The sequence below is a fragment of the Sturnira hondurensis genome, unplaced genomic scaffold (assembly GCF_014824575.4).
Source record: "Sturnira hondurensis isolate 20B ecotype Veracruz unplaced genomic scaffold, ASM1482457v3 Scaffold0015056, whole genome shotgun sequence".
Classification (NCBI taxonomy): domain Eukaryota; kingdom Metazoa; phylum Chordata; class Mammalia; order Chiroptera; family Phyllostomidae; genus Sturnira; species Sturnira hondurensis.
The window spans coordinates 2,060,359-2,204,537 of NW_028087687.1; the positions used below are offsets into that span (position 1 = coordinate 2,060,359).

General features: G+C 37.8%; 1 protein-coding gene across 4 annotated transcripts; it reads right to left on the reverse strand.

The window, feature by feature from the left end:
- Window positions 1–2,795: 2,795 nt before the first annotated feature.
- On the reverse strand, window positions 2,796–101,772 carry N4BP2 (NEDD4 binding protein 2). Of its 4 annotated transcripts, none has more exons than XM_037064298.1 (19): window positions 101,700–101,772; window positions 95,217–95,276; window positions 67,720–68,053; window positions 62,637–63,717; window positions 58,770–58,894; window positions 51,957–52,045; window positions 47,265–47,341; window positions 40,071–40,226; window positions 35,956–38,336; window positions 35,262–35,347; window positions 34,658–34,703; window positions 33,181–33,377; window positions 30,312–30,430; window positions 23,045–23,183; window positions 16,515–16,703; window positions 15,218–15,386; window positions 6,839–6,962; window positions 5,509–5,584; window positions 2,796–4,913 (listed from the first exon to the last, which is right to left on the reverse strand). In XM_037064298.1, the coding sequence occupies exons 3-18, from the start codon at window positions 67,937–67,939 to the stop codon at window positions 5,539–5,541; spliced, it is 5,244 nt and encodes a 1,747-aa protein (XP_036920193.1). In that variant the 5' UTR covers window positions 67,940–68,053; window positions 95,217–95,276; window positions 101,700–101,772; the 3' UTR covers window positions 2,796–4,913; window positions 5,509–5,538. The 4 variants fall into 4 exon arrangements, with proteins under 4 accessions (XP_036920193.1, XP_036920192.1, XP_036920191.1 ...); XM_037064297.1 differs by lacking the exons at window positions 2,796–4,913; window positions 5,509–5,584 and adding exons at window positions 5,646–6,726; window positions 69,645–69,727; XM_037064296.1 differs by lacking the exons at window positions 2,796–4,913; window positions 5,509–5,584 and adding an exon at window positions 5,646–6,726.
- Between the last annotated feature and the right edge of the window lie 42,407 nt (window positions 101,773–144,179).

The window sequence follows — 144,179 nt, forward strand, 5'->3', positions numbered from 1 at the left end:
ATATATTCAAAAGTAGAAATTATAGAATAATGAACCCCAGCTCCAACACTTACCAACTTAGGCCAATCTTCTTTAGTAAGGGCCCCCATCCACCTCAACTTATTTTCAGGTAAATCCCAGAGAGCGTACCATTTTTATGTAAATATTTCTGGATGCATCTTTTTCAAAAAGTAAATACTTTTAAAAAAATATAACCACTGTGAGATAATAGAAAATATACAGGGTTAGGCAAAAGTGGGTTTACAGTTGTGAGTACACAACACATAAGTTTATTCTTGTATAATTATTATTGCATTACTTTCCATACAAACAACTGTAAACCTACTTTTAACCCACCCTGCACATTGGTCTCTGCCTCCCGTTTCTAGCCCAGGGGTCCTTGTAATTTTTAAAGATATTTTATTTATTTATTTTTAGAGAGAGAGGGAGGAGAGAGGGAGGGAAACATTGACTGGCTGCCTCTCACATGCCCACAACCAAGGACCTGGCCTGCAACCCAGGCATGTGCCCTGACCAGGAATCAAACCAGAGACCTTTCAGTTTACAGGTCGGAGGTCAATCCACTGAACCACACCAGCCAGGGCTCTTGTAATTTTTTAAGTGAAAAGAACACTAAAAGTATCTCTTGTTCTAATATTTGCCTTTGACCCTACCCCTGACACAAGGCTCCCCAAGCCCCTGTAAATACCAGGAGCACTAGGAGAATCTTCTGTTCTGCGGAGGTGACTCTGGGTGGGCTCCTGGATGGGGCTTGGGCACCAGGGAGATAGAACCACGATCAGAAACTTGGGACTTTTCACCTCCCCCCCCATCCTCCAGGGAAGGGAGAAGGGATGGAAACGTTAACAACTGATCAAACCTACATGAGGAAGACTTCATTCAATCCTAGTAGCACGGGGTTTTAATATGCCACACAACACCTAGAAGAACACATACCTAGGAGGTATGCTCCTTGACATTAGTCTTGGTGGCAGTTTTTTGGATAGCACACCAAAAGCACAAGCAACAAAAGCGAAAATCGACAACTGGAACTACATCGTATATTTGTAAACCATGTATCTGATAAGGGATTAATATCCAAAACACACAAGGAACTCATACAACTCAAAAGCAAAAAAGAAAAAAAACTAACTTAAAAATGAGCAAAAGACTTGAATAGACATTTCTCCAAAGAAGACCTAAGCCATGGCCAACAACTGCATAAAAAGTGTTCAACGTCTCCAATAATCAGGAAATGTGATCGAAGCCACAATGAGATGTCACCTCACACCTGTTATAATGGCTACTATAAAAAAAAAAGAGGTCACTAGTGCTGGTGGGTATGCAGAGAAAACGGAACCCTGCCACACTGTTGGTGGGAATGTAAACTTGGTACAACCACTACAGAAAACAGCATAGACATTTCTCAAAATCCTAAAAAGAGAGACATTCCCTGTGGAGCCATACCTCTCTCGGTTGGTAACAGAATGTCATCTCTCCCAGCTCTTACCCTTATGATCAGATGCAACTGCTCTACACTAGGAGTCCGAGAGCCCAGGTTCGAGCCGTGCCCCTGCCACTGACTAGCAAATCCACCAACTGCTCTCAGTTCGTGTCTTTTTAAGACACCTATATAAAAAAATTTTCTTGAGTCTTAAAATACAATGTATATGAAAGTGTTCCATAGTATGTATCACTATACACAAAATAATTGATGACAATATTGAGATACCTGTAGATAGAAGCTCCATCTCACATTATATCCCCAGTAACAAGTACTGATAAACATTCATCAAATAAATATTTTTAAGTTGCTGAATAAGTTATTCTGCTCTGGAGTTAAAGTTCAAAAGTCTTTAACATTAATTAAAGTATCATTCAAGTCTCTTTGAGACACAAATCTTAATTTTATACATTTGGCAAAAGATAAAAGGGTATGAAAAGATAAACCTAGCTAATCCATTTATCTAGTTCAAAAGTGGACCTATATTTGTTATAACAAAATAATTTAAACTAGAATAAAGCTGTGGTACAGAAGTAAAACTTTTAAATACTTTTCCCTTGAGATTACAAAGATACACATAAAAGTATTTTTTAATATTTAAAACCACTTACCCTACCACATCAAAGAAAAGATTTTCTCACACTGGACTGTGGCTAAAGTATTTTATTAAATTAAGTATGTAATCTGCAAATGGTTTCATAAGAAAATTTTTGAAGCAAAGTTATAAAACATTTTCAATAAAAAAGTAGTTAACAGCAAAATTACATTTTCTTTATAGCACAAATAAAAACATTGTTTCTGATACACTGTCTGAAAATTGTATTATATATTCTCCAACTGATAGCTGGCCGCAGTCTTGTAGCTGTAGCTTCTTATTAAGAAGTCTCACGGTTAGTTCAGTCATTTGTTACTATCAGGTTCATCATTTGGACCATTAAAGTCAACTGCTCAACTTCATGGAAAATAATACAATTTCTCATCATACAATGTGAAGTTCCAGAAGGTTCTTTGAGACACAAATATATTCCAGCCTTGTTTCTCTATTCAATTCTCTAAAGAGGCATTAATTAATACTGTAAACTTGAATTACATTTTAAAAATAAGCACCATTAACAAACATTCTACATAAACTTACTTTATAAAATTTGGGCACACAAACATTTTAATTTCTTTAACATGTAAATAAAAATAAACAATATTTAACCACTACACAGGAAAACTACCAAACTTCACCTCATTGCACAATGGGAAAGCACTCAGAAAAAGCACTTAAAAAAAAAACCAGCAAACATTATTTTTGTATTCTTTACACATTTTGTCATTTTCTTAAATTGAGAGCAGTTAAGACATTGTCAGAGCAATTTCCTGAGTTTCAAACTTTCCAATTTCCAGCTCAAAGCCAAGCTTGTTACTGTGTGTGTCCTTTTTCCAAGCATACAAAACACTTGAATTTAAAAAATAATAAGAAGAAATAAAGAATCAGAAACAATGCAACAGAACTGTTCAGATTTTCTTTTTAAAATGTGTTATAATACACATAACACTTTAAAATATGTCAGAATTTCTACCATACAGTATGTCCTACATTTAAAGGCCATAGACTTGTAAGTAATATGGAAACACTAATAAATTGGGAAAAGCCTCAGTTTGAAAATAATATAGGAATACAGGAACAGCTAATAAACAGGAGACAACATGATTCTCTTTCTCAGGTTCAAGTTAGGAAGTAGATGGATTGAAAATACTGTTAAGGGTCCCCTCAGTCCAACTGTCTCCTGTGGTTTCCATATTAGTTCTCTTTTTTCCCCATGGCAGATACTGGTAAAGAATACTGAAAGATAGAACTGTTACTACAGCCTTCCACACTATAGAAGTGTTGCAAGTCTGAACTACTAATACACTGCAGAGAGACTTTCTAATGAATCATGTGCCAACACATATAAACCAATACACAAAAACTTTGCAAATCCCCACACTGTTTTTACTTTTGGCACACAGGATTTAGAAATGTGCAAAAGTGAAAAATTTGATGATCCCCAAACTACGATTCCCTTTGGCATACAGGATTTAGAAATGGGCAAAATAATAAAGGAGCAATTATAAAAATCATTCTCATAATTCTGTGTTGCTTAAACTATGGTAAATAGTGGGGTAGGTGGCAGTTTAGGATTAAACAACTTCATAAAACCACATATGATGTGTAAAATGTGCCTATATATTTTTGAATGAAGATTAAGAGGAAATATCCTAGATTTACCAAAATAAAGCATAAAATTAAAGTTGATACAATATAAACATAGCTTCTTTCATTTGGTTTCTGCCACAAAAACCTCATCTTTTGTTCATTTTGACTGCTCCCACATTAGCTGTAATTATAACATTAAAATAAGTCTAGTTAAATTCCTTGAAAGGAATTTTTCAATGGGATCAGGAAATACAAAAACACTGGAAATGAATATGCAGCTGCACACTCAACTCTAGATTTCAGTATTGCTGGTCACATTTCTTACACGGTATTAATTTATACATTAAAATATTTTATATCATTAACAATCATAGTTTTTAACTCGTTGAGAGGAACTGTTTTATTTGTAATGTATACAACTCTCCTAGACATCATTAAAAAACATATGCGAAATGGTTGGCACCTTTTGAACAAATTATTACAAACATAAAACATGAGTAATACTTCAATACCACATAGTCACTATTTTTAAATAATAAGCATACACTTTTGTTTTTGTGGAAATAAATTTAACAAGACAGCTCTTCTTTTAAAAGCATTTTTTCATAATATATAAAAATGTGTTTTTGAGTTTTATGTTCATGAGAATGTCTGTTATTTTAGGAAACCATTCTGTAATTCAGGACTCTTTCAGCAATGGCTCAATCCTATTAATTCCTGATCCAAATGATTTTTTAAGCAACACAACTGTTTGTTAAAATCATATTATGTTGAAATTATTCTCCATATCCAAAGTCAAATGTATTTAATCACTCTCTCCTACTGGACAATTACACTTTACCCACATTAAATTTGTGTAAAGGAAATTTCAATTGACATATACAGGACTTTCTAGCTGACCAAAAAACAGAAGACAATGAAGGCTTTCTTTCAGAAGTTGGCTCTTTTTAAAAGGTAAAAAACTTTTAAATAGTAAGGATTCTTTTTATAATTATACTAAAAATGTTTTCTACGTTTGTTTTTAAGTGAACAAGATTTTGACCTTACTGCCGTTCAGAAATCACATGCCTCAGTATAAAAGACAGCTCTCCAGTGCTGTTTCAAAAGCACTGACAGACAGTTCTAGAAGCCATTCTTATTAACAGCAGCATCTGGGAGACATCTAACCATTTCTCCTTCTCTGAAAACTTGTCTGCCTCTGGAAGGTATAAAACTGCAATACAACCTCAGACCCCAACCTTTCTCCTAGAAAATGCACACTCGCAGAACAAAAGAAAAGATTAAGAGATTAAGATCACACACAACACAAAGCAGAAGACAGGACAACAGCATGTCTCCCTCCAGTATATGGCAAAATAAAATGATTGTTTTGTATTTAGTTTTGATCAAAAAGCATTCAAGTGTTTTTGTTAGCACCCCCCACCTTCTTCCGTTGCTACCACTACTTCTTTTTCTAGCAGCGGCCTTTGGAAGGCATGAACTGGGTCTCTGAGCGCTTTAAACACCTCTCACAGACACCTTGAGATCGCCACTAAGTGTCGAACAGCACTCAAGAGAAAGTTACCACTTTCTTTCCCAGAAAGAATTAGCACACTTTCAAACTTTAAAATTGGATCTGGTAATTTTCCTAAGACATTTTGTAATCAATAAAAATTATCTTTAATATTTTAAATAGACAACATATTTGGCATTTGATTCAATAAAAATTTTAACTTCTCTTGAATTTTGAAAAACATTGTTAACATTTTTGTTTTATACTGGACATTATTTCTGATAAAATGAATGTTGACAGCAAACTTGACTAAATTACTGCAAATAAAACTAATTTTAACCTACAAACCTTTCCACTTTTAAGTCTTGGACATTTATTTTACTTGAGCATGACTTTCAAGCACCCTGGTTTAATTTCAGAGAACCTGCAGAAATAAGAAAAGAGTCATTTCAAAGATAAAAATTTCAAATTGGTTACAAATGTATTTTATAGTCAATTCCAAATGCCTATGCTAAATATATTTACTATTTAAGTACTCTCCATTATTAAGTCAATATCCAGGACCAATATCTATAGTTATGTTCCTTTTCATCTATTGTCAAAATAGATACATTCCTAAGGCTGGGGCTGATTCCTAACTAAATAGTTATCACAATTCAAGATTTATCAAAACTGTCAAGCCTGAATTTGACCTTCATGAAGAAAAGCATGCTGTATCAAGGATAAGATGATGTCTCAATTACATTATTTCTATGCACTAAGTGAATACCAAGAAGAAATCTCCAGTATAATAGGTAAGTCTAATTTATCAGGTCATGAAATAATTTCAGTACCCTCGGTGTGAATTTTTTTTAAAAAACTAGTCTCTAAAATAGATCATTAATCCCAACATGATAATGTTCCAGTCTAAGTACTCCTTTTGTAAAAGTAACTGAAATCTCTTTTTATGCTCAGAATTAATGGTCCCTTTTCTATAATGTAGCCAAACAACAAGTGATCACATGACATAAACCAAATGTGCTACACTAACGGAACCAAGTAGTGAGGGCACAGGTACTCAAAGATGTCCTCCTCAGGGAATCTATCCAGCAACAAAGTCTTTATTCTTAGACTTTTCTTGCTGTTTCCTATTATGAGAATAATAACTACTTATTTTAAAAAAGGTATTGCATACTTGTCAGCTAAAATCATTAATGACATTTAACTTATGAAAATATAGAAATTTACAGTGGCTACAGTGTTTCTGCTGAAGTTTAAACAACCAAAATCATAACTATATTTCAGCAGAAGCTCCAAAATTCTTCCAAAATTCACAGATATCTATTTCCTTTCAAATGGATAATCGAACAGCAATTTTAAGCTATGATATATATCAATGAATTATCTTGAATACTGTGTTATCAAAGAAATACAAATATACTTGCTTTTAGATTTTAAATGTATGATAGAAATAGTTTTGCCAGATGATTACTTCAACAAACACATTTTTTTTCTTCATTTCTGATTTACTGGACATCATACATCCAGCAGGGAATGTTATACCACAGTTTAAGCATGACTTTGTGGCTAAAATTAGATGGTGAAATTTAGTTAACTACTTTAACAAATAGTTCCGAGCACACTCTTCATGTCTATACATGGGCAACCGCCATTACCAGTCACAGCAATCTGCACTCACCTGAAGCTATGGCTTGTGAGGTATTTCACGACGGCTGGTTTGATGCGGGCCACTCCCCCCTGGCTGTGGTTTCCTCTCCCCGTAATCACGGAGAGGTAGGGCCTGCCACCACTCTGCTTAAATTCTGTCACAACAGGAATTGCAGCAGTTAAAACTCACTTAAATTACATCCTTAATAAAAAAACAAACCTGAACTACTTAAAACACATATAAAGTTATTTTCACAGAAATTCAGAGATTTGTTACTTTAAAAAGCCCCCACACTAATGTTTTTAAATGTTTCATCGGCACTGTTCAAGTATGGAACCCTCGCAGCAATTCATCCGCCTAAAAGTTTAAGTGGAACTTCTTTCCTTGTGGAGAGGGAGATCTTGGCTCTCCGAGTTTCTCTCTGAAGTACTGATAATCACAACACTGATACCTAAAAATTATTACACACATGGAATCAGCCATTGCTTTATGTGACATACTTATTAACTAAGAATCTTCACAACCACCCGATCAATTAAATACTATGGAGCCAGAAAACTTTGGTCTAATTAGCAGCTCTGCCACTAAATGACTATATGTTATACCTGTGGACAAGTTACTTAGCCTATCTGTGCTTGTTTCATAATCAGAAAGATGGGCTATAAAGCAACCACTTTATAGAATCTCTCTCTCAGACCCAGCATGGCTCAGCTGGTTGGGTGTGGTCCTGCAAAGCGAAAGGTCACCAGTTCAATTCCCAGTCAGAGCACATGCCTGGGTTGTGCATTTGGTCCCAGGACAGGGTGCCCATGAGAAGCAACTGATCACGTTTCTCTCTCACATAGATATTTCTCTCCCTCCTTCTCCTTCCCTTCCCTTCTCACTAAAAATAAATAACTAAATAAAAAAATTTAAAAAGAGTATCACCTTTTTCACCAGGAATGGCAATACCAAATCCACTAACTATAGAATTAGATTGCAGTCTTACTGTTAAAGGTAATCAATTATTAACTTAAGAAATTCTTTCAAATAGATGATTTTTTTTAGATTATTTATGTATTTATTTATCTCTAGAGAGGAAGGAGAGAGGGAGAGAAACATCAATGTATGGTTGCCTTTTGTGCGTCCTCTGCTGGGGCTGGCCTGCAGAGAACCGGCCTGCAACCCAGGCATGTGCCCTGACTGGGAATTGAACCACGATCCTTTGGTTCGCAGGCCTGTGCTCAATCCACTGAGCTACACCAGCCAGGGTTTAGATGATTTTTTTTTTATATGAGAAGGGAAGGAAGGGAGAAAGAGAGGGAGAGAAACATCAATGTGAGAGGAAAACATCTATTGGTTGTCTCTAGTACTCGACCCAATCAGGAACAGAACTGGCAACCTTTCACTTTGCAGGACAATGCCCAACCAACTAAGCCACTCGGATCAGGGATGATTTTTAAGTATGGAACGATACGGAGCCTCTTAAAAAAATGCAGCCTACTCTGGTGATGACCTTGAGAAAATCAAATGTATAAATCCTGAAAGCCAGTAATATCTGCAATAAAATTCTAAAATCCTGTTAATAGGAAGAGTTGATTTAATTAACAATTGTTCCTCAGTTACAAATAGCACAAGTTTTAACCTTTAGCATAAAATACACACACACACACACACATATATATATATGTATACATACATATATATATAAAACAAAAACATTCCATATTTCTTTTGCTCGTTAAGTTGTCCTAAGACTACAGCAGATCCACACACAGATGGTTTTTCAAGTCTGATAGCTCCAGGACAACATTTAGCTTGGAATTTTAAGAGGATATATTGCTCTTGAATTTTTAATTCCTTCCTTGCTTAAGATCTCCATTTCTACTCTAATCCATATCCAATATTTCAAGCAATATTTTGTTCAAAATTCAATTGTGCCGGGTGCTAGACACACAAGGGTTTTACTGTGTAAAAAGTTTTTACACTATACAATTATTATTTGTGCATTTTTATTTATGGGCATAGAATTACAAACAAAGGTTTCCTTTAATAAAACTTAAATCTCTTAACTAACTACAATCCCCTCACCACTACTGCTCCCCCATCAGCAAGGCCCGTCACTCATACTTACGGCTCCGAAAACACTCTCTAGTCGAATCACACGCCTCAAAGAAAGCAGGTGTTCAAAGAATGTTTGTTGTATAAATTAATGTACATGTTTAGGTTCATAAATTTTAGGTTATTCCCGCTGTTTACCACCTTTTAAAGGAATTAACTCATTTTAAGTGTATCCTAAGTTTCTTATCATTTCAACTATAAATAATTCAGTGTGTATTTCAAAGAGGATACTTAAAAAAACACAATCTCATATCTTGCAAAATTAAAAATAGCTCCTTAATATGTTTCTAAAAATGACTAAGAAATTCCTCAAATAGTCTCAAAAAATGTTTCACAGTGACTTGTTTCAATCAGAGTTAAAACAAGTCTACACACATTGCATTTGATTGATATACTTAAATAATTTTAATCTAAAAATTCTCCCTGTGTTTTCTTTACAATTTGTTGAAAAAAATCGATCCTTTATCCTAGATTTCCAAAGTCTGGATTGTATTGATTGGTGCCATTTAACATGTTGTTCTGTTCACTGTAAACCCCTAAAACGCAGCCATGAGATCTACAGCTTTATATGTTTCTAGTGCATGTGAAGCAAAAATACTTCGTGGGTGGTCAATCATAAGGCACAGAAGAGTGAGAATTCTTTTTTACACTTCATCCTAAATTTTAACAATCATCTTTTATGACAAAGCAATTTAGGCCCTGGCTGGTATAGCTCAGTGGATTGAGCATGGGCTGCAAACTAAAAGGTCATGGTTTGATTCCCAGTCAGGACACATGCCTGGGTTGCAGCCCAGGTCCCCAGTAGGAAACCTCCCAGAGGCAGACACACATTGATGTTTCTCTCCCTCTCTTTCTCCCTCCCTTCCCCTCTCTCTAAAAATAAGCAAATAAAGTCTTAAAAAAAAAAAAAAAAGCAATTTAGGGCAGAGCCATAGATTTTCCCCTGGACACATTTCTATTCAACAATACTACCACCTGGTGGTGACGGACAGAAACTACAGGCCACCTCAGGTGGCAGGAAATGGCCTTGGCTTCCAGAAGGGATTTCTATCTTGGGTCTGACCAAGCACCTACCTACCACATTACACAAATTATTTAACTTCTTTTTTCTTGTACTTTTTGTATTGCTATAAAATTCACATAACACAAAATTTACATTTTTAAAATGTACAATTCAGTAGTTTTTAGTATATATTGTGGAACCATCAATACAATCTAATTCCAGAACATTCCACCATCTCAAAAATAAATTCCATACATTAGCAGTCACTCTACATCCCCCCTTTCCAACACCTTTCCCCCATTTCTAGCAGTGACTAATGTACTTCCCGATTCTGTGGATTTGCCTATTCTAGACATACAGAATGAAAATCATGTAATATGTGGCCTTTTGTACCTAGCTTCTATCACACAGCATAGTGTTTACAAGGTTTATCCATGTTGTGGCATGTATCAGTACTTCATTCATTTTCATGGCTGAATAATATTCCACTGTGTGGATACACCACACTTGTCCATTCATCAGTTGATGGGCATCTGGGTTGTTTTCACTTTTTTATTATTATAAACACCCAGGTACAAGTTTTTGTGTAAATAGATTTTAATTCTCTAAGAGCAAAACTGCTGTGTCTTATGGTAACTCTATGTTTAACTTTTTGAAGGATGCCAACATTTTCCATAGAAGTTGTACCATTTAACATACCCACTAGCAATATGAGCGTTGCAATTCCCCACATCCCTATCAACACTTATTATTTTCCATTTTCTTAAACTTTAAAAACTAGTTTCTTCACCTACAAAATGAAATACCTACCCTTTATTCAGTCTTTATTCAGAAGTTTTTTTCAATGTTGAAAAGGCTCTCTATATAAATGACTTAATAATCATCACTGACTAGATTCTAGGTCAGAAAGACATTCTTTTTAATCTTCACCCAAGGATATATTTACTGATTTAGAGAGAGAGGAAGGAAGAGAGAGTCTGAAACTACGAAATTAAAGAAACCATATCCCAGACTGGTGGGAGGGGCACAGACACAGAACGGGCTGGTCCCTTGCCCACATGTAGTGGATAAAAATCTGGGGAGGGATATCTCAGGAGCAAGGAGTCCCAGCCCCATACCTGTCCTCCCAGCCCAGGGTTCCAGTGCCATTTAAGGAAGATAAGTACCCACAACTCTGACTGTAAGAAAACCGTCAGGGGATTAAATCCGTGAAAGAAATGGCTGGAGCCCAAAGCACTTCCTACGAAAGAACCCACACATGGATTCACCTACTCAGACTCCCTCCCTCTGAGCTCCAGCAACAGGGTAGCGGCTTGAAAGGCCCCAGTGGTATACAGGGAAGAAATGAATTGTCTGGCATCAAGGCAAGCAGAAGCCACTGTCCCTTTTCTAAACTCTCCCCCGACAAAGCCACACAGACAGCAAGCTGGTGCCATATCCCAGACTCCATCAACCTAACACTGTTTGACCCCACCTTGGGGGCTCCCCAGAGACTCTGCCCTACCCAACTTATAGACCCAACCAATCTTTTTCATATGAATGGCTGGTCTTAGCTCATGCTTCACAACTTCCTAAGCCCTCTTAAACAAGCAAGAGTTAGCCTCTGTGATCCCCAGTCTTGGCAGTAGGAGCAGCCAGCCTAGATTCACAGCTTGGTTTTGCCTGGAAATCTCCATGCCCAGCACAAGTAGCAGCCATCTCAGATTGCTTTCTAGCTCAAGCAGACTCGTCCTGGGCAAAACAAAGGTGAGAAGTGACCTTGGCCTGCACTACCTGGGAAACCTGAGCATCAGCACACCCAGTAGACAGCTGTAGATCACGTCAGAGCACAGCCACCCTGCCCCTGCACAGCTCCCACAGAGGGTAGAAGTTGATGGTAAGGGGTCACAGGCAATCACAGCAGCTGACTGGACTGGGTAAATCCCTCCCGTTGATCTGCCAACAGCAACCAAGCCTCAACTGCAAGAGAAGGGCGTACTGAGCCCACATGGTGGGTGCACCTCAAATACCCAGCTTGGGCGATAGGGGAGGCTGTGCCACTGGACCCTACAGGATACCTACTACATTAGGCCACACTGCCAAGACATGGAGTCAAGCCAACTCTACCTAATACACAGAAACAAACACAGGGAGGCTCCCAAAATGAGGAGACAAAGCAACACAACCCAAATGAAAGAACAGATCAAAACTCCAGAAAAAGAACTAAATGAAGTGGAGATAAGCAATGAATCAGATGCAGAGTTGAAAACACTGTTATAAAGATGCTCAAGGTCAGCAGCATAAAAAAGATCTAGCCAGAAATGAATTATACACTCACTGAAATAAAGAAAAGTTTACAGGAAAACAACAGTAGAGTGGATGAAGCTAAGAATCAAATCAATCATTTGGAACATAAGGAAACAAAAACAACCAATCAGAACAATAAGAAGAAAAAAGAATCCCCCCAAATGAGGATAGCATAAGAAACTTTCAGACAACTTCAAGATGTCCAACATTCTCCTCATAGAGGTGCCAGAAGGAAAAGAAAAAGAGCAAGTAATTGGAAATCTATTTGAAAAAAATAATGAAAGAAAAATTCTCTAATTTGGTAAAGGAAAGGGACACGCAAGTCCAGGAAGCACAGAGTCCCAAACAAGATGGAAGCAAAGAGGCCCACTCCCAAGACACACCATAATTAAAATGCCAAAAGTTAAAGATAAAGAGAGAATCTTAAAAGCAGCAAGAGAAAAGAAGACAGTTACTTACAGGGGAGTCTCTGAAAGACTATCGGCTGATTTCTCAAAAGAAACTGCAGGCTAGAAGGGACTGGCAAGAAATACTCAGAGTCATGAAGAGCAGGGACCTGCAGCCAAGATTGCTCTACCCAGCAAAGCTATCGTTTAGAATGGAAGGACAGATAAGGAGCTTCCCAGACAAGAAAAAACTGAAGGAGTTCATTGTCACCAAACCATTATTATATGAAATGTTAAAGGGACATATTTAAGAAAAAGATCAAAACTATGAATAATAAAATGGCAAAAAATTTATATCTATTAACAATTGAATCTAAAAATCAAACTAAGCAAACAAGAAAAACAGACAGAATCGTGGACGTGGAGAGTGTTTTGATGGTTGCCACATGGGAGGAAGGTATGGGGAAATGGGTGAAGAGGTGAGGGGATTAAGAAATGCACCTAGGTTATTACACAGAATAGCCTTGAAGATGTACAGTATAGGAAATGGAGTGACAAAAGAACTTATCCGCATGACTCACGGACGTGCACAATGGAGGGGGCATTGCCTAAGGGACTGGGGGTGCTGAGTGGGAGAGGGTAAAGGGAGAAAAATCAGGACTATAATAGCATAATCAATAAAATATAATCTAAACACATAAAACAACAACAACAACAAAAACAACTGGAGGAGTGGAATCCTGTCCTTCATCAAAGAATATCTGCTAATAACATGGAATGGACACAAACTATAAAACACCATATGCAATCACCAATAAAATAACTGATTTAGCCAAGGATTATCAATGGATGCTGAATATGGGACGATATTATTATAACCATGTTAAATGTCTTAAAAGTGAGAATGGTATTGTGATTCTGTAGGAGAATGAATTTGTTCTCAAGCGATAAACAAGTGGAGGTATTTAGAAGTAAAGTGCCACAATGCTTAACAACTTTTTTCAAATGATTTGGTATAAAGCAGTTTTAGAGAGATTACGTGAATGTGGCTAAAACTAATCAATTTAGGTAAAGAATATATGGGTGTTTATTGTACAGTTCTTTCAACTTCCCTGCAGGTTTTTCATTTTTCTACATAAAAAACTAGGAAATAGTGACAAGAGTACTCACACATGCTGACGTCCAAAATAAAGTTCACTGTAACTAAACATCCATTACACAGGAACAATACATTATGATGCATTCACAGAATACTACACAGCACTTAAAACCAGGCTGAGCAAGCTAAGCAATCTTGAAAACTAGAGTAGGTGCAAATAAAATAAGCAGCTTGGCTGATGATACAATGTGACACCACATGTGTTCACTATTTAAAACCCACAAAAGGAGCACTACAGACTGGCTGTGTATGAACGCACATATAGTAAGAGCAGGAAGGACGGAGACCAAACAAAAGGATACTGATTTCCACTAGAAAGGGAGAGAAGAAAGAGAAAAGGATTTGGAAGACTGCAAAAAAAAAAAAAAAGGAATAAAAAACATGAAGAATGTAGGGTAAAATGTTATCACTTGTCACTGGGATACACAGATATTAAGGGGTTCATTATATTACTCTGTACCCTTTTTAGTACGTTCTTTATGACAGATGAGTTTTCTACCTTTTATATCAATCATATTTAACCAAGTATTTAATTAATTATAAGTGATATGTGTTGAGCTGACAAATCTATATAAAGTATAGTGTAAGGCTTTCTAAAATATATGTTTATCAATGACCAGAACACTACAGCTGTCACTGACAAGGCAGGGCCAAGGGGCCACAAGGTAAGAACAAAGGCATGGGACTCTATGACTCCATGATAAAAGGAGATAAAGAAAAGTCAAGGTGAGATTCAAAAACACTACCCTGATGGAGAAAGGGCATAACGTCTAGCAGTAGTGTCTGTGTAACTGAAACAGACTGAAGTTTTCTAAGTACTACCTTCTGATCATGACAAGAAAACAAACTGCTAAGCCAACAAGACACTGTATGTATGTGAAGTACATGACACTGAAACATGGAAACATGAAAGAGATCCTCATCCAAAGTCCTGGGAAGAGGAAAAGTTTAGGTAAGAGGTAAGAAGTGGCCTTTCCTATTGAGCTGCAAAGATGAAGTACAAGCAGAGAGGGAAAACGGGGTACCCCCATAATGCAAATACTCAAAGTCTACCTTTTGTGATAATTCTGTAAAAATTCTATCACCTTATTTACTTCTGTATTTTATTAACCATCCATTGAACAACTGACCCCTAATAAATATCTATTAGCTTTAATAAATGTCTAATGAACGAGATATGTAATATTCCTGAAAAGTCCCACTTTTAAGTCTCGGGATTCCTAGATTACACTACGCCCTTCCTCTAACAAACACATCACAGGAACACAAAGAGAACAAAACAGGGAAATAAACTGTTAATGGCCATGTCAATGACAATCTCATATTGTTAAGAAGGTTAAGCCTCATATAAACATCTATAAATGTGGCCCAGATATCCTCAGCCTGCACATTCAGACTCTCCTGAATTTGCAATTGATACTAATGTAGGCGAAGACTTATTTTGTACTGAAAACCTGTCATTTACACAGCCCTACCTTCAGTTTTCTGCTGTAGAACTGCCATCAAATGTTCTATAGCTTCATCCACATGCAGTCCATGAAGGTCTAAAACATTCTGCGGCAGCAGGGAGGCATTGACTTTCTCAAAGATCTCCATGGCAGCAAGGTGATTGGCTTCTTTCATCTTCTGCTCATGGAGACTACCCTTCAATTATAAACACACCAGTAAAAAACACTTGTATATTTGCTATTTGCCAGGCAATGAAAAAACAAACAGTCACCCACATACAAGGTAGCAGGAAAGGGGGAACAACTAATCTAAAATTCTTTTAAATGCAAGGCATTTAAATATGTAAGAATGCACCAAAATTTATTTTGGTGGATGATAAGAAAGTTCCCAAACTCCTAAATCATTTCTAACTTATTTTCTGATCCAAAACTCGCAGAAAAGAGAAACTAAAACAAACACCACCCATCTCAAGAAGGAATCCAGTGGTTTACCCTTTGATAATCCCAAGTTTTACCCCCACTTTTTTTTTCTTTTATTGATCCTAGGGAGAGGCAAAGGGAGAAAGAAAGAGGACAAAAACATCGATGTGAGAGAAAAACACCACTGGGGACTGAACCCACAACCCAGGCATGTGAATCAAATCTCTGACCTTTTGGTTTGTAGAACAACACCCAACCAATGAAGCCACATAGGCCAGGGCTGAAGCCCCATCCCTTTTGCCACCCTCAGAGTTTGCTATTAGGGCCCACAGGGTCATTACCAGCTTGATACCTTCCTCTGATCAATCACAAAAAGTAAGCCATATGGAACCACAAAAATAAAAAGTAAATCAGGCAGGTTTATTGTAATACTATGCCAAATGAACTCAGCAGATATTTCACTCTCCTGAAAAATATTAATGTAACTTTCTTTCTGACTATAAAAGCAATACATTACTAAAAATTCAAATGTGATATAAAGTACCTTATAACCCCACCCTGAGATATTAACATTCTACTAGCTTTCCTCCAGAAGACTTACTGTTTATCTGTTTAAAAGCAGTACTGAGAGACTCTAACCTAAAAGAAAATATAGACTGTCAAAATAAACAGCAATTCATGTAAACTATAAATGCAAAAGCAACCACAGAAATTGAGCATTTAATTTCAAAGGAGATGAAATTCTCAGAATCATACATTTCTTATATATCAAGATACCCTATGTCACTTACATGATCTACACTCCCCAGGATAACTCAATCTAGTCAAAATACAAGTACCTGCCTCAAGATTATTCAGACATCATAGGTGACAAAGAAGAAAAGTGATCAGTTTTCCACCTTACCTGCTGGGCATAAAATGTGGCAACATTTTTCTTCCCCATTCGATAAGCTTCTTTTGCTTTGGTGTAGCATTCCATCCTCTTCTGTTGGTGCAGGAAGGCCTCTGCCCGGTAGTCATCATAGTCTGGGTACTCAAAATCCTGGAAGGATGATTCACTTGGTGTATCTTCGGGCTCTTTTGATTTCTTTGCCTGTAAGACATTACCCAACTGAGTACAATATAGAGAAAGCAGGAAATACAGGCTTTACCTTCAGAAAAATATATACAAAAACTAGGCTCCACTATTTTTCATCTTCCTTCTTAGAAAAGAGACATATCTCCCCAGTATCTATCTAGCTAAGTCATGCACTTAGTGACTAATGCAAAAATTTTCAAAGTTTAGTTTGTAAAACCTTTCAAAGGGTCCAGTCACTGAAGGTAATTATGGCATATTTCTCTTTCCTTACTTTTTTTTGTAGTGATAGCATATTTCTTTTCTTTTTTTTTTTGAAAGACTTTATTTACTTATTTTTAGAGAGGGGGAAAGGAAGGGAGAAGCAGAGAGAGAGAGAAATATCAACAACATTGATCGGTTGTCTCTTGTTCACACCCTGACCAGGGACCAAATCAGCAACCCAGGTACGTGTTCTTAGTGGGAAATGAACCAGTGACCCCTCACTTTGCAGGATGACAACCAACCAGCTGAACCACACTGGTCCAGGCCAGTGACAGCATGTTTCAATTTATAGTTTTTTATACAACTCAACAACAAAATAACCCACTCATAAGTGGGCAGAAGACCTAAAATGACACCTCCCCAAAGAGGACAAATGGCCAACAGACACATGAAGAGATGTTCAACTTCACTAGCTGTTAAAGGTACATAAATTGAAACTACAATGAGACACCATCTGACATCTGTCAAAATAACTATTATCAATCAACAAGACATCTATAATAACAAATGTTGGAAAGATTTTGGAGAAAAAGGAACCTTCATTCACTGCTGGTGGGAATGTAAGCTGGTACAGACACTATGGAACAGTATGCAGGTTCCTCAAAAAATTAAGAACAGTTCCCACATGACCCAGCAACCCCTCATCTAGGTATCTACCCCCAACAATTTGAAAACATTTACTCGTAAAGATATATTTACCCCTATGTACACTTCAGCATTATTCAGAGTGGCCAAGACAAGGAAACAACCGAAGTGTCCTCTGACAGATGACTGGATAGAGATGGACATACATACAATGAATGCCGCTCAGCCATACGCCATTTGCAACAACATAGATGGGTCTCGAACTATCATGCTAAGCGAAATAAGTCAGATAAAGCCAAAAATCTTATGATTTCACTCAGATATGGGATATAAAACTTAAAGCAACAAATGAACAATAAGACCATAAAAAGCTCATACACACAGACAACAGTAACCACTAGGAGGAAAAGGGAGTTAGGGAGGTTAGTAAAGGGTAAAGTGGGTCAAACAGACGGTGACGGATGGAGATCTGACTTGGGTGCTGCACATACAATACAAGTTACAGATGATGCATCACAGAACTGTAATATGAAAGCTATATAATTTTAGTTACCAATGTCACACAATAAATTTTTTAAAACAATCAATAAAATAATTGAATAATATTCTTTTTAAACCAGAAGGGCATGTGTAGTGACCATGCCTGGTAAGTAGTAAAAATCGTAAGTGGATTTATAGGAATTTTCATCAGCTGCCCACCAACTAACTACTATGGTAGTGATGACTTTCTGAACTTTTGGAAAATTATCCAGAATAAACCCTTATATTAAAGAAGAAAAAGCAACTTTAACTTAAAACACAAGGTAATAGAAACAATTATGAAAATTTGCCTCAATGCTCTCCACCAAATAAAAAATTCCATTTTTCTGAAGAAAATTCTTATCTAGTACACATCCAGATGTCTCTAAGCTATCAAAAATCAGTATTTAAAAAAAAGTAAACTATAGTGACCTCTATATCCAACTTGGCTTCCATTTATCCCACTCTCCAAAATGTCATTGGCAAGAGGCAAGCTAATGCTTCTTAGCACGCCATTGGGGGAGGGTGTGGGGTGGAAGTGATCAGTATAATTTGAGTTGATTTTCTTTCTTTTTAAAATATTTTATTTATTTATTTTTAGAGAGACAGGAAATATTGATCGGTCACCTGTTGGCACTCAATCCGCTGAGCCACACCAACCACAGCTTGAGTTGATTTTCTTAAAAGCTTAAAAGAATTCCAAGCATTAGGTACCATACCAAGTAATTTAATGATCGTTTTATGAACACTCAAATCCAAAATCCTCCCAAAAATATAACTTTCAACTTCTTAAACAAAACACGCTTTTCTGACATAATTAACTGAAAGTAAATTAAATAATATAGGTTACTTGTTAAATTTCTAAAAGCTGAAAATTGTCATTAAATTAGAAATATTATCAAGGGTTATAATTATAATGTACTATATAATACAATCTTTAATAAAAGTGACAATTAAAATTGTTTCATAATTTAATGTTAAATATTATGAAACATTACATGTATGTATTACATAATATATATTGTAATTTGATTTTTAAAAATAGCTTTTTATAAACTTCCTGCCTGTGAATGGAGTTTAGAAGCTGAGAAATGTTGGGAAGAACATGGTTAGTATGTAACAGTAGTTGGTTATATAATTTTTCACTCATTACATTTTGCTTACTTGAACCCTCGAATTTTATTTGTTTGTTTATTTTTAGAAAGAGGGGAAGAGAGAGAGAGAAACATCGATCTGCAAGAGATACATTGATCGCTTGCCTCTCACATGCCCCTAATCAGGAACCTGGCTGCAACCCAGGCACATACCCAGACTGGGAATCGAACCAGCACTCAATCCACTGAGCCGCTCCAGCCAGGGCAACCCCTAGGACTCTAAAGGTTTAAAAGAGTGAAAGAAACCTTTTTAAAAAGAGAGAGAATAATAAAATGAAGGCATCACCATACTCCTAACTCATTACCAGAGTGAAAAATCTATAGATACACAATTAACTTTTGTAACAAATATCCAGCTTATTTTATGGAAGAACACAAGGTTCTCTCTGACACACAATATTCATAGAACCTAAGAGCCTTATGTCACTCTCGCCAATACTGATTGTTTAAATACTGTACAAGTATATGGCTTGCGCCCCAGGGAAGGGATCATAAAAACACTTTTTATGACCTTTGAAAAGCCCCTGGTGACTAACACCATGAACATAAATACTTCATAGCAATAAAGTCTCTGCTGGTGTTCATAGTAAAAAATGCAAATTACATTTTGGATTTCTGGGAAGAGACCCTTCGTTTCTTATTTTTAAAAAGAAAAAAACAGTATATAAGGAGAAACACTTTCTCAAATAGCTACTCTCTTTTAAAATAAAACTAAGACTTATTTTTATATCTATTTCATAGTGATGTGGTTTACTATAACTTCATTAACAGGAGCCAAGTGGAATAAATGCTTCCTAAGAATTCACCTAATTAGTATCACTTATTTCTGTTGAAAGCATGATGTACTATAATACTAAAATCATTTCCTATGGTAACAAAATCATAAATTTTATTAAAGACTAAGGGGAAAAGCAGTAGTATTAATAAAACATAGATTTCAATGTTAGTTTCTTTAAAACAGATAAACCAAAATGTTACTGATTCCATGATACTCCCTGAAATCGTTATCTGTGTCCTGCGGCATCAAAGACAGACTTTCCTGCTCACAAATCTAAGAGAATTTTTATCAGTGTTGTAAGATCTGCTACATTTTGTGAGAAAAGCTGAGAATAATCTCCAAAATAACTTAAAGTTTACATTTTAGCCAGCGGTCACATAACTCATAAAACCCCTTTTCTGATTCCAACATTTCCTCTCCCACCACCTCTTCTATCACCATAGTGATGCACAGATCATTGCTCTATTACCAGGAAAGAAAAGAAGTCATCTTCATCCTCAGTTTGGCCGTCCAGGCCTCCTCCTCATCTTCTTCTATGCTCTCTGCATCTTATAATACACTGCACCTCTCCATCCACAATGAACACGGCATCAGTGTTCTGGCTTGGTTCCTGCTCCACGTACAGCACTCACAGATCACACGAATATCAAAACTAACTATGTCCTATTTTTCAACTAAGTGGTGGTGAGATGTTCAAAGAAAAAATGGAACATAGAAACTGTTCCTGAGTACTAATAATATACATTATTAATAAGTAACACTGGCAGAATTAAAAATCAAAAAAATTTTAAGCCCTAAAGCTACTAGAAGATGAATATGCAAGATCAATTATATTTCTATGCATTTATACAATCCAAAAATAAAATTAAAAAACAATTCCATTTATAATAGCATCAGAAATAAAATAATTATTTTTTAGAATATTTAAAAGAGGGAATTTCAGGGGAAATAAGGGAGGGATTTAGAGCAACCTATATAAAGGATACATGGACAACAACTGAGAAGGGTGGAAATGGGAGGGAGGGGGGAGGATGAGGGGTGGGACGGGATGGGAGTAATAGACAGAAAACTGTACTTGAAAAATAATTAAATAAAAAATTGAAAAGAAAATAAATAAATAAATAAAAAATAAATATAAAAAGATGCAAAACTTAATACTCAAAATTATAATATCCTGTTGAATGAAATGCAGACAACCTAAATAAACTGAAAGACTCTCCACGTTCACAAATTGGAAGACAGTATCACTAGGGTGGCAACACAACCCAATCTGATTGATCTACAGACTCAACACAATTCCCATAAAAATTCCATCTGGCTTCTTTGCAGAAATTGACAAGCTGATCCTAAAATTCACATGGAAATGCAAGTGGACCTTAACAGTCAAAACAACCTTAAAAAAAGAACAAAGTTGGAAACTTACACTTCCCAATTTCAAAACTTAGCACAAAGCTACAGTAATCAAAAGACAGTATGGTAATGATATAATGACAGACATACAGACCAATGGAATAGAACTGAGAATCTAGCAATAAACTTACAATCAATGCATTGTCAACAGGGGGATAAGAAAATTCACTGGGAAAAGAAGGAGTCTTTGCAACAAGTGGTGCTATGACAACTGGACATGCACACATAAAAGAATGAACTTGAACCCCTACCTCACACTGTATACAAATTTAACTCACAACAGATCAAACGGCTATTTTGTAAGCACTAAATCTATAAAACTTTTAGGAAAAATTGGTAAAAATCTCATGACCTTGGATTGGGCAATGGCTTCTTAGATATGACAGCACATCATCAAAATTTAAAACTTTGGTGCTTCGAAGGACACAATTTTAAAAAGTGAAGACAACCGAATGAGAGAAAATTTTGTAAGTTGTATATAAATAACTCTTACACCTCCCAAAAAGTTTTTTTAATAGACAAAGGATATAAATAGACATTTCTTCAAAGAAGATAAACAAACGGCCAATAAGCACATGATGTTCAACATTCCCGGTGATCAGGGAAATCAAAATCAAAATGAGGTATCACTTCTATATTAAGCATTTCTTTTATTTCCTGAATTCTGACTCTGACATCTGGGGCTTTGCTAACCCCTGGAGAAACAGCACCCCACCCCCACTCTGGTGTTAACGAATTCCCAGAGATAGCAAACAACCCACCTGTTAGTGCACCTTACACAGGCAAACAAACAAATCTAGAGCCCAGATCCCAGTCACCTCCTTTGGAGGTCCTCACCCTCTGGATCACCATCAACATACCCTAGTCACCTAGGCCGGGCACCAGAACACTGAGGACAAACTGTTCCGGGGCCCCAGAGCCTACTGAAATTATTCAAACTAGCCAATCCTCAGCCTACTCACCCTGCCTCACCCATTTCTTCCCACAGAAACCACAAAAACAGTCTCTTGTCCATATTTCTTCCCTACTTAGTCCTGCTCCTGACCAACCCTGGTGCTTCTCCATGTAACCTGGGTGGCAGCCCAGACCTTTTGTTACTAAGCATCTGTGCACATAATAAGCTTCTTCCTTCGTGGCATCTCCATGCCTTAGTGTTTTACCTGATTAAAACAAATCCCAGGCACCCTTAAGACAACACCACACCTTCTAGGATGGCTATAATCAAGAAAACTGACAATAACAATTGTCAGAGAAGACATGGAGAAATTGCAACCTTCATACACCGCTGATGGGAATACAAGATAGTGCAGGCACTTTGAAAAAAAGTTTGGCAGTTTCTCAAAGAGTTAAATATTTCTACCCATATATTATAGCCTCTGACCCATCATATCACAACCCCACTGCTATTCAATGAAGCCTCATACTCTGCCATGTAGAGTGTACACAATGACAATGACGTTGAAGGGAAAAAACAGTCAGCGATAAATTCATTATTTTGAGTAAACAGACATTCTAAACCAAATATGCAATTAGTAGTTAAATTTCCAATCTAGTCAAAATGGTGAGAAATAATCATCAAATTATCTCAATAAATCTATTATACATTCATAGACAATTATCATTACAGGAAAAAACAAGTAATTCTGTACCTTTTTCTCCTTAGACTTCTGTGTAGTATAAGAAGTGACATTCTCATTTTGGTGAACAAACTCTTGCGCTACAACTGTTTTTACAGGGTCTCCTTCAAAAACACAGTTTAAAAACTGCACTGTGTGTTCTAACGAATAGCTGTAAAGACATTAAGTACAAATATAATGTCAATAAATGAAAATAAAGGTTATGTGGAAACATTTACATAAGCAATCCTTCAAACATTTCAGAAGACAAAACAATGACTCAGTTTTAAGTTTTAAACATTGAAATTAAATTAAAAGCTCATCATGTATCACAAAGACTCAAGAATGACCAGAGAGAAACTGTCAAGGTATAGGCTCTCAAAACTGGTTTTAAAAATGAACACCGCCCTGGCCAGGTGACTGGGTTGGTTGGAACATCCTCCTGTGCACTGAAATGTTGTGGGTTCAATCCCTAGTCAAGGCACATGCCTAGGGTTGTGGGTTTGGTCTCCAGTCAGGGCACATACGAAAGGCAACCGACTGATGTTTCTCTCTCACATCAGTGTCTCTCTCTATCTCTTTCCATGCCCCCTTTCTCTAATATCAATAACAGCATCCTCGGGCAAGGATTTAAAAATATATTATAAAAAATGAATACCAAAAGGTATCATATTGATAATTAATTCATTTTCTGATCTCTTATTCCAGGTAAATTATCCATAACAAATCTATCATCTTATCACCTAATACTTTGTAAATCCCTTATGGGATTCACGCACGGTTTCAGTTTCCTTAAATTATCCAACACAGACAACAGATCTTTAAACTGATATTTTTATTGTGTTCAACATCACTTTTTACTTACTTTATAGGGTTTTAGTCAAAGAAATTAAGCCGGACACAAAAGGAAAAAGTTAAACAGTATCCCACGTCCTCACCCCTACATTACTCGAGTGTGTTTTCATGGTGATACTATATTACCTGTAGTATTAAATTCTAGAAATTGACAAACACCTGAACCACCCATGTTAACATCTGAAAACACTCATTCCGAAGAAAATCATAAATTATTTTATACTGTTCATTTTCCAGAATATTTATGCCCCTGATTTCTTCCAATGGCCAGATAATGAAATGACCATTGAGAAATATTTTTGAGAACTTACACACACAACCCATGAACATGAACTAAGTGGGAAGGGGATTGCTGCAGGGAAGAGGGGTACTGGGCAGAGGTAAGCAAATGGAAAAAATTGGGACAAATGCAACAGCATAATCAATAAAATATACCTTAAAAAACATTTTTGAACTGTGGTAACTCATATCAAAATAATGTGATATTTTCCTAATTTCAACTTATTAAAGACAACCCCTGAGGGAGCACCACTTGGGACTACCAATTTCTTCTTTAAGCCTCTCTCATCTTGCCGTCTCAGACATGTTCAACATAACTCACAACAGAGTTTCTAGGGGCTGGAAGCTGCCAACAATTATCCACATTCTAACTAACTCTTAAAATCATCTGGCTCAAGGGGGCTAGAAGCCATTCTCCGCCACTGGTGGTGTTTGAAGGGCACCGCCCTAAGAGATTACACCTCAGGCATACACGGCAGTAAATAACTGAACCAACCTCCCTTCTTACCAGATGAAGCTGAAGCTGTTGCTAAGAAAACTATCCAGCTGTTGGCAGACTAGTGGAAGCAACCTACCCTGAGAGGCCTGGCTGACCAATCACACTGGGTATTCCCAAGAACTCCCTCAGCCCCCATGCCCTATCTAGGGAACCCTGACTGTGGGTTGTTTCACATCAAGTCATCTTGCCTCCAGGCTCCCACAGGAGAGGGTTGCCACATGCCAGCATCACACCTGTAACTCCCAGCCCCTGGAGAGATTTTAACACATAACTAAGAAAATGGCAAGTTAGCAGCAAAGAACATATAAATAGGGAGTGTTCTTGCTCTTTCTCTCTCTGACTTTCTAAATAAACTTTGACTTGTATTTGGGGAAAAAACAGAGAAATTGTGGATTGGAATAATACCATTAAAAACTTGATTTAAGTGACATATTTAGAACTCTGCATACTCAGCAAAGAATAAGAGATTACTCTTTTTTAAAAGCACGTTCATGTATAATCACTAATAGTATTAAATCACAAAGAAAACCTCAAATTCCAAAAAGTAGAGCTCTCCAGGCCACATTTTCTCACCCCAAAACAACCAACAAAACAGATGAGAACCCTTTCCCTACCCAAACCCATCAAGCCATTTAGAAAACTGAAAACTCTTGGATAAGTGAGAAAATCAAACCGAATGAGAGATTATTGAGAAAATAATGAGAATGACAACAGCATATGCATCGAAATCAAAATATTACACAAAGCTGTACCCTTAAATGTATTTCTTATTTAAGACTAAAAGGAAAGAAACTAACCAAACAGTTCAAAACATCTCAACAAATTTTAAGAGAAAGAAACCATCAAAAATAAAAAGGAACCATCAAAAATAAAATAAAAATGATTAGAGAACATAAAACAAAAGTCTTTGATCAATAAACCAAAAACTTGTTTTTAAAAGGGCCAATCTAATAAACAGCAAAAATAGAGAAAAAGCGAAGAAAAGAATGTTAGGGGGAAAACAGAAATATGATCAATTAACAAAATAATGTTTTTAGTTATAAAAGTATTATATGCCACTTAACAATAATAAACTTGAGAACCAAAGTAAAACTAATTGATTTTTCATAAAACAAATTACCAGAAAAGACGGAACAACAAACATCTGGACAAAGCAACAATCTTCAAAAGACAGTGAAAGGTTCTAACAAACCTTCTCCCCGAAAAGGAACAATCCCAGAACATTCAAGGCATCAATTTATTCACACTTCCCAGGGAACAGAGAAAAACAGCAGTCTTGCCAAATAGTACAGGAAGAATAATCACATTTAATTACTGTTGCAAAAACCCTGAAGTCAATTCCCTTACTGAATTAAATAAAAATCTGAAGGTAAAAAGTACATTTTATTCCAAAAATCTATTATTGTGATTGACATGATATACTACTAAACTAAAGAGAAAATTTATGTTAGAGTCTCAAAAGACTCTTAAGAAGGCAGCTATTTAAAAATCTAGCTAAAGTAAGAACTTTAAAAATTCACAGGAATAAAAATATTATTAAAACCAGAAGCATTCCACCCTGGCTGGTATAGCTCAGTGGATTGAGCGCTGGCCAGCAAACCACACGATCGTGGTTTAATTCCCAGTCAGGCCACATGCCTGGGTTGCAGGCCAGTTCCCAGCAGGGGACTCACGAGAGGCAACCATACATTGATATTTCTCTCCTTCTCTCCTTCCCTTCCCCTCTAAAAGATAAATAAATAAAATCTTTAAAAAAAAAACGCAAAAAACGAAGCATTCCTAACAAACCAAACATCAAAACATACTATAACCCTACAACAATTAAAACAATATGGCGGAAATCCAGGCCCAAACAAATAGTTCAGTGAAATAGAAGTCTTTAAAATAAAATGTACAGCACAGGAAATATAGTCAATAATATTGTAATAACTATGTATGGTGCCAAATGGGTACTAAACTCACTGGAGTAACTTCCTCCTATATTATATAAATATCTAATTACTACATTACATACCTGAAACTAATATATGTCAACTATAATTTAAATTTTTTTTAGTATTTTAAAAAACACAATGGGACACCAGGCCATACCCATTAGAATTAAAATATTTTAAAGTACATTTCCAGCCAAGATGGAGGCATAGGTAAATAAACCTCATCTCCAGGCACAACTACAGCAAAAATTACAACTAGACTACAAAACAAGTATCACCCAGATTCATCAGAAAATCAAGCTTTATGGAAGTCTGACAACCAAGGACTTAAAGAAGCCACATCCATCCAGGTGGGTAGGAGGGGCAGAGATGCAGAGAGGCATGGAGAGTTGTGGAGAGGCTCAGACTCGGAGGGGCACTGAGATGCAGTGGAGCCGGCAGTCTCACATTCACGTGTGGCGGATAAAAATCAGGGGGGATATCTCTGGAGCAAGTGATCCCAGCCTCAGACCAGATCACCCAGCCCAGGGTTCCGGCGCCAGGAAAATAAGTCCCCATAACTTCCACTGTTAACACCAGTGGGGGTTGGGTTGGCAGAAGAAACTGGGATTCTCGAGAGACTCCTCTTAAAGGGCCCATGATGGACTTAGGACTCTCACTCAGACCCACCCACTCTGGGATTCAGCACCAGAGCAACAGCTGGAAGGGCACAAGTAACATACGTGGAGAAGAGAAGAAAGTTAAATGACTAGAAACAGGACAAGTGCCAGCACACAGATTCCTCCCAGGCAATCACCAGAGGCCAGGCAGAGGCACTGTCCCCTCTCTAAGCCCTCCCCACTCACACAGAGCCACAAAGCAGTGAAACTAGTTGTCCCACCTGGACATTACCTAAGGCTCCACCCAACAAAATCCACAGGTGCATTTCTACAACAGACTACACTACTAAGACAGGGAGTCAAAGCAGCTCCACCTAATAATTCACAAATACAGGGAGGCTGCCAAATTGAGGAGAAAGAAATATGGCCCAAATGAAAGAACAGAACAAAACTCTAGGAAAAAAAACTAAATGAAATGCAGATGAGCAATCTACCAGATACAAAATTCACAACACTGGTTACAAGGATGCTCAAGGAACTCAGTGGGTATATGAACAGCAAAGTGATCCAATCAAAAATGAAGAAGACACAAGAGAAATAAAGGACAATTTTATAGGGAAACAACAGTAGAGGGGATGAAGCTGAGAATCAAATCAACAGTTTGGAACATAAGGAAGAAAAAAGCATTCAATCACAAAGGCAAAAAGAAAAAAAAATTTTAAAGATAAAATTAGGAGCCCTGGGACATTCCCAATGTAACAACATCCAAATCATAGGAGTGCCACAAGGAGAAGAGGAAGAGCAAGAAATAGAAAACTTATTTGAACAAATAATGAAAGAGAACTTCCCCAATCTGACAAAGGAAACAGACTTCCAGGAAATCCAGGAAGCTCAGAGTCCCAAAGAAATTGGACCCAAGAAGGAACACACCAAGGCACATCATAATTACATTAGCCAAGATTAAAGATAAAGAGGAATCTTAAAGGCAACAAGAGAAAAGGAGAGAGTTACCTACAAAGGAGTTCCCATAAGACTTTCAGCTGATTTCTCAAAAGAAACCTTTCAGGCAAGAAGAGTCTGGAAAGAAGTATTCCAAGTCATGAAAGGCAAGGATCTACGTCCAAGATTGCTCTATCCAGCAAAGCTTTCATTTGAAATGGAAGGGCAGATAAAGTGCTTCCCAGACAAAGTAAAACTAAAGGAGTTCATCATCAAAAACCCATAATTATATAAAATGTTAAAGGGAACTATATAAGAAAAAGAAAACCAAAACTATTAACATTAAAATGGCAACAAATGCACAACTATCAACAACTCAAACTAAAAACCAAACTAAGCAAACAAGCAGATCAGGAACAGAATTACAGAAATGGAGATCATTCGGAGGGTTGTCAACTAGGAGATCATTCGGAGGGTTGTCAACTAGGAGGGGGAAAGAGGAAAATGGGAGAAAAGGTACAGGGAGTAAGAAGTACAGATTGGTAGGTACAAAACAGACAGGGGGAATGTTAAGAACAGTATAGTAAATGGAGAAGCCAAAGAATTTATATGCGTAATCCATGGACATGAACTAAGGGGAGGGATTGCTGGAGGGAATGGGGGTAAACTGGGCAAAGGTGGACAAAGGAAGGAAAATTGGGACAACTATAATCAATAAAATATATGAATGAATAAATAAATATTTTAAAGTAAAGAGCAAATGTTGGCAAAACTGTGTATTTAGGAATGTGGTAAATATTAGTGATATACCTAATATCACAGTGGGGTAAAGATGATCTGTTTATCCAGTTAATCATTTGGAAGAACAATTAAATCTCTACCTCACACCATACACATTAAAATGCTAAAAAATTAAGAATATTTAACAATTAAAAATTCTGAACAAAATATTTATATAATATTGATGTAGAACTTCCAAAAGACATAAAACTCAAAACAATAAAGAAAAAGACTTTCTGAAAAAAACATTAGAATTAAAACATGTGTATGACCAAAGTGACTGTACTGAGTTAATAGGTAAGTATCACAGCAGGAAAAATAATTATAATCTGCATTAATAGACAGATTAGTATACATAAAGAGTTTTCACAAATCTAGAAATACAAATAACCAAAAGAAAAAGAAAAAAAGAAAGCAATTAATAGAAAAGAAATTAATTATTCAACCTAACTAATAATTAGGAAAACAAAAATGTCAACAATGAAATATTTTTCCCAACAGATTGGCACAATTTTTAAAGATTCTCATTGTCCGGAGAGCAGATTACACAATTAGTACAAATAACTGACACAAGAAACCTTTATCAGGAAACTTGGCATTAACTATAAAAATTTTAAATTGCAAACACACCAAACCAACAATTTCACTTTCAGGAACTAGCCTACAATAGTATTCACCCACGGAAGCTAAAAAAGTATGCTGCTCAAGGACATTCAGTGCACACAGTTTCCAATTTTTCTTACAGTCACAATGTCCATAAACAGGAACCTGTTTAAATAAATTAGAGTGGCCCTGCCTGGTGTGGCTCAGCGGATTATGTGCCAGTTTGCAAACCAAAGGGCACTAGCACATGCCTGGACTGTGAGTTACATCCCCCAGTGGGGGCACACAAGAGGCAACCACACAATTATGTTTCTCTTCCTTCCTCTCTAAAGCTAAATAAATAAAATCTTTATAAATAAATAAATAGAGTCATTTAAGAAATCACTTGAAAAATCCATGGAACACTTGAAGAATACCATAGACTTTAAAGAGAAAAAAGCAGATCATTAAGGATAAACAGAAAAAATAAATACCAGCAAAACTACTACAAAAGAGTACATAAAACATAAGCTATTTTTTGGTGAAATACGTACTTGCATGTATACACAAAAGCAAAGACATGTATATACATGCATGTGTATACATGTATGTATACACATTTGTGTGTACAATTACTATATGAGAAAAAAATTGAGACATATAAACCAATGGCCAGAAACTGCTCATTTTCTACATCATGCATGAGTATGATGCATTAAATGATTTATAATATACTGATATTATTTCTGTCACAAGAAAAACACCAGATTATAATGTATAACACATGCTTTCAATGCCATCACAGTACAAACTACGGACAATCTAGTACTCACTTGTGGTCCTTGAAAATGTCCACTAGAAAATTTTGGTTAATGGCTGGAAATATCTTAAAGAGTTGCTTCTCCTTTAGTTTAGTGGCACAATCTTTTTCAAACATAAAAGATTCCCTCTTCTAAAACAAAACCAAAAAAAGACAAAAGAATCATCCTTAAAATGGGATTTATAATACTAATTATGATGATCCAAAAAGCATGGTTATTTTGTTGCAAAAAGACTAATAATTTCAAAGCAATCACAGATTTTCTTTACTGATTAAAGGCTGAAATTAGTAATATAAGTATTCTTGCACTATTTATTTATATCCTATTTTTACAAAGTATTTGAAGCTGCTCATAAATACATACACATATACAATCACACATACACATGTGAGCTTGTATGTGTGTATACACACATACACATACATATGGTCACATATACACACAACACATTCAATCATATTACATAAAACAGGATATAAATAAATGAAGAAGTTAGAGAGTAGAGAAAATAAAGGTAAGAACACAGAATAGCTAGCAAGTAAAATTAGTATATAAACGCATGCCACTAAGTCCTGTACAACTGCTAAAGGTGGGCCACAAATTCAGTTCTGAGACTCTTAGAGGCCAAAACAAAGGGGGAAACAAAGATTCTCAGTGTCCATAAAATAAAAACAAACCAGTTGCTCAGGAGAAGTACAGCTTTTTCTGCTACTGGGACAGAGAAATTTCTCCCGTGGATCCTCATAAAAGGGACACTGTATGATGCTGTGAACAATGACCTCAAAAATATACTCTCCTCAATGGGCAGAAACTACGGTCTACAAATAAGTTGCAAATTCAGGTTGACAGAAAATCTTCAGTTTCACAAGCACATTTACTTCAAAATAACTGTATGAGAACTATTACTAATTGTTAGTTTTCTCACAAGTCATATTTGGACCTGTTCAAATGCCAAGCCAAAAGAACTTCAATAAAATGTGCTATTTCAATCCTAGCCAGGATTACGATGAACATTCTTAAAGTGATTTCTAAGATAATTTGTTGACACTGTGATGTAACTAAACATTGGTTTGCTACAAAGTTCCTAATATCTGAAAAATTACTTCCTATAAAATTTCAAAGGTGACTCTGAAAATTCCTAAATATAAAAATTACATAAGTATAGGATGATCCTAGACTAACTCCTGGTTTTGAGGCCTAACCATACTTAGGTTGTTTACATAACACCAAGCAACAATGAAAGAGGAACCACGGCGTGTGACCATCCGACCAGTAAGAGGGATGGGTGGGTAAAGCTGATCGCAGCCTATGTCAGCAGTGTTAGAAAAGCTACCTCAAGGATTAAAAACATTCTACACTTACTTAAAATACACATTATATCCGAACTTACTAAAATATTCAGTGATCAGATTATTAGCAATCTACCAGGTCACAGAGTTTCAAAACTTCAAATTCAAAAAACTGAAAATTTATGACATAATTAATTACTCTATTCACACACTATGCCTAAAGTTTATTTTATATTCTTTATTTTTTAAAGAAAATACAAAGTGTATTTCTCCTTTGAGGACAAAAAGCGAGGAGAAGGCACCACACAAAACTCCCTTTCTGGAGTAATACCTCAGGGGGAGCCCTTGGGAGCAAAATAACACCATTTCTATTACCCCTACAAAGGCAAACAAAAATCACGGATAAGGGGGAAAAGTGCATTAAATTGGAAAGTCAAAAATGTTAATTTGTTCACTATTACACTGAGAGGTTAAAAGGCAGGTTAGAACTGTAAACACAAGTTTCAGTAGTGGAAAATGGCATTTCAACAAAAAGTGTCGCACCATTTGGGCAGAGGTTCTAGGCTTTCCTTAGGTTTTTAAGAAAATCCATTTGTCCAATTTATTACATATATAAATTGAAAAGGATATCTGAACAATACTAAATTATAAAATTCTACTGAAAAGACTGTTCCTTGGATCATATAAATGTGCAAAGATGAGAATGCATATTTCCAATGTAATTAATAGGATAACTAGAGAAAGTAAATACAAGGGTAGAGTAACCCCACCATTCTTTTGTATCAATTCTAAGTATTTCAAATATGAAGATGTTCCTTTAAGATGTTAAATGAGTAAGAAAGAAAATAAAAGTGTTTTTAAGACCACCATCTAAGAGTTATTTTTTTCCCTTGAGAATTGGACTAAATAACATTTATGGTCTTTTCTCTTCTGATTTTTAAATCCTCTGATACTAATTTGCAGAATTAAAAAAAAAAGGCGAAGAACAACAAATGCAAAGGAAACCAAATTCACTTATAGCTTTACATAAGTAGATACACTGAGTAAGAAACAAAAATATGTATATAAAGTTCAAAGTGAAATAAAGTTTCTGTTTGAACTTGTTTAACTGAAAAGTCAGATAAGGGTATATATTTTTAATTCATATGGTTAAGTTTCTAAAACTTTCTCTAAAAATTTTGTTTCAAAGATGGACACTTCCTTAATAGTAAGAGAAACATCTCCTATTACTAATTTATGAATGAAAGTATCTTTAAATGAAAGACTTCTTCCATGTTTCCAGAATTCAAAAATTACATGAATGTTTAAATGCTAAGAACTGTGCAGCTCAATCATCTAGAAAATTAAATCTAAAACAACACATTTAACATAGATTGGTCTACTGTTACAGAATATCAACTAATTTCCCAAAGGCAAAAACCTCCAGCTTTAAACTATGTTTAAAACATTTTCTAATTTTAACATTAACTTCGATCAAGTTAAAAACAGATTCCAGACTAGGAAATATAAAATCAAATGAAAATCACAAAGCAAACAAACATAATTGATCTAGAGTTAGAGACAAAGACTTAAATATTTATACTAACTCATACCAAATTGTGTTTTTCCTGTAAGGCAATTTCTTCTGACATTATTTCTCTAAGTGATACTTTTTTAGTTTGAGTATTCCAATGATCCAATAAGGGTAGCATTTGAGATGCTGCTAAAGTCTTCAGGAATTTCTTGCCTGTTCTCTGAGATGATTTTTGTTCAGTATTATCAAGACCAATATGCCCAACCATGGAAGGATCTATAAAAGCAGCATAAATAGTGTCAGGCCCTCAACAATAACAAAAAAACATACAAATTAAGCATTATGCAGTTACATTTACCTCAGAGAGACCAAAAAAACATGGGATTTTACTTTTAGCTTGTAAATATAATGCAACTCTGAAGTTTCAAATTCATCTGCATATAACTACAAGCAAGAAATGACGTGTAAGTGTAGGAGTATTTCAAATGAGTCATGATGTGGGTATCACTAAAGCAACTCAATGCTTCCCACTCTTCTCCATACCACGTCAGCCCACAGAAAATAGTGACACATACAATGCTAAACACAGGAAGTTGCAGCCAGCTCCAAGTTACCACCTGGAGCAGCTCTGGTGAGCTCTGTTCAGCCATTCCAAGGACTGAAAAGATCAGTATTTTGGCAAATCTGTAACCAACCCACTGGTGGCACCCAATGAAAATTGAGCAACTGATAGGCAAGTAAGGAAAGGGCTGAACAAATGTGTAACATGTCATCATTTCTAAGGGATATCAACACATTCTGATACATTCCTTGGCTTTCCTAGAAAGTGAAAACACAGTGGATAGTGTCATTCACACAACTCTTGATACTCTTTGGGCACCTCTAGCTCTCAAACAGCTTCAGCTCTTAAAGCTACAACACAATCACAGGTCTGAACTAAAGCACATACTTTCTTCAACCTGCAGTCCTAGTGTGGAGTGGACAAAAGTATATGGAGGAATTCATACACACAAGGAAGGCCCTTATTAACAGGTCTGCCACCCTGCACTAATCACTGAGGACAATGCTGTAAGAGAAGTCTTCTGGAATCAAGTATTTTCAATTTGGCAGATGTACCAAAAAAAAAAATAAATAAACCAGGCTGACTTTTGAGCTCTAATAATAGTAACATCAAGAAAAACTTTGAATAACCAAGTAATATGTCAATGATGACGTATTACACATGAATACCTCTCAAACACATGAATACTTCTATTGCTCTCAAACCAGAACAGTTTTCTTTCATTCAGAGCAAAATCTTAACAAGAAACACCTTGACTAGATCTACTAGAGCACATATTATGTGTTCCACAACACTCATGAAAGCTGAACAGTATTATAGGGTCTTTTACCTTCATATAAAAATAAAACAATGTTTAAAGAACTTTCATTTGCATATCAAAATTCTTAGATAACATTTTGTGGAAGTATGCTTAAAATGAGTTAAAATTCATACACACACACACCAAGTTACAATGTTAAGACAAGATCATTAGATTAAAAAATAAGTGACTTACCTCGCATAAACTTGCCACAGGATACCTCTTCCTGTCTTTGTCGCTCCTGAATACAAGTACAGAACAGGGGATTGGCAAAGGAGGGTGCATTAGAAAACAAGATTATATTATTTTTCTCGAGAAATCATCTCTCATAAAATTATCAATCATTCTTGCTAAAATATAAGTAAAACAACAAATGAGATAAATAAAATTATAAAGTATGACTACATCTCTATTTTCTTCCACTTAAGGAGTTGTTATGCTGTATTTTTCAGTTTTTGAAATTTAATTAACCATTATAGAGCTGTTACATTGTACTTTTTTGTTTTTGAAATTTAATCAAGCAGTATAGCAAGTCTTTAATTTAGGGAGCAAAAACTATTTATGAGTCCCTTCAAAAAATTCAACATACTGAGCTTCATCATTAATTACATAATTTAACCAGTCTAGAAATAACCTAAAATACTGAAAAGAGGTAAAAATCAATAATCTGTTAAGTCATAAAAGTTCATTCTCTCTCAAAGTCATAATTCAACAGAACTCTTTCATACAACAGATTTTATTGAAGAGCAAAGGTGACAGAATGGATACAAAAGCTCCTTGTAAAGAGGAGCCTACCAACCATTACAGATTCTTTCCACTTCTCATGAATGACTTTAGCCAGATTCAGATCTATATGAACCACACAATCCTCAACTGTTAGAGACCCTTATAAAGGGGGAAAAGAAAATATAATCATTACCCATACATTTGCAGGAAACACACTAAACCACTTTATGCATCATAATACTAGTCTGTATTATCAATTACTAACCTATGATTCTAGTTCTCTTGGAATACTTTTGTATATGTAATATGTCATTGTTTTCACACTTCTTGACTGCTGCAATTATATAATGCTTCATATATTAGGCTATTTGTGTCCATTTTCTAAATAAATTTAATTTATTCACTTCCATTAGTCAAGACTTTTTAATAAATGTGTTCTAAGAAATTAATCTTGACTTAAATGGATCTGGAGTAGCACCAAAGGGGTCAAAAAGGTTCATCTTTGTAAATAAGTATGCAGTAAATACCAGAAAAAACTTTCAATATATGCATAGGATGAACACAAACTCTCTGTATAAATGCTACTTCTTCAAATTACATTTTTAAAAATCCTCTACAAACATACTGTGAAAAAATAAGGTAAACAACACAAATTTACTTTTACATTTCAGTTAACATATGAAATAATTTTCAAAGTGAAATATAACTATCTGTCTACATTCTATTCACATAAAGACACACATATGGGTAATTTACTTCTTCCTTACCTGAATCAACACCAACAGGGCCAAACAATTCACTAAGCTGAAAGGCCAGTTCAGGGGGTAATGCCAATTCCAGACAGTCTATGGTAAGAGATTTGGTCGTCACTGGTGTGGGATTCAACATCTCAGTTTTACCTTCTTCGCTAACTCCAGCTAGCAAAGCACTCCCTGCCGTTAGAAATTTTTCCATTTCCCGTTCATCTTCATTCACAAACTCTTCTGTGTTTGGAAATTCCACATAATCCTTTGGAAGATTTCCATTTTTCTTTATTTCACAAGAGTCAGTAAAATAAATTTCTTCATTTAAATCAAGATTTGAAGTGCCTGATACAGAGTTTAAAATATCAGACAAACTCAAAGAAGAATGCATACTGTCTGCAACTTCTGTGACTTCTAGATTCTTCTCCATTTCACTCACATCTTGAGCAGGGATAGCATTTGTAGTACCTGAAAAAGACTGGTTAATGTTATATAAACCCAAGAGCTCTGCCTGACTATCAGGAAGTACCTCATTAGTACTCTTTAGCTCTGTAGGGGAATTAGAAAATACACTTATGAATCCAGGTTTTTCAGTAGTTACAGCTCTTATTTCTGCCTGTTCTGGGTTCCCCTTTTCCGAATCACAGGGAGACTGTACGTTAGCGTTAGTGATGCCAATTCCATGGCTAAATTCTGGCTCAGAAAGATTAGAACTCTCTACGGTTCCTCTTTGGCTAATCATTTCCTCCAAATTAAATCCTAGCGAAAATGGCCCAACTTGCGCTTCCTCATGTGACTTTTGGTTATTCTCATATTCACTATCCTCACATAATTTAGTTTCAGAGTCCAACAAAAGGCTTGTGGCCCAAACAATATCTTTGTTACACCTCTCATATAAGTCTTTTAGAGCTTCTAATGAAACAGATCCAAATAATTTACAAAGAATATTAAGATTTTCAGATTCATCAGCACTGGTAAGTTCACTTTCTTCAACAAATGTGCTTTTATCATACATTACCCTATATGGGATTGTTTCTTGAATATCTAAGTTCATGTTAATATTGAAAGCTTTTGGTTTAAATCCATCTAGTCTTCCTATTAGTACTCTCACAGAATCTGAAACACTAATTTTATTCTTTTCTATTTTCCATAAGAGAGCAAAATCCTGTGGTTCAGTCTGGGTACACATGCCTACTTCTATTCCAGGGACTTCTGTAGGCTTTCCTTCTGGAAATTCAGCTAAAGTTTGTGGTCCTACTGCTCCAGGAATAGTTGCAGCACTATCGGTAAAAGTAAGAGACACTGTGTGTTGATCATGAATCTTTCTACTATGACAAGTCTCATTCTCACAGGTCATTTCACTGGACAGCATATTAGAATCACCTAGAATAGAGCTACCCAACGCTTTTAGTTCTTCAGGGCTTGTGCCCCAACAGGCCTCATGTGCTGTGCATAAGGGTATTTCACTCACAGTGTCATCTGTTCCAAATTCAAGCTTGTGTTCATTTATACCAGACTTTCGCATTCTTGATTTGTGCTGTCTCTGAGCTAAAGAATCAGGTGAAGGCCAGTCACCCAGAATGTTGAATGAATATTTGTCAGTATTTCTGTAAGCGTCATAATTATAGCTACTGAAAGCTTCTGAAGCATCATCACACTGTGACTTCTTGTCATCCTCTATACTTTCATGTGGAGATCCTAGTTGCTGGATATGATCTATATTCGCAGATAGACTATTATCTGACACATTGCATGATGGAGGGCGATTATACTTTTTGTCACTTTGTACAGATGCTGCTTTTTCAGTTTTTCGGTTCCTTTTTGTCCTCTGACCAATAGTTTTATCAACTGGCCAATCACCAACAAAATTTGATAGTTCATATCTTGATAACTTTTCCAAAGATGTCTTGCTTTTTTGTTTTCCAAAGGCTTTTTTCTTTACCATTGCTCTTCCTTCCAGTATTTCAACAGATGAAGAGTTTTCATTCTGAAGTGATACAGCATTTGAAAGATCACAGTCTTCATTATTACTTTCACCATAGCTAATACTTGGTGACACACTCTCTAAAAAAGTATCTGCATCAGTTTTACTATAGTCTTTTTCAGGAGCCATTTCTACTTGTTCTTTTTCACTTTTGTCTATTACTTGTACTTTGCTTTCAGAATCAGAAAAATACATGTCTGCAACTTCCTGAATGAAAGTACTCTGACTGCTAGGATTCATACCACTTATTTGTTTTCTTCCTTGGTTTAAATCTGTATTAGGGAGACACGTAACATTCTCAGGTAACACAGTTTCTTTGGTCAGGTCAAGTTTCTTCTCTTCAATTAACTCTATGCGCTTCAAAGATGAAGATAATATATTTTCTTCTTTTTCAGAGGTAATGTCTTCATTGTCTCTTGGGCTGTAAGATTTTTTAAGTATTATAAGGCAGTCTCTTAATGTTACCATAATCTTACAATTTAAATTAAAGAAGCATTCAACAGAAAGAACACTTAATATTTATTTACTCTAAAAATTCTAGAAATACACTACATTAAAATGATAAAAGCTAACCTTAGTCTTTGAGTAAAACACTATGAACACATCCCTTTTGTCATCACAACAACTGGCAAAAAGCCTGGCATAGAGAAGGCCCTAAAACTTTCCTGAATTGTACAATAAACATAAAATTTTCGGTTAAGATATTATGCATAAATATTAAAATTAAGCTTCTGAATTTATTCCCAGAAGAGGACACCACCTCCCTGGCTTCTTCAACCTATTTAAGCTTTAACAAAATGTCAAACTAGGACTGCCTCTGTACTCCCTGTCATTCACTACAAAAGAAAATGCGTTAAGCTTCATTTACAAAATCAAAAGAGTTAACCAACATGATCTGCACAGTTAAGAGAAATGAGAGACAAGGAAGAGAGATCGCATTTGAGATGTCGCTTGTTAAATTTTTAAAAACCATCCTTAATATTAACATCAGACTCAGGGCACTTTTGCCTAATGATTACTTTGAACTGTAGTGCTTTTTCCTTTTTCAATTTGTCAGCACATCTTCCTTCTTCTCTTTCTTTATTCTAGGAGCTCTCAAAGTCCCACCTCTTCCATGAAGCCTTCCTACTAAAATCACACCTAACATTGAGTTTTCCATATGCCAGATGCTATTCTAAGTCTTTTATAAGTGTTAATTCACAATCCTTATGAGATCCTAGGGGCAAAATGTTGTTATTGCCATTTTAGAAATAAAGAGCTATCCCTGGCTGGTGTAGCTCAGTGGATTGAGCGCGGGCCTGCGAACCAGAGGATTGCGGTTTGATTCCCAGTCAGGGCACATGCCTGGGTTGCAGGCCAGTTTCCAACAGGGGACACAGCAGAGGCAACCATACATTGATATTTCTCTCCCTCTCTCCTTCCCTTCCCCTTTAAAGATAAATAAATAAAATTTAAAAAAAAATAATAAAGAGCTAAAGTATAGAGAGATTTCATAGTTACATATTATAAAACTTTGGGATTTGAAGCCAGGAAACAAGGCTTAAGAACTATGTTCTTCACCACTTTGCGCCAATGCTCCTCTCTGAAAGGGCATTTATGAATTTTCTCTTCCCAACTCCTACGTCCTTTTTAGTAGAACCTCTCCCCCTTACCACCACAAAACACAGGAAACTCAGACCTCTCTATATAGTTAAGGTTCTTCTTCACTCATTTATGATTATTTTTACCAAAATGATTTATCATGATTATTTTTACCAAAAAATGTAATCATGTAATCATATTACATGATTATTTTTCCCAAAAAAGAGTATTTTACCATTACCTAAGGAAATTAAGTGATGTGATTATATACAAATAATAACAATGAGGACATAAGGTAACGGATAAAGACTAAAATAGCAGGAAGCTACATAATGAAGACAGTATAAACATGAGCCCACAAAACCCTGAGGACAATTAAACAACTCTAATGTCATCACTTAACTAAACAAACTTTTCTTTTCCTGCTCATCACATACTCACATCTTGCTTCAGGTAAGACCATATATAAGTCCTACAAGTTATCTGGCAGTGATTTCACAAGCTTCAAAATTTTATTTTTAAAACACTGTGTTTTAAATTGAAAATCTGTACATTGACAGGGACTTTAACCTACCTAAAACTTCGGTCCTCAAAAGAAAATGCACATAATCCAGTATGTTCAATTTTTTCTGGCACTGAAGAACTCATAATTATTGGCACTGAAACAAAATGTTGATAATGTTCCAACATTCTTATTATTTTTTCTTTGCTTACCCCATGAATATTACGCCTAAAAATTCAAGAGGAGAAAAGGGTAGAAGAGATATTAGTAATTAAGCTTTTAAACATACTGGAGCATATAATGTCATGAAAAACAGTAATATATGTATAATATACAAAAATTAAAAGCTGATTTCTTGGAATAATACATACTATTTTAATCTACCTTTCATTTTACGCAGGATGTCTAAAAATTATCATTTTTAAACCCTTCCATATATTCTTTTCCAAACATTCTTTATCAACTTGAAAAAAAGGAGCAGCTCTTAATAGCTTTAAAAAAAATTATCCCTAAGCTCTGCAAAAAAACAAAGCAAAAGAAAAAAGCTCATAAGAATATAACCACGGACTGATAGACTTCTAGTTTAGATGGTGGCACTGGTAAACACAGCTCACCTCCTTGCACAACCACATCAAAATTACAACTAAATTATAGAACAACCATCACTCAGAACCACCAGAAATCAATTTGAAGTATGACAACTGTGGAATTAAAGAAATCACATCCATCCAAACTGGTAGGAGAGGCAGAGACGCAGAACAGGCTGTTCCCACATCCACATGTGGTGGATAAAGATTCAAGAGGGGTATTTTGGGAGCAAGGAGTCCCAGACCCATACCAGGCCCCCCAGCCCAGGGCTCCAGGGCCGGGAAGATAAGTCCCCATAACTTCTGGCTGCAAAAACCAGCAGGGATTATGTTAGTTGAGGAAACTGCTGGAGTCCCAAGCAGTTCTTCTTAAAGAGGCCACACATGGACTTACTCAGAGTCACTTCCTCTGAGCTCCAGCACCTGGGTAGCAGCCTGAAAGGTACCAGTAGCACACAAGGAGGAAAAGAAGTGTCTGGCATCAAGGTGAAAGCTGGGGGACAGCTCTGTCCCAGAGAGATAAGTAGGCAGAAGCCATTGTCCCTTTTCTGAGCCTTCCCCCTCACAGAGCCACAGACCCAGCTGGGGGGTGCCATATCTGTCAACCTGGCTAACACAGTTTGCCCTGCCCTTGAGATCTCAAGGCTCCATTCCACCCAACTTACAGCTGTTAACAGTCGCTTTTCCATATAAATGGCTGGTCTTGGCTCATGTTTCACAACTTCCTAAAATCCTTTCAAATAAGTAACAGCTGGCCTCAGTGAGCCCACAGCTCCTGTACCTTCTGCTAAGTGGCCCCAGACATGGCACTAGCAAGAGACAGCCTAGATTCACAGCTTTGCTTCACCAGAATCTCCTTGCCCACTACAAGTAGCAGACATCTCAGATTCCTTTACAACTCTGGCAGGGTGGCCCAGGGAAAAACAAAGGTGGAGGCTGCCCTTGGCCTGCACCACCCAGGATACCCCAGGGCCAGTGCACCCAATGGACAGCTACAGACCACAACAGAGGGCCATCACCCAGCCCCTGCACAGCTGATCCTCCATAAAGGGAAGAGATTAGAGGTCAGAGGTCACAGCCAATCCTTGCAGCTGAATGGCCTGGGTAAATCCCACCGACCTTCCAACAGCAACCAAGGCTCAACTACAAGAGGAAGGTGCACTCTGCCCACAAGAAGGATGTACCCTGAGTCTCCAGCTTGAGTGACAGATGTCCTGTAGGGTCCAGCAACGCCACTGGACCCTACAGGACACCTACTACATTAGGCCACACTACCAAGACAGGCAGTCATAGCAGCACTACCTAATACATAAAAACAAATAATGGGAGGCTGCCAAAATGAGGAGACAAAGAAACATGGCCCAAATGAAAGAACAGATCAAAACTCCAGAAAAAGAACTAAACAAAATGCAGATAAGCAATCTATCAGATGCCGAGTTGAAAACACTAGTTATTAGCATGCTCAAGGGACTTAGTCAAGATCTCTCAACATCATAAAAAAGATCCAGTCAGAAATGAAGAATACAACTGAAATAAAGAACAACTTATAGAGAAAACAACAGTAGAGTAGATGAAGCCGAGAATCAAATCAATGATTTGGAACATAAACAACAACTAATCAGAATAACAAGAAGAAAAAAGAACCCAAGACAAAAATGACAGTACAAGCAGCTTTGGGACAACTTCAAGAGCTCCAACACTCACATCACAGGGGTGCCAGATGGAGAATAGAAAGAGCAAGAAATGAGAAGTATATCTGAAAAAATAATGAAAGAAAACTTCCCTAATTTGGTAAAGGAAATAGACATGCAAGTCTAGGAAGCACAGAGTCCCAAACAAGATGGATGCAAAGAGGCCCACTCCAAGACACATCATAATTTAAATGCCAAAGGTATTTGGCATTTAGATAAAAAGAGAATCTTAAAAGCAGCAAGAGAAAGCAGTTAGTTACCTATATACAAGTTCCCATAAAACTATCAGCTGATTTCTCAAAAGAAACTTTGTAGGCTGGAAGAGATTGGCAAGAGATATTCAGAGTCAAGAAAAACAGGGAGCTGCAGCCAAGATTGCTCTACCCAGAAAAAAGAAAAAACTAAAAGAGTTCATACAGCAGGCCTATACTGTAAAGAAAATCCTAAAAGATAGATGTCAGGCAGAAGGAAATTTCCAGATGAAAAATCTATAATGAAAGAAAAATTAAACACAAGCAATACTACATTAGTGAAAACAAACAGTATCTGTCCATTCTGAACAATCATAGCATGTAAGATCGAAGGGAGGTTAAGAATCAGTGTAAAATGTTTAAATCCTTTGTATTGAGGAGTAAGGCTAAGAAAATGGTTTAACTTTAAGATGGCAAGATACATTTTTAATGTAACCATTTGAAAAATAAAAATAGTATACATAACTTCCAAGTTAGGACAGAAAAAAAAACAAATTAAGAAAGTCAGTGTTCAATCAAAAATTCTAAAATAAAACAGTAGTTCTATTAGTATTAGACAAATTGAACTTTGTAACAAAAAAATTAAGAATAAAAGGAAATCTCTAGACAAGTCAATTAATTAGAGTGATATAAAAATCTTAAGCTTCTATGTACTTCAAAATACATCCTTAGAATGTATAAAATGAACACAGGCAGATTTATAAGGGGAAACTGATATCTTCAACATAATAAAGGAAGACTTCAACACGCCTCCCATACAGATTTCCTTACCCCTCTCTCAAACATTAATCCATCACACAAAATTTTTAAGAAAATAAAGCTATAAGAGATGTGATCAACAGAACAAGCATGACTTAATATTATACTAACACACTATAACCAGTATATATTCTTATCAAGCAAACATGAAACATTTATTAAAAAACCAACAATGGACTAGACCATACAGCTTTAAGAAATCAGGTAATTAGTATCACCCAAACTACATAATCTTACCTACTGCAGTTAAGTTGAAAAACCAATTTTTTAAAAGATAAATTTAAAAACCATCTGCTCATGAATCTAAAACCATAGTTCTAAATAACCCAAAGGTTAAAAAAGTTAATCATAAGTTAGAAAATAAATGATAAGAAGAAAGTATTATATATAAAAATTCTGGGAACAGCTAACAAAGTACCCAGGGAAACCTAGAGCATCAAACTATATTAGAAAATGACCTAAACTTTCAGGTAAAGATTTTTTTTAAATGAAATTGTATACAGAGCAAAATAAGACTTTTTGAAAAGCAAAGAAAGTATAATTTAAAAAGCAGAAATGAATTAAATATAAAACAAACTTACAAAAGAAAGACAGTTTATGCAGAATTATTTATTTAAAAAGGCTAATGAAAAAATCTCATCTCTGGTGAAAATAATCAATAAAAAAGAATTAAAATACATATAAACATTAGGATAAAAAGGAAAATTTGAGTATAGATGCATCAGAGATGTAAAAGGTCAGAGAATACTATCATCGTTTTAATAAAGTGTTAATAAATTTGAAAACTTTAGTGTAATGGAAATTTTTCAGGAATCCGATGAAAATAAACTAATGATAAAAACAGAACCAGAGACATGGAAACACGGAACAGACTGACAGCTGTAAGAGGAGAGAAGGGAGGGGCAATGGTGGAAGCAATGGGAAAGGATTCATCGAAGAACATGGAGGAATGGCTCATGGACATAGACAACAAAGAGGGGACTGACTGTGGGCAGGAAGGATGGGCTGGGTAGAGGGGGTACAAAAGGGAGAAAAACTAGAACGTAATAGACTAAACCAAAAAAAAATGCAACTGAACCTTCTCAGAAAGAAAACACCAGATCCAGTCAGTTTTATAGTTAAATTCTATCTAACATTCAAATTTATACAAACTCATATGAGAGAAAAAGAAGAAATACTTCCCATTACTTTTATGGACATAAAATCATAACACCAAAGCCAGGCAAGGCGGTACAAGGAAGAAAAACTGGAGGCCAACATCACCGGTTTATGCAGGTAATATATCAAAAGAAAAAAAGAGGTGCCAGCCAAGATGGAGGCATAGGTAGAAACCCTTTGCTTCCTTGCACAACCAAAAGGAGGATAACAGCAATCTAAAAATAATGAACAACCAGAACTGCCAGAAAATCAAACTGCATGGAACTCTAACACCCAAGGAAATAAAGAAACAGTCAATCAGGCCAACCAGGCCAGCAGGAGTCAGACCCGGCAGAAGGCCGGTCAGAGGGAACCCAGGCAAGGCAGGGGACCAAGGGGGCGGGGCGGGCTAAATTGGAAACAGAGTCTCAGAGCTGACTGTGGACTACAGCAGGGGTTGACACAGTAAGAAGAACTCCCAGTCTCCCACGAGAATTTGTTGGAAAGTGGGGCTAGAGCCCAGCAAAAAAGCTGCATTGTTCCCTCTCGACTACTCCCCCACAGGCAGCACTGCAGCGCAGCAAAGAGGGCTGCCCGGCCCTGGTGAATATCTAAGCCCCCCCCTCCCCCCTTACAACTTAACAGGGACATGGAGACAAATACGGCACAAATGAAAGAACAGAGCAAAACTCCAGAAAGAGAGCTAACAGATAAGGAAACAGCCAGCCTATCTGATGCAGAGTTCAAAACCCTGGTAGTCAAGATGTTCACAGAACTGCTTGAGCTTGGTCACAAAATAAAAGAACAAATGAAGACTACCCCAAGTGAAATAAAGTAACATATTCATGGAATCAACAGTGACAGGAAGGAAAGCAGGACTCAAATCAATGATTTGAAACAAAAGGAAGGAATAAACATTCAACTGGAACAGAAAAAGAAATAAAAATTCAAAAAAATGAAGAGAGGGTGAGGAATCTCTGGGACAACTTTAAACGTTCCAATATCTGAATTATAGGGGTGCCAGAAGGAGAAGAAGATCAAGAAATGGAAAACTTATGTGAACAAATAATGAAGGAAAACTCCCCCAATCTGGTGAAGGAAACAGACTTCCAGGAAGTCCAGAAAGCACACAGAGTCCCAAAGAAGGTGGACCCAAGGAGGAACACACCAATGTTCATCATAATTACATTAGCCAAGATTAAAATGAAAGAGAGAATCCTAGAAGCAGTAAGAGAAAAGGGGACAGTCACCTACAAAGGAGTTCCCATCAGACTGTCAGCGGATTTCTCAAGAGACCTTACAGGCAAGAAGGAGCTGGAAAGAAGTATTCAAAGTCAGGAAAGGCAAGGACCTACACCCAAGATTACTCTATGCAGCAAAGCTAACATTTAGAATGGAAGGGCAGATAAAGTGCTTCCCAGACAAGGTAAAACTAAAGGAGTTCATCATCACAAAGCCCTTATTATATGAAATGTTACAGATTTACCTAAGAAATTGAAGAAGATCAAAAACTATGAACAGTAAAATGACAACAAACTCATAACTATCAACAACTGAACCTAAAAAAAGGAAAAGCAATGAAAACAAATACTAAGCAAACAACTAAAATAGGAACAGAATCAGAGAAATGAACATCACATGGAGCGTTTTCAGTGAAGAAGGAGAGGGGAAGAACAGGTGGGGAAAGGTACAGGGAATAAGAAGCATAATTGGTAGGCATAAAATAGACAAGGAGAGCCCTGGCTGGTGTAGCTCAGTGGATTGAGCACAAGCCTGGGAACCAGAGGATCGCGGTTCGATTCCCAGTCAGGGCACATGCTTGGGTTGCAGGCTGGTTCCCTGCAGCCCAACTCCCAGCAGGGGATACACAGATATAAAGATGTATAAATAAATAAAATCTTTAAAAAAAAATAGACAAGGAGAGGTTAAGAATGGTACAGGAAACAGAGAAGTCCAAGAACTTATATGTACAACCCATGGTGTGTTCATGGGGGGAGAATGCTGGAGGGTTGGGGGGGGTGCAGGGCAGAAGGAGGATAAAGGGAAAAGTTGGGAAAACTGTAATAGCATAATCAATAAAATACACTTAAAAAAGAGAATAAAGTACTGACATCTGCTACATGGAAGAACCCTGAAACATTATGCTAAGTGAAAAATGCCAAATACAAAAAGCCATATACTGTATGATTCTATTTATAAAGTCCAGAACACACAAATCCATAGAGAAAGAAAAGCAGAGTAGGGGAGGGTGGAATAGGGAGACAGATAGCAGGTGGGAAGTTTCTTTTTAAATAATTGTTACACACACTGTGAATACACTAAGATTAGGTTGTCCTTTATTTAGTTCATGTTCTGAGTAAAATTTTTATTCAAGTCAAACAATCAAAGAAGGTGGGAGAGGTGAAATACCTGGACAGCTAAACAGCTAGACATTTGCTACCTTTTCCATCTATGTCTCCTCAATGCCTTCCAGTATTCTAAGTCACTAGGCAGCTATATTAACTTGTTCCTCCCAGGAGCACAAAATTCAGGTATGTCAAACCCCAAAGTGTGGTCTAGCTTCAGATATCGACACCATATTATTAGTAATAATGAAGTGTTGACTATATAAGACAATTCGAATTTTTCTATTAACTCAATTAAAGGAACAAAAAGACACAAACTCTTCATAAACTACAGGAAAAGCCTATATGTAATACAAAATTTGTTATCAATTTTTAAATGACAAAGCTGCAATTTAATCCATCTTGTTTCATTCATTAATCATAAGGGAAAAATCTAGGTAGATTTTCTATCACTGTCACGAACTAAAAAATTTGTCAGATAGTCTGCAAGTTTTACCTTGCAAGTTCCTTTGGTCTGAACTTCCACCATGTGTCCGGTTCCAGGAAAAGGACTTTATATTTATGTTTTTGAGACTAAAAACAAAAAAGATAAAAGCATTTAAAAAATAATCACTTCTATGAAATTGAATTCATCCTATCCAAATTTACAGCATGTTAAAACTGAAATAACCTAAAAGATTATCTAATTTTGGTGAGTGTGTTAAATTGGTAAAATGCACAATCCCTTTGTCCCAGCAATTAACTTCCAGAAATTTATGCTACTGATACTTATATAAGAGTGCAAAGGTATATATACACCAGAATATCCAATTCATCATTATTTGTAATAGCAAAAGAAAAGCAAACAACTCAGTGGCTTATGGAACTAGCTAAATAAATGTATGGACCACCTTACAAGGAAAGTATTATACAGTAATTTTTTTAATTCCATATATGTTAATGAGAAAAGATTCTTAATGTAAATGTTCAGAAAGATACAGAATTTTCAGTTGGGTAAAAGAGGATTATTCACACATTTGTACATGTATAGAAAACTTCTGGAAAGACTTTCAAAAACAATATAGAAAGTATCTGCCTCAAAGGAGTAAGATTTTAAGCATTCTTCTCGACAGTTTGAATATTTATCATATGCATGCATGAGTTTTATAACTTGAAAACTATTTTAGTAATACCTCATTCTATTTTTCAAAACTCTTTATAAAAAACTAAAAAACCAAGCTCTACACCTGTGCACTAACTAGATCCATCTCCTCTCTCCATCTCAAGGATAATTAATTTCAGCAATTGTCCCCTCTTTCTGAGGTATCATTAACTTTCCCCTCCTTCTTGAATCAATCCCATCACATTGTTATTTCTCCCATCTTACTCTTAACCCCACCTCCCCTGCCAGCTATCTTCCAACTGTCCTGCTCCCCTTTGTAGGAAAATGTCTCAAAATACTTACTATACTCCGCCCTGGCTGACATAGCTCAGTAGATTGAGTGCGGGCCTGTGAACCAAAGGGGCCGCCAGTTCGATTCCCAGTCAGGGCACATGCCTGAGTTGGAGGCCAGGTCCCCAGTAGGGGGCACATGAGAGGCAACCACACACTGATGTTTCTCTCCCTCTCTTTCTCTTTCCCTTCTCCTCTCTCTAAAAATAAATAAATAAAATCTTTAAAACAAATTACTATATTCTGTGTCTCCAATTTCTCTCCTAGCCTTATAAACCCACTCCCATTGGCTACTCCACAGAAAGTGGGCACCAAGACAATTAGGTACGTCCATGCTGGCAAGGGCTACGGTTAAGTCTCAGTCCTCTCTTATTTGGCCCTCAGCAGCAACTGTCCCAGTTCTTCACTCTCTTCCCCTTACACTTTTCACTACACATTATGGTTTTTCCTTGCCCCACCGAGTACATTTTCTGTCTTTTTCACTAGTCCCTCCTTTTCACCCAGAATATCTCACAATGGAATGCCCCAGACTCAGTCTTTGGGTCCTCTACTCCAACCTGCACTCACTCATTTGTTGGCTTTAAATACTATAATCCATATGGTAATGACTCACATATATCTTTAGCCTAAAACTTGCTCCTCAAGTCCAGACTTCTAGATCCAACTACCTGTTCAGCAAACTTCACATAGTCAAATCTCAACTTTTTAAAACTCTTACCCTCCACTCACCCCACAAGTACTCTGCCTGAACCCTTCTCCATCTCAGCTGATGACAGGCTCCAGTTACAGAGGCCAAAACCCAACTTTAATGGCTCTATTTTCATACCTGACTCCTCTCCTTCATATCCATATCAATTCAACAAGAAATTCAGGTGGCTCTACTTTCAAAATATATCTGGAATCTACTCACTACTCACTGTCACCTCCACTGCTACCACATTAGTCTAAGCCACATGCTCTCTTTATCGCTACAGCCCTCCAGCCAGTCTCCCTGCTCCATCCTTGCCCCCACCCTACCCGTCTGTTCTCAGCACAGCACCACATTGAGTGATCCTGTTAATAGTCAGACCACGTCACTACTCTGACCAAAACCCTGTTGTGGACTGAATATTTGTATCTCCTCAAGCCCCATATGTGAAAACCCAAATCCTACCATGTGACTGTTTTAGGACACGGAGCCCTTTAAGGAGACAGTTAAGGTTAAATGAACTCACAGCGGTGGGGTCCTGATCCTTAATAAGCAGAGACACCAAAGAACTCACTCTCTCCATTGTGGGAGAACACAGCGAGAAGGTGGCCATCTGGAAGCCAAGAAGAGAGCTCTCACAGGAAACCAATACCCATCTTTGAAATCAATACGCATCCTTCTAAGATGACAGCAGGAAATCAACCCCACCAGAACTTAATCTGGGACTTCCAGCCTCCAGAACTGTGAGAAAATAAATTTCTGTTGTGTAAGCCAGCCAGTCTGTGGTATTTTGTTATGGCAGCTTAAGCAGGCTAATACATCCTCCCTGTCACTCAAAGTCAAGTCCTTACAGTGATCCATGAGCCCTTTCGTAATCTGCCCTACCATCTCCCCAACCACCACTACCTCTCTGACCTCATCTCCCACTAGTGGTCCCTTCAGTTTTGTGACAAGATGCTACTTTCTGTCACTACTGATGCAAAGCCCAAGTCAACCCAGACACTGAGGAAGAAGATGACATAACACCCTGTAATGAGCCTACTCACTTTTCCTCTCTTCGTATCAGTGCCAAATTTCATATAACTCATTCAGGGTCTGGCCTTGGTCTCTAATTACCTAAAAGGACGTCATGTAGCTCCTAAGATCATATCAATTTTAAATGCACACACACAGAAGAAAGGAAAAGACTATAAATTTAAAGACTTTTTCAATTCCCATTATCAATAGAAAAATCTTAATAATATATTACTGGAGGATTCTGACTGACTTGTATCAAGTTATGTAACAGCCCACAAGGGAAGATATACCTATATATTTAAAGCAAAGTAGTAAGTTTTGCCCACTGCCACTAAGCACACTTGACTGCCCTCTATTTATTGCCAACTCACTGCCTAGCTACTCTTGTAAATGACAGTCAAGAGAGTAAGAGGTGGCTATTGTCCATCTATCCTACTCCTCCACAGCTCTCATCATCTTGCTACTAAAAGCAGCAAAAAGTGATTCTCTTTCTCTACGGTAATTCCTATGTCTACTCCTTTATAGAAAAAATGAGTATGGTACTCTACAAAAAGCCGGAGTCCTTTATACTTCTGAGTTGGGAAAAGCCAAGGAATCAATATTGAAAAAATAGCTTTATGTTTTCAATTATTATATAAGGAAGAAGGAAAAAGCAAACATGGGAGGCAGAAGGCTAAATGAAAATCAGAAACACAGTAATCTGAGGCCACCTTTCTCATCCATGTAGGAAAATAAAGTGTTCAAGAACATTCTAAGATGACAGCAGAAAGCCAGAGAAAACCTACAGAGAAGTCAAGTAAAGTTAAGGGCGAAAGCATAATCCTACGGTGAATATATTAGTGTAGAAATTAGGAACTCTTAAGGCCAGAAAGCAAACAGAATTTCAGCTGCCAAAACACTAAAATTGAGTCCTTTTATTTCCATTATTGCGCAGAAGTAAAAGCACATGTGCTTTCAAAGGACACATAATTTTCTTCAGAAAAATCAAGAGTCACACCTTCAAGATAGTACAAGTGCACTAGACACAGCAAAGGAGGTATAGGCTAGATGTGCATAAAATTTACTCACTAAAGAGGCATAATTGGAGCTTCATGCGCCAGGCATGTGCTAACCTTGGGGAATAAACCCAACAATACTCCATACTCACAAACACTTATGCATCAATTTACTCAAGGAATATATATTTACTGTATGCCAACCATAGTGCTATACCTTGTTAATTCAACGATGAATAAAATAGTCCTACCCTCAAGAATATATAGATGGCCTATAGCCAAATATAGCCCACCAGCCAATATTTGTACAGCCTAGGAGTGAAGAATAGTTTTCACATCTTTAAAAGTTTCTTTAAAAATAAAAGAAAAAATAAGCAACAGAGACTGTAAGTGGCCTATAAAACCTAAAATATTTACTATCTGGCATTTTATAGAGCCAACCCCATGCCCTACTGATAAAAACAGTGTGCTTAATGCTATGACCCAGCAAGCCAGGATGCCACAAAAGCAGAAAGATGACCAACTCAGCTTGTTAGTAAGTTAATTAATGCTAACTTCCTAAAAAACATGATATCAAAGCTGGGCAAAAAAGGAATCTGGCAAATTCAGATAAGTAAAAATAGTTGAGTTTACAAAATTCTGCACGTCTCAGAATAGCAACATTTCAAAAGAAATTTAGAAAACAACAAGGACCACCAAATTTTGATTCTGCCAAATAAGGGCAGTAAAACAAACAAACAAACAAACAACAACAAAAAATACACACACACACATATAGATATATCCACACATAAACATAAATTTATAATACCACTGCTATTTCATAAAAGACATCAAAACCCAAAAATAATCTTAGAATTCTAATATTAAATCTCAGAACTTGAAAACTGAAAAAATTTAGCTTTATGGAAAAACTACTCCTGCTTTTCTCATTTTCAAAGAAAGCTCAATTACAGACAGTCCAAGAACTGTTTGCTTGAGATTCACTTATGTCATTAATATACCAAATAATTTCAAACCCACTATGAGAGACTTATAACAATTTATGGTACAAACCAAAGCAACATATGGCTTCATTTCCCATGCCTGTAGGTTTGTATTATCTATTATTATAGGAGATACCTTCTTTTCAAATGCTTCTTTTGCTGAAAAACAGAGAAAATCATTTTTAATAATAATATTAAGTATGACCTTTGTATTTTAAAAATCTGATTTTTTCATAATTTGAAAATTATAGATATGTGCTAATTTTATTCACAACTCTACTTCTAAATATCATTCTGAGTATACAAAAAATTAAAGTACAGGTAAGCACTGAATAATAATTTGAATAATAAATACTAAAGTAATATTCAGAGGAAATTATTAAATAAAAACTATGTGATCTAAGATTTACATGTTACATGGATTAACAGCATAAATTTAAAAAACAGCTATCATTAAAAAGCCCTGGCCAGGTGGCACAGTTGTTGGAGTGTCATACCCCACAGCAAAAGGCTGAAGATTCAAAACCTGGTTGAGGCACATATAGGAGACAATAAATCAGTGTTTCTCTCTCAGATTGATGTTTGTTCCCCTCCCTCTCTTTTTTAAAATAAATGAATATAAATAATAAATAAAAATGAATGAATGAATAAATAAAAATGAAAAACAAGTGGATTAAAATATACATGTTTTACATATATTTATATATTACATATAAATGTATGTGTTTATATTTATAAATTATATAAATTTATAAATATATAATTTATATCTAATGTATCTAATTTATATCTAATGTATCTAATTTATAAATACATAATTTATATATTTATAGATCAGATACTTTAATATCACAGGTACATTATTATCAAATAAATTCCATACTTTATTTGGACTTTAGTTTTCTCAAAAGTCCTTTGCTGTTGAGACTCTTAACAAGGATTATCATATTTATATACACACACGAATATATTTATATGTAAATACTCATATATATATATATTTTGTATATTTATAAATATATATTTATTATATCATGCTGATATATTTAAGTAAATATACATTTACATTATAAATATGTATATTATGTAATATAAATAAGCATATATTTATGTATATAAGTATGTTTGTGATATATATCATATGTACTTATATATTATATGTATTTATATTTTGTTACATATAATATATATTATAAACATGTATTTATATACATAAATATGTTTACATTTTATATGTATTTATCATGCTAATCCTGATTAAGTCTCCACAGAAAAGGATTTTTGTAGAAAAATCAAAACCCAAATAAAGCACGAAATTTATTTAATAGTAATGTACCTGTGATACTAAAATGTCTAATAAAAAACAGATATTTGGTCTTCACCCTGTCTCTGGCACAGAGCTCCTAAAACCCGTGGAATTTCCTAAGTGAGGAGAACTTAAAAGATGTTTCTTATGTTAATAAAATGCCTCTGGAATGCACCTAAGGTGGGGGCTGGTTTCCAGCTGCCTCTAAACTGGCAGCTCGAAGACTGAAACTGCCAGCCTGGCTCAAGACCTAGGGGTTGGAGAGAGGGAGTGAAAATTGAGTTCAACCACCTAAAGCCAATGATTTAATCAGTCACGCCTATGTAATGAAGCCTCCACTAAACCTAAAAGGACTGAGGTCACACAACTTCCAGGCTGGTGCTGGTGAACATATGATGGTGCTGGGAGAGTGGTGGTCTGGAATCAAGGGCACAGATGCTCCGAGCCTTTTCCCCCATACCTTTCCAGTGAATCGCTTCCATCTGGCTGTTCCCGAGTTAATCCTTTTATAATAACTTGGTAATCTTATAAGAACTAAGGTGGGGGAATGATGGTGGGGGTGGTACGGGGCACAGGGGAATAAAGGGGAGAGAAAAATGGGATAACTGTAACAGCATAATCAATAAAATATATTAAAACTAAAAAAAATAATAATAACAACTTGGTAATCTTGTAAGTAAACAGGTTTTCCTGAATTCTGTGAGACACTCTAGCAAATTAACTAAACCCAAGGTGGGGAGTCAATGTAACCTCCAATTGTGGCCCATGGGTGAGCACAGCTAAGAACTTGGGCTTGCCACTGGCACTTAAAGTGAAGGGACAGTCTTGTGGAACTGAGCCCTTTATGTATGGAATCTATTTCCAGATAAAGTGCCAGAATCAAGGTGAATTCTCGGACATCCTGGTGTGTCCAAGAATTACTTACTGGTGTGGGGAAGACTATACATACACACGCAGGCGCATGTGCTGGAATGGGGTCCAGGATCCCTTTCTGGTACCAATGTTAATTTCTTAGTCTTGACAAAGGTATTGTGGTTACGTAAGATGTTGACGTTAGGGGAAAATGGGTGAGCTGTATATACAATAGGAACTCTACACTACCTTTCCATAAACCTTAAATTATTCCAAAACAAAGTTTAAAAACAAACAAAAACTATAAACAAACATCAGAGAAAACTAAGATGTAATGCTTTGAAATAAAAACATTACTATACTGTTGTGTAAGAGATTTTCTTATAAAACTACTTTTTCCCAAGAAATTATGCCATTCAAGAAATTAATAACGAACCATAATGAATAAGCCTTACAACAAAATAACTTGAAAGTTTTACAAGTTCTGTACACCCTCTTAAAACTCAATAATGAAAAGACAACTAATCCAATTTAACAATGGCAAAAGACTCAGACAGCTCTTAGTTGAGGGCAAAGGGGAACTAGCCAGAACATAGCTGTAAGGAAGCAAAAGGTGTTTTTCTAACTAACGCAAAGAGGCTCCACGACACACCCGAAGAGCGGGCTGTGTTCCAAGATGTGATGTAAGAGCAACAAGGTTAGTCAGGCAGATAGCCATCTGGACAGTCACTAGGGAGGAAAATTTTGCCCCTGTGCACGAGCTCAACTGACCAATCAAGTAAAGGAGCACGAGCCAGTGCACGACTTAACTCACCAATAATCAGTAACCCTATTGTGCCCCTGAGCCAACCGCTAAACACCACATCTGCTTCTGTATCCAGCTTGCTTGCGCACCTCCATAAAACCCTAAGCCTGTAAGCGTTGGCGCGACTCTCATTTGCAGCCCTTGTGGGCACCGTGTCTCTGGACACTTTGGAGAGTTCGCCCCCGCGCAGGTTAAACTTGGCCAACAAAGTAACATCTTTGGAACCCTGAAAGTCTCTGACATTTGTTCTCACGGTTGGTGAATGCAACACTCTTCAAAGCAGATAAACAAATGATGAATAAGCACACAAAAAGATTCTCAACATCATTAGCCATCAGGGAAATGCAAATCAAAACCGCAGAGATACCACTTCACCACCACCAGGACGGCTACAATCAAAAAGACAGATAATAGTAAGAGTTGGTGACATGTGGGCAAGCTAAAACCTTTACAGTAAACTACTTATGAGAATGTAAAATTGGGCAGCTGCTTTGGAAAACAGCTTAACAGTTCCTAGATATGTGAGACATACACATGTATGTTTACAGCAACATTATTCATAATAGCCCCAAACTAGAAACAACCCAAATGCTCATCAACCGATGAATGGATAAATCAAACAGCATATCCATACAACGGACTATTATTCAGCCATCAGAAGGAATGAGGAACTGACACCCACTATGACACAGATGAATCCTGGAAACACACTAAGTGAAAGAAACCATTCATAAAGACCAGATATCACACGATCACATTTATATGAAATGTCCAGAATAGGCAAACCTATAGAGATAGACAGTGGATTAGTGGTTGCCTAGGGTGGGGAGAGGTTGGAAAGTAATGAGGAGCGGCTTCTGATGGGTACAGGATCTTTTTGAAGTAATAAATATGTTCTAAAATTGATCATAGTGATGGCTGTACAACTCTGACTACACTAAAAAACCATGTGAACATATCTCAATAAAGTTGGTGAAACAAGAGCTCTGCCTATGGATTTAATATTATTTCTGCTGTGGTTGTTGCTGTAGCAAAGGCATGTTGAACCACTACTAAGCATTCTTCCTTCCCCTTTAACATTTACAATAATCTTAGGAATTTACAGATGAAGACAACAGTGGGACTTGGAGAATATAAACAACTTGCACGATTTGCACAACTAGTAACTAGCAAATCCAAGACTGCTCTTCAACCTATTGTAACAGGGTGCAGCCAAGAGGGGGGCCCTAAATGCACATTTAGAATGGGGTCCAGAACTCAAGGTATCCAGGAAATATTAGAAAGATACATAAGATGTCCTCACCCCTTCCCCCAACAGGTGTGAGTTGGGGGAAGGGACAAATGGAGCAGGGCCATTGAGAGCTGTTTCACACAGCAACAGCTTTGCAGCTAACCTCTGGGGTGGTCATTTAACATATCTATAACCTTTACCTGGTTGCATAGATATGTTAAATAGCTGTGGCTATGCTCTGAGCCAGGGGGATGGAAAGGGACTTCCCCCAAGATGTAACTGGCGCAGTGCCCCCAGGTGACAGAGCCTAGGTGATAGCTTGAAAAAGACTGGCTCCATGACATGGGGCCACACCTGCCCAGACTCACGATGGCAGCCCAGTAAACTTGGAATAATACAGGAATGCTGGCAGATGTAACTGATTGTAGGAGGAGTCAGAATGGGGCACAGAGGAATACTGGCATGGGGATTTAAACCCAGACTCGGTAGCCATTGAAGAAGAGAGTCACATACTTTTGGCCAGAGTGGGGACTCCTACAGCCATGTGAGGGAGAATCACCACTCGGCTTTGGGAGAGTGGTGACCCCCCCACCCCTCCCCGCTCCCTGCAGCTTTGGTGGAGAGAAAAACCATGAGGTTTTGACCAGAGTGGGGACCCCTGCAGCTTTGGTAGAAGAGGACCACATGGCTTTGGGGTGCTCCCTTTGGCCACGTGGCCTGGGAAGCAAGAGAGACTTTGCCTAGAAAATGGCTACAAAGAACTTGTCAGTAGACCACGAGAAGGTGCCACATGGCTTTGGATTAATTAGAGCTCCTGCCTGGAGGGTGACACAGCTAACGGTGCCAGTGGCCTGAAACATGGACGTGTGCTTTTTTTCCAAAGGGAAAAGAAGGTATCCAAAAGGACTTTGATATTTTATTGAAGACATTAGGTCACTACTTTAAGTCTGTATAGCATTAAACAAACATTTCCTCTCCATTTCACCAATCTCTGGCATTGAGAGACATCTTTCCTATGGCGAAGGCCAATTGATCCTACTGGGGGGTCCTTTTGGTCACTGTATATCATACCCCCCCTTGGCCCTGGGTGTGTGTGTGCCTGTTCTGTAACATTATCATACTGGGGTTTTTTTTTTTCAGTTTTGGTTGTATTGGTATTTTCATATTCTGAAGTCCTCACTTTAATATAGGGTGGGGCAAAGTAGGTTTACAGTTGTTTGTATGGTAAACACCATAATTAATAAAGAATAATATAGCCCTGGCTGGCGTAGCTCAGTGGATTGAGCGCGGGCCTGCGAACCACACAATCACGGTTTGATTCCCAGTCAGGGCACATGCCTGGGTTGCAGGTCAGTTCCTGGCAGGGGACATACCAGAGGCAACCATATATTGATATTTCTCTCTCTCTCTCCTTCCTTTCCCCTCTAAAGATAAATAAATAAAATCTAAAAAAAAATTAAAAAAAATAAAGAACAATACAAGAATAAACTGTGTACTCACAACTGTAAGCCTATTATTTGCCCACCCTTGTATTTAGTTCAAAGAAGGAACACAGAAAAAGAACACAGAGATAGCAAACTCAAGTATCTCCTACACAGTGCACTTATCATAAAAGAAAGTCTAAGTAAAATATTGTTTATATGTCTCAATAAGAATTCCCCAGATGGGCCCTGGCTGGTATAGCTCAGTGGACTGAGTGCAGGCCTGTGAACCAGAGGATTGCAGTTCAATTCCCAGTCTCGGCACATGCCTGGGTTGCAGACCAGTTCCCTGCAGGCCAGTTACCAGCAGGGGACACATTAGAGGCAACCATATATTGATGTTTCTCTCCCTCTCTCCTTCCCCTGTAAAGATAAATAAATAAAATCTTAAAAAAAAAAAAAGAAAAAGAATTCCCCATATTGCCCCAGCTAGTGTGGCTCAGTGGATTAAGCACTGGCCTGTGAACTGAAAGGTCACTGGTTCAACTCCCAGTCAGGGCACATACCTGGGTTGTGAGCCAGGTTCCCTGGGTTGTGAGAGGCAACAACAGATGTCTCTCACACATCAATGTTTCTCTTGCCTTCTCTTTCCCTTCCCCCCTCTCTAAAAAGTAAATTCAATAAAAAAAATTCCCCTTATGAAATTCAAACCATTCATATAACTATACATTTCATGACAAAAACCATCTTCAATGAATAGAAACTTATACCAATAAAGAAGTGCAAATTTTACCTATGATCTCCCTGCAGGATCAGTTTGAGGAAAGCCATTTTTACTTTTACTACCCTCCATTAAAATTAAACCAATCTAGGAAAGACTGGTGTCTAACAATGCAAACTCCCATCTTAGAAAACTGCAACCACAGCATACCAGATAACTGTAACCAACTTGAGCTATTCTGAGATGCAAGTAGAAAATCTGTTTTACTTCTGACAAGATCCCCATTGATTACATGAAACTTAAATATTCCATGCATGTTCTATGCATATTACAAAAATTACTGCATTTAATATTCATAAGTTTTGAGATGTCTTTTACTTTATTAAGTAACATAAGAGTAGTTATAATTTTATGTATTAGAAATCTAGTTATAAATTCAAGTTGATTATAACTTTTTAAAAAAGTTATATGTCTCAAAATACAAGTACAAAAAGAATTTTTTCTTCATATTATTCAATATTATCTGAAATCTGATATCTATTCTTACCACGATTCTGGTTCCATTCATGTGCTTCTCCTAAGTACTTTACATCAAACTGGTACTGTCCATTTATATAAAAATAATCATCAGTACTAAGAATGATTCCACTTGGATTATCCTCTTGCAAAGTCCTATAAATGATAAATGGAATTATTTTCATTAATTTTTTTCTTAATTCTCTAATTTTTGTAAGATCATAACCCAAATTAAAAATTCAATTATTATTATTAAAAGTGAGGATATCATAATATTCAAACATATCACATTAGAAATTCTGTAGGGGACCAGTTTGTCTTGGCCTGGCAAACGTGACTCAGCTCTGTATGGAAAACCTACAGAAGCGAAGTGGTGGGCAGGAGCCAGACCTTCAAACCGTGTTTTTCCATGGGAATCAGGCCTAGAAAATGCATAGAGACTGTTATGGCTTGCTCTTGCTGAAATTCCATCACCCTGGTCTAAAGCAACAAATGTGTATTGTCTATCTTCAAGGTAACTTCCAAAGCCTGTGGGAGCTTTCCCAAGGACAGAGCTAATCAGCTCATCCCATTCCCTTCTGCATGTTATTTTCATTTCCTTGATTATACCTAAAATGGAGACAATAATGTTCTATGTAATAGATAATAAATCTTTCTCTGATGTAAGACCCGAGAAAAATAATAAAAGCCTGTCTAGGCAAGGGTCCAGGTGCTCCCCTCTTGAGGAAGTGGCCAAGGCACCCACAGGCGCTCTCCCCTTGAAAGAGTAGTCGTGCCTGTTCGCTTTTTCTCCACAGGATTGTTGTTGACCACAACAGGCAGACTCTGCTGGCCAGAGTCCACCATAAACTCTGTAGAAGTTTGACTCCCAAGGCAACTGACCTAAGGCAAGTCTATTTGCTTTGAATAAATCATTATTTCAGAAATGTTTGAATGTTATAGAGGTATTTACCCTTAACTGTAAAGGCTTAAAGATTAACAAATTTTTAATTATCATGAAAACTTGGTAACTTAAAATGTTTCAGAACCTCATCCGCCTAATCTGGTCACTTGATACAGAATGATCTTCACCTACCCTACGTGCAAGGTCACTTCAAGGTGGGCAGCTCCCTTGGTATGGTATTTTCAAAAGCAGATTGTTCTTTGTATATATATTGCTATAAATTTAGTGAGTATGCCAAAACCATCCCAAAATACAATATTTATGATAGACTATTAATTTAATCTGTTAAATTATACAAAGCTAAAACAGTTTTGTGTAATTTTTTTATCCCTCTCTTTCCCAATTTTGGCATAAATCTTCTACATAACTGAAATACATACAAAAACTAAACAAACAGAATACAACAATGCTACCATTCTTGACCATATGTAAAATATCACTGTTTATTCTCTCCTCTAAAATATGTTTAAGTGTACCTAAAAGCTAAAATGTCTCTGAATTTAACTTTTATTAGCACCTACTAAGTTTATTAGCACCTGCCAAGCACTGCTGCCTTCAAGCACTGAGCATACATCAGCGAAAAAGGTAAAAATTCTTACACTCATGGAACTTACATTCTAGTGAATGCTCACCTGATCGTGCCACCTTCTGAGACTCCTACATTTATCCTCTTTTATCTGTTAGGTTTTCCCTTCTCTGACACTTCTTTTCCTTTTAAACATGTACACATCTCAGCTCTCTTTAAAATTTTTCACCACACTTCTAGAACCCCTTTCCTACTACCCACCTTCTCTCTTTCCCTTAACTGCTTTATTATCAATACTCCCTTTACCCTTCCCTCCCCCCACCTTCACAGGGAAACAAAATTGTTTTTAAGACAGCCATTCATGACCTTCTTTAGAGTAAGTCCAAAAGCCTTTTTCAGCCCTTTTTTCCCTTGGGCTTGCACTAGTCTAACATTGTGCACTATTCTCTCTGAAAAAACTTGGCTTATATGTCTCTGCACTTCCCAGTTACTACTCTCTATTCATTCAAAAAAGTATTAGCACTGGCTGATGTTGCTCGGTGGACTGAGCCCGGGGCCTGCAAACCAAAGGGCCGCTGGTTTGATTCCCAGTCAGGGCACATGCCTGGGTTGCAGGCCAGGTCTCCAGTAGGGGGCACATGAGAGGCAACTACACATTGATGTTTCTGTCCCTCTCTTTCTCCCTCCCTTACCTTCTCTCTAAAAGTAAATAAAATAGTAAAAGTTAAATAAATATATTTATATATAAATTTATATATATATAAATATATATATATGCACATACACACACACACACACACACACGTGTGTGTGTGTGTGTGTGTGTGTAAGTTCCTACTTTGTGAAAAGCGATTCTTTCTTGTCGTTCATTTTAGAGAGAGAGAGGAAGGGAAGAAAGGGGTAAAGAGAGGAGAAACATTGTTTTGTTGTTCCACATATTTATGCATTCATTGGTTGATTCTTGTATGTGTCCTGACCAGAGACTGAACCACAAACTTCATCTATCCAACCAACTGAGCTACCAGACCAAGGTCAAAAACACTTCTTTCTCTTCCCATTTTCTAACTGTAGCTGCCTCTTGCCCTAAGGGCCCTGAAATCTAAACTGTGCCACAGTTCTATTACCTTTCATTCCAATCTTTCACAAAATGTAGTATCATGACTGATTTCAATATCCATTATATTAAGTTTAAATGTTTTATTATTGTTGTCATTAAATCAATGAGAAAAAGCCTATATAATACATCTATAGAAGCATATACTTATAAGTGTATGAGTAGAACATGTGGAAATTTAATGGGAGATAAATCTAAACAAGGAAAGCATATCACAAATCAACTAAAAATGAGTTTATCAAGGACATTTCCAAGCATATATGCATGTTCACTAAGACCAGATACAGCCACGACCAAACAAAAAAAGACCCAGCTAAGAACAGCTGAGAGCAATGAGTTAAAATGTGAAAGAAAACGAAAGAACTGAAAAATAAAATAGACTACATATTAAAATCTTCAGGAAATTAAAAAGGCTAAGGGGGAGACACTTTGAAAGCAATGCTCTTGAACTAGTACCACTGAAAACACAACCAAGCTGCCCGTAATCCCTGACTCCAGTTCTCTCCAACCAAGGCACCCACAACCTACCTTAACTACGAAAGGCACACAGATGGATATAAGACAAAATAATGGAGGGCACTGTATCTTACAAGTTCTCTTGACTACCAGTGACTCATCCTGTGCTCTCCTCCTTCAAATCACACATTTCTAAAAGCATTATTTAACATGCTACAATCTCAAATTCCCAATTACCAGTAAAATTCTTATACTGAAGACTTTCTTGAATTCAAAATCTATTATGGCTATTTAACTCTAATCAAAGAGGAACTCATCTTTCTCCCACTCAAATTAGTTTTCTTTCACATAAAGCTGTTTCTAGTGATTTCACAAACTCACAATCATAGAATCATCTTTAATTTTTTTCTTTTATTCCACCTCTTAAAATGATAATCTAAGATGAAAAAAATCAATAAAAATTTCTGGTGAGCCCTGGCTGGTGTAGCTCAGTGGATTGAGCGTGGGCCTGTGAACCAGAGGATCGCGGTTCGATTCCCAGTCAGGGCACATGCCTGGGTTGCAGGTGGGTTCCCTGCAGGCCAACTCCCAGCAGGGGACACACGAAAGGCAACCATACACTGATGTTTCTCTCCCCCTCTCCTTCCCCTCTAAAGATAAATAAATACATAAATAAAATCTTTAAAAAAAAAATTTCTGGTGAAAATAGTTCAATTAGCATCAGAAAAAAATCAGTAGGAGGAAAATATTTTAGGGGTTACTAAACATCTCGATTAAGCGAAAGCACATATTCATACCCTATTTTACAAATGTTCAGGTTTGTGCCCTATACTTTTGAAAATTCAATTAAACCTCATACCTTGCCAAAAAAGATTTTCCCGATCCCGGAAGCCCTCTGAGAAGTACGAGAATTAGTCCGACATAAGATGTCTTCTTTCTTACAACCTGAGTAACTGGAGTTTCTTGTACTTGATAAGCACTTGTTCTTTCTTTGTTTCTCCATACCTTTGTTGGGAAAGGGTGAGAAATGACTGGGGAAGGAAATGTAAAGTTGACAGGTCTCCAGGGTGTAGCTGTGGTAATAGGAGCTACAAAGCCACGGTTTCCTTGAAAGAGGTCAAAAGCAGGCATCAGTGGATTCCACATTGGTGGAGGTGGAGGAGGCATCAGTACAGGGATGGGAGTAAATACTGGGCAGTAATTCACAGCCTTCCTCTTTGGTGGCAATTCATTATGCTTGTGTGGCTTGAAACTGAATTCTTCAGAAGGTACAAACACATCGGGGACAGAAGTAGATTTCTGATCCCCACCTGTACCTAGTAAACCAAGCCCTGGGTTTTGCCCAGTGTGGGTTAAAGGAGCCTGAGGTTCATTAGCATCCAAATCTGCAGGGGCTTGAGAGAACTGAGTTTCAACACACTCAGATTCTAAGAGCTCTTTCTCTCTTTGATCAAGATTGCTACAACCCACCACAGTGTCATTTCCCTCATTTGAAGAACAACTGAGAAGAGAATCTTCCAATGTGTTATCCTTTATACAATTTCTGGACTCATTTGAAACTGACTGTGAAGTCAAGGGGTTTGAACTTAAAGTAGAATTCTCTAAATTTTCACTGTTTGAATCCGAATTTATAAATGCACTCTGGTCACTAAAAATATTAACATCTTGCGAAGGCAAAAATGAGTATACTTTTTCACCAGAAGGAGAGTTCAAGTTCTCAAAAGCATTCTGTATTAAAGAATCCAAGTCTTCAGAGAGGTTCAGGTCCAAGTGTGAATTCACTTTTGAATCTTCACTCTCTTCTTCAGGACACTTTTCCATTATTTCATGTCCTGCTGCCCTTACTTGGTTCTCTGAAGCAATGACGCTTTTTGAAGACGATCCTTTTATCTTGGTATCATTGGCAGATAATTCTAATAAACTATCCATGACAATGTCAACTGTACAACAATAAGAATAACAGCAATAAAATATATACCTATATGTATTGAAAATAGTAAAATATAATTTGATTAAACTATACATGTAATTATACTCAATTTTGCATTGAATAAAAAATTGAGAAATTCATAAATATTCAAATCTTAAAATTAATACTTTACTAATATACCAGTCTGTATTAGTGAAAGGTCTAAAAGATAGAGCCATGTAACAACAATTTGTTGTTACTTACAAATAGTATCTAAAAGATAGAGCCATAGTAACAACTATTTGTTGTTACTTACAAATAGTATCAAATTAGGTTAATAAAACTGCCATCAAGTAGACAGTCTCTGATGAATTTACTGGGTAAATGTAAAAAGATCTGCAACTGTATGCCCTAGGGTTATTTCTAAAGATCCTAAAACCAGTTGATTTAGACAAATACTTACCTACCACTTGTCCTTTAAATAAAAAGTATTTACATTTCTAGTAAATCTAATTTGATGATGTGGTCCATGCTATGAATTTCACTTAGTAAAAAAAAAATAGGTAAGCACATGTACCTGCATATCAGATATATCTTGTACAAAGATGGGTAAGACACTGTTTTACTATACATAAAGGGACTGTGTAGATTAATAAATAAAAACTGCCAGCTATAAAAACAGTCACGGAGATATAAAGTACAGTGTAGGGAACAGTCAATAATATTATAATACCAGTGTATGGTACCAGATGAGTACAGACTTATCAGGGTGATCACTTCATAACGTATGTAATGTCTTATCACTACACTGTATACCTGAAACTAATATAATATTGTATGTCAACTAACTAAAAAATTACTTTTAAAAATAAAAAACTGTTTTAAGGATTTTCTGCAGCATAATGGAGGCAATTAAAGATAATTACATTAGTAGACAATGACATTACAGATTACATAATGCACATTTTTAATATACAAATGTCATAGCAGCCTTATAGGAAAGTAAGGAAGATTTCACATAGGGTGATATGGGAACTAGGACTTGAGGAGTAAAAATAAACCTGTCACACACGGAAGGGAAAGGCAAAGCCAGTCCTGAAAACACAGAGCATGTTTAAGGTATTAAAAGAAGCTGGGGGACACACAACAGTATAATGGAGGAGAGAAGGAGATAAAACTGGAAAAGGAAGATCTGGGGAAATCTGAAGGTGTCCTGTATGTCATGGTAAGAAATACCTTTTTTTTGTTTTCTAAGGGAACTTGAAGGGAAACTACCTGTCATATCATTTAGGCTAGACATATTATATGTACCACCTCACTGAATCCTCAAAAAATACTATGAGGTATAGAATTCCCAACAAATAGACAAAGAAAATCAAATTCACAAAGTACATTAACTTGGCCCAAGTCACACAGATAATAAGTGACAGACCCATGACTGGTAAGTCTGACTCCAATGCTGAGCTCTTCCCATGACAATATAAACAGGGAGCCATTAGAATTGTGAAGCACTTGAAACGTGTGGCTTTTTTGTTCCACGTTTATGTTCTGTCTTCCATTCTTTTAAGGAAGATAAATATGGAAACAACACAGCACAGCAGGTAACAGCTCTCATGTGGAGTCGGAACACCAGCATTTAAATCCTTACTTGCTGGCTATGACACTTTGAACGTGTTGTTCAACTTTCCTAAGCCTGATTTTCTCATTTGCAATATGGGGATAATAAAAGTACCTACCTCATAGGGTGGCTGTGAGGACTAAATGAGATAATCCATGAAAAATTGCTGTGCACAAGGACAGGCACCTAGTAAGCACCCAATTAATGTTCCCTTAAGAAGAAAAACAAAGATGCATTGGAGGGAAGAAGCCTGACAGAGAGATCAGTTAGGAGATTATAGCAATACTACTACAAAAGCCAGAAGCCCTAAACACAGGAAAAAAAGAAAGAAAGAAAATACAACAGGTATTTCTATGAAAGAAAATATACATGATTGAAAACCCACAAAAGACAAGATGAACCAAAAAAATTAATGTGTCTAAAAGAAAGAGCAGTATTAAATTAAAAGGTCGAGACATAGATCACACAAATGAGAAGTCCTTATACAGACTGCTCAAAAATATTGAAATGGTAAACAAACAACAAAAACACATAAAACAATTCACATAAGAACTAATGAATAATTCATACACAAAATGTTAAACATTCTTCTTTATTTAAAAAAAAACTAAAAAAAAAGAAACACAACTTAAGAAAAGTAATTTTATTCCTATTATAATCTTAAAACACCACTACACAATTCTGAAAAGGCTACAATGAAACCACTATATTCATACAGGGCTGGTGTTATTATACCTCCTTGATAGGCAATTTTGCAGTGTTTCCAAGAACGGAAAACTGCTCTCACCCACAGCCTGAGAAATAAAACTTGAGGACTAAGAAAAAAAGGGCAAAAGAGATAAAAACTATTTGTACCAAGATATTTCTGAAATATTAAGTATTCATGAAAAACTTAGATATATAATTAAATAACTTAGAACACAACAACTCAGTGGAAAACTAGTAAAAATAAATTTAAAGATTCCAGCAACAGTGAAAAAATTATTAGATTAAGTTTAAAAAGCTGAATATGCAATTTCATCAATGCTTCTATTCAAACTACTCAAAATTATCAGTATTAATGAGCAAGGTGTAGAAAAGATCCTAGAAAAATTATTTTTGTTAGGATTGGGGTAATATTCTTCTAATTCCTCATTGCTATGTTAGTTTATATGCAACAAATAAATTTTTAAAACATCAAAATTAGGAAATACATATGGAAACCACGCTTATAAAATTCTACACACTATTATTTCTGAGCATCATGTGGACTGCTGAAAATTGGTTTTTCTGCATTTATATCATAACAAGATACATAAACTCACATCACAGACCACGGAATAAATAAAAATGGAAGTTTATCATGCATTACCAAGACATTCCAAATCTACAATAATTTTATCTTAGAGTAATCACAGTCAATAGCAATACTAAGCATCAACATTTAATTTACTCATGCAGTTAACTTTGATACTGCCCCTTCTGAAGCAAACGTACTTCTAAATAGTTTATTAAAAGTCATTAATAACTCATTAGGTTGAAGGCTTTACCAACACACACACACCCCTTGATCCTCACCAAATAAGTAATATGAGTTATGTACTATTATTTTTCTCATTAACAGGTAAGAAAACTGAGACCCAAAGAGGTTAAGCTGCAGAGCTGGCAATCCAACCCAGGGTTCTTGACTCCGAAGCCAGTGTTTTCAAACCACACTACTCTACTAGCCTCAACCCTTATCGGCTCTCATTCCCACCATTATAATTACCTTTCCACTCAATAAATAGTTACTGAAGTCCTACTGAGAGTCATTTGCTGTATTAGTGGCTGGGGATATATCAGTAAAAAAAAAAACAAAAACCCAGAAACAAAATAGTTTTTAAAATCTGTCTTTATGGAGCTTACATTCTAGGACAGTTGTTCTCAGCTAGGGATGATTTTGACCCCCAAGGAACAATGACAATATATGGAGACATTTTTAATTGTCACAAATAGGTATTGGGGGACATGCTACCAGCATCTAGTGGGTACAGGTCAGGGATGCTACTGAATATCCTACGACACACAAGAGAGCCACTCACAGGAAAGAATTATCTAGTTTAAAACATCAATAGTGCCAACCTGGTCTAGCAAGGAGGTAAAAAATAAAACAATATGATAATTATACATACATCTTACATCAAGAACTATACATTTCTTTTTCTTTTTTTTACGCCCCACCCTGAACTGTCCATTTCTTAAAAGCAGAAACTACACTTTATTCTTCTTCCTATCCCTCATAACACCCAACTTAGAACCTTTCCCACAGCAGATGCTCAGTAAGTGATGAACAAGATAGAAACAAGGCAGTCATTTCTCTGTAATACTACTGGTCACAGTATAGTACAAGAAGTCTTCTTATAAGATACAAAGGGTTCAAACTAAACTTTTTCTCACCTTTGAAATCACATTCAGAAAGCATCAAATACACTACATCGGGATCCAGATCAGAAAACATCTCTGAGATACTGATGAAGAGTTCTTCCTTCTCTTTTGTTTCACACATGGAAGGAAGAGTAGTTGGCTCCTCACGACTAGCAACACTGGATACAACTTCCTTAAAGTCTGCAGTCTTCCGAAAAGGACTTCCCCCAAGATTTTTCCTTCTCCTTGGCATTCTGACTTCCAAAACTAAAATGTTTCCCTTTTAATATGTAAGACGTTTATTATTTAAGTCATACCTCAAAGAAAACAGGGTTAAATATCTTGCACAATCCAGCAGTAATAGGACCTAAAATAGAAAGCAAGTAGAAACACTGAGACTATATAGTTACGTTTCATTTCTAAAATTGGAATATCATTATTTAACTCTAAGGAAGTACCATCAACTCTGGCAGCAAAGTCAAAAAACAGTCAATTTCTCCCTCTCCAAAATATTCAAGTGTTGCCAGAACCAAACATGTTAAATAGTAAAATCTTAACAAATGTAACATTTTTCAGAACAGTGAGCACACTGTTGTAATATCATTATTTCTGTGAAGAAAAACCGTAAGACCGTACTGAACACCCACATTTGGCATCACAAATTCAGGATGTCCAAAACTGAGCTCCTGATCATCTTTCCAAACTGCTCCTCTCAGTCTTTACTATCTCAATGCAACTCTGTCCTTTCAACTGCTCAGGTCAAAAATCTTGGAATAGTTCTTGCTTGACTCTTCTCATCCCACATCCAATCAGCAAGCCTTTTTTGTCAGTACAACCCGTAAAATGTATCCAGAATATAATTGTTCCTCACCATCCTCAGGGTTACCACAGCTTCTTGCCTGGATTACTATTAACAGTCTCCTAACCAATCTTTCTGCTTCCACTCTTGCCCCTTCAATCTATTTAGCAAATCAATCAGAGTAACTTAGTTGAACGATAGGTCAGATCATGCCTCTCTTCTGTTAAACTATCCACTAAGCTCCCTATCTCACTCAGGGTAAAAGCCAGAGCCCTTAAAAGGGTGTATAACCGACATACTTGTTACCTCAGTGACATCACCCCCATCCTTTTTCACTGCTCATGTCGTTCCAGCTACATAGTAAGTACCTCCTTACTCTTCCTCAAACACATTAGCCAGACTCCCACCTGAGAACCTTAACACCTTGGTTTCCTTTACTGAATTACTACTCCCCCAGGTAGTATTTCCCACTGCCTTCCTATCATTACTCAGATGTTACCCTCTCAGAAGTCAGTCCCGTAACACTACTTCACCCTTCTTCCCTTACTTGAATTTTCCCCATAACACTTTCTAACAGAGTACATTATTTTATTTATTTTACTTACTTATTGTATTTACTAGCCATATTCTGGTAAAGTATAAGCTCTACAACAGCAGGCAGTCTACGTGCTTTCTCTGCCTAATACACATTTCGAACTTAACATATCCACAACTAAATGTTTGATATTATCCCCCAAATCTACTCTAACCATTCGATTGGCTACCATCACCAGTATTCTTACCTCCTAAATGGTCTAATTCCAACCCTTAACCCCTACAGTTTATTTTCGACTTACCAGCCAGAATGATCTTCATTAAACATAAGTCAGACTCAATCAGGGTCTGCTATAAATCTTCAAGTGGTTCTCCATGTCACTCGGAGTAAAAACTAACATTCTTACCATGGCCCACCTCCCTGTAGGCCTTTGATACTCTTCCTCAAGGTATACACATTGTTTTCTCACTCCTTCAAATCTCTGTTCAAGTGTCTCATTCAATAACTTCTTCCTTGATCACCCAATTTACAATCATACCCCCCACTCCCTCTGCCCCATTCATTCTCCTTTCCCTGCTACCCACCCACTGCCCTTAACACTTTCTAACATATGATAAATTTTACCTTTTAATTAAATTTATTGTGTCATAGCTCTCTCCATCTTCCAGAACTGCACTGTTATTATGGAAGTCACCAGCCACATGTGCCTATTTAAATTTAAATTTAAATCACATTTTTATATGCATTAATACCAGATAAAGTAGAATTTAGAGCAAAGAAAATTACCAGAGAGTGCATTATATAATCACAAAGGATCGGTCCACCAAAAAGATATAGCAAGAAACATTTGTCTAAATGTGTAGGACCAAACAACAGAGCCACTAAAGAAATGAAACAGAAACTGACAAAAATAAAATAGACAAACCCACAATTACAGTTAAGAGACTCTAATACCCCTCTCAACAATTTACAGATTAACTGGATAGAAGATCTGCAAGGATATAGAACTCATAACACCATTAAAAGATCTAATCAACATTTATAGAACACCCCACTGAGTAATTGCAGAATACGCATTCTTCTTCAAGTGTTCACAGAACATAAAACAAGGGAGACCACATCTTAGGCTATAAAACAAACCTCAACAAATTTAAAAGAATTAATATCATACAAAGTATGTTCTCTGACCACAGTGAAATCAAACTAGACATTAGTAACAGAAAGATAACAAGGATATCCCCAAACACTTGGAACCTAAGCAATATACTAAATAACCCATGGGTCAAAGAGGAAGTCTCAAGGAAAATTTAAAAATACATTGAAATAAATGAAAACAATAATACGCCACATTCAAATTTGTAGAAAACAGCTAAAACAGCAATGACAAAAATGTATAGCAATAAATGCATACACCAGAAAAGAGAAGTCTCTCTTGCCCAGACAAGTGTGGCTCAGTTGGTTGGGCGTCATCCAGTCTGATTCCCAGCCACATACCTGGGTTGCAGTTTCAGTCCCAGTTAGGATGCACAAGGAGAGACAACTGACCAATGTTTCTCTTTCACATTCATGTTTCTCTCCCTTTCTTTCTCCCTCCCTCACTCTCTCTCTAAAACAGTAAATAAAGTATTTTTTAAAACTTAAAAAAAAAGAGAAGTCTCAAATCAATAATGTAAGCCCCACCCCAAGAACCTAGAAAAAGAGCAAATAAACCCAAAGCCAGTAAAGGGAAGGCAATAACACACTTAAGAGCAGAAATAAAAGAAATTGAAAACAGAAAGAAATACGATCAATGAAACAAACTGATGGTTCTTTGGTCAGTAAAACTGACGAGTCTCTAAGCAAAACTGACAAAGGAAAAAAAGGCAACACAAATTACTAATATCAGAAATTAAACATGAGCTATTACTACAGACTATGTAGACATCTATGGACTAATAAGGGAATCCTTTAAAGAAACTGAATAAAATGTAAAACTAATAAGGGAATCCTATGAACAACCCTACACACAAAAGTTTGACAACATATATGAAATGGACTAATTTCTCAAAAACCACTAACTACCACAACTTACCCAACTAATGGCTTTTAATGAAATTTGATTCACAACTTTAAAACTCCCAAAGTAGATATTCTAGGCCTAATGGCTTCCATGGAGAATTCTACCAAAAACTTTTAGGGAAAATTAACTTTACCTCTATACAATTTCTTCCAAAAATACAAATGGGAAACAAGTCCCAGTTCATTTTATGAAGTCATATTATCCTGATACCAAAATCAGACAAAGCCAATAAAAAAAAAAAAAAACCTACGTCCCTGGCTGATATGGCTCAGTGGATTGAGTGCTAGCCTGTGAACTGAAAGGTCACTGGTTCGATTCCCAGTCAGGGCACATGCTTGCACTGTGGGTCAGGTCCACAGTAGGGGGGAGGTGAGAGGCAACCATACATTCATGTTTCTCTCCCTTTCTTTCTCCCTCCCTTCTCCTCTATCTAAAAATAAATATATAAAATCTTGTTTTAGCCCTGGCTGGTGTGACTCAGTGGATTGAGCACTGGCCTGAGAAACAAAAGGTTGCTTGTTCAATTCCCAGTTAGGGCTCATGCCAGGGTTGTGGGCCAGGTGCCCCAGTGCAGGGTGCACAAGAGGCAACCATACACTGATGTTTCTCTCCTTCTCCCTCCCTTCCCCTCTATCTAAAGATAAATAAAATCTTTTTTAAAATAAATTAAATCTTTTTTTAAAAACCTACAAACTAATATCCCTTATGAATACAAATGTAAAAATCCTTAACAAAATATTATCAAATATAAATCAGCAATATATAATAAAGAACTTTTTCAGGGATTTACGAAAAACTGGTTCAGTCCTTTCAAAATCAGTTAACCCACCATACCAATAGGCTAAAGAAAAAAATCACAACCACGTCAAAGAAGAAAAAAACATGACACAATTCAACATCCATTCATGACAAAACTACCAGAAAAATTGGAATAGTGGAGAACTTCCTCAACTTGATTAAAAATATCTATAAAAAGCCTACAGCTAACATTATATTTAATGGTGAAATACTAAGTGCTTTCGTCCTAAAATTGAGAACAAGGCAAGATGTCCACTCTAGCCACTGTTATTCAACATAATGCTGAAAATTGTACCCTATGATGTTAGAACCTGAAATAAAAGGCAGAAAACAAAACACCAGAAAGGAAGAAATAGAAGTGTCCCTCCTTGCAGATGACATAGTTGTCTATGTACAAAAATCCCCAAATACCTATAAAATCTCCAACAAATAAATAGTTTCAGCAAAGTGCAGAATACAGGCATATCCTGGAGATATTGCAGATTCATTTCCAGTACACTGCAATAGAGGGAATATCACAATAAAGCAAGTCACACATCTTTAGGCTTCCCAGTGCACATAAAAGTTATATTTACACTATACTATAATCTGTGAAGTATGCAATAGCATTATGTTTAGAAAAACAATGTACATACTTTAACTTAAAAATATTTTATTGCTAAAAATTGCTAACCATTAATTGAGTCTTCAGAAAGTCATAATCTTTTTGCTGGTGGAGGGTCTTCCCTTGATGTTGATGGCTGAATGATCAGGGTGATGGTTGCTAAAAGCAGGGGTGACTGTGTCAATGTCTTAAAATAAACTAACAATAAACTCCGCCACATAAACTGACTCTTCCTTTCAGGAATGATTTCTCTGTAGCATGTGGTACTGTTTGATAGCATTCTACCCACAGTAGGACTTTCAAAATTGGAAGTCAACCCTCTCAAACCCAGATGCTGCTTTATCAACTAAGTTTATGCATTATTCTAACTCCTTTGTGGTCATTTCAATAATCTTCACAGCATCTTCACCAGGAGTAAATTCCATCTCAAGAAACCACTTTCTTTGCTTATCCATAAGAAGCAACTCCTCATCTATTAGTTTTATGGTAAGATCGCAGCAATCCAGTCAAATCTTCAGGCTCCACTTCTTTTTTTCTTTTTTTTTTAAAGATTTTCTTTATTTATCTTTAGAGGGGAAGGGAAAGAGAGAAGGAGAGAAATATCAATGTATGGTTGCCTCTTGTGGGTCCCCTGCCAGGACCTGGCCTGCAACCCAGGCATGTGCCCTGATCGTGTGGTTCGTAGGCCCGAGCTCAATCCACTGAGCTACACCAGCCAGGGCTTCAGGTTCCACTTCTAATTCTAGTTCTCTTGCTATCTCCACCAATATCTGTAGTTAGTTTCTCCACTAAAGTCTTGAGCCTCTCAAAGTCACCCATGAGGTTAAAATAAACTTCTTCTAAACTCCTATTAATGTTTATGTTTTGACTTCTTACCATGAATCACAAATGTTCTTAATGTAATCTAAAATGGTGAATCCTTCCAGAAGGTTTTCAATTTACTCCGCCTAGATCGGAGGAATCACTATCTACAGCAGCTACAGGCTTACAAAATGTATTTCTTAAATAATAAGACTTAAAAGTCAAAATTACTCCTTGATCAATGGGCTACAGAATGAATGCTGTGTTAGCAGGCATGAAAACATTAATCTTGTTCTACATCTCCATCAAAGCTCTTGAGTGAGCAGGTACATTGTCAATAAGCAGTAATACTTTAGAAGAAATCTTTAGGTCTCTACAGTGGGCTTAAAATATTCAGTAAACAATATTATAAACATATGTAGTGATCAAGGCTTTGTTGGTCCATTTATAAAGCAGAGGTAGAAAAGATTTAGTGCAATTCTCAAGGGCCCTAGGATTTTCAGAATTATAAATGCGCACTGGTTTCAACTTAAAGTCCCCGGCTGCATTAGTCCCTAACAAGAGAGTCAGCCTGTCCTCTGAGGCTTTGAAGCCAGGCACTGACTTCTATTACTCCTATGAAAGTCCTAGATGGATGCATCGTCTTCCAATTTAAGGCTATTTTATCCACAGTGAAAATGTTGTTTACTGTAGCCACCTTCATTAATTACCTTAGCCAAACCTTCTGGATAACCTGCTGCAGCTTCTACATCAGCACTTGCTATTTCACCTTGCCCTTTTATGTTATGAAGAAAGTTTCTTTCCTTAAACTTCATGAACCAACCTCTCCTAACTTCAAATTTTTCTTCTGCAGAGTCCTCACCTCTCTCAGCCTCCAAAGAATTGAAGAACATTAGAGCCCTCTTCTGTATCAGGCTTGGACAAAAGTGAATATGATTGGTTCTATCCACACCACTAAAATTTTCTCCGTATCAGCAATAAAGCTGTTTCTCTTTCTTTTCATTCATGTGTTACTGGGGTAGTAGGTATAATTTCCTTTAAGAACTTTTCCTTTGCATTCACAACTCGTTTGACAAAAGAGGCCTAGCTTTCAACCTATCTTATCTTTTCAACATGCCTTCCTCACTTAGCTTATTCCTTCTAGCTTTAAAGTGAGAGACGTGAAACTCTTCCTTGCACCTGAATACTTGAGAGTCCACTGTAAGGTTACTTACTTGCCTAATTTCAGTATCATTGTCTCAGGGAAGCCCAGGGGGAGGGAGAGAGAGAAGGGAACAGCCAGTTGGTGCAGCAGTTTGCTGTTTTGTACCAGCATGACGCGTGTACTCCAAAACAATTACCAACATCAAAGATCGCTGATCATACATTACTATAACAATTATAATGAAAAAGTTTAAAATATTGCAAGAATTACCAAAATGTGACACAGAGACAGGAGTGAGCAAGTGCTATTGGAACCATGGTGCTGACAGACTTGCCCAATGTGGGGTTGCCACAGACCTTCAATTCACGACAAAACACAGCATCCAAGAAGCACCCATGAAACAACATACGCCTATACAAGAAAAACATACAAAATCTACCCTATTTATATAGTCTATCAATGAACATGTGGACACCGTAATAAGAAATACAATAATATTCACAATCAAAAGATCTAATATTTAAGCATAAACATAACAAAATATATAGAGAGCTTGTATGCTGAAAACTATAACACAATGAAAAATCAAAGATCTAGACAAGTGGAAAGACAGCATCTTCACAGGCTGGAAGACTCAATGTCACAAAAATGTCGATTCTCCCCTCATCAATGTACCAGTTTATCACCACTATATTAAAATCCCAGCAAGATTTTTGTGGCTATGGACAAGATTATTATAAAATTAAAAAGAAAGACAAAGGAACTAAAACAATTTTGAAAGAAAATAAGTGGGAGGAATCAGTCAACTCAATTTTAAGACTTGTTATGTGGCCATGCAATCAAGACTGCCAGGTTGTCAGTGAAGGGACAAGCATACAGATCTGGTAACAGATTATATACATTTGGAAACAGAAACAGACTGACGTAAATATGTCCAACTGACTTCTGACATAGGTATAAATCAATCCAATGGAGGAAAGACAGCCTGAAAAACAAACAGTACTGATACGATAAAAATGAGTTAAACTTGACCTAAGTCTCACACTTTAACTCAAAATGAGGTGCAGACTTAATAAAACTATAAAACTTTTAGGGGAAAAAATCAGGAAAAATTTTCTGGGACCTAAATCTAGGTAAAAATATCAAAAGTATGATCATAAAAGAAAAAAACTAGTAAACTGTATTCATCCAAATTAAAAACTTTTATTCTATGAAGGCCCTTATAAAGAGGCTAAAGAACAAGCTACAGACTAGGAGAAAACATGTAACCAATGACTAATTTCTAAAATATAAAAACAACTTATCAAAACTCAACAATAATCCCTAACTGGTGTGGCTCAACAGGCTGGGCATTGTTCTGCAACTGAGAAATCGCTGGTTCGATTCCCAGTCAGGACTGAGGCCTGGGCTGTGGGCCAGGTCCTGGGTTGCGGCCATGTGAGAGGCAATCTATTGATGTTTCTCTCGCACACTGATGTTTCTCTCCATCTCTATTTCCTGCCCTTCCCCTCTTTCTAAAAATAAATAAAAATAAAATCTTAAAAAAAAACACCTCAGCAATAAAAAAATTCATTAGAAAGTGGACAGAAAATAGCCAAGAACATTACACCAAAAGGATATACAGATGGCAAATAGGCACATAAAGTAAATGCAAATAAAAATTACAGTGAGACATTACTCACACATCTATCAAACTGGCTAACACAAAAAACAGCGACAGCCCTGACTGGTATATGTAGCTTAGTTGGCTGGGCACCACCCTGCAAGGCGAGAAGTTGCTGCTTGGATTCCCAGTCAGGACACAGGCCTCGGCTGGAGTTTCGGTCCCCATTCAGGGTGCATGTGACAGGCAATGATCAATGTTTTGCTCTCACACTGACGTTTCTCTCCCTCTCTTCCTCCCTTCCCCTCTCTCTAAAAGTAAATAAAATGTTTTAAAATTTATTTTTTAAAAAAGTGACAACATCAAATACTGGCAAGGATACAGAGAAACGGGATGGCTCACACAAGATGATGGGAGCATAAAATAGTACAACCACTCTAGAAAACAGTTAAGTTTTAAGTTCTTTAAAAAACTTAACAGGTAACTACCACACAACTCAGCAACTGCATTTCAGGGCATTTATCTCTGAGAAATAAAACATAACATTACCCCAAAACCTATACACAAATGCATATTGCAGCTTTATTCGTTACAACTAAAAGCTAGAAAACAATTCAGACGCCCTTCAATGGGTGAATGGTTAAGCAAACTATAGTACTTTCATTCCATGAACACTAGTTAGCAATAAAAAGGAACATACTATTTATTGATACATAAAACAACCTGGATGAAATTCCAAAGAATTATGCTGAGTGAAAATAGCCAATTCCAAAGGCTATATACTGAATGATTCAATTTATTTAACATTCATGAAATGACAAACTTACGAGAGAACAGGTCAGTGACTGCCAAGGTTAAAGGGGAGTGGGAGTGGCTGCATAAAAAGTGGGTAGAGAAACCTGAGAGACTGCTGTGGTCATGGAAACATTCTGCTTCGTGACTGCAGTAACATCTGCATCCTGGCTGGGACACTGTACTACAGTTCTGCAAACTGTCTCATTGGGGAACCGGGTAAAATGCACAAGAGATTTCTGTGTATTGTTTATTACAACTTCACAGGAACCTATAATCTCAGAATAAAATGTTTCATTTTGAAAGAAAAAGCACAGGTATTAACAATTCAGTTTTTCAACCACATTAATCACATTTCAAATACTCAAGAGCTACATGTGGTTGATGATTATCATTTGGACAGCACAAATAGTGAATTTTTCCATCAGTGCTGAAAGGTCTATGGAATAGCACTGTTCTAAAATGTAAGTTCCATGAGCCAAATAAATAGCCCATCTTAGGAAGAGAAGAAGCTTTATACGCAAAATCATACAAATAAATAATTTTTTAAAATTAGTACCATATCTGGGCATATACAAATGTAAAATACCTGTATATCATAAAACTTAGGAGAAAATATGTATAACTATGGCAACTGTTTCCAATTTCTCTCCTTCTGTTCTTTTTTAAACAAGACTTTGCCCTCCCTATTTCTACCACTACACTGCAACTGCTCTTAGCTAAATTCCCATTGACTTACATGTTACTGAAGTCAATAATAAGAGAACTTGTTAACCAGAAGATACAGCATTTCTAAGTTTGTATTCAGCTAATAAAACTCCTCTCTATAAATACTAGAACAGGAGCCCCCAACCCCCCAAAATGGAGAAAAAGCAGAAAGGACTTAGAAAATCTGGACCATACAATAAATATAACTGCACTTAATATCTACAGAACACTGTACCCAATAACCAAAGAATACACTTTATTTTCAAACACTTATAAAATTACACTAGAAATCTAGCAAAAATATAAGTAAAAACCCCAATTGCTTAAAAATTAAGACATATACTTCTACATGAGTCAAAGAGTCCACTATGTTAATGAGAAAATATTTTAAACCAAATAAAAATGTTATAAATCCAAACTTGTGAGATACAACTAAGGTCATGTGTAGATGAAGACGCATACAAATGCATGCATCAGAAAAGACCGGCTGAGACAACAATGATCTGAGCATCCAATCTAAGCATCCATGGGAAAGCGCACAAACCTATTTACAGCAAATCAAACCCAAAGAAACAAAAAAAAGGAAAAAACAAAGAGCAAACAGAAAACAAAAACACAGTAAAAAGGACCAACATCGTCAAGAGACAGTTCTTTGGAGGGAAAGAACTATTTTTTTAAAAAACTAGTATCAATGATAAACCCCTGGCAACAGCGATCAAAAAAGAGAGAGAGAGAAAGAAGGTGCAAATAACCACCATCAGAAATGAAGAAGGGGATATATCACTTTCAAGCCCACAGATAAAAAAAGATAAGAAGATATCATAAACAATTTTACGCCATTAAATTTTGAACCCACATGGAACAACCCACTCAACACCTCCACTCTGTGTATCTAACAGACATCCCGCACCAGGCATGTCTAAAGGTGGTATGATACTCCACTGCAGACCTGCCCTAACTACAGTCCTTTCAATCTCAACTAATGGCAATTTCCAGTTCCTAGGGTCGAAAAACTAAGTGCCTTTTTTGTCTCCTCTTTCCCTCAAACTTCCCGTCTGATCATTCAGCAAACTTTGAGAGTTCTAAATTCCAAATATTTAATATATCCAGGTCATATAATAACTCTATGTTGAATGTTCTGAGGAACTGCCAGACTCTATTCCAAAGTGACTACACAATTTTCAATTTCCAACAACAATGTATGGGGGCTCCCATTTCTTTGTATCCTCACCAAACACATTATTGTCCGCTTTTTTATTATGGCCACCTTAATAGTATCTCATTGTAGTTTTGACTTGCCTTTCCCTAATGACTAATGTTGTTAACCATCATTACATGTGCTCACTGACATGTGAGGAAATGTCTATCCAGATCCTTTGCCCATTTTCAAATTTAAGTGTGATTTATCTATATTACTGAGCTGCAAGACTTCTTTACACATTCTGGATCCAACTCCCTTATCAAATAATTTCTCCCATTCTATGAGCTGTCTTTATACTTTCTTGATGGTGTCCTTTGAAGCACAAACTTTTTTTATCTTGATGATTTGATCTATTTTTTTGTCACTAATACTTTTGTTGTCCTATTTAAGATACCTTTACCTAAACCCGGGCCATAAAAATGTACACCTATGTTTTCTTCTAACAGTTTTACAGTTTTAGCTCTTACATTTCAGTCTTTAATCCATTTTGAGTAAAGTATGAGATAGGATCCAGGTACATTCTTTTTCGTGTGACATCCTTGGCACCTCTGTTCCAAATCAACTGACCGTATATGTGAGGATGTATTGTTGGGCTCTCAATTATATTTCATTGGTCTCTATCTCTATTCTCATATCAATATCACATCATCTTGATTACTGTAGCTTTGTACTAAGTTTTAAAATGAAGAAATGTGAGTTTTCCAACTTGTTCTTCATTTCTAAGACTGGTTTGGCTATTCTGGGCTCCTTGCATTTTCCACATGAAATTTAAAATCGGCTTGTCAATTTCTGCAAAGCAGCCAGATGGAATGTTGATGGGGACTGAGTTGAATCATCAGACGATATATCCAATCAGGTCACTCCTTTTTTAAAAATCTATCACCACACTGCATATCACACAGAGTAAAACATTCACCTTCTTAAAAAGGCCTGATTAAGATCTGAAACACTAAAAACTTTCTCAAATATCTTGCAATTCTCCTTCTTACTTTTTTACACTCACCCAGTACTGTCCTGCTTCACTGCCATTTTGCATGATTCTCCGCCTTAAATACACTTCCTTCAAGTATCTACCTAATTCACTCTCTCCTTACATGACTTTATTCATGGCACCTGGAGGGAGGTTTTCCCTAACCACCCTATGTAAAATTGGACATACACACATTCTCCCCATCTCCCCTTCATTATTTTTTCTTCCAAAGCAATCATCACTTTATAATTTAGACGTTTATTTTGTGCAATGTCTATGAAACAAAACACTAAACACTAAAAAGCAAACTCCTTGAGGGCAAATGTTTTTGTCATTTATGTTCACTCCTGCATTGCTATCACTAAACTAAATCCAATAGTATTATTTTTTTATAAATTTTTTAAAGATTTTATTTATTTACCCTTAGAGGGGAAGGGAAGGAGAGAAGGAGAGAAACACCAATGCATGGCTTGCCTCCCGTGAGTCCCCTGCTGGGAACTGGCCCACAACACACGCATGTGCCCCAACTGGGAATCGAACCGCGATCCTGTGGTTTGCAGGCCCACGCTCAATCCGCTGAGCCACACCAGCCAGAGCAACTAAATCCACTATTAAAAGAATGTCTAGCACATAGTAAGCATTCATGAAATTTCTGCTGGATGAATGAAGGACTAAGGTACATAAAAAGAACCAAGAAGAACAGGAAAGCATTAGGCACAGAATTCTGAGAAACACTTAACATTAAAAAGTCTACCCTATTAATAAATAAAATTAAGAGGATATCACGTTGCTTATTAAATAAAAAAACAAATACTAACAGCCTGGTGTTAGCAAGGCAAGAGTGAAATAGGAAGTCTTGTACATTGTAATGAGTATAAACTTTTCTGGAAAGCAAACAGGTGCTATATACCAAGAAATTTATATTACTTACATATTTAACCCAATAATTCTACCTCTAAGAATTCATTTAAAAACCATAGATTTATATAAACATTTATATAAAGATGTTCAAAATACAGTAATTTTTCATAAATAAAAACTGAAAAAATAATTTATGAAAAATAAAATACAATGATTTCTGGTGATAGTTAAGCATGATTTATTAAATGCTTAATATATGCCAACTACAATACAAAGATCATGATTTTACTTAACTTAAAATGTAATATTAGCTTCCAGCCAAGATGGAGGCATAGGCAGACACACTGTGCCTCCTCGCACAACCAAAATTAAGGAGAACAAAAATTTAGATACAAAAAAACAACCAGAACTGACAGAAGATTGAACTACACAGAAGTCCGACAACCATTCAGCCTGACCAGTAAGGGGATCAGAGTTGGCAGCCAGCAGAGAGGGGTTGTGGCAGGAAAAACTGGCGGCTGGCAGACCCCAGGTGCACACAATCGGCGGCTGGCAGACCCAGGGCGTGGGGTGGCAACTAGCAGACCCAGTGAAACACAAGGAGGTTGGCAGACCACCGTCACACACTCACACACAGATAATCCAGACGAAAATGGGCAACAAGACAGACTCCACAACCAAGGGCCCCAGTGCTGGGAAATAGAACCTAAAAGCACTGATTGAAAACACCTGTGGGGGTTGAGGTGCTGGGAGAGTCTCCCAGCCTCACAGGAGAGCTCATTGGAGAGATCCACAGGGTCCTAGAATGTACAAGCACACACACCCAGGAACCAGCACCAGAAGGGCCCAATTTGCTTGAGGGAAGCAGCAGAAGGGACTGAAATCCAGCAGAGAGCACAGAACAGGCACCATGGTTCCCTCTCTGACCTCCCCCACCCCTGCCACATACAGCATCACAACCCAGCAACTGGGTTGCCCCACCCTGGTGAACACCTAAGGCTCCGCCCCTCACTAAGAAACAGGCACAACCAGACCCCTTCAAAAAAAAAAAATGACTCAAACAGAAGAACAGATTAAAGCTCTAGAGCCAATACATCTAAACGACCAGGAAATAGCCAAACTATCAGGTGCACAGTTCAAAGCATTGGTGATCAGGATGCTCATAGAATTGGTTGATTTTTGTCACAAATTAGATGAAAAAATGAATGCTACGCTGAGTAGAATGAAGGAAAACACACAGAAAACCAATAGTGATGGGAAGAAAACTGGGACTCAAATCAGTGGAGTGGACCAGAAGGAAGGAAGAAACACTAAACAGAAAAGAATGAAGAAACAAGAATTCAGAAAAATGAGGAGAGGCTTAGGAACCTCCAGGACATCTTTAAATGTTCCAACATCTGAATTATAGGAATACCAGAAGGGGAAAAGAAACAGCCACAAGTGGAAAACTTATTTGAACAAATAATAAAGGAGAACTCCCCCCAGTCTGGCAAAAGAAATAGACTTCCAGGAAATCCAGGAAGCTCAGAGAGTCCCAAAGAAGTTGGACCCAAGAAGGAACACACCAAGGCACATCATCATTACATTAGCCAAGGTTAAAATGATGGAGAGAATCCTAGAAGCAGCAAGAGATAAGGGGACAGTCACCTACAAAGGAGTTCCCCTCAGACTGTCAGTGGATTTCTCAAAAGAGACCCTACAGGCAAGAAGGGGCTGGAAAGAAGTATTCCAAGTCATGAAATCCAAAGACCTACAGCCAAGATTGCTTTATCCAGCAAAGCTTTCATTTAGAATGGAAGGGCAGATAAAGTGCTTCTCAGATAAGGTCAAGTTCAAGGAGTTCATCATCACCAAGCCCTTATTATATGAAATGTTAAAGGGACTTACCTAAGAAAAAGAAGATAAAAATATGAACAGTAAAAACACAGCAAACTCACAGTTATTAACAACTACACCCAAAACAAAAACAAACTAAGCAAACAACTACAACCACAGAAAAGGAGATCACATGGAGGGTTAGCAACAGGGGACTGGGAGGAGAGAGGGGGGAAAAAGTACAAAGAATAAGTAGCATAGACGGTAGGTAGAAAATAGACAGGGGGAGGGCAAGAATAGTATGGGAAATATAGAAGCTAAAGAACTTATGACACATGGACACGAACTAAAGGAGGGAATGTGTGTGGGAGAGGATGTGCAGGGTGGAGGGTAATGAAGGGGAAGGAATGGGGCACCTGTAACAGCATAATCAATAAAATATATTTTAAAATGTAATACTATGCCTATTTTACAAAAGAGAAAACTAAGAACTAGAAAAAAGTAAACATCAGGTTTAGGGCTCTTAATGAGCAAAACTGGATCCAAACCCAGATTCTTTAAACTGTACTAACTACATTATCTTTTTTAGATTCATAAGATAACATTTTATACAGCCATTAAAGACTATTATTTTAGACAATATTTAATTGGAGTCTTTTAAAAGGTGCTAGAAAAGAAAGACACAAAACTATATAACTTATACAGACACCCAAATGGGATTAGACTGTAACATTAGACTGGAAAGGAAATCTCTGGATAATGAGATTAAAATTAACTATGTTTAACATTTATATACTACTTTTGTATTTTCAAAATCATCTATAATATGTATGTTCTTTCATAATCAGAGAAAAAACAATCATTATTTTCGATTGAAGCTGAATCTTAGACTCCTCTCTATACTTCCTCCAGCTTGCAAACTATGTATTTCTCCCACCCCATTTCTACTGTTTCTACTATGTTAGGTAATTTGAGTTCCAAACACTAGTTAGTATACTAAGGAAACTCTTATGCATAAAAACACATGAGTACATAGCTCACATTAACTTCCAATTACCAATTTTACTTTGTATATCTAGTTTATTTCAATCCCATTTATTCACTTAAGTCAAGTTCATGTTTAACTCTTTTATCATCTGATCTTATGTATCTTGCTTTTTCCATAATGAGAGCCTTATTAATAAACTAGTTGAAACAAGCTGTATAACTTCTTCACATATATAATACCTGATCTACACAGACAGTGTATTCTAAAAGGGTATGGGGAATAAGGATGGGTAAGGCAGGTTTCATAATTATGGAGAAATGTGAAAGGACTGGCTCAAATGAAGAAACTAAAAACCAATAACATAAATTTAATGTACATGTTTTTAAAGCTCTTTTACCTCTACAATTCAATTCTAACCTGACAGAGAATCTGACCAATACATACTTGCTCACTGATTATCGTAGAAATACAACAGCAAGGTAAGTAGAGGTCTTAATACCCCTAACCCGAGTTGTTGTTTTTTTAACAGATAAGAATATATATTCTTTTGCCCTGGCTGGTGTGGCTCAGTGGATTGAGCAATGGCCTGTGAAGCAAAGGGTCACCGGTTCAATTCCCAGTCAGGGCACGTGCCTGAGTTGCAGGCCAGGTCCCCAGTAAGGGACACATGAGAGGCAAACACACACTGGTGTTTCTCTCCCACTCTTTCTCCTTCCCTTCCCCTCTCTAAAAATAAATAAATAAAATATTTTTAAAAAAGAATGTATGTTCTTTTAATCATTAAAAAACAGTCAATATTTACTGAATATTTTAAAAATTCAATAAATAATCTCAGAAAAAATTTTAAAAGATTTTATTTATTCATTTTGAGAGAGGGGGAAAGAGGAGAGAAATATCAATGTGTGGTTGCCTCTCACGTGCCCCGTACTGGGGACCTGGCCCACAACCCAGGCATATGTTCTGACTGGGAATCGAACTGGCGATCCTTTGTCTCACAGCCCGCACTCAATCCACTGAGCTACACCAGCCAGGGCTAGAAATTTTTTAGTAGAGTGAACAAACTCTGATCATGGTATGGCAATGGTCAGTACTGCCATCAAAGTGGATATACCAGAAAATACCTTCAAAAGAAAAAATCTGCCCTGGCTGGTGTAGCTCAGTGGATTGAGTATGAGCCTGCGAACCAAAGGATCAAGGTTGGATTCTCAGTCAGGTCACATGCCTGGACTGCAGGCCAGTTCCCAGCAGGGGACGCATGAGAGGCAACCACACATTAACATTTCTCTCCCTCTCTCCTTCCCTTCCCTTCTAAAGATAAATAAATAAAATCTTAAAAAAAAGAAAAATATTTCTACTAAAAAAATCCTTTCTATCATCAACACAATTCCCATCATCTATTTCCAAAAAAAAATTCCCATATCATTTTATGAATAAATCTGCTATATGTATATAAAGAGTAGTAATTTCAAACAACTTACTTTTATAAAAAATATCTAGAAAATAAATTTCTACAATGACCAAGAAGAATTTATTTAACACTCAATATCAACCATCTAGGAAGAACAAGCCTAAGAAAAATACTAGCAATAAAATATAATAATAGTTTAACTCTTTATAATATCAGAAAAGGAACCAAAAGAACAAACATCTCTCTAAGGATTACATAAGAAAGTTATAGGACCCAAACATGGAATGATCCCAGGGAAGATCAAAACACATCTTCCTCAAACACAAACACTACCAAGAACCAATAAAATCAAATTTTACTGGAGATTAAGTTATCTAGATGATGATTTTAAATGTGCTGTGATAAGGGTAAGGTAGATACTAAATTTCATCAAAGCAGTAAGAGTATGTCACTAAAAAAAGACAGCACTTACAGAAAATGTAATCAAATTAAGGTAACCAATAATCTTAATTGCACCTATCTGTCGTAAGAACTACTATAGTACATCATTGAAAATATCTTAATATTGCAAGATAAGAGCATGATTAAATAAATTATGGCAAAATTGCCCTCTGAAATACTTGTAGCTATTAAAAAATTTAAGGCAGAATGTAGAAACCAAATGTGCATAAAAACTAGAAAGATCTCTGAGACAAGGAAAACTCAGTTGCTGAACAATATACAGTCTTTGGACAAAGAACAGCAGGAAGATGTGTTTCTCTATTATTCAACATTTTCTACAATCCCTCGTTACTCACTGTATTAGCCTTGCTTGGCAATTTTAGAGCCTCACAGTGTTGGTTTCACTGACCAATTTTCATCTATATGAGTGTGCTTCCCAAATTAGTCACATTCTTTGAGGACATGAATTATCACATACTGGGGAAAACATAGCTCTTGGTTTCTATATTTCCTTTAAAAAAGAAAAAAGATTAAAAAAAAGAAAAAAATTATTTATTTTAATTAAATAAAATATCAAATATTTTATTTAATTATCACATACTAAGTGCCAACCTGGCACTTAGCCTGAATCCCATACACAAAAATCGGTGCATAAATATTATTGGTGGATGGTTAACAACATGTAAAATATGAAGGAGTAAGGGGCATTTTAGTACCAGAGAAACTAAAACATACATTAAATAGGAAAACCAGGACCACAATATAGTGTCTTTAGGCTTTTTGGGTCAACATGTTTTATGTAATCACAAGCTCTTTGAGAAATTCTACTAACCAAATCTGTTAAAAGTTTGAAAACCTATGTGAAAAATATTCATATTCTATGACTTGAATAATACTGTCTCTTTGGATGCTATCAATGCACTCATTAAGGCCACAGTTGATATCTGCAAACTCTACACCTCTTTCTATTATCCAAAACAATGTCTTACTATAAAAAACATATATAAACTATGTATAATATATACAATAAAGGCAAGTTTATATTAAGCTATCTTAAATGAAATCCAAAGAGAAGGCAAAAAATAAAGAAAAAGAAATAAGGCCAACCTCATCTGTGATCACCAGAAGTGCCTATTACACTCTGGAAACGATTACACAATATAAAGGGGGGAACTAAACATTAGTTCTGCCTTTTAAGTAAAACATTATTTCAAAGTAAGCAAAACAGCCCTAGTTACTTTAATGAGGGAAACCTCTCCATAGAAGCAGACTATGTAAAAGGAATATAAAAGAAACAACAGAATCCAAAACTAACTACCATTTTATAACATAACTCAAGAGCTAACCAAAAATCAACAGTTATCAATAATCCAAGTTATTAGGTAAGAAAGAAAAAAAGTCAAGAGTCAGTCAGTAAGTGAAAGGTGGGTAAGAGTTTAACCTTTGCCAAAGTACCATGCCACATATTACTCGTTAAATGCAAAAAAGAAAAACGTAATTTATTATAAAATGATCTGGTTGTCACCGCCTTAGCCTGGTAATCAAACACTGTCAAACTGGTGTTGGCAACTAAACATTACATGCCTCTTAATGTGAAACATGAATACACAGCATTACTAAATGAAGGGCTCTTCCCAAAATGTTTAACTTGAATCTGAAACACTTTCAGCTTTAACTCTCCATTTACAGGCAACACAAGGGGTAGAAAAAGAAGCTGCACTACACCATGAAGAAATGATCAGCAATACCAAATACCAAACACTGTCAACAGGACTAACAAAAGATTCTCACCAGAGCTACATATGGAGGAGGGCAGGGAGAGTATAAGACACACATTTCTATGTTTAAAAAGATGAGAGCTAACAACCAAATGCAATGGGCACTCTTGACTGGAATTTGGTATTTTTAAGTATATTTTATTGATTATGCTCTTACAGTTGTCCCAATTTTTTTCTCCCCTTTATCCCCCTTCTCCCTGCACCACCACACCCTCCAGCATTCCCCTCCCCCCCTTAGTTCATGTCCATGGGTTGTACATAAAAGTTCCTTGGCTTATCCATTTCCTGTACTATTCTGAATCTCCCCGAGTCTATATTGTACCTACTACTTACAATTCTTCTTCCCTGTACCTTTTACTCCATTCTACCCCAACCCCCTCCACATGATCTTCATTTCTGTGATTCTGTTCTTGTTCTGGTTGTTTGCTTAGTTAGTTTTTTTTTTTTAGGTTCAGTTGCTTATAATTGTGAGTTTGTTGTCATTTTACCATTTATAGTTCTGATCTTCTTCTTTTCCTTAGATGAGTCCCTTTAACATTTCATATAATAAGGTCTGGGTGATGATTAATTCCTTTAACTTGACCTTATCTGGGAAGCACTTCATCTGCCCTCTCATTCTAAATGATAGCTTTGCTGGATAGAGTAATCTTGGATGTAGGTTCTTGCCTTTCATGACTTTGAATACTTCTTTCCAGCCCCTTCTTGCCTGTAAGGTTTCTGATACTTTTATAAAAAGTTCTTTGTAGGTAACTGTCTCCTTTTCTCCTGCTGCTTTAAGTGGATTGTGCCCTTGCAGGTTTTGATTCACATGGGGGTAAGTTTGCGTACGTTTTAGGATCCTGTGGGCCTTTCCAATGGACTCTCGTGTGAGACTGAGAGCTTCCCCTGCTGCAACCCTCACAGATTTTTTGCAGACAGAGGTTTTTGAGTCTTTAGTCTTCCTTGCTGAACCCTGGGTTGTCTCATTCCTCAGTTGTTCCTCCCGGTCTACCTGTACGCAAATGTGAGATTGTCTGCACAGTCCGCTGCCTTGCCTTGTTGCTGTCCTCTGCACCTAAGCTTCCTGTCTCTGGTCTCTGCCCCTCCTATCAGTCTAGGTGAATGTTTCTTTAACTCCTTGGTTGTTGGACTTCCATGTAGTTTGATTTTCTGGCAGTTCTGGTTGTTCTTTGTTTTTAAATTGGTTATGTGCGAAAGCGAAGTGTTTCTGCCTACGCCACCATCTTGGCCAGAACTCCCAGAATTTGGTATTGTTATTTATTTATTTAAAGATTTTATTTATTTACTTAGAGAGAGGGAAACAGAGGGAGAAAGAGAGGGAGAGAAACATCAATGTGTGATTGCCTCTCCACACACTGGAGCCCACTGGGGACCTGGCGGACAACCCAGGCACGTGCCCTGACTGAGAATCAAACTGGCAACCTTTGGTTCACAGGCTGGGACTCAATCCACTGGAATTTGGTATTTTTAAGAACATCAATAAAAGATACTTTTGGAACAAGTATATACATGAGAATATGTTATGATTATTATATATTAGATAATTATTGTTAATTTTAACAGGAATAATAATTGTTTTGTGGTTACATAGAAAAATGTGTACTAAAGATAATGTCTTCTTTTAATTTTTTCCAAAGAGCAAATTTCAAATTTTGATAAATAAAATTTATCAAAGTCTAAAATATATTCATTTATAACACAAGTACATAATATTCAAATAGGATAAAAACAAAAATATCTCATTTGTCACTATTAATTTACTTTTAAATGGTTCAGGAAACTTATACATGTAAATTCCATATAGATAAAGCAAATGTGGCAAAATTATTAACAATTCTTACATCTAGGAGGTGAGTATACATGAGTTCAATGTATTATATTACTCCACTTTTCTATGGATCTAAGCATTTTGCTAATATAAGTTTTTTAAATATAACCTGCTTTAAGTGAACTGGTTTGTTTAATTCTACAAAGTAGAAAAAGTTTTAATTCAAATACCAGGCTTTAATTTGAAATTTCTAATTCAATTATGCCAAGTTTTCATTAAGCAGGGCACATGCCATGTTTTGAAAGTTTATCTGGTTATTTGTCCATATGAGTTCAGAAAGAAAAGAAAAGTTCAATCATGAGTGCTGTAATTAAGAAGGAAAAAAATGAAAAGAAAGTTTTTAAAGGGTAAAAATTTAGAGAACTTCAAACAGCAAAGCATACTTAAGAAAGAAAAACAAAGCTGGAGACTTCACACTTCCTGATTTCAACATATATTACAAAGCTACAGTAATCAAAACAATGTGGCACTGGCATAAAGACAGACATAAAACCAATGGAACAGAATATAGAGTCCAGAAATTAACATCTATCGCCAAACAACCTTCCAAAAGCATCCCAAAGCTAAACAATGGAGAGAGGATAGTCTTTTCAACAAATGATGCTGGGAAAACTAGATATCCACATGTAAAAGAATGAAGCTTCACCCTAGCCAGATAGCTCAGTTGGTTAGAGCATCCAGATACACCAAGGTTGCAGGTTAGATCCCAGGTCAGGGCACATACAAGAATCAACCAATGAATGCATAAATAAGTGGAACAACAAATATCTCTCTCTGCCTGACTTTCTCCCTCCTTCCTTCCCTAATCAATAAAAATGAAGCTGAATCCTTTACACCATACTGAAAAATTAACTCAAAATGGGTTTAAGACCTGAAATTACAACACTCCTAAAACATAGGGGGAGTGTTTCATGATATTAGATTTGGCAATTACTTCTTTCCAAAGATACAGCACTAAACTCAAGGTGGGGGGGGTGGGTAGCAAAAATAAAAGGAAAACATCAACAAAATAAAAAAAATCAACTGAATAGGAGAACGTATTCACCAAATGAAACATCTGATTAGGGGTTAATATCTAAAATTTAAAAGGAACTTACAAAACTCAACACCAAAAAAACAACCCAATTAGAAAAATGGGCAAAGGACCTGAACAGACACTTCTCCAAAGAGGATATCCGGATGGCCAAGAGACACATGAAAAGATGCCCAAAGTCAGTAATCACCACAGATATACAAATTAAAACCACAGTGAGGTATTATCTCACACTGGTCCAAAAGGAAATCACAATAAATCAACAAAAAACAAGTGCTGGTAAGATGTGGAGAAAGGGGAACCTTTTTGCACTATTGCTGAGAATGCAGACTGGTGTAGCCACTCTGGAAAGCAGTATGGAGATACCTCAAGAAGTTAAAAATGGATCTGCCATTTGATGCAGCGATCCCAGTTCTGGGAATATGTCTAAAGGAACACAAAAACTATTTCGAGGAACATAAGCAGCCCTATGTCCATTGCACCATTTTACAATCACCAAAATATGGAAGCAGCCTGAGTGTCCATCAGTAGATGAGTGGACCTGGAGAACATTATGCTTAGTGAAATAAGCCAGTTGGAGAAAAACAAATACATGATTTCACTTATATATGGATTCTAATAAACAAACTGAACTAACAAGCAAAACAGAGACAGACTCAGAGAGCAAGAGGGATAGCTAAGGGGGTGGGGAGGGTTATGAGGTAGAGGAAGTGAGGAAAAAGGAAAATGGACATAGACAACTGTGTGGTGATTGTGGGAAAAGGGGCATAAAGGGACTAAATGGTAATGAAAAAAACCAAATAGCATTAAACTAAACTAAACAATTTTTACATAGCAAACAATCAACAGAATGACAAGGCAACCTACAGAAGAAATTATCTGAAAACCATATCTGATAAGCAGTTAACATCCAAAACATATAAACAACTCCTATCTCTCAACTAAAAAAAATAACAAATAACTCAATTTTTAAAATGTACAAAGGACCAGAAGAGACCTTTCTCCAAGGATGATAAACAAACTTAATAAGCATATGAAAAGACGCTGAATTCACTAATCATAGAAATGCAAATCAAAGCCATAAGATATCACCTCACACCCATTGGAATGGCCCACTGTCAAAAAAAAAAAAAAAAAAGAGGAAAATAACAAGTGTTGGTGAGAATGCTGAGAAACTGGAACCCTTGTGCATTGCTGGTAGGAATGAAAAATGATGCAACCACTATGCACAACAGTATGGAAGTTCCTCAAAAAATTAAAAATAGAATACAATCTGGCAATGTCACTTTTGGGCATGCATGTAAAAGAATTAAAAACAGGACTTCAAGACATATGCAAACCCTTGTACATTGCAACATCATTCACAGTAACTAAGAGGTGAAAGTAACCTAAATGTCCAGGCAACCTAATGTTCAACAGAAGAAGAAACAAAGAAAATGTGCTAGCTGGTGAGGCTCAGCGGGTTGAGTGCCAGCCTGCCAACCAAAAGGTCACTGGTTTGATTCCTGGTCAAGGCACTTGCCTGGGTGGCCCAGGACCACAGCTGGGGGCATGTGAGAGGTCTACCCCTATCCCCCATTCTCTAAAAATAAATCAATAAATAAATATACGAAATCTGTAAAAAAAGATAATGTGGTATGTGTACACACACACACACACACAATGGAGTATCATGCAGCCTGAAAAAAGAAGAAAATCCTATCATATGCTACAACATGGATAAACCTTGAGGACATTATGCTAAGTAAAATAAACCAGTCACATAAGACAAATACTGTATGGTTCCACTTATACAAGGAGTTAAAGTAATCAAACTCTTAGAGACAGAAAGTAAGATAATGGTTGCCAGGAACTGGAGTGGGGGCAAAGGAGAATCATTCAATGGGTCTAGAGTTTCAGTTTTGCAAGACGAAAAGTTCTAGACATTTATTGTATTAACAACGTACATTCAGTTAACATTAATGTACTGTTCACTTAAAATGGTTAAGGTGGTAAATTTTATGTTATAGTTTACTACCATTTCTTTAAAAAAACGATAAAGGGTTTAACTACAAAGCAAAAATAAGAGAAGGTGGTTTAGCAGGGAAAGAAAATACTCCAAATACTTGCTGAGTCAGAAAAAGAAAAAGGGACTTCCGGCCAAGATGGAGGCATAGGTGGAAACACTGTGCCCACTCCCACAACTAAATTTAAAGACAGCTAAGTTTTAGAAACAAAAACGCAGCCAAAACAGTGAAAATTGAACTGTACAGAAGTCCGACAAAAACAAACCACTCAGCTAGACCGGTAAAAGGGGCGGAGTCAGTGGCAAGTGGAGTTGGGGCTGGAAAGACCCTTCCGCCCACCAACTCAAGAGCGAAGGCAGAGGCGGTTCGTAGATCCCAGGGGTGGAGTGGCGATAGGCGGATCCAGTGAGGGCGCAGGGCCGCTGGCTGACTGCGGTCACACATTCACGCACAGATAAACCAAGCAAAGGAGAGAGCAGTAAGACAGACTGCTCAGGCCAGGGCCCCAGTGGGAATTAGAGCCTGAAAGCACCAACTGGAAAGACTTTCTCGGAGCCAAGGGGCCAGGAGAGGCTCCCAGGCTCACAGAGAATTCATTGGAGAGACCCACAGGGTCCTGGAGATTACACGGGCCCACACACCCAGGAATCAGCACCAGAGGGGCCCAATTTGCTTGTGAGAAGCCGCAGAGGGGACAGAAATCTGAGAGAGAGCAGAGCGAAGCAAAGTGCCATTTTTTTCCCTCTCTGACCCCGCCCCCACTTACAGTGTCACAACCCAGCCACTGGGTCGCCTGGCCCTGGTGAACACCTAAGGCTCTGCCCCTCAAACATAACAGGTGCGAACAGACCAAACATTATAACTCCAGAACAGCTCAAAGTTCCAGAGCCTATAATTCTAAGTGACCAAGAAATAGCCAGCCTTTCAGATGCAGCACAGTTCAAAATACTGGTAATCAGGATGTTCACAGAACTGGTTGATTTTAGTCACAAATTGGAGAAACATATGAAGGCTAAACTAATTGAAATGAAGGGAAATGCACAGGAAACCAATAGTGATGGGAAGGAAACTGGGACTCAAATCAAGGGAGTGGGCCAGAAGGAAGAAAGAAACAACCAAAGAGAAACGAAGGAAGAAACGAGAATTCAAAAAAATGAGGAGAGGCTTAAGAACCTCCAGGACATCTTTAAACATTCCAACATCTAAATTATAGGGGTACTAGAAGGGGACGAGGAACAGCCACAAGTGGAAAACATATTTGAACAAATAATAAAGGAAAACTTCCCCAGTTTGGCAAAAGAAATAGACTTCCAGGAAATCCAGGAAGCTCAGAGAGTCCCAAAGAAGTTGGACCCAAGAAGGAACACACCAAGGCACATCATAATTACATTGCCCAAGATTAAAATGAAGGAGAGAATCCTAGAAGCAGCAAGAGATAAAGGGATAGTCACCTACAAAGGAGTTCCCATCAGACTGTCAGCTGATTTCTCAAAAGAGACCCTACAGGCAAGAAGGGGCTGGAAAGAAGTATTCCAAGTCATGAAATCCGAAGACCTACATCCAAGATTGCTCTATCCAGCAAAGTTTTCATTTAGAATGGAAGGACAGATAAAGTGCTTCTCAGATAAGATCAAATTCAAGGAGTTCATCATCACCAAGCCCTTATTGTATGAAATGTTAAAGGGATTTATCTAAGAAAAAGAAGATAAAAAATATGAACAGTGAAAGGACAGAAAATTCAGTTATCAACAACCACACCTAAAACAAAAGCAAACTAAGAGGACAGCTAGGTGAGGAGCGGAACCATAGAAATGAAGATCACATGGAGGGTTAGCAACAGGGGAGTGGGAGGAGGAGAAGCAGGGAGAAGGTACAGAGAATAAGTAGCATAGACGGTAGGTAGAAAATAGACAGGGGGAGGGCAGGAATACTATGGGAAATAAAGAATCTAAAGAACTTGTGACACATGGACATGAATGAAAGGGGAGGAATGGTGGGGAAGGGGTGTGCAGGGTGAAGGGGAGTGAAGGGGGAATGGGACAAGTGTAATGGCCTAATCAATAAAATATATTTTTTAAAAAGAAAAAGACAGAAAAGGAAATCACAAAAGAAATCCTGAGAGATGAACTAAATTTAGTTACAACTACACAATCTGTTATCAACTCCGGGTCTCCTGGTAAAATACAATAGATTTACTGTATTTTTATAGCTTAAGAAACTAGGTGCAAAATATAGCTACTCTGTATCCCCAATATGACTGACTGATACTACACATACCACATACATCTTCTACTTGATCACTTCTTTCCTATCAACCACCACCCACCAAAAAGCCTCTACCCTCTCCTTCTTCTCTTTAAAATGTATAATTCTAATAGCTCAAATTCCTACACTGGAAAAACTGTTCAGAAACTTGGTTTTCCCAACATACCCACAATTAATAATGATCAGGTGAATTTTTAACTCAGACTAAACAAACTCCTGGTATCTCCTATACAGTTTGTTTCTTAAAATAAAAGCAGTTTACATTTGTTGTTTCAACTCCCCACTGCCATCTGCCCCTACACCTACCAGTGTTTCTCTGGCTGTCCCTCTCAGTCTCCTGAGAAGCCTCCTGATTCCCTCCTTCTGCTTACTCTTTCGATGTCACTGTTCCCCTGGGTTCTGACCCTAACCTTCTGCTCCACCAGCTTGTACCAGGTCCATTCAAAACCTTGGCTTCAAGACCTCTAAATGTGACTCCAGCCAAGAATTCTCTACCAAACCCCAACAGAGTTAAACTGCCCGACAAACATATCCACTTGGATACTATACATAGGCACTTCAAGCCTGAGAGATCCAGCTTTAAATCCCGGAAGGATTCTCTATAGCTTTCAAGATCAAGTTCTAATTCCCTGGTAAAGCATAAGGACTTCTATGATCTAGCCCCTAAACTAACCCCAGCCCCCCTCTTCCTCTGCTTCCCCTCAGATACTCTCCGTTCCACTTGTATCTAATTATTTGTTTCCCCACACAAAGGAGGGCATTTCACCATCACTGTGCCTCACATATGTTCTGCCCAAGGTCATTCTACTCCCACCCACTCAACCCTTATTTTTTCACTCAACTAACTTCCCTACAGGAAAGTTTTCCATTATCCATTAGTAGGTTGTTTCTGACTTAGACACAGCTCCCGCTGCACCATAAATATGCCTCTATCTCAGCAAGTTTGCATTTAGTTGGACTACTAGCCTATAAGCATCCTATAAGCATAAGCAGCTCACAGATGTGTCTTGTTTAGCAAACAGCTCAATAAAATGTTGTTACATGCCAGCACAAACCAAAAAGCCATTTTAGTTTTTTAAAATATTGGACTTACCATTTCAGAACCTGGAATACTCAGGTCAACAACACAGAAGATCTCTTTCCCATAAAGTACCTATGAAAATAAAGTTATAATCAGAAGGCTGATTAAGAATTATAATGTGCGGCATTCTTTGTGTCTCCTCAGAACTCCTCCTTCTCCTCCTCTATCTCACTAGGTATATTTTTCTGCTAACAGACCTCTGGCCATATAAACGGGCACATCACATGACCTAGGCTGAACTAAGCACAGTACCTTGTGCCCTCAGCTACAGGAATTGGTCAAGGAATGAGCATGTGACCAAAACTATCCAGCACCACTGACAGGAGGCTGTAAGCAGATAAACCTGTGTTGCCAACGAATATGGTTGTACCATGTAAAGAAGCGTATGGGCAGTAGGAGAAATGACTCCAGTATGCAGAGACTGAAGTCATTTCTCCTACGGCCCATACTGGAGTCTATACATGCTGGAAGTACAGGAAGCAAGTACAGGAAGGATTTAATTATGGGCAAGTTTCCCCTTAACACCTTAAGGCAATCTCTAACCATACAGTTTGTTATACAGGGTGGGGCTAAAGTAGGTTTACAGTTGTGAGTACATGAAAGTTTATTCTTGTATTATTTACTTACTGTATTATTTTCCATACAAACAACTGCAAACCTACTTTTGCCCTACTCTGTATGCTTATTAAACCAGTAACTTTTCCCTCCACAGATTATCTCAAAGTATATCTGTTACTTGCAATCCAAGTCCTAGTAAACAGAAAAACTAAACAGATGGAAATTATATGTCAAAAGATATATTTCACTGAAGCTATCAAAGGACCGACCCAGTACGCCTTTCCTGACTTTGAAAACTTTCATCATCAAATACAATGTCTCTTTCCTTTCCCTATTAGGCAAAACTCCCAAACTATTATTTAATTGTTTTTAATATATTCTGTACAAATTACATCATTTTTCAAGACAATCAATTTACCTTTCTTTCACCCTAACAAGTACACAGTAAGATGACAAATTAGCAAGCAATTACAATATAACAGAAAAGAGAGTGGTAGGAAAACAACCTGAAGGCATGTGTTAACACAGCCCGGGGGTATCAAGGGGGCTTCCCCACAGAGGTACCACCTCAACCTAAAAGACAAGTATGAACTAACAAAACCAAAGGGAGGAAAGCAGAAACCAGGGGAGGCATTCCAGACAAGGGGAAGCTTTGGTACTCAGGCCTTGTTTAACGAATTTGTCATCTTAAGGGAGAAAGGCAAGTAACTGAATATGACTAATGCATTGAGGGCAAAGGTAGAAAGTAAAAAAGGAAGAGGTAAATAAGAAAGATCATAAAAATTCTACAAGCCAAGTGAAGTTCAGAATATTCCTGAAGGCAATGAAAAACCACACACACACACACACACACACACGTGTGTGTGTTTTTAGCAGGGGATTGACATGCTTGAATGTGTCAGACAAATTACTCTGGCTACAGTGGGAAAAATGAATGGGACAGCAAGACTGGAAAAGAGTAACCACTTAGGACACTATTGGAGCAATCCAGGTGAGAGATGATGCTAACAATGAAGTAGGATGGTAGCCTAGAGAATAAAGAGATAATAAGGAAAAAGAATCCAACAGGGTTCAGTGATCAAACAATATAAAAGGAAAAAAAACAAGACAGACTAGCCCATGTTTCTGCCAAGTTAGTATTAGCAGTGTCTACTATTTACTAAATTCTTAGCATGTATGCAGTATCTCATTTAACATTCCCCTAGAAAGAAGATGGAAAACAGGCAGTGTCATATTTTTTGTTTAGGATAAGAGAGGAAAGGTTGCTGACCACAGTTTCAAATGTGCCAAGTTTGAAGTGTATGTGGGAGCAGACAAATGGACATATCATAAGCATATATGATACATGTCCAGTTGTCAAGAAAAGAACTTTGGGTTGGAGATTAGAGAATTAACAGTAAGGAGACAGAAATATTCTTAAATGTAAAATACCTCCTTTATTTATGCCAATATTCATTTAATGTCTACATACTTACAGTGTTGGGATGAGTGTTAGGCAAAGGAAAAAAGAAAGACTCAGTGAAGCTCACAGTTACTAGAGGAAGGAGGTAGTTCAAGATGCGGGTTGATGGTTCAGAACAAGTCACTCCAAGATGTATTCCTGTGGGATGCAGGTTATTTTGAGCTAAAGGCCACGGAGACCCGGGGGTATAAGGGGATTAAATCATAATGGAAAACAAACATAGTAAAAATTATATTAAATAAATAAACATAAAGGCAACTGAGACCTTGTACCTTCAAGAGAAGCTTCTGCCCCCCTCCCTTAACTACCTAGAAGAATCTGAATTAGGGACCTTGCCCATGATAAGACATTTCTATCAGATATAACTTTGACGTATCTGTATGTCAAGGCAAAGTAATAAATACTGAACATTTGTCCTTCTTGTCACCCAGCAAATGACACTCTGAAGCAAGCAACTCTAAGGTACCTTACCTCATCCTTAGCTCAAAAAGTCACATATACCTTATTTTCCCTTTTTGTCTCTGAATCTCTCATATATGTGGGTTCCCAATGCACATGAAACTTCATTTTCTCTTGTTGATCTGTCTCACGCCAATTTGATCCTTCAATCAGCCAAAAGACCCAGGAGGGAAGGGGGTCTTCCCTTTCCCCACAATAGCAAGTAATGGAAATATATAAAAGGTTCAGAGGTGAGTGACTATCTTTACTGGGGAAAGAAAAGAAGACTAATAAATATCACTCAAACCTTGAAGTAGGTTAGGAGAGTTCAGGGGAAGGAAGGCAGGGAGAATAGTAGATACTCCAAACAGAAGAAACAACAAATTCAAGGGCAGAAAGGACTTTTTTTAACAAAACGATATCCTGCTTCAGAATAGAAATATTAAGCATTATTTATGTCAGTCTCCCAAACTAGTTCTTAAATCAAATGAATAGAGAGACTGTATAAAAATAGTTTTTTTTAAAAAAAGACACAGGGAGGAAATTCATCCTACTAAATACTACAGCATGTTATGAAACATAGTAGAATTAAGTAGTACAGCTACAAAATCCAATAAAAGATCAAAGAGCTATTATAGGAGTCCAGAAGTAGCCCTAACAACAATACATCTTATAATTTATATGTAATAAGATAGGCCTTCTAAACAAAGAAGATAAGAGAGAATTTTTAATGGCATTAAAATGATTTCACAGTAATCTGTAAAACAGGTTAAAGTGGTGTCACGCTTTATACTAAAATAAATTCTGGTTAAATTTTTTAAATGTTAGAAAAAACTAATTATCCCATTTGTGAACAATGAAAATTTCTTCATTTGGGAGTGTGAAGGACTGACAAATGAAAAGAATAATAATCAATGAACATTTTAAACTTCTGACAATAAGATAAGCAAAAAAAATAAAACAGCAAACTAGAGAAAAATACTTGCCAAAAAAAATTCCGTAACCATATGTTTAAGTCTTGTTCAAAGCTTTAAAAAACAGACCCAACAGATGATCAAAGGATATGAACAGACAATCCACATTTAGAAAACTACACTGTCCACCGTCGGGGAGGAAGGTTTACAGAAATCAGTACACCCAGAGCCACTGCGTGGGCAAGTGCAACACGTGGGGTTCCTTGGTCCAGTAATTCCACTGACTAATACTCATAAAAATCTAGCTGGCTTAGCTGGTTTATTTCCCCATGGAAATTAATGAAACGCTCTTTTAATTCTTGACATTATGTGAGTCTGGACAGCACAAATTGATTAACCTCAATCTAGACATCCTAATACAACGTTTCTGGTGGGCAGTTATGAGACTGTTCCAACAGCCTGCCAACCTTCCATCTCGCCATATTTTAAAGACTTTAGTACAGTGGATAGAAAGGCACTTAAAAGTAAATTCAATTAGCCAAAATTCAGAGTAATGTTAAAACCTATATATGGTTTTATATAAGCAAATTGAATTACTCATTGTAAAGTAAAAGGGGAAATGTCCAAGTGATCAATCAATACAGCAGTCTCCTCTTATCTAAGCAGGATGCACCGAAAGACCCCAGTAAATTCCTGAAACTGCAAATAGTACCAAACCCTATATATACTGTTTTTTTCTATGCATACATGCCTAAAAAGCTTAATTTATAAATCAGGCACAGTAGGAGATTAACAATAACTAAGAACAACATAGGATAATTATAACAATATAGTATAATAAAAGTTACAAGTATAGTCTCTCTCTGAAAACATCTTATTGTACTATATCCAACCTTCTTCCTGTGATGTGAGATAATACAAGGCCTATGTAATGAGATGAAGCAAGGTAATCAGAATAGCACACAATTTAAAACTTATGAATTGTTTATTTCTGGAATTTTCCAGTTAATATTTTTGAGCCACAGTTGACGTGGGTAATTGAAAATGAGGAAAGCAAAACTTCAAATAAGGGGGAGGGGCTACTGTACATAATATAAATGGTAGCCATTTTTATTATCATGGGGATGAGGGTGGTGAGGATGTAATGATGCCTGGCTTATTCATTGCCTGGCATAATATATATACTTTTTTAAATTCCATCTCTTCTTTAATTCCTAATATAAAATATATATAAAGGCATTTAACAACGATGTAAGATTCAATGCTTGACCTCACAAATTGAGACTCCTCCCCAAGACTTACAATGTGAATTCGCATATAAAAGAGTGGAAGGAAGAAAAACAAAGATGATGTAGCTATTATCTAACTCGTGTGGTTACTGTTTCCTTAACAAGACATGCATAACTATAAATAATCATGAAAATTTTTCAAAGAAAAATCCTCACTACTAAAAATGCACCTAAAATGTAAATATTTACTTAGCCTCTATTGTTATAAGATACTATGCCTACTTTAATAAAGAAAAAACATTCCTTTACCATAACTTAAATCTACTTTTTCTATGAAGTCCAGTAGCCCTGTCCTCCTTACTCTTCCCCTCAAAGCAACTAAAGCCAACAGGTACACAAACCGACATCCCTAAGAACTTCACGGTGATTTGTACTGGAGTTGGTTTTTTTGTACGCTAATAATCTTTCATGAACTAAATTGTAGCCTTCTTGTAGAAAAAAAGTAGCCATTACTTTCCTGTTCTTCCACCATCTCCATCACTGCAGCCCCCAGCCTAGCACAACCACTTAAATAATAAAGGCTCTAGCCTAAGAATAAAAAAGTATTCACTTCTGATATTTAAAAATGGACAACGTAAGAAAATTGGACCACACTGACTATCAAAACATGTTTACATTTCAAGCATGTACAGCTTCTTTAATTGAAAACTGAAGGAGAGTTAAAACGAGTTACAAAGAGAAGTGGTTGTTTAAGTGAAAAAAACAATGAATGAAATGGAATAAAAAGGCTGATGTTGGGGTAAAAAGATAACATGCTTAAAAGTGGGAGAAGAGAGGCAGCTGAACATCAATTGCGGCTTTGTGAGAGGCCAGCTTGATCTTCAGGATTCCCTTCTCTGAGCTCTACCAATCCCCACCTTTTCTGAGTTAACCAGTCTCCGGGCAAAAAGCTCTGCTTGATTGGCTTAAAGATGTCTAGTAGAAAAACCAGCCAATCCTGCCTTCAAGTCAGAACTGTGCTATGGAGACATTACAACCACTGCATGGCGAAATGTGTACAAACCTGTCCATGCCACAAATAACAGATCCTAGTTTTAAGGACTATTGCCAAAAAATTCTTTAAAAACAACACTGAGCGTGATCTGGCATCAACACGTTTTCTCATTACTCTAGCTCTCTTTCTGTGGGGAAGAAAGTATGTTAACCAAAAGAGAATAAGGAATGAGCTGCCCCCGGTCAGATGACTGACTTTATGAAAAAATGACTGATATTCAAATGGACATCTCAAAGAGAGTCCGGATGACGGTAGGGTTCAAGGAAGGTCCCAGGGAGGACCAAGACCACCGCGAGGGAGGCAGGTGAGGACCAGGGTCAAAGAGGCACAGACATCAGAGTCTCCCCGCAGTATTCAAAATCAAAACGTGTAACGGAGTGAGTAAATAAACAGCTTTGCTACGGCTACGTGCTTGGAAAGATGGGCCGAAGTTCCAGGAATGCGCTGCCTGGAAAACGCCAAAGGCGCCTGGAGGGACACGAGGGCCAGCCTTGGCGGGAACCGAAAAAGCCCCCGGTGGGGGGAGGGGTGTGTCTGGGGCCCGGAAACCTGCCAGGAACTGGGAGGCCGGGAAACAGCCGAGGCCCCCACCTTCGCCCGGGAACGGGCTGCACGCCAGGGCCCGCCTCTTGCCGACGCCTCACTTCCCTTCTGTCCCGGAGCCCGGGCCCGCGAGCCGGGCTGGAGGCAGCCGGTACCGGACTCCGCGTTTAGAACTTTGGATTTCGGTCGCAGTGCCGCCCATCCCTGTCTCGGGACCTCCGCTGCGGCTTGCCGCCCAGTTATCTCTAACACCCTCACCCGAGACCCACCGCTCCACCTTCCGCCCGCCGCCTTTACCTGCTCCAGGAGCTGGCAGAGGGCGCGGGCGCTGGGGCCGCGTCGTCGAGTGCGCAACGCGGGTCCACAGCCCGTTCCCGCCGCCCAATGCGCTTTCAGGCAGGGCGCTGGGCTGGTGAGCGGCGACGGTCGTGGGGGAGATGCGCGACAAGCGCCCGGCGGAGAGACACTGCCGCTCGCTGTCGGACCGGGGAAGAGCAGCCTCCCAGCAGCCAGCCCCGTGAGAGTGGGTGGGCGGCTGAATGGGGAGGGGTCTCGGGAACCAGGGAATGGCTGCCACGTAGCCCAGGTGGATCGCCACTCTTCCCCTCCCTCACAGCCGCCCGCATCCGCCGTGACCTCTGGTTAGTCCCAGGTTCCGCCGAGGCCCATGGGACCGCCCCCCCCCCCGCCCCGGGGCAGGCCTCCGCGACCCGGGCCCGCGGGCGCGCCCGCCTCCTTTGCTCCTTCTGGAGACCGAGTCCCGGCCTGGCGGGTTCTGCCACGTGGGACGTGTCCTCTCCTTCTCGGCAAAAAGATCGCCCGAAGGCCTGAGTAGTTCCCCCCTTCTGCTGTCGGGGGTCTTGAGGTGGGGCGGGTCACATGGAGGAGCAAGCCCTTTTCCACATGGATTTTCGAGGAAGGCAAGAGCCGTTTTGCACTGCTGAACAAGACAAAAAGGGGGCCGAAATACGTGTCGAAATAATTGGCGCGGTGCACCACACCAATTTCCAGCCCTTCGCGCGCTTTCCCAAGCCCCAAAAGCAAAACAGAAACACAAGGTCGTACTCGCTGGTGGAGGAGGGGAAAAAATGGGAGCCAGGGAGAGCCCGCCCCGCGCAGGCCTGGGTTATAAATTCGGAGGGACGGCAGGCCAAACCAGCCAGCCTCGGCGTTGCCTAAGTGGGCTGTCGACTCCGGGAGTGCAGAGCGACGGCGGTGGCGGCGGACGCGCGAACCCCGCCTCTGCGCCTGCGGAGCGGAGGGCGGAGGTTTCCGGGCGCGCGGCCCTGGGTCCCTCTGCACGCTAGGGCGACGGACACAGTACGGCCACCTTCCAGCCCGGAGACAAAGGGGCCTACCGCGGCCTCCGCTGGGTCGGAGGATGTCAGGTTCCAACTCGCGCTTCCAAAGTGCTGTCTAAACGCTCTGGCAGAAGCACAAAAATGTGTGCACATAAGCTTATAGAACCGCAGGCCCAGACCTTTGCCCCACATAGAGCTTCAGTTTTCGGAGCCAAGTAAAAACAAAGGTGTTCCCTTCTGTTTTGCGACCACTGTATTACCGGCTTGTCCCCAAGCCTCCATTTTTTTCTTCCTTCCTAAACTCGGCTTTTCCTTGGTTTGTTACTGCTGTGGTCTGACGTCAAATATTCAGTGTTTTCAGGTACACGAAATTTCAGACTTGCTTTGTGTTAGTGGTGGGTAGTGGTTTTGCTTATTTGTGTTTTCACCCTCCTCCCTCCCTTTTTAGTCACTTTTTACTCCATTTTCAGAGTTTTTTTCATGGAGAAATGAATAGCCTCCTGACAGTACTCCTTTGAATCTAAGAGACAAACTAGCTGTCGATGTTGTCATAGTAATTGCTTTAAACTGAGTAGAAATTTGGGAAAATCGCAAATGGATTTTTTCTTCATTTAGGTCTAATTGGAACATCTCATACTCAGTGGAAACAGTCTAGTTTGTTTTGTTTTGGTTTGTTTTGTTTTAGAAACCAGGAACATTTAAGCAGAGACCTCGAAGATAGTAAATTTTCTGATGAAATCGGTCACACAGAAAAATTCAAAGGAAAGGGTTTTTCTTTCTTTTGTGTTAATTTTTTTGTTTTTTTTAAAGATCCCCCTGAATCCTAATGTTAAGAAATTACAATGTGAACACCTTTGTGTTTTTTTTATTTTAAAACAGCAAAAATTTTACGGTACCCAGAATTTCAAGATGCAAATAGCTGTTGCTGAGAACTTAATATTGACTCTGCCTCTGAACAGCCATTAATAGAGACTAATAACAGTGATATATGCTACTTTACAAATAAAGAAACCTATAAGAGGTTCAGAAATAACGAAAGTCAAACCAGTGAATCATTAAGTAGTCATCAATAAAAAGTTGTTGTGCGTGCACCAGAGAGACAGTTTGCAAACCTGCAGCACTCAAGCCAAAACTTGGAATGAGGTTCAGAGATAGAATATAAAGCAGCTTGTATAGTGAGAAATCAGTAACTTTTTTCTTGATGGTGATTGGGTAAAATATAAGAATTTTCAGTGTTTGCGTCATATAACCTTGGGGAACAGTTCAAGTTTGTTTAGGATTTCCAAAAGCATAAGCAAGAAGTAACCAAGGTCAAGGCAGTCTTGAAAAAAGCTAAGCAAAGCCTTATCTGTGTGACTAAATTGCTTCTGTTTGCTCCGGGAATCTTCAGGATTACTCTCCGTTTGTTTTTTTATTTTAACAAACTCTCTTAATTATAAACTTCAAACAAATCTACGAAATTAATTTCAACTTTTTTCATATGAAATATATCCACAATGGCCATAAAAGCTAGCTTTAAATTCTTGATTTTCCTTTGTACATTGTTGAGGATCATCACACCTTAAGTCTGAACAATAAGACATAAAGTGTTCTTTACATTGGAAAATATATTTCAAGCCACCAAGACATCACCCAGGCTGAGTATTTTTTTGTCGTGCTTACTACATCAATAAAAGAAAAACATCAATACAATAAAGTTCTGAATCTCCAACTTAAATTAAGAACAAAGCAATCTTTTTACTCAACATTCATCATGCTAGCCTGACTTTGTAAATATTTTAAAAGATTTCCTCTTTCCTTATTGGTTTAAATTCTAAGCCAATAGGAAAAGTACAGTACATTTTTTAAAGGGTGAGACTCCAATCTGCATTAGGTTGAAACACAGGATAAATGGATTGTTTATCATGCTCATTCTCATTCAAGATCATGTAACTTTCGATTTCAAAGAAGAAATTTAAGAATCTTTGAATTATTGAATACCTTTATGGACTTAAATACCAAAGTGCTACTCCTGATCACACTTTGCTCTCTATAATTTTCCAATTGGTTATGTTACAATCGATTTTGTTTAAATATTTAATTCTCTAAAATGTCAGATAAATCAGAAGAATGGCAAAATATCTACTACTTAGTACTTTAAATAAGATGGACTCTGGCATTTCCTTAGGTGAAAGACTGGCCTTTAAGGTAATAATAAAGTTTACATTTTAGAAAGTGTCTTGGATTTGTATAAATAAAATGGCCAATGCATTATAAATAAATCTTCTATCTTTGCCTACAGCCATTTTTGGTCTATTTAATAGCTAAATTCTAAACATGCTTGCTTATGTTTAGAACATAAGTATGATTTATTCCAGAAATAACCTATACTTTGATTTTGACTCGGAGCACTCAGAAGACTAATTTTACTTACATATTTGTAATTTCTTTTATTAGCTCATCAATTCCTTGAAGACAGGTTCTGTTTCCCATTTAGCTTTGTATTCCTCACCGCCAAACTCAGAGCCTTGTAGAAAATAAACACTCCGTGAATATTTTCTGAGTGAAAGAATGAGTAAGTGTCACTCTATGACACAGTGTATGGGAAATCAAGAGAAAATCTGTCTCAGGATTCTTTCCTCCTCTATGTAATAGCAGATATATACTTGTTTACATTCCCAATTAAACCAGAATAGCATTGTGCAAAAACTTTTGTGGATGATAAAAAGGGGTTCTGTGGAAAATAACCTCACAGGGTGATCTGATCATAAATTCCTAACTGGGCAGGTCATGGTGGGTAGTCACACCCCAGGAATATAACTTTTTAGTAAAAGATTTATCTTTGCAGTAAGCAAGGCTTAATCATTGTTTCTGTGCCTCTAGATTAACATACCTTTAAAATAAACCATTACCACCCTCAAGAGAGCAAAAATCTTTTTTTTAGCATGTAAGAAATTTTTTTCAATTACAGTTTAATTTTCAATATTACTTTGTATTAGTTTCTGGTGTACTTCACAGTGGTCAGACAGTGAGGTACTTTACAAAGTGCTCCTCCCTATACTTCCAGCACACACCTGGCATCATCCATAGTTACTACAATATTATTGACTATATTTCCTATGCTGCACATCCCTATGACTGTTTTGAAACTACCGATGTGTACTTCTCAATATCTTCACCTTTTTTACCCAGTCCCCCAAACCCCTCTCCAGCAACAATCAGTCTGTTCTATCTATGGGTCTGTTTCTGTTTTGTTTATTCATTTATACAGTTCTTTAGATTCCACATGTAGGTGGAATCATATAGTATTTGTTTTTCTCTGGATGACTTACCTCACTTAGCATAATACCCTCTAGGTCCATCCATGCTGTTGCAAATGGCCAACTCATATTCCATCATATACATGTACCACCACATTTTCATCCACTCATCTATTGATGGGCACTTGGGTGGCTTCCATAGCTTAGCTGCTGTAAATAATGCTGCAATAAACATAGGGGTGCATATATTCTTTTAAATTACTGTTTGGGGTTTCTTAGGATATATACCCAGAAGTAGAATCACTGGGTCATAAGGCAGTTACATTTTTAACTTTTTGAGGAACCTCCACACTGTTTTCCACAGTGGCTGCACCAGTCTGCGTTTCTATCAGCAGTGGACGAGAGTTCCCATTCCTCCACATTCTCACCAGCACTTCTTTTTTGATTTGTTTATCATGGCCATTCTGACAGGTGTGAGGTGGTATCTCATTGTGGTTTTAATTTCCATTTCTCTGGTGACATTGAGCCTCTTTTCATATGTCCATTGGCCATCTATATGTCCTCTTTGGAAAAGTGTCTATTCAAGTCCTTTGCCCATTTGTAAATTGGATTGTTTATTTAGTGTTATTTAGATTGTTTATTTGGTGTTGAGTTGTATGAGTTCTTTATAATTTTTGGGTATTAACCCCTTATCAGATGTATCATTTGTGAATATGTTCTCCTATTCAGTTGATTTTCTTTTCATTTTGTTGATGGTTTCCTTTGGGCAAAAACTTTTTAGTTTGATATGGTACTGTGTGTTTATTTATTTTTTTATTTCCTTTGCCCGAAGAGATATATCAGAAAAAAAACCACTAAGAAAAATGTCTGAGATTCTACTGCCTATCTTTTGTCCAGGAACTTTGTGGTTTTGAGTCCTATGTTTAAGTCTTTATTTTGAGTTTATTCTTGTATGTGGTGTAATAAGGTGGTCTAGTTCCTTTTTTTTACATGTATCTGTTCAGTTTTTGCAACATCATTTATTGAATAGACTGTCCTTACTCTATAGTATTTATGTTCTTGCCTCCTTTGACAAATATTAATTGACCATATTGGCATAGAAGAAAGCACATAATCTTTTTTTTTACTTTTATTAGTATTTATTTTATGTTGAATTTACTCCCAGTGCATAAGTTTTTGTTTCTTCACTTTCTGCTGGGATATCTTTTTTTCTGTGTACCCTCCTCTCCTGGTTTGGGAACAATCAGCTCTTTTCCAGTAAGGATCATCTCAGTGAGGCAGAGAGAGCTCAGTGCCGGTTTATCCACCCATGAGCTCTGTTATTTCTGCACATGTCTCGGGAGCTTTGTTCACCTGGACGTGCTCAATGACCAAAGTATCAACATCTAAACCCTTGAGTTCAGCATTACTCTCTGCATTTTTAAGCATGTGCAGCAAAGGTTCAGCACTCTTTTCGGGCCACCGACCCTGTGTGCAGCCCCACTGTTTGGCTTGGGCACACCTACCAGCTCCACATTGTAACAACAGACTGGCACACATTGCTTCTGTGACATCCTCAGATACTTGGTGGCTTTTCTAATATGCATACCCTTAATGGCCTGAGCAGTTTCATGAATGTTCTTAAAGTGAACATGAAAACTTGAACCTCTTGATTAGCATGATTTGGGGGGGTTCTGGGTGAAATGAATAGCAAACCACTTTCAGGAGTCACCTCTGGCCACTTTCAGGAAGAGAGAGATCATATAATCTTAACTTTCCTGTAATTCAGCCTCCATGTTGCTTCCTCCCACCTTCACGTAATCTTCCTTACAATACCTCCTTAAGTTCTTTCTTTGTTTTTTGGTTTCTTTCCTTTCACTGAATTTATTGAGGCGACATCGTTCCTCCTTAATTTCAGGTGCATAAAAGAAGCTGCAGAACTGTTATTTTCCAGAGTCTTGGAGATCTCGCTCCCCAGCGTATGTTGTCAGTTTGGCTCAAATAAGCTCATAAAAATTCTCCACAGGTCTGGACACTTCTTCTGTAAACACTTCACTAACATAAAATAGGACCAAAATATGCTGGAACATCTGTGATTTTCAATTTTAAATTTCGTAGAAACTGGATAGTGGGTAATGTTGCTGTTATCTAAAGTAAATAAATATCAAGGTCTTATCTTTATAAAAGAATGCTTTACCAAACTCAACAGGAGTTGCACTTTTTGTGGACTTGGGAACACAACTTTACACCCTCTAAAAACTCAGTTTTCTCATCTCTCAAACACATTCAATATATCCACTTTCTGGTTGATTAAAATAATGAAAACATGTAAAAGTAAGGCTGAATAGATGGTAGGTAGTTATTATTACTTGAAGATATTAGTGGATTCAATCATGAAGAAAAAGTAATTTTCTTCGTACAATTATCTATCAAAGGAATGCATAAAGTGCTGTTTTTCTTTTTTAAAAAATTAGGAAACAAATACCCTTGAGGAGAGAAGGGATAGAATAGTAAAAGGAGACAATGTTTAAGAACTGAAATTTGCTAAGAGAATGGATCTTAAGTACTCTTAACACATGCACATACACACAGAGACACAAAGTAACTGTGAGGTAATGGATATGTGCACTACAATCATTTCACAATGTATATCAAATTGTACTTTTTAAGCTTATACAGTTTTGTCAATCATACCTCGATAAAGCTATGGGGAACAAGAATGGGGGGAGAAGTCTACTATTAAAAAACCAAACAACTACAAAACAAGCAAGCAAAACCAAGCAAACTAAAACAACAAGAAAAAAGTTTAGGAGAATAATGACATTCTAGGCTGATTAAAAGCATCACGAGAAAACAAATCTGTGTCTCAGAAACTTCACAACTCCCCACTAATTATATTAGCTTTTCTCAAATTTTTAGTAAGTATTATATGAGAAAATGTGGAAACAAGGGGTAAATAAGTTACATGTTTCTTTGCAACTGGAGGACTTTTTATTACATTCTATTTTTCCTTGAATAAATTCTCAGAACTTTTAATATGGCAATGTGTATTATGAACTCTAAGAGAGGGATATAGTATTAAATATTTCCAAACTTACTTTGGAAACTTAAAAGTCTTTTATTCGTGGAGAGTATCTCCGGACATATGATTTTATAACACACTTTGGGAGGAAACACTCCTCTGTACGTGTGGGAATGAAATCCAAACTCCTCAGCCCACGCTTCCAAATCCCACCATTTCTCCTACAGAAATGGGCTTCAAACAGAACTCAAGCCTATATCCACTGAGGGATGTTCTTGAGAAATATATTTTTGTTTTACCTAATTTCTTCATAAGTAATTGGGTAGGCATGAGGCAGTCTCCAAACTCGACAGAGAAGGGGTTAATATGGGATTGGCAAAGAGTATTACAAACCAAACAATAACAGCAAACACCTGAGAGAACTAGAGCTGAAGAAGGGCAGGCTTCCTGGCAAGCAGAGAAGAGAGAGTTGGGGAGATGGAGGAAAAGTATTGTCTGGGTTCTCAGCAATTTGGTTCTAGTATTTTCTAGGGCTAGCTCCTCCTCTCCCCCCTTAATTTCTTTAAAACACATCTATATTCTTATAATAAATGTCCCCTTTTTTGGCCTAAGCTAATTTGAATTCTTTTTTCATAGTGGCCTTTAAAAGAGTTTAACTATTATAGTAGGTTTTTCTGGATATGCTTTGTTAAAATAAAATGTGAAGGTCTTTATAATGAAATCTATTTGAGTTCTCAAAATCGAATTTTTTTAAATCAAGTTGAGAGAGGGCAAGTTCAAGGACATTTTGAAAGACATTTGCTCTAAGCTAAGGTGATATTTGCTGATGGAAAATATAAGCTGAGCCTGGAGCCAAGCAGCACATTTCACCTACTAGACTTTCCTCTCAGTCCCTGCCTATCTTCACATTTAATGTTTGGTGATCGCCTGCCTGAAAGACAATCTTTTTTTAAGATTTGATGTATTTATTTATGTTTTAGAGAGAGGAGAAGGGAGGGAGAAAGAAAGGGAGAGAAACATCGATTGGTTGCCTCTCACACACCTGCAACTGGGGACCTAGCCCACCACCCAGGCATGTGCCCTGACCCGGAATCAAACCTGTGACCTTTCAGTTGGCAGGCTGGTGCTCAACCCACTGAGCCACACTGGCCATGGCGAAAGACATTTTGCTAATTAGGATGAAGTGTGAGTATTATAGGGCATTTTTGTTGGTTTGGTTTAGGCTGGTTTGTATCATGTTAGGAAAGGCATTAGGGAACAGGACAAGAGCACCAATCCTAAGGTGATGAGAACTTCAGTGGTAATTATTGGAGCATTGTCAAGTGAGAGTTTCCAAAACCTATGGCTAGTTAACACTTTGAGGCTAACCTTTTCTGAATGCAGTGTTTATTTCTTTGTCCATGTTTTCAAATCTATAGGTAGAATTATCATTTCACTATTTATTTTATACCAGTCCTCCCAGTACTGAAAAGATAGGAAGTCCCTAGAAGGCCAAGAATGGTGTTTATAAATTAAATACCTTAAACAGTCTGCAAGTGAAGTTAAATGTAAATAAACATGGTATCATAATGCACATTCCAAGAATTGCAGCATAGAATCTTCATATATGGTTATACACCTTTTAAAACTCTTTTTTTACTTTGTTTTTATTGTTTACACTATTACACATATCCTCATTCCCTGCCCCCCACCACCTTTGCTCATCCTTCTGGGCCCTCTACTCCCCTTCCCTCTCACCACCATCACACTGTTAGTCTGTGTCTATGGGCTATGCCTATGTGTTATTTAATCCCATCACTGCCTTTCATCCAGTCCCCCCTTTCCCTCCCCTCTGATATATAAGGTGAATTACAACAATATGATGAAATCATCTCTAATGTAAAATGTCAGAATAGTTGCATATAAATAGCAAGGTGTAGAAGAACAAAATTTATATATGCCATTGAAATTCCACTGAAAAATTGAATGCCATTATATAAATAACAGGAGCTATTCTTCTTCATTCAACCAATATTTCTTGAGAATTTACTATTAGGAATATTGTAAAGCATAAGACATGGTCCCTGCACTTAAGGAGCTCTGTCATAATTTTTCTAAGGTAAGAGATAGAGATATAAAGCATTATCATTGTTATTTTTACGAAGAGGAATAGGATGGTAAAGTGGGGAATAATATTGGCTTTTAAACTTGATTCACATTTTTTTAAAGATTTTATTTATTTATTATCTTTAGAGGGGAAGGAGAGAGGGAGAGAAACATCAATGTATGGTTGCCTTTCGTGCGTCCCCTGCTGGGAGGTGGCCTGCAGGGAACCGGCCTGCAACCCAGGCATGTGCCCTGACTGGGAATCGAACCTCGATCCTCTGGTTCGAAGGCCCTTGATTCACATTATTTGTTCTGCCATGTCATTAATGTATGAGCTCTGCAAAGGTAATTACCTGCTCCCAGCCTCAGTTTCCTCAATTGTAAAGTGCATATAAGGATGCTAATCTCGGAGGACCATTGTCAGGATTAAGTGAGACAATATGGATAGAAATACCTAAGTAAATGCTTGATACATATCAGATGCTTGATAAATGTTAATTTATTCTCTGAATTGAATGAATTATATGGTTTCTAACTCTTTTTCTTCATTTATAGCAATGCTTTGGCTCTAGTACCAGGGAATTTTAAAACTGACATTAACTTACATAGCTTCAAAAGTCAGGCCTGGCCAGGTAGCTCAGTTGTTGGGAGCCTCATCCCACCCACCCATCAAAAAAAAAGGTGGTGGTTTGATACCTGGACGGGGCGCATACAGGAGGCAACCAATGAGTATTTCTTTCTCACATTGATGTTCCTCTCTCTTTCTCTCTCTCTCAAATCAATAAACGTATACTCCAGTAAGAACTTTAAAAAAATAAAACTTAAATATATAGGGTTTTAATCAAGTTAACTAGGTAAAAGGAAAAATTAGAATATAGTATATTATTTTCTTAGAAAATTTTATTTGTTGTTCCAACTTGCTACCTGAATGTAATAACATCACCTAACATAAGTGACTTTTTAATATGTAAAATGCAAAACATTGTCAGATTTTCTTTGGATCCCCTATAGATGTATGAGAGTTTTTCAAAATATGTCCTACATTGGATATTTGTTCATGGTAAGACATAGAAATGTCTCATTGCTTGCTTGTATGGGTTATTGTAAAAAATCTGTTCCAAATCAGAAACCAGTCATGACTTGTAGGATGATGTCAATGAGTTTTCTTGTCTTCCTTTTGGCTAATTCCAGAACATAGAAGGATTTAATCTACATGGAGTATAGAAAAGGGAAGTTAAATAACATTATTTTGTTAGACATTGACCAGCCCTGCTCAGTACACAACTTTTCCAGTCTCTTTCAGTTTAATTCAGTAAATATGTGTGTATTGCTGTGATTTAATTGGGGTCTTCAGGGAGCCCAGTAAACAGCATTTTCCTTCTCTGCCCAAATTGAGAATAAAGGGCAAGCACAAGGTGAATAACAGCTCAGATATCACCGTGAACTGATGAGGGCTAACTGAAGAATGCGGTTTATGAGAACCAAACTGACCTGTCACCTGAACGCTTGAATTAGATAGATTTCCCCACCCTGTTCCACAGGCATCATAAGGTCTCATTGTGTCTTGTGTGGGGCCATGGGCACTTCTGCTTTGATGGGTCCCTTCCTCCTTAAAAAAATTTTTTACATTACATGTTATGACTACACTGATATAAATAAAATTATACTAATATTATATTTTAAAACATTTTCTTTGCCCTACAAGTTCGTGTTTTTCTCTTCGGATTTTAAATTAAAATATCTAAGAGCCCCTGAAAGTATCATGGACCCTAGACGCTATGCCCACAATGCCTAATGGAGAAGTTGGCCCTGGGCAACACATTGCCCAAGTGAGTCTCAGATCCTGGTCGAGGTGCGTACTCTCTGAGAGCAGCCTTATTCAAAAGAGAGAAAAGAAGTCAAGATACCTAGATTGTTCTTCCTGAATTTACCAATCAGATGTCACTCTTCCCTGAGATGGGTAAAGAGACAGGGAGAAGCCAGGAATTACACCACTCTAGCTTAATCTACATAAAAGAAATATCAGCAGGAAAAAAGCAACCCTCTCTTAACAAGTCTGTACTTACTACTAAAATGGTTGCACTCAGTTATCATAATTTGATAATCCTGGCCTTTGAGATTACTCATCTAACTCTTTTTGTTCCAGATTCCTGTTTACCAAAAAAACTTTCTGATTAAAGCCATAGGGTTTCCCATATAGATTTTTCTACCAAGAAAGAATGTATCAAGCAGCCAATAGAATACAATATGCCCTCTGATTATATTTACCATTGTAAATTAATAAATTAGCATCCTGGTTTCCATATTATTTTTACAAGAAATTGGTTGGCATGCAACTCCATAAGTGTGTTTAACTCATTCAACTGCCTTGATCATGTTACTTAACCAGAAAAGCTGAGGTTCAAAATCTGAACCACTGATAGTCTAATCTAAGGTACTACAGCCTGAGAGCATCCCACCTCAGTGGCTAGAAGGCTTCTGTTAGCTGCAGTTCAATTTCCCCACTCTCTATCCACAACATACACTTCTGTCCTCACCCTGCTTCTAATAATAATGTTCTTAAATTAGACAAGTGGGGGTGGGGAGAGAAAAAACACTCTGGCAAAATTTTTCACAGCTATTATTTTCTTCTAGTTCTAACCAGTGTCAGGGGAATAAGAGTACATTACTTTTCTCCAAGGCTCATAATTAAGGAAGCAATAATCATGATCAGTTAGTTCTATATAAACAAATCATATCTATTACAAATTATCCACTGGAAATTTTCATTTGGTCTTAACCATCTCCAGGGCCAGACAAGATATCATCTCGGATCAAGATTAAAAAAAAACTGGTGACAACAAAGTTTATAATGGAACATGTCAATGTTATATTCTTTCATTAAATATATATTAAGAGCCAATGATGTTCTGGTCAGTATGTGCCTAACATGATTAGAAATTGAGATTCATTATCTAGCTGTGTGCCCAGAAAAAAAGGAAATCAATTTTGGTGAATGTATATTTCATTTCTGACTCAACAACTGGGATTATTATCCCCATTTCCAAAGGATACGGAGATACAAAAACAGTAAGTTACCTACAGCCTTATCTATAATCATGTTATAGTCATGACTCAACCTTAAGTGTGTGAATTCAATAAGCATTTTTTGATCCCCTATTCAGTTGCAGGCCCTGTGATGGGCACGGAGGGTGCAGCCATGGTCTTCCCTTGATGAACTCCATCGGCGTCCTGCCAACAAGCCAGGAGGTCTGCCTGCGTGGCTACTCTTGGCTGCTTCCTACCAGCCCTCCTGGCTGCAGGGCAGAGGCACAGCTCCTCCTAACTCAGGCCACCTTCTCCCCTGTGCTCTAGATCCCACCCTGTTCCCTTATTCTTTTTTTTTTAACTTCTTGTTTTGAAATAGCTTTAGACTTCTAAAAAAGTTACCAAAATAGTAGTGTTCATGTACCCGCTTCTCCCAAGCTTCCTCTAATAGTAACAACTTGCATAGCCATCATACACTAATCAAAACCAGGAAGTTAATATTGCTTCCAACTGTGGCCTTACTCATATTTTACTGTTTTTCCCCCACTAATGTCCTTTTTCTGTCCCAGGATCCAATCCAGAATTCCGCAGCGCGTTTAGTTGGCATGTTCCCTTAGTCTCCTCCGAACTATGACAGTTCCCCAGGCTTTCCTTTTCTTTCATGACCCTGACATTTCTGAGGAGTATTGGTAGTCAGATGGGAGAATGTCTCCCAATTTGGTTACCCTGATATTTTCTAATTAGGTTGAATTTATGCATGTGGGGCAAAAATACCTCCGAAGTGATCCTTTGTTCTCAATGCTGCATATCACAGGGCACATGATGTCAGCACATTTTATTACTGGTAATACTAATCTTGATCACTTGGTTAAGGTGCTGTCTTCCAGGTAGTAAAATTACTATCTTTTTTTCCTTTTCATCACTAAATATCTTGATGCGGTTACTTTGAGGCAAAAATTCTGTTTCCCCTCAAACTTTCACCCACTGATTATCAGTGGATCTTGCCTGGAACAATTATTCCTCTTGAATTCGCCTAATAGAGGTTGTATATATCCTTCATTCATTCTACACACATTAATTGGAATTTTTCTGTGAGGAATAGTTGTTCCTTCACTTTGATTTATTTGTTTAATTATATTTATGTTAGTATGGACTCATGGGTATTTATTTTGTCCTATGAGTTATAATTCAGTATTATCATTATTTATATTGTTTCTCAAATTGTTCAACATTGGCCATTTGGAGCTCCTTCAGGCTAGTCCATGTGGCCTTTTGACTTGTCACTTCATTTTTTGAGCACTTCTCCTTATTTTTTGGTACCACAAGATGTCCCATGTAAGGATCTAGTCTGGGTGCTAGGTGTGTTCACTGTTGCTGGGGTATCATTGCTCTTAAGCCATCTTAGTGAACAGAACTGAGGAATTTTACATATGCATGCTACCTCTGTGGCTGATCCTTTTGTTCTTTACAAGTTCCTTCTCTTATCCCTTACACATTCATGCTTCCCTGATCCTTTTAAGCACCTTCTTCCATTCTCACTGACTAGCTCCCTGAATAATTTTAATATAGCTAATGATTTTTTAAAGATTGTATTTATTTATTTTTAGAGAGAGGGGAAGGGAGGGAGAAGGAAAGAGAGAGAAACATCATGCAGTTGCCTCTCGTGCACCCCCAACTGGGGACCTGGCCCAGAACTCAGGCATGTGCCCTGACCAGGAATTGAACCAGTGACCTTTCAGTTTGAAGGCTGGTGCTCAATCCACTGAGCCACACCAGCCAGGGCTATAACTAATTATTTTAATTACCATTTGTATGAAAATAATGCCAAAATTTAGAACTAAAATTTAAATATTTTCAGTGGGCACCAGAATCGTATATCCAAATGCCTTTTGGGCAGTTTTCAGTTAACCATCTCATACAAACTTTGTACTCGACATGTCCAGTTACCAGCCTGTCATCAGACCTTCTTCTCCCTGATAGGTGTATCTCAAATGCTTTTTCAAACTCTTTGTTCCTTCATTTAGTCTAAGATTTCACATGTAAATGAATTAATCCTTTTCCATACTTGTTTCATACTTTGTTCAGTAATAATTCTGAAATGTTGTTTAAAACAATACAACCTGTATTTAAATCATATTTATCTAAAAATCAAATGGGCATTTACACTGTAACACTTTCAGAGTAGGAAAACACTTTTTTTGGATCAATGACTCATTGAATCCAAACATCATCATCTCGTTTCTCTCAGTAAAAACTAATTAAATATGTTTGTCTTCCATTTATGGTGTATTCCTTTCAGCTTCAGAAGTTAGAAATTTATAATATTCAAATTTTCTTTAATACCAAACACATGAGGAAAATCCATCTCTGGTGTTTCTTTAATTATATTGCAATGTACCCTGAAGTCGCCCAGCCCAAAGACACCTGACCTCCATTTATGATTCTTCTCTTGATCACACCCTTTGTACTCATGAGTAGGCAATCAATTTCCAAGTCCTAGACACTGCAGCCCCTACTAAGCCCTGTTTCTCTCTGTCCACGCACTGCAGCTCTATTCCAGGCCACCTGTATCTTCTTCTTGTATCACTGCAACTGACTTTTAACTGGGTTTACTTCTCACCAATACACAATCAGCTGTACTGCAAAGAAAGTGTTTATTCTAAAATGTAAGCCTGGTTAGCTCACTTTCCTATTAAAAACTCTCCCTTTTGTGCTTCAAAAGACATTATCAAGCCACAGGAGAAACTTTTTGCAAATCATATATCTGATAAGGGATTTTGTAGCTAGAATGTGTAAAACTATTGCAATTCAGTAATGAAAAGACAACCCAATTTTAAAATGGGCAAGGATCTGACCAGACACTTCTCCAAAGATATAAAAGTGGCCAATAAGCGCATGAAGAGATGTTTAATATCATTAATCATCAGGGCAATTAACCATGTGTTTCTGACACTTGGACATTTCGGGGCCTTGCTGACTCTAAAGCACCTGCCCCTCCCAGGGCTGGCCAACTTCAGAAATAGTAAAGGCCTTGCCTGCAAGTGTATCTTTCACGTGAAAACCAGTCAGTCTGGAGCCGGTACCAGTAAACACCTTTGTCAGGCCCTTACATTTCCTTACATTCCAGGCAACTATTTCCCAACCCTAATTACCCAGGGGCCATGTACCAGACAATTAAGAGTAGCCCGATGCCTCAGAGCTTATGGCAATATTCACCCCAGCTGAACCCGACCTCGCCTGTTCCTTCCCACAGACACCGCAATAAAAGCTCTTGCCCACATGGCACAGCCACTTTGTAAAACAGTCTGGAAGCTCTTCAAAAAGTTAAACGTGGTTACCATACGGCCCAGCAATTTCACTCCTAGATATATACCCAAGAGAAATGAAAGCATGTCCACACAAAAAACTGAATGTTTATAGCAAAATTATTCACAATAGGCAAAAAGTGGAAAGACTATCAACTGATATGTCTTTCATATCAAATGTCAGCTATCAAATGTCTATCAACTGATAGATAAAATGTGATATATCCAATGTAATGGGCTCTCACTCTGCCACAAAGAGAAATAAAGTATTGATATATGCTGCAACATGGATGAAACTTGAAAACATCATAAGTAAAAGAAGTCAGTCACAAAGACCAAATATTATACAATTTCACTTATATGACAGGCCTAGAATGGCCAATCTATAAAGCCAAAAAGTAGATTAGTGGTTGCCAAGGGACAGGTGGGGTAAGGGATGACAACTAAGGGGTATAGGTATAGGGCTTTGAGGGGGTAATAAAAATGCACTAAAATTGATGGTGGTGAAATGATAGATGCAATTGAATTGAATGCTTTGAATGGGTGCACTCTATGGTTTATGAATTCTATTTCAATCGACCTGTTAAAAATAAAAAACTCTTGGCCCTGGCCCTGGCCAGTTGGTTAGAGTGTCATCCCAATACCCCAAGGCAGGGGGTTCAAGCTCCAGTCAGGGCACATACAGGAATCAACAAATGAATACATAAATAAGTGGAACAACAAAATGATCTCTCTCTCTCTCTCTCTCTCCTCCATCTCTTCCCCCTTTCCTCTCACTCTAAAGCTCAAAACAAAAACAAAAACAAACTTTTCAAAGGCTTCCCATTGCCCTTAAAATAAAAACTAAGTCACTAAGTTTAATAGGGCAATAAGGAATTTGGTTCCAGCTAATTTTTTCAGTAACATCACTCACCATCTCTTCATCTCCTCCTTTCACTCTAGTTCTATTTATGCTGAACTATTTTTTTTGTCATTCTTCTGAGTATGTCTGGTGGTTTCTAATTATGTTTACAAACTCTTTGATGCTCCTCCTTTAAAAATTTGAAGTCTAATTCTCCTCCCCTTAAGTATGGGGTAGACTTAGTGACTCACTTTTAATGAATAGAATGTGGTAGACATGATGACGCATGACTTCTAAGACTGGGTCATAAAAGGCGTTGTGGCCTCCTTGCTCCCATCAGGATCACGTGCTCTGGGGGAAGCTGCTGCGTTTCAAGGATACTCACCTCTTGGAGAGGCTCATGTGGGGAGGAAAAAAGGCCTCTCACCAACAGCCGTGCGAGTGAGTCACCTTGGAAGCAGAGCCTCCAGTTACGATTTGTCCGGCTTCCAGGTGCCTGCAGCCCCAGCCAATATCTTGATAACCTCAGGGGAGACCCTGAGCCACAACCACCCAAATGAGTCACTTCCAAATTCCTGACCAGAGAGACTGTGAGATAATAAATATTTGTTTCTTAAGCCTCCAAATTTGGGGGCTTAACAATAGAGAACTAATATAATATGACATGCTGCCCATCCTCTCCAGGCCAAACATCCTAAGAAGTTTAATCTACCTCGTAACCCCTAGTTATCCTTATCAGCTTCAAAATCATTTTTCCAGGCTTTCTTAAGTACTGATTATGTCCCCCTGTTACTTGCTACTATAGCACACAGCCATTTAATTGAACTGTTTGCATACTCCACTAGTCTCCAATTTCAGTGGTTCCCATATGGAACCTGTCCATCTTGTTCATACTGTGTCCCTACCACCTGCCACAGTGCCTGACATATGGCAAAGTTTAAATAAATATTGGGAGATGAATAGCCAGATGAATGAATTGTCAAATTGGGGAGATATAAGTATGATGCAATAAAGAACCCATGTGTGCAGAAGCTGCTGTGAGAGCACAGAGGAATGGCATTTAATTCAGTCTGTGTTGCTGCCTTACTGTGTGACTTTTGGCAAGTTACTTAATCACCCTCTTTGTCTCTGGTTCTCTTTAAAGGACAGTTTCCTTGTGCATAAAATTAGGATGATAATAACAGTCCCTACCTCATAGGATTGTTGTATTGATAAGCTAATGCCTAGCGGAAAGAAACAACTGGAAATTTAGAGAAGAGCTCCGTGAAGAATGAATGCTTGAGTAGAGTCTCAAAGCATGAGTAACAATTAGACAAAGAAAAGTGGGGGGCGGAAATCTAGGCAGAGAAAAAAAGCAGAATCAGAGGACAGAGGTAGCAAAGCATATGCAGAAAGCCATGCAATTTTAGCATTTCTAGAGTATGAAGTACAAAGAAACGGAGAGACAGAACATAAGGCTATTAAGACAGGGAGTTAAGGAGAGTCACATGGAAGGCTTCCTATGTTATATTATACCTTTGGAATTTATTCTGAAAAAATATTATTCTGATTGACTCAAAAAATCAATAATGTGCACATCCATGAAGTTTGGCTATTATTAAAAAGATGGACAAGAATGAGTATTGGCAAGTATGTAAAGAAATTAGAACCTTCACACATTGCTGTCGGGAATGTGAAATAGTGAAACTGCTTTGGAATAATAGTCTGGCAGCTCCTCAAAAAGTTAAACATAGAATTATAATATGATCCAACAATTCCACTCCCAGGTGGATACCCAAGAGAAATGAAAACACAATTTGTCTTCTCAAAAACATGTGCATGAACATTCATAGCAGTATTATTCATAATAGACAAAAAGTAGAAATAACCCAATCGATAGACAGAATGTGGTACAGCTGTAAGAGGGGACCACAACATTTAGCCATAAAAAGGAATGGAATGTTGATTCATGATACAATGTAGAGGAAGCTTGAAAACATTATGCTAAGTGAAAGAAGCCAGACACAAAAGCCCAATATAGTGTGTTATTCCATTTATCTGTAGAGTCTAGAATAGGGGAATCTGTAGAGACAGAATGCAAATTAGTGGTTGACTAGGACTAGGCCTGGGTGGAATGGCGAGTGCATGCTAAAGGGAAAGGAGTCTCCTTCTTAGAGCACAGTGATATTTCAGACTTAGATTATGGTGATGGTTGCACAGTTCTGTGAATATACTAAAACCACTGCACACTTGAAATGGGTGAATATTAAACTTTTTCTTGATTGATTTTGGAGGAACAGGGAAAGAGAGGGAGAGAGAAACATTGCCTCGTTATTCCACCTATTCATGCACTCCTTGGCTGCTTCTTGTATGTGCCCTGGCGGGAATCAAACCCACAACACAACCTGGACACATCTGGGTGACACTTCAATCAGCTGAGCTACCCAGCTAGGGCTGAAATGGGTGAATTTTACGGTATTTCAGTGATATCTCAAAAAATGTTTGTTTTTTCTTAAAAACCCAATATTCTTTTCAATAGACTACTGTGTTGTATGGTTATTTCTATTATTATTTTATAGGTTTCTCTTAAATACATGTGACATAATATGTGTGCCATGAAAGGGTTATACATTTTGATTTACAATGTTCCTTTTGAAACATTATATTTTTACTTCTTTGTCCATTTTAATATAAAATTCCCAACACAGAAAATGGTTTTAAAAGTTCTCAATCTACTCATGTTCACATTTTGGTATTATTTCTATCATATTAAAATTGTAGCATTTGCCAGGGCACTGTATACTGCAACCATAAGATAAGGAACACTGGAGATGAATTTTCCATATACAGCTGGCACTTAAAACAAAACTTAAATTATCAAATAGATAAACTTTTGACTTCTGGAAACAAAATAAATATGCTCTTAAAAGAATCTAAATATACATTATTGTTTTAAGTTGAGGGAAAACAAGATAATATGTGTATGCAAGGAGTTCATTGATACAAAATGTTTTCTTGATCTTCAAGTATTACAACAAATTTTTATTTGATTTTAGACAAATATGATTTAAATGCTAGACGAAAAATTATTTTTAGTAATATGTATGTATTTCATATGTATGTATGTAATATATTTAAATATCATTAAATAAATTCAGAGAAGGATTCATTCATTTATCTCTGAATTCTTAAACTAACCCAAGGAAAAAGACTTTTAAAAATAGTTTAAAAATAGTGCTTCTTCAGTCATAGAAAACATTTAAAAATATATGTAATGCATGAAAGAGAACCAAATAAGTAATGTGACAACTTTTGTAAAATACAATAAAAATTAATTACTAGAAGAGTGAATTTAAAAAATATAAGACATCAAAAATATAAGCTGACTTTTTTTATCATTCAACAGGCATTAATTATTCTGTCAAGTTGCTATGTTTCTAAATGCTTGTTCTCAATTTCCATGATTATTAGCCCTGGCTGGTGTGGCTCAGTGGATTGAGCATGGGCCTGCGAACCAAGAGGTCGCTGGTTTGATTCCCAGTCGAGGTACATGCCTGGGTTGTGGGCCAGATCTCTAGTAGGGGACACATGAGAGACAACCACACATTGATGTTTCTCTTCCTGTCTTTCTCCCTCCCTTCCCTTCTCTCTAAAAATAAATAAATAAAATCTTTAAAAATATTTTCCATGGTTATTTGGGTATAATAGGTAATACTCATTCAATAACTAACTCTAGTCTAGATCTATGTCAAGGGTGTGTCACGACAAGTAAGGTGAGGTAGCCACTGTGTCTTTCTTTATTCAGTGGTGCCTCTGTGGCCTATGGACAGAGCACCCCAAAATAGTTAAGACTCCCTATAAACATGCAGGACGGAGAATGCCTTCAATATGACTGTTCTTCACTGTGGAAGTTCCCAGTGGTGTAAAAGACTCCCCTAAATCGCATATAGGGGGAGTTAAAGAACTCAAAAGCATTTAAAAAATTCATTCTCATTGCCTCACAGTGCCCTGAAGCAGCCAAAACACCCTCGTCCTCCATCCCTCTCTCTGCCAACAAAAATCTTGTAATCAGCAAGGGAGGATCCTTTTCTGATTCTGCCTGTGCGTAATAATGAGTGTAGAAATATCTGAAGAATTTTTACTTCTGTCACTTCAGCTCAAGGTCTTTAGCAGAAAAATCAACAGAAGAATTTAGAGGAAATGCTTCTGATTCTGCAGATGTCACGTACTATATCAGTAAAAAAAGCCGGGGAACTAAGTGTTATGGCAGTGTCATACCTGTCCTCTTACATTTTACAACATAAATCAGTAAAGCTCTGGCATTTCAATTATACCAGGAGGAACTCTCAATAAAACTCAATCCTGTACTATCCTAGAAGAGACCATCTCGGGCTCGGAACCCTGGAGAGAACTCAGGAATACCCATGTAGGAGCTCTCAAAAAGGCAAGCTGGTTGTAAAGGTGACTGTGGGATTTGTCTTGAAACTGAAAGTTTGCACGCAAAGCAAACTGATTTTTACTTAGATTGTATGTTTATTTGTCATCATTTAAGAGGGTAGGGGGAGTAGCTGATGAGGAATGTAATATCCCCACCCAGGGTCAGGATTAGGGTGAAGCAAGTGAGTCACCTAACTTGGGTATAAGATTTGAGGGGTGCCAGAAAACTCAATAACCAAGATAAATAATATTTTAGTGAGGAGAGGGATAATGGGGGAAAATAGGGCAGGGCCATCAAAGAACACGTATAAAGGACACACGGACAAAGCCAAAGGGTATAGGTATGAAGGTGGGAGGCAGGGATGGGTGGGGTGGGGACATAATGGGGGAAATGGGGAAAGCTGTAGTTGAGCAATAATAAAAAAAGATAAATAATGTTTTAACGTAATATTTTTAATCAAAATTCGACCCTTGAACCCTGGCCAGTGTGGCTCAGTTGGTTGATGTGTCATCCCAAAGACTTAAAGATCACAGGTTTGATGCCCAGTCAGGGCATATACCCTGGATGAAGGTTCGATCCCCAGTCAGGGTACATATGAGAAGGTAACCAATCGATGTTTCTCTCTCACATAGATGTATATATATCTCTCTCTCTCCCCCTTTCTCTCCCTAAGAGCAATGAAAAAAATAACCTCAGGTAAGGATTTAAAAAATCCAATTCATATAAAATGAACTGATATCACAACACAATGAACATAATTATCAGAATTTTTTAAAAAGATTATCAGTTTTACTCATTTTCTTTTTCGTTTCAGGCTCCAACATAGTAGGCACAGATGCTGCTTGGCACTACCCGGAGCAGGGAGAGTGTGCAGACAGAACTGCTTTCAGATGACTCTTGTATTTTTTTTTCAACTAAGTTTGGATAGTGATGATCACAGCAAATGCTAGGATGTCACCTCCACAATTTCCAGGATTTAGATGGCTGATCATTGACCTTTCTAACCTCTTTTTTTGAAACTCTCCTCCAGACACAATCAGAAAAAGAAATATAAACACAAACCCCATCTTCAACAATACTGAGAATTTTCTGTACCAGGAAATCCACAACATGTGAAGACAAAAAGCAGGTGAAGTGTTACTGGACAGGGACTGACCCAGACGGAGTCTGCCTCAGGCCAGCCTGTAGCGTGCGGGTTCCTGACTTCAGTAGGAAAGATTTCGTGACAGGAGTCCGGGTGACTTTAAGAGCATGTTTATTAAAGCCAGGTATAGTGAAATAAGGAAGGGCTTAGGACAGAAGAAGCAACAGCAGAGAGCCCAGGTAGTGCTATGCGTTGGCTCCACAGAAACATTACAGGAAGGTAGTGAGCCAAGACAAGGCTACTGCTAGTTCACTGGAAAGTCAGAGAAAAGGGGATTCTTGGAGATAGGACTGGGGGAGGGCGGGGTGGGGGGTAAGCTGGGGACCAGCTGCCACTGCCCATTGCTCCCTTAGTTGCGAGTCTTGTGAGGACCTTCCGAGTTTAGGAAGGAATAAGAGCTTATGCTGAGGAAGGGGCATGGTCGTGCTCTAGGGTGAGCCCGCACTGAGTTTTTGTCTTGAGAGTTTTTAATCTTTCTTCTGCTGGTGAGAATCTCAGGGGAGGGTTTCAGCAGAGTATTCATCAGCTTTTCAGGTGGTTTTTAATATGCCAATGCATCAAATGAGCATATGGGGGAGTTCAGGATTATTCTTTGGTCTGCTTTACTGTTTTGCTTTTACCTTGGGTCATCTGGCTTTAATGGGACTTTCTCTCTGTTCCCCTGACTTCTCCTGTCCTTGGGTTTAACTCACATACATGGCATTAAGTGGGTCTTTATTCTCTGGTTTCCCAACCAGGGTGATTTAAGATGTGTAGTCTCTGGTCAGGGAGGACAGAAATAAACCTTTTGCTCTCAAGTGTCCTTAGTTAGGGAAGATAAGATAATTTACTAATTGGCTGTAAGTTGTTCAAATTGCTTGGGCCTTATTTAATTTTCTTGTTTCAGTTTCCCTATTCCACTTGCCCAGGACTTCTCCTAGCTTCTTACTACACTGTCACAGAAGAATAGTAACTAAATTAGCAGAGCAGAGGAAGCCAAATATTGTTAGAGAACACCCTCAAGAAACAAGACAACCCATACCAGGAACGCTTCAGAAGACAGGGGTAGGAATAGACACTGAAAGCAGTGCGGGGGGCGAGGGGTGTCCTGAAATGGCCCCACGAGCCCCTCCCCCACTCCCATAAGTACTTCATCTGGGGAGAAACAATCTGAGAGGCTTCTGGGGAAGTACCAGGCAGGAGGATGGCAGGGGTGAGGATTTAATGAAAGTCTGCACACTGAACTGTGAGATTCCTCAGTCTCCTGTGCTACGGCGCCAGCAGCCAGGCTTATCCTTCCCAGACAGCAGATTAGAGGCTCTTTCCCTAGATACACAAAATTACTACAGAGGAAATACCTACACAAACTGACATTTGGAGGACCACACCCACAAGCCGGCTGGCTACTGACCTGATCTAAAAATAAGCCCACAAACTGACCGGACCTGCCCACTCACACAGTTTCCAATTAGCTTTGCGTGATTCATTTAAAAATCTGAACAAACATCCAAGGATCACCAGGTCTTGGAGGAAATTCCAACAGTAAAGACAGAGACCAAAACAAATAAACCAGAAGGAGAAAAAAGAACTCAGAGGAAACAAATAATACAGACAATAGAAAAATTTTTCAAAAAATAAATTAATATTCTCAGTGAGGTAAGATTTTACATTCATGAAATAAGACTAAAATTTAATCAGGAAGGGAAGAAGGAAGGAAATATTTAGACTTAATCACAGGTGATCAGGCAGAAAAGAGGGGAAATGGAGACACCACTATTTGGAGTATTCACTAACACCAGGCATTGTGCAGGAACGTTCCACACGGTACATAATTTAACCCTCAAAACAATCTTCTGAGATAGATATTGTCACTATCTGTCTTATAGGGGAGGAAACAAAAAGAAATGCTAAGCAGGTAGTAAGCAATGGAATCAGTGTCTGCTGGCTCTGAAACTTGGGCTCTAACTCAGCATGACGTGACTTTGATCAGAAGAACATAATCATTTATGAAATTTAGATCCTTCTAGTGACAGTGGGAAAGGGGTTTAGGACAGTAAGGGTACGTTCGTGGCAAGGAGGAGAGCAGAGCAGGATGACTGAAGAGTGAAGGCAGGGAAATCACTCAGGACACCCACTTACAGTAGTCTGGAGAAGAGGTGTTCAGGATCTGAGCCAGGGTGTGAAAGGTATTCTTAGGCTCCACCGAGAAAGAAATGCCAATCAGCCATAAAGTAGGCAATAAAGAGCTTTATTGGGGTTTGCACACCCGGGTGAGATTCTCCCAGTCTGCAGGATGAGGCTGGGAGAAGTCACGCCGGAGCAGGGAATGGAGTGGGGTTTTATTTTTGTTGGCTCCCCGTGGGAGCTGGGGATTGGTGCCCTCTGAACAAAGAAGCAGTACAGCATTGGTGGTCTCTTCCTCGGACTCAGGTTACTGTGAGGATGTCCGTCTTGACAAAGTCCAGCCGGAGCTTCCTCCTATCCCTGCCCACCCTAACAGGTGGTCGCCAAGGGATGGAAAATAGAGTGCAAATTAGAAGAAGGGAAAAAATGGTAATAGAACGATCAGTTCGAATCCTGGACAGTCCACCCAAAATAAAGAAAATAAAATAAAAGGATTTACTGGGATTCACTGACCTAAATCCTGGCCTTGGGGGTATGCTGTGCAGGGGAGGCTAGCTGTACCTGGCATGTGTGTGAAGAGCCAAGTGCTGGGAGTCTGGGTCTGTGAGGATTTGAGCCAACTCTGATGAGGAGCGAACGAGTCTTCTCTTTTTGTTGCTGACCCCCATACATATCAGGCCATAGAAGAAATGCACAGGGAGATTGTGGGAAACAGCAGCTGGGGTTGAGGGAGGAGGGATAAGGGTGACCAATCCTTGCGCACGTGCCCAGACAAACTCCACAGTGAGTTTCCAGTGCCTTCCTGCTGACTCACAGTAGTGACTAGACAGGTGGCTAAGACAATGGTAGCAGACCCTTGGCTTCAAGGGTAGACATTTGAGGTTTAGCCTCCAAGGTTCCCTGGAAAACTCAGTGGTCAGGGTCTGCCATTGACAGACCCAGCAACCCATAAAAAGCCAAGAAAACAGGCTCTCTGGTTTCTTTGAGGCCATTGTTCTCAGGCCTGAGTAAACCCCCAGGAGTCACTGGATGTTTCACAAGTAAAGAAATTCTTGGAAGAAAATAAACTGCCCCTTAATCACGAAATGGGGACTCCAGCTGTTTAGTTGGAATACTTTTTAAAAAAGTGACCAGTGTAGTACATCAATAAACCATTATATTTCAGGCCACAAAATGGGGACTCCAGCTGTTTAGTTGGAATACTTTTTTAAAAAGTGACCAGTGTAGTATATCAATAAAACATTATATTTCAGGCCACAAAATGGGGATTCCAGCTGTTTAGTTGGAATACTTAAAAAAAAAAGTGACCAGTGTAGTACATCAATAAAACATTATATTTCAGGCAGAAGAAACATCCTACACTACGTTCAGGGTTCAAAGAGAAACACTGATTTGAAACTGATCACACTAACAATATCCTACTACTTCCGAAAGCAAGCTGCCCCTCCTCTTGTAGTGTTTGTTTATCCTAGTTAATAAGTGAGGTATAAAGTTGGAGAAGCGATGACAGAAAAAAAATTTAAAAACTTTAGAGCAGTTATCATTTGAGGTCTTGAAAAACATGTTAAAATGACTGTTCACTGTCACTTTTTGATTCTGGAAAATTCTGAGTCATTATCTATTTGCATATTTTATTTTATTCTATTCTGTGCTCTGAACCACTTACAAATACATCAGCTCTTCTTGGTCTATTAGTGTCTCTTAAATTTTTATGTTTTTCATTTCTTTACCTCTCTATACTATTGTCTACATGTTTTCCTTAGATCAATTTTCCAATTCCTTAACTCTCACTTTAGCTAGCCTAAATTACCTGTTATACCTGTCCAAAATTTTTAACAATGAGTACATTTTTTCTTTTCTAGAAATTTCATTTGTGATCTTCCTTTCTTTCTGTATTCCTCCTCCTCCTTCTCTTCTTCTTTTGTGAAGAGGTAAACATTATTTTCAAAGCTCTGATCTTTTTTCAGTAGTGTTGTTTTTGTTCTGTTTTCAGTTCCTTATTACATGTCTTTATAATTTTAATATATACTTGATTTATAAACTCTACTGAATAGTCTAGGTATTTGTGATCTTTGGGGGTCTCCTTTGGCTGATTATTGTTTCTTTATTGATGGAGACTAATTGTTTCCTCTGTGTTTTGAAATTTTTGTGTGGTAATCTCATGTCCAGCTGGGCTTTATTTTTGGAAATCTCATATTAACAACAGAATGCTTTTTATCAATGAGTTTTACTGAGGTATAATTTACATAAAATAAAATTCACCAACTTAACATGTACAATCAATGAGTTTGGATAGGTATAAACAGTTACGTAACTACCACCATAATTAAGATATAAAATTTTCCGTCACTTCAAAAAGTTTCTCTGTATCCCCTGAAGCCAACCCGCCCTCAACCCTGGCCCCAGGCAACCACTGGTTTGCTTTTTGTCACTGCACTTTGCTTCTTTTAGAATTTCATATGAATGGAATCATGTAATATGTAGCTCTTTGTTTCAAATAATTTCATTTAGCATAATCTTTTTATATTCTTCAATGTTCATAAGTATATCAGTAATTTATTTTTTTATTGATATTGCACAATTTATTCATCAGTTGATGGACATTTAGGTTCTTTTCAGTTTTTGACCATTATGAAAAGAACTGTTATGAACATTTGTATACAATTCTTGGTGTAGAAATTTGTTGTTATTTCTCCTGGGAAATTCTTAGAAGTGAAATTACTGGGTTGTATGATAGATACATGTTTATCCTTATATGGAATTGCCAAACTTTTCCGAAGTGGCTACTTGGAAACTGCCAAGTTTTTCCAAAATAAGCAGCATAAGAGAATGCAGTTGGTAACATCCTCAGTAACACTTGGTATTATCAGTCTTTAATTTTAGCCATTCTAGTGCAATAGTATGTAATTGTGGCTTTAATTTGCTTTTCCCTAATGACTAATGATGTTAAGCATATTTTCATTTGATTGTCACTCATATATTTTCTTTTGTGAACTGTTAGTTCAAATCTTTTGGCTATATATTTTTAATTAAACTGTTTGTGACTTCCGCCAAAATGGAGGCATAGGTGGAAACACTGTGCCTTCTCCCACAACCAAGTTTGAATACAACAAAGGTTTGGAGAAACAAAGACACAACCAAAGGACAGAAAATTGAATTATACGGAAGTCCGACTACATCTAACCGTTCAACGGGGACGGTAAGAGGGGCGGAGCCAGCAGCAAGCAGGGTCGGGCAGGACAGGGCCCCGACCCAGGCGCGCAGGCAGACAGGAACCAGTTGGGGTGCGGGGCAGACCGCAGGCGCATATTCGCGCACAGTGAGACAGACCACGCAGGCCCCAGGGGGCGAGGGCTGATGGCGGTGGCACACTCGAGTGCAGTGGGACGAAACGCGTGGGCCCAGTGACGGCAGCAACTGCGGCACCGGTGAGGGCCGTGGTGGCAGGCGGCAGACAGGACGCCATAGTCCCTCTTTGACCCCGCCCCCACATACAGCGTCACAACCCAGCGACTTAGTTGCCCTGCAAGACCAGTGAGAGCCATTGTCCCTCTTTGACCCCGCCCCCACATACAACGTCACAACCCAGCGACTGAGTTGCTCTGTTCTAGTGAACACTTTAGGGCTCTGATCCTGCTATGGAACAGGCACGAACAACCCGAAAGATGGCACAAGAAGAACTCAAAGTCCCAGAGCCAATAACTCTAAGCGACCGAGAAATTGCCAGCCTCTCAGAAGCACAATTCAGGACACTATTTATCAGGATGCTCACAGAACTGGTAGATTATAGTCACAAATTAGAGGAACAAAGTCACAAATTAGAGGAACATATGAAGGCTAAACTAATTGAAATGAAGGGAGATGCACAGGAAACCAATAGTGATGGAAAGGAAACGGGGACTCAAATCAATGGAATGGACCAGAAGGAAGAACAAAACATCCCACCAGAAAGGAATGAAGAAATGAGAATTCAAAAAAATGAGGAGAGGCTTAGGAACCTCCAGGACATCTTTAAACGTTCCAACATCCGAATTATAGGGGTACCAGAAGGGGGAAAGAAACAGCCACGAGTGGAAAACGTATTTGAACAAATAATAAAGGAGAACTTCCCCAGTCTGGCAAAGGAAATAGACTTCCAGGAAATCCAGGAAGCTCAGAGAGTGCCAAAGAAGTTGGACCCAAGAAGGAACACACCAAGGCACATCATAATTACATTAGCCAAGACCAAAATGAAGGAGAGAATCCTAGAAGCATCAAGGGATAAGGGGACAGTCACCTACAAAGGAGTACCCATCAGACTGTCAGCGGATTTCTCAAAAGAGACCTTACAGGCAAGAAGGGGCTGGAAAGAAGTATTCCAAGTCATGAAATCCAAAGACCTACAGCCAAGATTGCTTTATCCAGCAAAACTTTCATTTAGAATGGAAGGACAGATAAAGTGCTTCTCAGATAAGGTCAAATTCAAGGAGTTCATCATCAATAAGCCCTTATTATATGAAATGCTAAAGGGACTTATATAAGAAAAAGAAGATGAAAAAGATGAACAGTGAAAGGACAGCAAACACACAGTTATTAACAACCACACCTAAAACAAAAGCAACCAAGAAGACAGCTAGATCAGGAGTGGAACCATAGAAATGAAGAACACATGGAGGGTTAGAAACAGGGGGGTGGGAGGGGGAGAAGAGGGGAGAAGGCACAGAAAATAACATAGATGGTAGGCAGAAAATAGATAGGGGGAGGGCGAGAATAGTGGGGGAAATATAGAATCCAAAGAACTTGAGACACGTGGTTATAAACTAAGGGGGGGAGAATGGTGGGGGAGCGAGGGTGTGGGTGGAGGGGATTGAAGGGGGGGAATAGAACAACTGTAATGGTATAATCAATAAAATATATTTTAAAAAAACAAAAAAAAATAAACTGTTTGTAATGGGAGGGAGGTGGGGAGCACTGGGAGGGTGGGCTGGGATGGGAGTAAAAGACAGAAAACTGTACTTGAACAAGAATTAAATTTAAAAAAATTAAACCATTTGTCTTCTTTTAATTGGGCTGTTAGAGTTGTTTAATAGAGTCTAGACACAGTCTTAATCAGATATGCATTTTGTAAATATTTCCTCTGAGTATGCGGTTTGTCTTTCATTTTCTTTTCTTCTTTTTAAATATGTGTTCTTGATTATACTATTACAGTTGTCCCATTTCCCCCCCTTTATTACCCTCTGCCCTGCAGACCCCCTCCTACCCACATTTTCCCACTTTAGTTCATGTCCATGGGTCATACATGTAAGTTCTTTGGCTTCTAAATTTCCTATACTATTCTTCATCTCCCCGTCTATGTTCTACCTATCATTGATGCTACTTATTTTCTGTACCTTTTCCCCCTCTCTTCCCCTCCCAATCCCACACTGATAACCCTCCATGTGATCTACATTTCTGTGATTCTGTTCCTATTCCAGTTGTTTGCTTAGTTTGTTTTTGTTTGTTGGCTTTTTTTAGGTTCGGTTGTTAATAGCTGTGAGTTTGTTGTCATTTTAGTGTTCATATTATTTATCTTCTTTTTTTAGATAAGTCCCTTTAGCATTTCATATAATAAGGGCTTATTGATGATGAACTCCTTGAATTTGACCTTATCTGAGAAGCACTTTATCTGCCCTTCCATTCTAAATAATAGCTTTGCTGCATACAGAAGTCTTGAATGTGGGTCTTTGCCTTTCATGATTTCAAACACTTCTTTCCAGCCCCTTCTTGCCTGTAAGGTTTCTTGTGAGAAATCAGCGGATAGCCTTATGGGAACTCCTTTGTAGGTAACTGTCTTCTTTTCTCTTCCTGCTTTTAAGATTCTCTCCTTATCTTTCATCTTGGCTGATGTAATTATGATGTGCATTGGTATGTGTTTCCTTGGGTCCAACTTCTTTGGGACTCTCTGAGCTTCCTGAACTTCCTGGAAGTCTATTTTCTTTCCCAGATTGGGGAAGTTCTCCTTCATTATTTGTTCAAATAAGTTTTCAGTTTCTTGGTCTTCCTCTCCTTCTGGCACCCCTATGATTCAGATGTGGGAATGTTTACAGATGTCCTAGAGGTTCCTAAGCCTCTCTCCATTTTTTTTAATTCTTGTTTTTTCATTCTGTTCTGGTTGAACATTTCTTTTTTTCTTCTGCTCCAAACTGTTGATTTGAATCCTGGTTTCCTTCCCATTGCTGTTGGTTCCCTGTAGATGTTTCTTTATTTCACATAACTCAACCTTCATTGCTGCCTGGCTTTTTAAAAAATATTTTATTTATTTATCTTTAGAGGGGAAAGGAAGGAGAGAGGAAGAAAACATCAATGTATGGTTGCTTCTCATGCATCCCCTGCAGGGAACTGGCCCCTGCCGGAAACTGGCCTGCAACCCAAGCATGTGCCCTGACTGGGAATCGAACCGCAATCGTCTGGTTCGCAGGCCCGCGCTCAATCCACTGAGCTACACCAGCCAGGGCTGCTGCCTGTCTTTTTTATACTGTTGGAGTACCCAGTGAGTTCCTTGAGCATCCTGATAACCAGTGTTTTGAACTATGTGTCTGATAGGTTGGCTATCTCTTCGTTGCTCAGTTGTATTTTTTCTGGAGCTTTGATCTATTCTTTCATTTGGGCCTTTTTTCTTTTTTGTCTCAGTGCATCTGTTATGTAGTGGGGCAGAGCCTTAGGTATTCAGCAGGGTGGGGCAACCCATGTTGCTGTGTTATGATGCTGTATGTGGAGAAAGGGTCCAAGAGGGAAAAATGTTGCTTGCTCCACTCTGCTGGTTTTCAGTCACTTCCCCTGCTACCCACAATCAAATTGGGCCTTTCTGGTGCTGATTACCGATGAGTGGGTTTGTGTATGTTCCAGGACCCTGTGGGCCTCTTCAATGAACTCTCCTGTGAGGCTTGGAATGTCTGCCACTGGCACCTCAACCCCCACACGTGTTTTCAATGAGAAATTTGAGGCTTTATTTCCCCTACGCTGGAACCCTGGGTTGCATGGTCTGTCTCACTCCCCAGTTGTTCCTCCTGGTTTATCTGCATGTGAATGTGGGACAGCCTGATCCACCAGCCACCACCTTGCACACCAGCTACAGTTTTGCCTGCCCTGGTCCTCCAGACCCTGCCTTGCCAGCGAGTCCCTTCTACTCAGCTGCCCATCTCTGCCCTTCCTACTGGTCTAGATGAATGTTCCTTCTTTAACTCCTTGGTTATCAGACTTCCATACTGTTCAATTTTCTGTCAGTTTTGGGTTGTTTTTTTGTTTTTAAATTGGTTGTTGTCCTTATCTTGGTTGTGCAAGGAGGCATAGTGTGTCTACCTATGCCTCCATCTTGGCCGGAAGTCTGTCTTTCATTTTCTTAGTGTTTTGCATTGCAATTGCATTTAGTTTTTATGAAGTTCAATTTCACAAATACTTTTTTCTTTTATGGCTTGTGCATTTTGTGTCCTATGTAATAAACCTTTTCTCAACCTAACTCTTCTTTTGGAAAAACTTAGGTGTAGATCTATGCTTCATTTCAAATTAATTTTTTATTTGGTGTGAGGTAAGGATGAAGTTTCATGTTTTGCTCATGGATACCCAGCTGTTCCAACACCATTTTTTGGAAAGACTATTCTTTCTTCCATTGAATTACCTTGGAACATTGACTATACATGTGTGGGTCTATTCTTATACTTTTCAGTATGTTCTATTGATAAATACATGTATTCTTATGCTGATATCATACTCTCTTGATTACCATAGCTTTATACTAAATCTCAAAATCAAGTCACATGTGTTCTTCCAACTTTGTTCTTATTTTACAAGATTGTTTTAGCTATTCTGGATTCTTTGCACTTCTATATATATTTTAGAGCCTTCTGGTCAGTTTCTACAAAAAATATGCTGAGCCCTGGCTGGTGTAGCTCAGTGGATTGAGCATGGGCCTGCGAACCAGACAATCGCGGTTTGATTCCCAGTCAGGGAACATGCTTGGGTTGCAGGCCAGTTCCCGGCAGGGGCCAGTTCCCTGCAGGGGATGCACGAGAAGCAACCATACATTGATGTTTCCTTCCTCTCTCCTTCCTTTCCCCTCTAAAGATAAATAAAAAAAAATATGCTGAGATTTTTGTCTGGTATTAAATTGAATTTGTAGATCTATTTAGGGAGAATTGACACTTTAACAATATTGAGTTTCTGATCTATGAACACAATATATCTATTTACTTTGGTGTTCTTAAATTTCTCTCAGAAGAGTTTTATAATTTTCAGTGTACAGGTCTTGTACATATGTTGTTAAATTTATCCCTAAAGAGAATGGGACAACTGTAATAGCATAATCAATAAAATATATTTTAAAAAAATTATCCCTAAGTATTGCATGTTTTTTTATTCTACTGTAAATAATATTTTTTAAAGATTTTGTTTATTTATTTTTAGAGATAGGGAAAGGGAGGGAGAAAAAGAGGGAGCAAAACATCAATGTGACAGAGAAAAGAAACAGCAATTGGTTGCTTCTTTTACATGCCCCATCCAAAGACTGAACCCACAACCAGAGCATGTGCCTTACCAGGAATTGAACTGGAGACCTTTCACTTCATGGGAAGACACCCAAGCAACTGAACCAAACTGGTCAGGGCTGTAAATAATACTTTTAAATTTTAATTTCCAACTGTTTATTGCTAATAATAAATACAACTGATTTTTATGTGTTGATATTATATCCCGAGAGCTTATTGAAATCAGTTATAAAACTAGTACTTTTCTGTAGATCCCTTAGGATTTTCTATATAGATGATCATGTTAGCCACAGACCACTTTTAGGGTAAATTCTAACTGGGAGTTCACAGACTGATACTAACATACTGGTGATATACATTCTAACTCTAAATCTGAGTGAGGTCAGATTGGGCTAGTAGTTGTAAATTGAAAAAGAATTATTTGCTTTTTACTATCTAGACCCCAGGCCAAGATAGACAAGCTATTCTGTTCTTTCCTTATGCCAGGAAGCAGAGTTTGTCTCAGTGCACCTGTCACTGAGCCTTTGATTCAGTTCCAGCTCCCTACCTCATGAGATGTCAAGACCCTGTTAAAATTCAAGCCCCATTGTTATCAAGATAGGAAAGCCCCATCTAACCTTGACCTAAGGGTACTTGAGTGAAAGCTCACTTGCTTCCTATTGTGGTTTTACTTTCTTCGTCAGCTCCCAGTATCAGTTATCCATTGCTGCATAACAAAAAATGCAATGATGCTTTTTAATATATCAGGCCCACGGGTTGAATGAGGGTTTCCTCTGCTGGGTTTCACATGGGATCATTATCAAAGTTGCATTCAGCTGGAGGGTCCAAGATGGCCATTCTCATGACTGGCAGTCAGTGCTTGCTATTAGCTTGTGCATGTTCTTCTCCACATGGCCTCTTATCATCTACTAAACTAGATCAGCTTCTTTATATGGCAGCCTTAGGACAGTTTTCCAAAAATACGAAGTGGAAACCATAAGGTTTCTTAAGGCCTAATGTTGGAAATCATATAACATCATTTTAACCACATTATATTGGCTACAAGGTGTTGTATAATATAGAATTTGACCAGTCTTTGTCCCTGGTTCCTGGGAGAGAGACTTTAAATCACTGGCATTTCTTGAGTAATTGGAATGCCTTTATTATCCATGAGCCCCTTGGATAACACCTAAGTTTATTCTCTGAGAAAAATGACTCAGGATAGGGGTGGTCACCAGAAAGCCCAACTATGTGACAAGAGGGTTGGAGCTTTGAGCCAACCCAATCTCCAGCAGGGGTAGAAGAACTGGGCATTGAGTTTAATCATATAGTCAATGATTCAATTAATGATGCCTATGTAATGAAACCCCAATCAAAACTCTGGAGCCCCAAGTTCAGTGGAGCTTCCTTGAATATATTGAGGTGCCAAGAGGATGACACAACCTAATTCCACATGGAGAGGCTGTGGAAGCTCTGCATTCAGAACTGTCCCAGATTTCCCCCTATGTGTCTCTTCATTTGGCTGGCCCTGACTTACATTCTTGATAACAAAGTTGTTATTATAAGTATGGTGCTTTCCTGAATTCATACTAATGAATTACTGAATCTGAGCACAGGTCATAGAAGCCCTCCACATTTGTAGCTTACCGGTCAGAAGGGCAGGTGGCTGGTGGACTCCACTTGTGGCTGACATGTGAGGTGAAGCAACCTTGTTGGAGGTCATGCCCTTTAACTTGTGGATTCTGACAGTAATGCCAAATGGTTAGTATTAGAATTAAATTAAATTGCAGCATATCAGTTGGGGTCAGAATACCAGGGCAGTCCAGGTTTAAAGGGTGAGGGAATAGACGGTCTTTTGACATACGCAGCAGCAAAGTCACACTGCAAAGGAATGTGGATATTGGGATGGGAGAGATTTGTGGCCATTACACAGTCTATTACACCTACTTTTTTGCTGACTCCACTCTTCTTTTAAAAGAACGTTTCTTATATTTTTCAAGTACTTCTAGATGTTTTACAGAGAGGTTTTTCCAGGTACCAGTTCACATTATCAGAAAAAGAATCTCATTATTTTCTGTACATACTCAAGTGTGGTAGTTAAAGGCTAAGGAGGAAAGGCTGAAAGGAAAAACCTTACCAGTAGCACAGAAAGATCCATTTAGAAAAAATCTAGAGAATAGTTAGAGAAGATGATAGGACAGGAGGCACTAGTTAAATGTGTGAAAAGAATGAATTATATAGGAGGCAGGGATATGGTGTTGACTTTGAGCCACACACACAAAAAAGAGTATCATATAACACACAGAGAAGAACATCATGTGAAGAAATAGAGACACAAGAAAGAGGCTATGTGATGATGAAAGCAGAGGTTGGCACGATGCAGCTGGAAGCTAAGAAACACCAAGGATTGCCAGCAACCACTTGGAGCAGAAAGAGGCCAAGAAGGATTCTTCCCTAGAGCCTCAGTGGGGGCACAGCCCTATTGGAAACCAGAAGCCCTTGATTTGAGAATTCTGGCCTCCAGAACTATAAGAGAACAAATTTCTGTCACTTTAAGCAAAGTACCAATTTGTGATAGTTATGCTGAACCTAGGAAATGAACAACTGTGGGGCTGCACACTGGCAGAACAGAATGAAGACCCGGACATAATAACCAGATATGGCAGCAGTGGCAATACAGAGAGCTGAGAAACCGTTGTTAGAGCTACTCAACAAGACCTGGGGACTTAAGAGCTATGTGGACAAAATGAGAGGGAAACAGTATCCAGAGAGCCAAGGAGCTTCCATCGATGTAACAAAAGACCAAGAGGGAGGATGCCAGCATCTCCCCGTGACATGGGTAGAGACCCATAGGTTTAGCTGTTATGTAATTAACATATAGGACAGCTGGGAGAACAATGGGTGGTCTCCATAATGTGTAATGACAGGGCTCATCCAGGGGAAAAGTGGACGATTTACATGGAGTATGAGCACCAGAGCCCGGGCCTGCTGCCTCCCTCATTTTTCCCCTTTTGGAATGAATGCACCATGGTGAATCACAACTTCCAAGTCTCTTTGCTGAACAGTTCTTCCACTGTGGCTAGAGATCTACTCTGTGTGCAGAAATTCTACTTCAGAATGCATTCACGTGGTTTTAGAACTATTACTACCTGTGAAGACCTTTTGCTTTATGTCAAGCTCTTTTGAAAAATAATCAAGAAATATAGAAGAAACAAAAGAATGTACAGTAAAATATGAAAAGGCCACAGAAATCCTCTCTGGAAAGAAAATTCCTACAAGAAAGATGTCTCAGACAAAAAATAAAATTATTTCAAAATACCATCTTTTTTTTAACCTACAGAAATAAAAAGTCACTGAACGCTGATATTCTTAATACTGTCATGTTTTCACAACGTCGTACTTCAATTTAAAGTCACAGATACAGAACTAAAATTGGAATAATCAGACAAAGATGCACATGGGAGTAGTTGACTGACTAGCAGGCCTCAGCATAGCGGTTGTTTTCATGCTGCAACTGCTTCTGCTGAATGTGCAGATACTCTAAAAGCACCAGGCGTTATACAGTAAAGCCAGAGTTACAGATCACTGCTATCAGGCCAGTCCTTTGGGGGAAACAGGAAAGGGACAAGGGGAAGTAGGATTAAGAGCATTAGGTAGGGGATAAAGAGTCCCTCAGGTAGTTACAGACCCCTCTTTTGACTAAGGGATGTAGACGAGATCGCCTCCCCACCTTTAGGGATCAACGAGAACCCTTTCGTACCTGAATATCCTCTGCCTCAAACTCTGGTTCATGTATCAGATGTTGGTGATGTGGAACTCAGGCCAGGCTGCTGCTGCATCTGTACTGAATTATCTGATCGAGCTCTTCTTATCTATAAATGCTAGAACACAAGAACCTTCATGAGGTCAGCAAAGAAACAGGTAGGTATTGAACTGTTTTTTGTACTTTCATTAAAACTTCTGTGCCACACAGGGCATATTCTTGGTTCTGTAGTACAGTGAGGTGGGAGAAACATTGAACTAAAATTCTCACAGCTCTTACACAAGAATGTTCATAGCACCTCTATAATGGCCAAAACCTGGAAATAATCCAAATGTCCATCAGCGGGTATGCGGATAAATAAATTGTCACATATCCTTACAATGGAGTAATGTTCAGCAATAAATACCTACAAATACATGCAACAGGGTGGGTGAAATTCAAAAACATTACGCTCAATTAAAGAAGCTTATACAAAAGCATATATGTGTATATTCGATTTTGTTTATATGAACTTTTAGATCAGGCAAACTCATCTGTTAGACTCATTCATCACTTTTCATTGCTTATGGCAAGCTAGCTATTTTATATTGGTGTTTGTTTGGTGCTTTGAAGTCAATAAGTTCCACCCAGAATTCTTGTTTATATTCTTCCCCCAGAGTACGATATTCTTTCCCCCCCTTTAATCTAAATTATTTCTCCAGTGTGCATATGCCGTTTTGTTGGGAACTGCCCTGCCTGGTTTCAGAAGCTGTAATGCCCCACACATGGCTAAGACTGAGTGAGAGACCTTGGGACCATAAGCTGCTAAGCAGACAAAGCTTATTTCCCTGGCAGAGGCACCATCTCTGCCCTCTTTACTTTACCCTGCTTGGCTCCCTGAGCAGATGACCAGTTAGCCAATGACAGGTAAGATTCATCAAGGGAGGGACAACCTAAGACAGGCACAGTCACAAAGAGGCCCTCAGGGAAGGACTTGGGAGGCTATAGAAAAAGGGGGTGATGGACCCTTGCCCCTCAGCTATGACATAACCTGAGTTCTCATTTGGTCTGTGAGAAGTCTCCTAATCTCTTGGCTGCCTTACTTCCCCTGCCTGACTTACGCCTGAAACAATGATGGAAGGCAGTGCAGCCCTGTACTGGAAAGCACAAGTTCCCTGGGGGCAATCAGGCCTAAGAAAGAATGTATAAAATCCTGTGAAACCTGCTTTGCTAAGAATGCCCTCAATTTTCTGATAAGGGTCCAAGCATGAAATGAGTTTGTTTCCCCAAATTTTGTAGCCCTTTAGCTAACTGAGCCTGACTCAGAATAAGCCCTCATAGTTGTTTGCGTGTTATCTATTATTTGAATCTTTCTGCCTGACAATGATTGATGAGCTTTACCTGTATTCCTGTGCAAACCGAACCCAAGGAAAGCCCATTGAGGAAAAGGCTCCTGGTCCTTTTTCTTTGAGAGATCAGCCACCTTTCCTCTCCAAGCAGATCATGTCTTGGTAGACTTACTCTTATCCATGGCAGATGGGGGGCTCTGTGGGTGGAGCCCCCCCAACTATTTTTCCCAAGGAAATCCTCCCTAAAACCTAGATTTAGGTCAGTTTTCAGAGCACCTTATACTTTTCTTTGATAATAATTACCCTAATAATAAATAAATAATTATTGATACAATAACTTGTTAGAGGTCTGCTCCACCTTAGACTATGAATATCTCAATGTCAGGAACTATCCATTCATGGTTCTATTGCCAGCCCTTAGCACCATTCTTGAAATAATAGTAATCAGATAATGAATATTTACTGATTAGATAGCCAAATGAATTAGTCTCTCCATATTTTCATATTCTCATTTTCCAAAACTTTGGTGATCTTTGATCACCCTTTCATATGATAGTGACTTTGTTATATCATTTCCTACATGGAAAATAAAATAAGTATTCTTCTCTAATCTGGTTATTCCATTTTTTTCTGTTGATAGTTTTTAAAAGTTTATCTGGCTCCAAAATTTGTTTTAGCAATATCGTGTAAATTGTTAGGATCATCATCAAACTTGGGAAACGCCCCTATCCAGTTTCTTTCGTATATGAGGTACAAGACTACGAGGCATCTGATCTCTCGTGCAGTGACAAACCTTAAATACTCCGCACTGTCAACATTCATTGGCAGTTTTCTGTAGGAGGGTCCTGGAAGTCATTCACGCACTAGAACAACTGGCAGCAACTTAACCTTGCACAAAGATGATTGCAAACTACATAAACATACTCCACTAAATCCAAACTAACTGTGCCAAATTCAACTTCCCCTCTGCCAGATCCCCAAAATACCTAAGGACAATCCGATGTCTCCTAACAGGAGGGAAGTAAAAGAGATCAGTTAAAAGAGATCTTAAAAGGGATCAGTTGCCTGAATAAAAAATGCTCTTAACACTGCCTATGCAGGAGTTCCAGCCAAGATGGAGGCGCAGGCAGAAACCCTTTGCTTCCTCATACGACCAAAAGGAGGATAACACCGATCTAAAATCAATAAACCAAAAGCACCAGAAAATCACACTGCATGAAACTTCGATAATCAAGGAATTGAAGTAAAAATCAACCAGAACAACCAGACCAGTAAGGTGGCAGAGCACACAGGCCAATTCAGAAAACCACAGTAGATCAGGCAGCGGGCTACAAGGAAGGGGCTGACTAAAGGCAAAACTGAGACTCAGAGGTGGCTATGGGCTGTGGCGGTTGCTACAGTGGGAAAAACTCCCAATCTCACACAAGTCCATTGGAAAGTGTGCTGGAGACAAGCAGGCAAGCTACACTGTTCCCTCTCTGGCCCATCCCTCACAGGCAGCAAGCAGCATAGCAAGGAGGTTTGTTCCACCCCTTTACAACTTATCAGGTGCACCAAGACAAAAAAATGTGGCCACCAAATGAAAGAACAGAGCAGAACCTCAGAAAGAGAATTCAGTGAGGAGGAGATCACCAACCTATCTGATGGAGAATTTAAAGCCCTGGTAATCAAAATGCTCACAGGTCTGATTGAGCTTGATCAAAAAATGGAAAAACAAATGAAGGATACCCAAATGAAATAAAGCAAAATATTCAGGGAACCAACAGTGACAGGAAGGAAACCAGGAGTCAAAGCAACAATTTTGAACAAAAGAAAAAATTAACATCCATCCAGAACGAAATGAAGAAATATGAATTCAAAAAAGTGAAGAGAATCTTACAAACCTCTGACAACCGAAAACATTCCAATATCTGAAGTATAGGGGTGCCAGAAGGAGAACAACAGCAACAAATTGGAAATTTATTTGGACAAATAATGAAGGAAAACTTCCCCTATCTAGCAAAGGAAATAGACTTCCAGGAAGTCCAGGAAGCTCAGAGAGTCTCAAAGAAGTTGGACTAAAAGAGGAACACACCATGGCACATCATCATTAAGTTACCCAAGATTAAATATAAAGGGAGAATCCTAAAAGAAGCAAAAGGAAAAGAGACAGTTACTTACAATGGAGTTCCCATAAGGCTATCAGCTGATTTTTCAAAAGAAACCTTACAGGCAAGAAGGGGCCGGAAAGAAGTATTTAAAGTCATGAAAGGCAAGGGCCTACACCCAAGATTACTCTATCCAGCAGAGCTTTCATTTAGAATGGAAGGGCAGATAAAGTGCTTCCCAGATAAGGTCAAGTTAAAGGAATTCATCGTCACCCAGCCATTATTATATGAAATGTTAGAGGGTCTTATCTAAGAAAAAGAAGATAAAAAATATAAACACTAAAATGACAACGAACTCACAACTATCAATAAATGAACCTAAAAATTAAAGAAAAATGACAAAAACAAAACCTAAGCAAACAACCAGAACAGGAACAGAATCAGAGAAATGGACATCACACAGAGGGATTTCAGTGGGAAGGGAGGAATGGGGGGAAAAGGTACAGGGAAGAAGAAGCATAATTAATAGGCATAAAATAGATAGGGAGAGATGAAAAATGGTATAGGAAACAGAGGACTCAAAGAACTTATATGTGCAAACCACGGACATGAGCTAAGGGGGGAAATTCTGGAGGGTTGGGGGGTAGAGGGGGGATAAAGGGGGAAAAATTGGGAAAAATGTAATAGCATAGTTGATAAAAATACTTAATAAAAAATACTGCCTGTGCAGTTTCATATTCAAATACAATAAGAAACTATTGATTTTTATGTGTTTTTATATTATTATGCATAATTAAGGCAATGGTATTTTTTTTAAACATTTTCAAGTTAGTATTTGATACTCTCCCATTTTTCCTTGGTCTTACATTAAGCCAATCCATTTTAGAGTTGACATGATTGTGTAACACTGGGAAAAGGAAAGGAGAAGAGAGCAGCAGATTCTATATTTAAAATTTTATAATAATTTTTAAAAATCTAATTCTATCCCATTGTTGCCCTTAACTCCTTCTATATTCTAAATGTAGTCCAAGATTATAGCAGTTAGACTCTATGAGACTGGTTGTGAACCTTAAAGTATCTCCTTCTTCTTCTTCTCTTTGTATGCATATCACTTGACAAATATTTTGGTTCATATCTAATGAGACACCAGAACTATCCGTTGAATAGGGAAGACAGGAATGGTACAGTCCAGTTAAATACCCATACTGTTAGCCAGTCAGACATATACACACAGTCCAGAATGTTTTTATTCAGTTGAACAAATATTTACTGAGTACCTGTAGGTGCCAGGCATTGTTGCAAGCATGTGAGATATATGTGAACAAAATAAAGATCCCTGCCTTCACACAGCTTGCGTTCTAGGAGAATGAACACAATAGTGCATTGCTTCAAGCTAATGTCAGATCTCCTAACTCAGAGCCACAGGAAATGAGGGTTTGGAAAGCATTCCTCTACTCTTTTCATACCAGCCTCACCAACCCTCTATGGGCAGGGGTCCTTCCACCTAGGCCCACTTAGTGGCCCTACCTGGCCATCCCACCTACTTTCAGCCAGCATAAAAAAAAAAACCATACTCCCCTTTAGCTCTTCTCTTTCTTTTCTTTTCCCTCCATGACACCTGCACCCTTTTCCAGGGTCCTATCTCTTCTTCTCCACTTCTGGCACAGTCTGTGAGCCATTTGTCCCTATACCACTTGGGGTGGGGTTGGGGTTTGTCAAATCCTATTAGTGGAGAATATACAATCAGACTTTTCACATTGAAAAGACTGACCTCCCCCAGGTGTCAATATTCTTTTTTTTCTTAATCCTCTCCTGAGGACATTTGTTCATTGTTTTCAGAGAGTGAGGAAGGGAGAGAGAGAAACATCTATGTGGGAGAGAAACATCAATTGGGTGCCCCCCACAGATGGGGGATCAAACACGCTATCTAGGCATGTACCCTGACCAGGAATCAAAACTGTGAACTTTCAATTATGGGATGACACTCCAACCCATAATTGAGCCTCACTGGCCAGGGCATTATTCTTTTTTCTTTTAATTGAATGTACTGGGGAGACACGGATTAATAAAATCATATAGGTTTCGGGTATATACAGTTCTATAATATATCATCTGTATACTGTATTGTGTGTTCACCAACCCAAGTGGAGTGTTTTTCCATCACCATTCATCCCTGCTAAACCCTCTTCTACCCCCTGCTTCACGTGTCAGTGTTCAGAAAGAGTCTCTGTCTCTTCCTCTGCGTTCGTGCACACTGCCAAGGCTCTTTCTGTTCTCCACAGTAAGTGGTGTGTCCCAGGAAGGGCACACCAAACAGGAAGGGGAAAAACACCTGTCCTGCTCACCAACAGTGAGGGAATCAGGGATACAGACCATAGCATAGAAATGAAGTTTCTTGTGGATAACAATTTTCTGTGCCATTTCATGAAAAAAAAGATAAACGTTGTGTTATGAATTATGAACTTATTAATATGTATCGAGTATTATTTATTAAAATGTGAATCATGTGTTCTATTTTTACGACTAAAGAAGTAAAAACTCTGAAAGTTACATTTACAATATTAATCCTGATGCTAATGGAGAGGTGTTATTTTTACAGATTGGTAGGTACATTGTGAACTGTGTGCATAAATATAAAGAACTCTGCTTTGGTACTACT

Coding starts and splice junctions, on each gene's coding strand:
- N4BP2 (XM_037064296.1), bottom strand. CDS start 67,939: ATGCCAAGGAGAAGGAAAAATCTTGGGGGAAGTCCTTTTCGGAAGACT. Junction 40,227..47,264: donor AGACCAAAGGAACTTGCAAG/GTAAAACTTGCA, acceptor TTGAATTTTTAG/GCGTAATATTCATGGGGTAA. Junction 16,704..23,044: donor AGAAGTCTAAGGAGAAAAAG/GTACAGAATTAC, acceptor AATGTCTTACAG/GCAAAGAAATCAAAAGAGCC.